Raw genomic sequence first — 144,179 nt, forward strand, 5'->3', positions numbered from 1 at the left:
TTAACTATTCCATCTTTACGGTCTGCTGTAGAATGAATGGTCTGACATGTCTGATGTGTATGTTGTTGTTTTGTTCTCTGTATAGAAGAAGATGGCTCTGGTATTGATCTTCAGGTCCTGGAGAAATGACCCCTTGTTCCTCTCTCATTTTCCCTGTGCTGGAACAAGACATTGAATTGTCTGTAGTTTTACTGTTTGAGTAAGAGAGGATTATAAATGTTTTACAATGTTTTAAAATGTTGATAATAGTGCCTAGGGCACTGGAATATGTATTGATTCATGAGTATTGTCATATTTTAGCAGAATCTTTTAGCATCTTTTTACACACCTTTTTGTTTTGTTCTTGCATGCAGTAGGGGTTTAGACATCAATTAAGCAAATGCTGTTGAGGTGTGAATGATACTGTATGTTTTTCTTCGCTGTCCATTGTGAATGAAGTCAGCATAGATCATATTTCTGGTTTTGTTTAACATAATTTGGGGGGGGATTTGTTTATCATAATTTTATTTTTCCGAATCAGATTTTTAAATTAGCACAATGATTTTCTAAACATTTTATAGAATTTCTGAAACTGTTTTTAAATATATTAACCTGTCTAGGATCAGCGTGGCGCTAGCGGCACACCCCCCCCCCCCCCCACTGAAAAACCAGTGCCGCGAAATTCAAAAAAAATATTTTTTTAAAATATTTAACTTTCACACATTAAAGTCCAATACAGCTAATGAAAGACACAGATCTTGTGAATCCAGTCAACATGTCCGATTTTAAAATGTTTTACAGGGAAGACACAATATGTAAAGATGTACATCTATTACCTAAAAACACATTAGCATAATCCACCATCTTTTATTTGTCCACCAACACCAGTAGCCATCACCAATTCGGCTAAACTAAGATATTTATAGCCCCTAACCAACAAAAAAACTCATCAGATGACAGTCTGATAACATATTTATGGTATGGGATAGGTTTTGTTAGAAAAAAGTGCATATTTCAGGTAGATGGCATAGGTTACAATTGCACCCACCGTCACAAATGGAATAGAAAAACTACATTGAGCAACGTGTTTACCTACTTACTAATCATCAAACATTTCGTAAAAATACACAGCATACACGAATCGAAAGACACAGATCCTGTGAATACAGACAATATTTCAGATTTTCTAAGTGTCTTACAGCGAAAACACAATAAATCGTTATATTAGCATAGCACATAGCACATAGCAGCCCAGCATTGATTCTAGCCAAAGTGAGCGATAACGTCAACATCGCCAAAAATATATTAATTTTTTCACTAACCTTCTCAGAATTCTTCAGATGACACTCCTGTAACATCATATTACACAATGCATATAGAGTTTGATCGAAAACGTTTATATTTAGCCACCAAAATCATGGTTAGACAATGTGAAATGTAACTCAGCTGGTCAGAATATGTCCTTGCGCCACTTAGACAGTGATCTACTCTTATACATAAATACTCATAAACGTGACTAAAAAATATAGGGTGGACAGGGATTGATAGACAATTTAATTCTTAATACAATTGCGGAATTACATTTTTTAATTTATCCTTACTTTTCAATACAGTTTGCGCCAAGCGAAGCTACGTCAAAAAACATGGCGTCCTAAGCCACTAAAATGTTTCGACAGAAACACGATTTATCATAATAAAAATGTCCTACCTTGAGCTGTTCTTCCATCAGTATCTTGGGCAAAGGATCCTTTCTTGGGAGTAAGCGTCTTTTGGTGGAAAGCTGTCCTCTTGCCATGTGGAAATGCCAACTGCGTTCGGGATGAACTGAAAAGCGTGCCCAACTATTCACATCGTTTCAAAAATAAATGTCCCAAAATCGCACTAAACGGATATAAATTGCTATAAAACGCTTTAAATTAACTACCTTATGATGTTTTTAACTCCTATAACGAGTGAAAAGATGACCGGAGAAATATAACAGGCTAAACTAACGCTTGGAACAGGTGCGGGCCGGTGTCCTCTAGGCGCATGACGCAGCTCCAAAAGAATGACTAGCCTCAGGGTTTTTTCATTTGTAGTGCCTGTGAACGCGCAATCGACCCCATTGGAATCGTCATCACGTAAAGGCATCCAGGGGAAGACGTAAGAAGTGTCCGTATAGTCATAGCAATGACAGTGCCCTTTTAACTGACTTCAGAACAGTGGCCAACATTTCTCAAATCTGACTCCATGTCAGGGAAATTGCTGTAGAATGGGCTCTGTTCCACTTAGAGACAAAATTTCAACTCCTATAGAAACTATAGACTGTTTTCTATCCAATAATAATAATAATATGCATATTGTACGATCAAGGATTTTGTGGGAAGCCGTTTCAAAAATTACCCAATTAGCATAAATAGTCTAAACAGCGCCCCCATCCCCAACAGTTAAGCAAAATATAATATGTCAGACACATTGTCAGTCGCAGGATGGGTTTTATCTTCTTTTTTTTACTGTAAGCCTACACTTCCACAATGTATGGTAAAGCATGATCCGTGTTTTATTTCTTACAATCTAGTCAGCAGTACTTCTTAGTTTTTCCCATGCAAAGGACTATAGCCTACAGCCGTCCTTCGTAGTTACGTCCCAGACTCCTACCTCTATCACCTTAACCTGCAGTTGAGTTTTTCGCCGGGCACAGTGGCATGTGCCTGTAATCCAAGTCACTGGGAGGCTGAGGTTGGTGGATCAAGTGAGCTGAGGAGCTCTGGGCTGCAGCATGCTATGTTGAACGGGTGTCCATGCTAAGTTCAGTATCGATATGGTGTTCCTGGGGGAGCCCGGGACCACCAGGTTGTCTAAGGAGTGGTGAACCGGCCCAGGTCGGAAACGAAGCAGGTCAAATCCCCCGTGCTGTCCAGTAGTGGGATAATGCCTGTGAGTAGATGCTGCAGTGCAGCCTTGGCAAGAAATCGAGACCTAATCTTTTCATTTTTCAAAAACGTATTTTTATCTGCTTCACGAATTGCCACTTCGAAATGTTTATCAGACCATGAAAAGTCGACACTTTTTTGCAGCTTTCCAAAAACAATTACCGTTATACCTTCTGATAATCGAGAATTATACTAACTACTACTGACGAAATGTGTGAATACCGGTAACATAATGCAGCACGGACCGTTGAGGGAGTAGTAAGTGCTAGCGCGATACTTAGCATGAAACTGAGGCCAGCTCTCCCATCACCATCGACAGACAGTTTGGATAGGTTCATTTACCTGTGTGAAATGAGCCACAATAATGATTAGCCAATCGTTGGAATTTGAGATTCACCTTCAAATTAAAAGTCCCTTATTGAAGGTGATGCAAACGATTACAAAAAGTGGAATCATGTCATATGTTTGTACTAGATTAAGTTATACAAGGTTGGAATGTTGTTACATAATTTAAAATACAATAATTAATATTTTTGACAATAATCAGAAAACAATTGAAATCACACTGGATATTTTAGACTGCATAATTGCCTTGGGCATACTTGTATGCACTATACAGCCTTAACTATTTTTTTTAACCTTTATTTAACTAGGAAGGTCAGTTAAGATTAAAAAAATAATAATTCAATGACAGCCTAGGATCAGTGGTTGGTCCTTATTCAGGGGTAGAATGACAGATTCTTTATTTTGTCAGCTGAGAGATGTGAACTTGCAACCATTCAGTTACTAGTCCAACACTCTAACCACTAGGCTACCTGCCATCCAAGTATGAAATGTGAACCCATGAAATTGAGTATCAGTATACTCAGTGACACTTAGAGAACACAATTTTCATGACACACATGACATACATGACATCACATTTCATGTGTGTTTCTGCATATGTACCAATATCTTCAAATCAACCTAAACCTATCAAGGGCCCAACTGGACATCCAATGACAGTGTATGCACTAGCTTATAGAAGCAGCACATTTAACTGTGTTTGTAGCTAAAATGGGGATAGATGAATATAAAAAGAAGAAGAAGAAATAGCTATGTCTATGACTGCAACTAGTCCTTTTCTCGGTGGTTGTCCTTAAGATGGGAACACTTCCATTTTCCTGAGGTTGAGCAGAGAGAGCGAGAGAAAGCTGTCATGGTCATGGGTTGTCTTTTAATTTTACCACAGCAACAGCATATTAACTATTCCATCTTTACGGTCTGCTGTAGAATGAATGGTCTGACATGTCTGATGTGTATGTTGTTGTTTTGTTCTCTGTATAGAAGAAGATGGCTCTGGTATTGAGCTTCAGGTCCTGGAGAAATGACCCCTTGTTCCTCTCTCATTTTCCCTGTGCTGGAACAAGACATTGAATTGTCTGTAGCTTTACTGTTTGAGTAAGGGAGGATTATAAATGTTTTACAATGTTTTAAAATGTTGATAATAGTGCCTAGGGCACTGGAAGATGTATTGATTCATGAGTATTCTCATATTTTAGCAGAATCTTTTAGCATCTTTTTACACACCTTTTTGTTTTGTTCTTGCATGCAGTAGGGGTTTAGACATCAATTAAGCAAATGCTGTTGAGGTGTGAATGATACTGTATGTATTTCTTCGCTGTCCATTGTGAATGAAGTCAGCATAGATCATTTTTCTGGTTTTGTTTAACATTATTTTGGGGGGGATTTGTTTATCATAATTTTATTTTGGCCTAATCAGATTTTTAAATTAGCACAATGATTTTCTAAACATTTTATAGAACTTCTGAAACTGTTTTTAAATATATTAATCAAAATATCATATGTCAGACACATTGTCAGTCGCAGGTGCGTTTACTCTTCTTTTTTTTACTGTAAGCCTACACTTCCACAATGTATGGTAAAGCATGATCCGTGTTTTATTTCTTACAATCTAGTCAGCAGCACTTCTTAGTTTTTCCCATGCAAAGGACTATAGCCTACAGCCGTCCTTCGTATTTACGTCCCAGACTCCTACCTCTATCACCTTAACCTGCAGCTGAGTTTCTCGCCGGGCACGGTGGCATGTGCCTGTAATCCAAGTCACTGGGAGGCTGAGGTTGGTGGATCAAGTGAGCTGAGGAGCTCTGGGCTGCAGCATGCTATGTTGAACGGGTGTCCATGCTAAGTTCGGTATCGATATGGTGTTCCTGGGGGAGCCCGGGACCACCAGGTTGTCTAAGGAGGGGTGAACCGGCCCAGGTCGGAAACGAAGCAGGTCAAATCCCCCGTGCTGTCCAGTAGTGGGATAATGCCTGTGAGTAGATGCTGCAGTGCAGCCTTGGCAAGACATCGAGACCTAATCTTTTCAGTTTTCAAAAACGTATTTTTATCTGCTTCACGAATTGCCACTTCGAAATGTTTATCAGACCATGAAAAGTCGACACTTTTTTGCAGCTTTCCAAAAACAATTACCGTTATACCTTCTGATAATCGAGAATTATACTAATTACTAGTGACGAAATGTGTGAATACCGGTAACATAATGCAGCACGGACCGTTGAGGGAGTAGTAAGTGCTAGCGCGATGCTTAGCATGAAACTGAGACCAGCTCTCCCATCACCCTCGACAGACAGACAGTTCGGATTGGTTCATTTACCTGTGTGAAATGAGCCACAATAATGATTAGCCAATCGTTGGAATTTGAGATTCACCTTCAAATTAAAAGTCCCTTATTGAAGGTGATGCAAACGAATACAAAAAGTGGAATCATGTCATATGTTTGTACTAGATTAAGTTATACAAGGTTGGAATGTTGTTACATAATTTAAAATACAATAATTAATATATTTGACAATAATCAGAAAACAATTGAAATCACACTGTGGATATTTTAGACTGCATAATTGCCTTGGGCATACTTGTATGCACTGTACAGCCTTAACTATTTTTTTAAACTTTTATTTAACTAGGAAGGTCAGTTAAGATTTAAAAAAAAAAAAATTTCAATGACAGCCTAGGATCAGTGGTTGGTCCTTATTCAGGGGTAGAATGACAGATTTTTTATTGTGTCAGCTTAGAGATGTGAACTTGCAACCATTCAGTTACTAGTTCAACACTCTAACCACTAGGCTACCTGCCATCCAACTATGAAATGTGAACCCATGAAATTGAGTATCAGTATACTCAGTGACACTTAGAGAACACAATTTTCATGACACACATGACATACATGACATCACATTTCATGTGTGTTTCTGCATATGTACCAATATCTTCAAATCCACCTAAACCTATCAAGGGCCCAACTGGACATCCAATGACAGTGTATGCACTAGCTTATAGAAGCAGCACATTTAACTGTGTTTGTAGCTAAAATGGGGATAGATGAATATAAAAAGAAGAAGAAGAAATAGGTATGTCTATGACTGCAACTAGTCCTTTTCTCGGTGGTTGTCCTTAAGATGGGAACACTTCCATTTTCCTGAGGTTGAGCAGAGAGAGCGAGAGAAAGCTGTCATGGTCATGGGTTGTCTTTTAATTTTACCACAGCAACAGCATATTAACTATTCCATCTTTACGGTCTGCTGTAGAATGAATGGTCTGACATGTCTGATGTGTATGTTGTTGTTTTGTTCTCTGTATAGAAGAAGATGGCTCTGGTATTGAGCTTCAGGTCCTGGAGAAATGACCCCTTGTTCCTCTCTCATTTTCCCTGTGCTGGAACAAGACATTGAATTGTCTGTAGCTTTACTGTTTGAGTAAGGGAGGATTATAAATGTTTTACAATGTTTTAAAATGTTGATAATAGTGCCTAGGGCACTGGAAGATGTATTTATTCATGAGTATTCTCATATTTTAGCAGAATCTTTTTGCATCTTTTTACACACCTTTTTGTTTTGTTCTTGCATGCAGTAGGGGTTTAGACATTAATTAAGCAAATGCTGTTGAGGTGTGAATGATACTGTATGTTTTTCTTCGCTGTCCATTGTGAATGAAGTCAGCATAGATAATTTTTCTGGTTTTGTTTATCATTATTTTGGGGGGATTTGTTTATCATAATTTTCGTTTGGCCTAATCAGATTTTCAAATTAGCACAATGATTTTCTAAACATTTGATAGAATTTCTGAAACTGTTTTTAAATATATTAATCAAAATATAATATGTCAGACTCATTGTCAGTCGCAGGTGTGTTTTCTCTTTTTTCTACTGTAAGCCTACACTTCCACAATGTATGGTAAAGCATGATCCGTATTTTATTTCTTACAATCTAGTCAGCAGCACTTCTTAGTTTTTCCCATGCAAAGGACTATAGCCTACAGCCGTCCTTCGTATTTACGTCCCAGACTCCTACCTCTATCACCTTAACCTGCAGCTGGGTTTCTCGCCGGGCACGGTGGCATGTGCCTGTAATCCAAGTCACTGGGAGGCTGAGGTTGGTGGATCAAGTGAGCTGAGGAGCTCTGGGCTGCAGCATGCTATGTTGAACGGGTGTCCATGCTAAGTTCGGTATCGATATGGTGTTCCTGGGGGAGCCCGGGACCACCAGGTTGTCTAAGGAGGGGTGAACCGGCCCAGGTCGGAAACGAAGCAGGTCAAATCCCCCGTGCTGTCCAGTAGTGGGATAATGCCCGTGAGTAGATGCTGCAGTGCAGCCTTGGCAAGACATCGAGACCTAATCTTTTCAGTTTTCAAAAACGTATTTTTATCTGCTTCACGAATTGCCACTTCGAAATGTTTATCAGACCATGAAAAGTCGACACTTTTTTGCAGCTTTCCAAAAACAATTACCGTTATACCTTCTGATAATCGAGAATTATACTAATTACTAGTGACGAAATGTGTGAATACCGGTAACATAATGCAGCACGGACCGTTGAGGGAGTAGTAAGTGCTAGCGCGATGCTTAGCATGAAACTGAGACCAGCTCTCCCATCACCCTCGACAGACAGACAGTTCGGATTGGTTCATTTACCTGTGTGAAATGAGCCACAATAATGATTAGCCAATCGTTGGAATTTGAGATTCACCTTCAAATTAAAAGTCCCTTATTGAAGGTGATGCAAACGAATACAAAAAGTGGAATCATGTCATATGTTTGTACTAGATTAAGTTATACAAGGTTGGAATGTTGTTACATAATTTAAAATACAATAATTAATATATTTGACAATAATCAGAAAACAATTGAAATCACACTGTGGATATTTTAGACTGCATAATTGCCTTGGGCATACTTGTATGCACTGTACAGCCTTAACTATTTTTTTAAACTTTTATTTAACTAGGAAGGTCAGTTAAGATTTAAAAAAATAATAATTTCAATGACAGCCTAGGATCAGTGGTTGGTCCTTATTCAGGGGTAGAATGACAGATTTTTTATTGTGTCAGCTTAGAGATGTGAACTTGCAACCATTCAGTTACTAGTTCAACACTCTAACCACTAGGCTACCTGCCATCCAACTATGAAATGTGAACCCATGAAATTGAGTATCAGTATACTCAGTGACACTTAGAGAACACAATTTTCATGACACACATGACATACATGACATCACATTTCATGTGTGTTTCTGCATATGTACCAATATCTTCAAATCCACCTAAACCTATCAAGGGCCCAACTGGACATCCAATGACAGTGTATGCACTAGCTTATAGAAGCAGCACATTTAACTGTGTTTGTAGCTAAAATGGGGATAGATGAATATAAAAAGAAGAAGAAGAAATAGGTATGTCTATGACTGCAACTAGTCCTTTTCTCGGTGGTTGTCCTTAAGATGGGAACACTTCCATTTTCCTGAGGTTGAGCAGAGAGAGCGAGAGAAAGCTGTCATGGTCATGGGTTGTCTTTTAATTTTACCACAGCAACAGCATATTAACTATTCCATCTTTACGGTCTGCTGTAGAATGAATGGTCTGACATGTCTGATGTGTATGTTGTTGTTTTGTTCTCTGTATAGAAGAAGATGGCTCTGGTATTGAGCTTCAGGTCCTGGAGAAATGACCCCTTGTTCCTCTCTCATTTTCCCTGTGCTGGAACAAGACATTGAATTGTCTGTAGCTTTACTGTTTGAGTAAGGGAGGATTATAAATGTTTTACAATGTTTTAAAATGTTGATAATAGTGCCTAGGGCACTGGAAGATGTATTTATTCATGAGTATTCTCATATTTTAGCAGAATCTTTTTGCATCTTTTTACACACCTTTTTGTTTTGTTCTTGCATGCAGTAGGGGTTTAGACATTAATTAAGCAAATGCTGTTGAGGTGTGAATGATACTGTATGTTTTTCTTCGCTGTCCATTGTGAATGAAGTCAGCATAGATAATTTTTCTGGTTTTGTTTATCATTATTTTGGGGGGATTTGTTTATCATAATTTTCGTTTGGCCTAATCAGATTTTCAAATTAGCACAATGATTTTCTAAACATTTGATAGAATTTCTGAAACTGTTTTTAAATATATTAATCAAAATATAATATGTCAGACTCATTGTCAGTCGCAGGTGTGTTTTCTCTTTTTTCTACTGTAAGCCTACACTTCCACAATGTATGGTAAAGCATGATCCGTATTTTATTTCTTACAATCTAGTCAGCAGCACTTCTTAGTTTTTCCCATGCAAAGGACTACAGCCTACAGCCGTCCTTCGTATTTACGTCCCAGACTCCTACCTCTATCACCTTAACCTGCAGCTGGGTTTCTCGCCGGGCACGGTGGCATGTGCCTGTAATCCAAGTCACTGGGAGGCTGAGGTTGGTGGATCAAGTGAGCTGAGGAGCTCTGGGCTGCAGCATGCTATGTTGAACGGGTGTCCATGCTAAGTTCGGTATCGATATGGTGTTCCTGGGGGAGCCCGGGACCACCAGGTTGTCTAAGGAGGGGTGAACCGGCCCAGGTCGGAAACGAAGCAGGTCAAATCCCCCGTGCTGTCCAGTAGTGGGATAATGCCCGTGAGTAGATGCTGCAGTGCAGCCTTGGCAAGACATCGAGACCTAATCTTTTCAGTTTTCAAAAACGTATTTTTATCTGCTTCACGAATTGCCACTTCGAAATGTTTATCAGACCATGAAAAGTCGACACTTTTTTGCAGCTTTCCAAAAACAATTACCGTTATACCTTCTGATAATCGAGAATTATACTAATTACTAGTGACGAAATGTGTGAATACCGGTAACATAATGCAGCACGGACCGTTGAGGGAGTAGTAAGTGCTAGCGCGATGCTTAGCATGAAACTGAGACCAGCTCTCCCATCACCCTCGACAGACAGACAGTTCGGATTGGTTCATTTACCTGTGTGAAATGAGCCACAATAATGATTAGCCAATCGTTGGAATTTGAGATTCACCTTCAAATTAAAAGTCCCTTATTGAAGGTGATGCAAACGAATACAAAAAGTGGAATCATGTCATATGTTTGTACTAGATTAAGTTATACAAGGTTGGAATGTTGTTACATAATTTAAAATACAATAATTAATATATTTGACAATAATCAGAAAACAATTGAAATCACACTGTGGATATTTTAGACTGCATAATTGCCTTGGGCATACTTGTATGCACTGTACAGCCTTAACTATTTTTTTAAACTTTTATTTAACTAGGAAGGTCAGTTAAGATTTAAAAAAATAATAATTTCAATGACAGCCTAGGATCAGTGGTTGGTCCTTATTCAGGGGTAGAATGACAGATTTTTTATTGTGTCAGCTTAGAGATGTGAACTTGCAACCATTCAGTTACTAGTTCAACACTCTAACCACTAGGCTACCTGCCATCCAACTATGAAATGTGAACCCATGAAATTGAGTATCAGTATACTCAGTGACACTTAGAGAACACAATTTTCATGACACACATGACATACATGACATCACATTTCATGTGTGTTTCTGCATATGTACCAATATCTTCAAATCCACCTAAACCTATCAAGGGCCCAACTGGACATCCAATGACAGTGTATGCACTAGCTTATAGAAGCAGCACATTTAACTGTGTTTGTAGCTAAAATGGGGATAGATGAATATAAAAAGAAGAAGAAGAAATAGGTATGTCTATGACTGCAACTAGTCCTTTTCTCGGTGGTTGTCCTTAAGATGGGAACACTTCCATTTTCCTGAGGTTGAGCAGAGAGAGCGAGAGAAAGCTGTCATGGTCATGGGTTGTCTTTTAATTTTACCACAGCAACAGCATATTAACTATTCCATCTTTACGGTCTGCTGTAGAATGAATGGTCTGACATGTCTGATGTGTATGTTGTTGTTTTGTTCTCTGTATAGAAGAAGATGGCTCTGGTATTGAGCTTCAGGTCCTGGAGAAATGACCCCTTGTTCCTCTCTCATTTTCCCTGTGCTGGAACAAGACATTGAATTGTCTGTAGCTTTACTGTTTGAGTAAGGGAGGATTATAAATGTTTTACAATGTTTTAAAATGTTGATAATAGTGCCTAGGGCACTGGAAGATGTATTGATTCATGAGTATTCTCATATTTTAGCAGAATCTTTTAGCATCTTTTTACACACCTTTTTGTTTTGTTCTTGCATGCAGTAGGGGTTTAGACATTAATTAAGCAAATGCTGTTGAGGTGTGAATGATACTGTATGTTTTTCTTCGCTGTCCATTGTGAATGAAGTCAGCATAGATAATTTTTCTGGTTTTGTTTATCATTATTTTGGGGGGATTTGTTTATCATAATTTTCGTTTGGCCTAATCAGATTTTCAAATTAGCACAATGATTTTCTAAACATTTGATAGAATTTCTGAAACTGTTTTTAAATATATTAATCAAAATATAATATGTCAGACTCATTGTCAGTCGCAGGTGTGTTTTCTCTTTTTTCTACTGTAAGCCTACACTTCCACAATGTATGGTAAAGCATGATCCGTATTTTATTTCTTACAATCTAGTCAGCAGCACTTCTTAGTTTTTCCCATGCAAAGGACTATAGCCTACAGCCGTCCTTCGTATTTACGTCCCAGACTCCTACCTCTATCACCTTAACCTGCAGCTGGGTTTCTCGCCGGGCACGGTGGCATGTGCCTGTAATCCAAGTCACTGGGAGGCTGAGGTTGGTGGATCAAGTGAGCTGAGGAGCTCTGGGCTGCAGCATGCTATGTTGAACGGGTGTCCATGCTAAGTTCGGTATCGATATGGTGTTCCTGGGGGAGCCCGGGACCACCAGGTTGTCTAAGGAGGGGTGAACCGGCCCAGGTCGGAAACGAAGCAGGTCAAATCCCCCGTGCTGTCCAGTAGAGGGATAATGCCCGTGAGTAGATGCTGCAGTGCAGCCTTGGCAAGACATCGAGACCTAATCTTTTCAGTTTTCAAAAACGTATTTTTATCTGCTTCACGAATTGCCACTTCGAAATGTTTATCAGACCATGAAAAGTCGACACTTTTTTGCAGCTTTCCAAAAACAATTACCGTTATACCTTCTGATAATCGAGAATTATACTAATTACTAGTGACGAAATGTGTGAATACCGGTAACATAATGCAGCACGGACCGTTGAGGGAGTAGTAAGTGCTAGCGCGATGCTTAGCATGAAACTGAGACCAGCTCTCCCATCACCCTCGACAGACAGACAGTTCGGATTGGTTCATTTACCTGTGTGAAATGAGCCACAATAATGATTAGCCAATCGTTGGAATTTGAGATTCACCTTCAAATTAAAAGTCCCTTATTGAAGGTGATGCAAACGAATACAAAAAGTGGAATCATGTCATATGTTTGTACTAGATTAAGTTATACAAGGTTGGAATGTTGTTACATAATTTAAAATACAATAATTAATATATTTGACAATAATCAGAAAACAATTGAAATCACACTGTGGATATTTTAGACTGCATAATTGCCTTGGGCATACTTGTATGCACTGTACAGCCTTAACTATTTTTTTAAACTTTTATTTAACTAGGAAGGTCAGTTAAGATTTAAAAAAAATAATAATTTCAATGACAGCCTAGGATCAGTGGTTGGTCCTTATTCAGGGGTAGAATGACAGATTTTTTATTGTGTCAGCTTAGAGATGTGAACTTGCAACCATTCAGTTACTAGTTCAACACTCTAACCACTAGGCTACCTGCCATCCAACTATGAAATGTGAACCCATGAAATTGAGTATCAGTATACTCAGTGACACTTAGAGAACACAATTTTCATGACACACATGACATACATGACATCACATTTCATGTGTGTTTCTGCATATGTACCAATATCTTCAAATCCACCTAAACCTATCAAGGGCCCAACTGGACATCCAATGACAGTGTATGCACTAGCTTATAGAAGCAGCACATTTAACTGTGTTTGTAGCTAAAATGGGGATAGATGAATATAAAAAGAAGAAGAAGAAATAGGTATGTCTATGACTGCAACTAGTCCTTTTCTCGGTGGTTGTCCTTAAGATGGGAACACTTCCATTTTCCTGAGGTTGAGCAGAGAGAGCGAGAGAAAGCTGTCATGGTCATGGGTTGTCTTTTAATTTTACCACAGCAACAGCATATTAACTATTCCATCTTTACGGTCTGCTGTAGAATGAATGGTCTGACATGTCTGATGTGTATGTTGTTGTTTTGTTCTCTGTATAGAAGAAGATGGCTCTGGTATTGAGCTTCAGGTCCTGGAGAAATGACCCCTTGTTCCTCTCTCATTTTCCCTGTGCTGGAACAAGACATTGAATTGTCTGTAGCTTTACTGTTTGAGTAAGGGAGGATTATAAATGTTTTACAATGTTTTAAAATGTTGATAATAGTGCCTAGGGCACTGGAAGATGTATTGATTCATGAGTATTCTCATATTTTAGCAGAATCTTTTAGCATCTTTTTACACACCTTTTTGTTTTGTTCTTGCATGCAGTAGGGGTTTAGACATTAATTAAGCAAATGCTGTTGAGGTGTGAATGATACTGTATGTTTTTCTTCGCTGTCCATTGTGAATGAAGTCAGCATAGATAATTTTTCTGGTTTTGTTTATCATTATTTTGGGGGGATTTGTTTATCATAATTTTCGTTTGGCCTAATCAGATTTTCAAATTAGCACAATGATTTTCTAAACATTTGATAGAATTTCTGAAACTGTTTTTAAATATATTAATCAAAATATAATATGTCAGACTCATTGTCAGTCGCAGGTGTGTTTTCTCTTTTTTCTACTGTAAGCCTACACTTCCACAATGTATGGTAAAGCATGATCCGTATTTTATTTCTTACAATCTAGTCAGCAGCACTTCTTAGTTTTTCCCATGCAAAGGACTATAGCCTACAGCCGTCCTTCGTATTTACGTCCCAGACTCCTACCTCTATCACCTTAACCTGCAGCTGGGTTTCTCGCCGGGCACGGTGGCATGTGCCTGTAATCCAAGTCACTGGGAGGCTGAGGTTGGTGGATCAAGTGAGCTGAGGAGCTCTGGGCTGCAGCATGCTATGTTGAACGGGTGTCCATGCTAAGTTCGGTATCGATATGGTGTTCCTGGGGGAGCCCGGGACCACCAGGTTGTCTAAGGAGGGGTGAACCGGCCCAGGTCGGAAACGAAGCAGGTCAAATCCCCCGTGCTGTCCAGTAGTGGGATAATGCCCGTGAGTAGATGCTGCAGTGCAGCCTTGGCAAGACATCGAGACCTAATTTTTTCATTTTTCAAAAACGTATTTTTATCTGCTTCACGAATTGCCACTTCGAAATGTTTATCAGACAATGAAAAGTCGACACTTTTTTGCAGCTTTCCAAAAACAATTACCGTTATACCTTCTGATAATCGAGAATTATACTAATTACTAGTGACGAAATGTGTGAATACCGGTAACATAATGCAGCACGGACCGTTGAGGGAGTAGTAAGTGCTAGCGCGATGCTTAGCATGAAACTGAGACCAGCTCTCCCATCACCCTCGACAGACAGACAGTTCGGATTGGTTCATTTACCTGTGTGAAATGAGCCACAATAATGATTAGCCAATCGTTGGAATTTGAGATTCACCTTCAAATTAAAAGTCCCTTATTGAAGGTGATGCAAACGAATACAAAAAGTGGAATCATGTCATATGTTTGTACTAGATTAAGTTATACAAGGTTGGAATGTTGTTACATAATTTAAAATACAATAATTAATATATTTGACAATAATCAGAAAACAATTGAAATCACACTGTGGATATTTTAGACTGCATAATTGCCTTGGGCATACTTGTATGCACTGTACAGCCTTAACTATTTTTTAAAACTTTTATTTAACTAGGAAGGTCAGTTAAGATTTAAAAAAAAATTAATTTCAATGACAGCCTAGGATCAGTGGTTGGTCCTTATTCAGGGGTAGAATGACAGATTTTTTATTGTGTCAGCTTAGAGATGTGAACTTGCAACCATTCAGTTACTAGTTCAACACTCTAACCACTAGGCTACCTGCCATCCAACTTTGAAATGTGAACCCATGAAATTGAGTATCAGTATACTCAGTGACACTTAGAGAACACAATTTTCATGACACACATGACATACATGACATCACATTTCATGTGTGTTTCTGCATATGTACCAATATCTTCAAATCCACCTAAACCTATCAAGGGCCCAACTGGACATCCAATGACAGTGTATGCACTAGCTTATAGAAGCAGCACATTTAACTGTGTTTGTAGCTAAAATGGGGATAGATGAATATAAAAAGAAGAAGAAGAAATAGGTATGTCTATGACTGCAACTAGTCCTTTTCTCGGTGGTTGTCCTTAAGATGGGAACACTTCCATTTTCCTGAGGTTGAGCAGAGAGAGCGAGAGAAAGCTGTCATGGTCATGGGTTGTCTTTTAATTTTACCACAGCAACAGCATATTAACTATTCCATCTTTACGGTCTGCTGTAGAATGAATGGTCTGACATGTCTGATGTGTATGTTGTTGTTTTGTTCTCTGTATAGAAGAAGATGGCTCTGGTATTGAGCTTCAGGTCCTGGAGAAATGACCCCTTGTTCCTCTCTCATTTTCCCTGTGCTGGAACAAGACATTGAATTGTCTGTAGCTTTACTGTTTGAGTAAGGGAGGATTATAAATGTTTTACAATGTTTTAAAATGTTGATAATAGTGCCTAGGGCACTGGAAGATGTATTGATTCATGAGTATTCTCATATTTTAGCAGAATCTTTTAGCATCTTTTTACACACCTCTTTGTTTTGTTCTTGCATGCAGTAGGGGTTTAGACATCAATTAAGCAAATGCTGTTGAGGTGTGAATGATACTGTATGTTTTTCTTCGCTGTCCATTGTGAATGAAGTCAGCATAGATCATTTTTCTGGTTTTGTTTATCATTATTTTGGGGGGATTTGTTTATCATAATTTTCGTTTGGCCTAATCAGATTTTCAAATTAGCACAATGATTTTCTAAACATTTGATAGAATTTCTGAAACTGTTTTTAAATATATTAATCAAAATATAATATGTCAGACTCATTGTCAGTCGCAGGTGTGTTTTCTCTTTTTTCTACTGTAAGCCTACACTTCCACAATGTATGGTAAAGCATGATCCGTGTTTTATTTCTTACAATCTAGTCAGCAGCACTTCTTAGTTTTTCCCATGCAAAGGACTACAGCCTACAGCCGTCCTTCGTATTTACGTCCCAGACTCCTACCTCTATCACCTTAACCTGCAGCTGAGTTTCTCGCCGGGCACGGTGGCATGTGCCTGTAATCCAAGTCACTGGGAGGCTGAGGTTGGTGGATCAAGTGAGCTGAGGAGCTCTGGGCTGCAGCATGCTATGTTGAACGGGTGTCCATGCTAAGTTCGGTATCGATATGGTGTTCCTGGGGGAGCCCGGGACCACCAGGTTGTCTAAGGAGGGGTGAACCGGCCCAGGTCGGAAACGAAGCAGGTCAAATCCCCCGTGCTGTCCAGTAGCGGGATAATGCCCGTGAGTAGATGCTGCAGTGCAGCCTTGGCAAGACATCGAGACCTAATTTTTTCATTTTTCAAAAACGTATTTTTATCTGCTTCACGAATTGCCACTTCGAAATGTTTATCAGACAATGAAAAGTCGACACTTTTTTGCAGCTTTCCAAAAACAATTACCGTTATACCTTCTGATAATCGAGAATTATACTAATTACTAGTGACGAAATGTGTGAATACCGGTAACATAATGCAGCACGGACCGTTGAGGGAGTAGTAAGTGCTAGCGCGATGCTTAGCATGAAACTGAGACCAGCTCTCCCATCACCCTCGACAGACAGACAGTTCGGATTGGTTCATTTACCTGTGTGAAATGAGCCACAATAATGATTAGCCAATCGTTGGAATTTGAGATTCACCTTCAAATTAAAAGTCCCTTATTGAAGGTGATGCAAACGAATACAAAAAGTGGAATCATGTCATATGTTTGTACTAGATTAAGTTATACAAGGTTGGAATGTTGTTACATAATTTAAAATACAATAATTAATATATTTGACAATAATCAGAAAACAATTGAAATCACACTGTGGATATTTTAGACTGCATAATTGCCTTGGGCATACTTGTATGCACTGTACAGCCTTAACTATTTTTTAAAACTTTTATTTAACTAGGAAGGTCAGTTAAGATTTAAAAAAAAATTAATTTCAATGACAGCCTAGGATCAGTGGTTGGTCCTTATTCAGGGGTAGAATGACAGATTTTTTATTGTGTCAGCTTAGAGATGTGAACTTGCAACCATTCAGTTACTAGTTCAACACTCTAACCACTAGGCTACCTGCCATCCAACTATGAAATGTGAACCCATGAAATTGAGTATCAGTATACTCAGTGACACTTAGAGAACACAATTTTCATGACACACATGACATACATGACATCACATTTCATGTGTGTTTCTGCATATGTACCAATATCTTCAAATCCACCTAAACCTATCAAGGGCCCAACTGGACATCCAATGACAGTGTATGCACTAGCTTATAGAAGCAGCACATTTAACTGTGTTTGTAGCTAAAATGGGGATAGATGAATATAAAAAGAAGAAGAAGAAATAGGTATGTCTATGACTGCAACTAGTCCTTTTCTCGGTGGTTGTCCTTAAGATGGGAACACTTCCATTTTCCTGAGGTTGAGCAGAGAGAGCGAGAGAAAGCTGTCATGGTCATGGGTTGTCTTTTAATTTTACCACAGCAACAGCATATTAACTATTCCATCTTTACGGTCTGCTGTAGAATGAATGGTCTGACATGTCTGATGTGTATGTTGTTGTTTTGTTCTCTGTATAGAAGAAGATGGCTCTGGTATTGAGCTTCAGGTCCTGGAGAAATGACCCCTTGTTCCTCTCTCATTTTCCCTGTGCTGGAACAAGACATTGAATTGTCTGTAGCTTTACTGTTTGAGTAAGGGAGGATTATAAATGTTTTACAATGTTTTAAAATGTTGATAATAGTGCCTAGGGCACTGGAAGATGTATTGATTCATGAGTATTCTCATATTTTAGCAGAATCTTTTAGCATCTTTTTACACACCTTTTTGTTTTGTTCTTGCATGCAGTAGGGGTTTAGACATCAATTAAGCAAATGCTGTTGAGGTGTGAATGATACTGTATGTTTTTCTTCGCTGTCCATTGTGAATGAAGTCAGCATAGATAATTTTTCTGGTTTTGTTTATCATTATTTTGGGGGGATTTGTTTATCATAATTTTCGTTTGGCCTAATCAGATTTTCAAATTAGCACAATGATTTTCTAAACATTTGATAGAATTTCTGAAACTGTTTTTAAATATATTAATCAAAATATAATATGTCAGACTCATTGTCAGTCGCAGGTGTGTTTTCTCTTTTTTTTACTGTAAGCCTACACTTCCACAATGTATGGTAAAGCATGATCCGTATTTTATTTCTTACAATCTAGTCAGCAGCACTTCTTAGTTTTTCCCATGCAAAGGACTATAGCCTACAGCCGTCCTTCGTATTTACGTCCCAGACTCCTACCTCTATCACCTTAACCTGCAGCTGAGTTTCTCGCCGGGCACGGTGGCATGTGCCTGTAATCCAAGTCACTGGGAGGCTGAGGTTGGTGGATCAAGTGAGCTGAGGAGCTCTGGGCTGCAGCATGCTATGTTGAACGGGTGTCCATGTTAAGTTCGGTATCGATATGGTGTTCCTGGGGGAGCCCGGGACCACCAGGTTGTCTAAGGAGGGGTGAACCGGCCCAGGTCGGAAACGAAGCAGGTCAAATCCCCCGTGCTGTCCAGTAGTGGGATAATGCCCGTGAGTAGATGCTGCAGTGCAGCCTTGGCAAGACATCGAGACCTAATCTTTTCAGTTTTCAAAAACATATTTTTATCTGCTTCACGAATTGCCACTTCGAAATGTTTATCAGACCATGAAAAGTCGACACTTTTTTGCAGCTTTCCAAAAACAATTACCGTTGTACCTTCTGATAATCGAGATTTTCAAATGTATGTTTTTCGATTTCAACATCCATTATTTCACCCGTCCTCGAAAACATATTTACATTGTCAACTTTATTTTTCATGTTCACGATGTATTTTATTTTGAATTCAATACATATGGCGTGACATTGACCACATACTGAACGTCAGATCGTGGGGATTGCTATCACAGCTGTCCATTGTACTGAATCCCCGATTTCCAAGCGATTGTTTGTTTAGGCTACTGTCTGCTACTGTCTGCTCACATCGCATAGACATAGCAACACACACTCACGATGATGAAATAGTTAGTCAGACTTTATGATGCAGTCGGGAGGAGGATGGATAGTATGGTTTTGTGGTTCATATTCTAATCTAGATAACTATTTCTGAAATCCAATACCTTATATATGGATGGGATATAACCTTTTTTTGACTTTTAAATTAATAATCACATAAGTTTTTTTCGAAAATGTCTATTCAACAATCATTTGTCAACAAACGTTGAGTTTCATGTCTTACATTTTTCTTGTCTTTGCTTTTTTTTTGGTAAAATACAGGATCATCAAGAAAATTGGAAAAGGGACATTTGCAGATGTTGTAAAGACCAAATGTCTAATGGATGGAAAGTAGGACTACTATGCCTGTAAGACAATAAAGTATCCTTTAGAACGGTAATTCAGTTCACAGATCAGCAGAGATGTGCACCTTGTAATACAGATATGTATACACACTCTCACACACAACATTATTTTACATTGTGATTTAAAAGTTAAAAGTGATTGAAAGCTGTTCGTCAAACATCTAATTCCAAAATCAAGGGCATTAATATGGACTTGGTCACCCCTTTGCTGCTATAACAGCCTCCACTCTTCAGGGAGGGCTTTCTACTAGATGTTGGAAATATTGCTGCGGGGACTTGCTTACATTCAGCCACAAGAGCATTAGTGAGGTCGGCCACTGATGTTGGGTGATTAGGCCTGGCTCGCAGTCGTCGTTCCAATTCATCCCAAAGGTGTTCGATGGGGTTGAGGTCAGAGCTCTGTGCAGGCCAGTCATGTTCTTCCACACAGATCTCGACAAACCATTTCTGTATGGACCTCGCTTTGTGCACAGGGACATTGTCATGTTGAAACAGGAAAGGACCTTCCCCAAAGTTTTGCCACAAAGTTGGAAGCGCAGAATTGTCTAGAAGCCATTGTATGCTATAGTGTTAAGATTTCTCTTCATTGGAACTAAGGGCCTAGCCCAAACCTTGAAAAACAGCCCCAGACCATTATTCCTCCTCCACCAAACTTTACAGTTGGCACTATGCATTGGGGCAGGTAGAGTTCTCCTGGAATCCGCCAAACCCAGATTCATCCATCGGACTGCCAAATGGTGAAGCGTGTTTCATCACTCCAGAGAACGTGTTTACACTGCTCCCGAGTCCAATGGCGGGGAGCTTTACACCACTCCAGCCGACGCTTGGCATTGCACATGGTGATCTTAGGCTTGTGTGCGGCTGCTCAGCCATGGAAACATTGCTTTCAGAGGCAGTTTGTAACTTGATAGTGAGTGTTGCAACCGAGGACAGACGGTTGCAAACGCTACACGTTTCAGCACTTGGCCGTCCCGTTCTGTGAGACCTTCCACTTCGCGGCTGAGCCGTTGTTCCTCCTAGACGTTTCCACTTCACAATAACAGCACTTACAGTTGAGCGGGGCAGCTCTAGCAGGGCAAAAAATGTGACGAATGGACTTGTTGGAAAGGTGGCATCCTATGACGGTGCCACTTTGAAAGTCACTGAGGCCTTCAGTAAGGCCATTGTACTGCCAATTTTTGTCTATGGAGATTGCATGGCTGTGTGTTCGATTTTATTCACCTGTCAGCAACAGGTGTGGCTGAAATAGCCGAATACACTAATTTGAGGGGGTGTCCACATACTTTTGTAATATATAGTGTATGTAGATGTTTGTTAGTGACTGTGTTGTGGTTCAGCTCAGGGCATGTCTGTAACCTGAGGGAGGTCCAGGCTAACAGGAGACTGAGTTCTCATCTCAACATCCTGCAGCTACATCAGATCATCTTGTGAGTAACACTGAATGTGTCTGTCCATTCCATAGGCCATCTGAGGGGACAAGCATCAGTCACAGGCGTTGGGAATTGTTACTAACGTTTTATTTTTGGATAGAGGTTTAGTTACGTTAATTCTACATGGTTGTCTCAGCTTCTATTTTGAATGCATATACCTTCAAATAAGCATCAGTTTGACTAGTTATGTTCTGTTCTTAACCAGAATCACTCTTCTGTACTACTTACCAAGAATTTCTTTCTGAAGTCATCACACTGAGGATAAACATTTAATATCAAGGCACACATGCTAGTTTCTTTCCCATTGCCACACTCTTCTTCTTCTGTCTGACGTGTCCTGTCAGTGATTGAGAACAGTGGTGCCATAGAGATACAGTTGAAGTCGGAAGTTTACATACACCTTAGCCAAATACATTTAAACTCAGTTTTTCACAATTCCTGACATTTAATCCTAGTAAAAATTCCCTGTCTTAGGTCAGTTAGGATCACCACTTTATTTTAAGAATGTGAAATGTCAGAATAATTGTAGAGAGAATGATTTATTTCAGCTTTTATTGCTTTCATTACATTCCCAGTGGGTCAGAAGTTTACATACACTCAATTAGTATTTGGTAGCATTGCATTTAAATTGTATAATTTGGGTCAAACGTTTCGGGTAGTCTTCCACAAGCTTCCCACAATAAGTTGGGTGAATTTTGGCCAGAGGACACACCAAAGGACATTTCTACAAAAATAACTGTCTGGCTTTTTTATGGCGGTTTTGGAGCAGTGGCTTCTTCCTTGCTGAGCGGCCTCTCAGGTTTTGTCGATATAGGACTCGTTTTACTGTGGATATAGATAGTTTTGTACCGGTTTCCTCCAGCATCTTCACAAGGTCCTTTGCTGTTGTTTTGGGATTGATTTGCACTTTTCGCACCAAAGTACATTCATCTCTAGGAGACAGAACGCGTCTCCTTCCTGAGCGGTATGACGGCTGCGTGGTCCCATGGTGTTTATACTTGCGTACTATTGTTTGTACAGATGAACGTGGTACCTTCAGGCGTTTGGAAATTGCTCCTAAGGATGAACCAGACTTGTGGAGGTCTACCATTCGTTTTCTGAGGTCCTGGCTGATTTCTTTTGATTATACCATGATGTCAAGCAAAGAGGCACTGAGTTTGAAGGTAGGCCTTGAAATACATACACAGGTACACCTCCAATTGACTCAAATTATGTCAATTAGCCTATCAGAAGCTTCTAAAGCCATGACATAATTTTCTGAAATTTTCCAAGCTGTTTAAAGGCACAGTCAACTTAGTGTATGCAAACTTCTGACCCACTGGAATTGTGATACAGTGAATTATAAGTGAAATAATCTGTCTGTAAACAATTGTTTGAAAAATTACTTGTGTCATGCACAACTGTATGTGAGCTGATGGAGATGAACGTCTATGAGCTGATTAAAGGTCAGTGAAGGTTTATGTAGTCTTAGTCTACACTTAGTATATGGCTGCATTTCATTTCAAAACATTGTTCCCTTCCTTCTTCCCTCATTCATTCCTCTTCATAGATCTGACTGGTGGTCATAACCAGTTTTTCCATCTAGTTTCCTGCCATATTTCTTCCACATATCCAACCCCATCAGAATGAAAGAGGGCAAAATGGAAGGAACATTCACAACTGTCGGGAATGAAACAAAGCCTTTGCCTTTGTTGGAATTTAAAACGCTTTCAGCAGTAAACTGGTGATTTTATCAGGGGTGAGGTGTAAAAACTGTGCTTCATTTCTACCATAACCCCTGACCTCTGAGTTAGCCCGACAGTACTCCATGCCAGAGAGCAGGCTCCACAACTACATGTACCGGCTCTGCAAGTCTCTGGACCACATGTACTGGTAAGCACAGATGAGCGTAGGAGAGCAGGCTCACTTCTGATACTGTGTCAAGGGTAATTTCAGTTGATTTCTGTGACATGTAGATTCTCTCCTCACAGTCGTGGGCTCTTCCACCAGGATGTGAAACCATAGAACATTCTGATCAAGGTGAGACAGACTCCCTCAGACATAGATCTATTGAGTTTAGCAGAGAACTCCATTGCATCCACCATGGTGGCACTAAGAATGCCATGACACAAACAGTACATTTCCATCTCTGTACGGACAAGTTATATTCTACCCTACTCCGATAAAGATGATTATAGGCTGTCTACTTGTCCCTCTAGCCCAGAGAGGAGTCCCATCGCCCCCCTGGGCTGCACCTGTGGAGGGGTCCACAAAGACCCAAAACACTAATAGCTTCACTACTCCTAGGCCCATAATGTTTAAGGTGGGGTAGGTGGAGACACAATGTGGTGGTTTAATCTATGTTCCAAGAAACCGTTTCCGGTCTTTTAGTCATAACGCTATTGAACAGTTGGTCAAACAAAACATTATGTTTAGTGATTTGAGACAGTCTGTTCAAATGAAATTGAAGTGTCATTTGTCCACTCAATACTACCAAAACAGAGTGTTACAGCTACAATCAGATTTGTTTAATTCAAGTGTGAATAAAATAGAATTGAGAGGAAACTCTTGACTGACTGTCCATTCATACTCATTCAGCCCGTAGGCCTACTAGTAAAGACTGGAGGTCGGAGACAACGAGGTCTGTCAAAGTTTTTTAATAGGTGTCACATGGAGGAGAAAATAAAAATACTGCCACTGTTAGACCTTGGAGAATCCTCACACTGCCTACCTGGGTGCTTCACAAAACTCCCTCATCTCCTGGGGTGGGTTCAGGGAGGTGAAACACTCGGGTGCGAGTTTCCCGGACGCTTCACAGCGCTAAAATAATCGTTATAGAAGTCCATTGTAGGCAATGGTTGTAAGATGATCTCAGTGCTATGAAGCTTTCGGATAACGCTCAGCTGAAATGGGCACCTAGAAATGTCATGAATAGAGCTAACTCTAGTCCCCATCTACACGACAGATATTCCCATATCTTTTCTAGACAATACATTTCTTTGTGAACGTTTCATAATGTTGCACCCCCGTAAACAAGGCCCAGCACTCATACCGCCATCAAGTAGCGACGTTTATCAACAGTGTCAGTTGACCAGAAATGTGGTTCAATACATTTCTGGCTGACACAGTCCCATTGTCATTACTCATGTAGCGGCCATAGTCCACACACACCTATAACACCGGTTTAGTCATATTTTTATACTAGGTAGGTAAGTGAATTCACAGATGTTTTATGTACTGGGGCCTAATAATGGGTAAGAGAATTATGTTAGCGTTAGTCTTCCGTGGTTTACCTGAGCTCTGAGTGATGGCTGAATTAGACGGCTCCTACCTTAGCCTACGGCCCAGTCCCAAAACAACCACTAGCACCTAAGCCCTGTGACACTTGTGGAGATCTAAGAAGATTGGATAGGTATATGAGCAATATGGTAAAGATTATATCTAGTCTTTCAAATTCCACATTTCCTATACCTATATAATCCTCTCAGCATAGCAGAGAAAAATATTACTCGGAACCTCGTCGACAGCACCCCCAACCCAAAACATCTTCCTGCGGCCATGCTCTCAGGACTTCACAAGTGCATAGGGTGCAGGAGCGAGTTTGGGACTGGGAAAACCAGCTTTCAGCACTACCTACTAGATAAAGAGGATTCCATAGAGACATCTCCTATAACAAACATTTAATTATGAAAAATACACCTGAATTCTCTTTATGTACAACAGAAAGGAAAAAACATGAACCTGCATATTCAAGATTCATTTTTAATATTATTATGTATATTTTCTGAATTAGAAATATCACTATTTTCTGAAATGAAGAACTTCAAACTAGTGTAACAATGATAATTTCACCAAATCATTGAAGTACAATATTTACATATAATACAGAGCCCATTTTTAAAATCTGAAACAATATTAAAATAAATGTTCAATAGATAAAGGTTTTTAATTCTATTTATATTTTTAACAACCTTGTCGGGGGAGTCCTTGCACACTCCAAAATTGTAAAGCCATTCTCTTCTAACAAACTATTAAGTGCAAACAACTCTTTTTCTTCTTTCAAAAAACAACAACTATGATTTCAGCGTCCAGACAGAGATTACTCGCCACAACCCAAGTGCATCCAAAGGCTGTCTTGAACCATCTTGTTTTTGTCCGATCATAATTATGAATAAAAATTAACATAAACAATAAAATCAGTGCAACGTACTCAAGCTGTGATATTCTGATTTAAATTAAAAAATATTTTTTTATTGTAGTTATAGGAAGCAAACTGCTCCGGTCTCCCTTTGCTATGAACATGTGATCCAACTCCACCAGGGTTAGTCATGGATGAGGAACTAGCTAAACGAGATAGCACCTGTCCCAAGACAACACCTAGCCCCTAATACCTAGGCTAGATCTGAGAGGACTGAATAGTAGAGAAATGTGCCTACTACCATATTGATTAAACCTATCCAAGGTCTTTCAGATCTACATGAAGTGCCTAGGGGGTAGTAGTGGCTAGGGGTGGTTTCTGGAGGAGGCCACGCTATTAGAGACAAGCACAGTCTGAAAACAAGCTGTAGCTTTTTACAGGGGTTGTTTTTGGACCGGGAAAGAGAATGTTGAGAGAGGGAGGGAGGTGAAAACAAAGTAAACACATCGCAGCCAGCCTCCTTCTCTGAACAACGCTTTAAATCCTCCTGGACGATTTCAAGCATTCTGCACCTTTCACATGATCCTTTACACTCTTTTCAGACTGTGGGCCAACCCATCTACCCTCAATGGCCCACGTTAGCTATCCATCTTTCTATCTAAAGATTAACAGAACAAAAAGAGCTTCAGTAGTGGTGATTGTGATGAAGGTGTGTGAGAGAGAGAACAGCGCTGCAGGGCTGTGGCGAGGTGTGGCCAGGTCATCCTGTCCCGTCTTGTCTGTGGTCTGTTGGAGCTCGGTTTAGTTTAGCAGCACCAGCACCAGGGCTATACAACAGTCCCACTAGGAGAGTTGGCCGGGTTCTGAGATGATAGTAAACCCTGTGGAGGAAGAGAGCAGAGGGGAATGAGTTAGAGGAGATGGTTTTTGGACACTCAGAACGGTAAAACAATTTGAATTCAAACTTTGGTAATTGAGGGGAAACGGTACGTTTTCATCATCATAAAGAAAATCTAATTAAGATCCTGGATTGATAATCACCCTTGTAAGCGAATCACAGTGGGCAAAAGAGGATGCTGGGTCGCAAACCCCAACTCACTCAATAATTTTCAGAGATTTATGAGAAGTGTCTAGTCTAGGTGTTAGATGTCAAACTGAAGTGTCTGGGGTTGAAAGTGGCTTGGGGTTAAGACTCACCACTTTCCAAGGCCTGGCCCATATGTCTAGTGGTTAGGGTTTGGGGTTGTAACAGACTCACCACTTTACCGGGCCTGGCCCATGTGCAAATGAAGCCCTCCTGGCAGGCTGTGACCAGACAGTCCTCCAGGAAGATTAACACAGTGAGTCTTTCGTGAGCGATCTTCTTACACACCAGCGGCTCCAGCAGAGGAACCTCCTCCATGCGCGGGCACAGCAGCGTGCCCAGAGTCTTAGCGGCATCTGCCTTGGCCGTCCGCGCCGCAGAGCTCAGTTGGTTGAGCTTGTCGCTGCTCTTGCTGCTGATGTGCCCCATGCTGTGGTTGCGTTTGTGGTCCTTCTCGTGGCGCTCCTTGCGTGTGTCGTGCAGCGACAGTGTAGCGAACTTGCTGACGCCCGTGGCGATGAAGGTGCTGTCGATGATGCTGCTTCCTTTGCTGCTGCTCGTGTGGCAGTTAGGCGTGGTGCTGCCCCCTGCGGGGCCGGAGGAGTGTGGCAGGCTGTTGGAGCGTGGCAGGGGGGCGGGGAGCGAGTTAGCGGGGCCGCCACTGTTACCACTACTACTGCTCACTGTGTTGTTGCCATTGGTACCGGGTGGGTTAGTAGGAGTAGTAGTAGTAGTAGTAGTAGCAGTAGTAGTAGTGGTGGTAGTAGCAGCAGCAGCAGTAGTAGTAGTAGTATTAGTAGTGGCCGCCCCAGTAGCCGGGGGGCTGGTGGAACTCATGACGTTAGTGTGAGTTCTGGTACGTGACAGGGGCAGGTGGGGAAAAAGGATGTCCTCAGTCAGGTCCCACAGACACAGCTGGGTGTCCTGGCCCACCGAGCCGAAGCGATAGGTCACGCTGACTGGCCTGCCGTCTGTAGAGTTCCTCTTGGAGAGATGTGATTGGGAGCTATTGGCCCGGTCCCGCCCCCCTCCAAAGTGGATCTGCTCGTGGAACTCCTCGTCGCTCCCACTGAACTCGGCAGGTGGGTCGCTGTCCTCCACGCTGGTAGTACAGTGATCAAACGCCACCACGCTCACCCACGACTTGTGGCCGTGGCCCCTGGCGATCACCCTGCAGTCTGAGAAGGACCAGACGGTCACTAGGTCGTCCTCCCCCCCGGCCACTATGTATCGTCCGTCTGGGCTCCAGCACACGCACAACAACCCGCCGAAGTAGCTCTTCATTGTGCCGTGCAGCTCGGCTGCGTCGAAACCAAACACGCGCAGGAAGCCGTCCTGGCTGGCGCACGCAAGGAACTTCCCATCGGGGGAGAATGCAAACTCGTTCAGCGCCCCCTCACCTACTGTCCAGCGCAGTAGGGGGTTGCGGGCCGACTTGCTCTTGCAGGTGTGCACGGCGTAGCCATCACCCTGTTTGAGGAGCTGGTAGTGGGGTGGCGTGGTACCACAGGTGTGCTCTACGTTGTACAGGTACAGGCTGCCGCTGGAGTGGGCCACTAGGAAGAGGCTCTCTGAGCCCGGAACCCACCGTACACATGTCACACGAGACTTGTCTATCAGTCTCTGAGGGAGAGAGGGGGAGACAGTGGCTTGTCAGCAAGAGACAAATAACTCAAGTGTCAGACATGCATTCAAACAAGATATCAACACTTGCGTTACACTTAAATGCATGCCTAATATATTGGATATTGGAACAGAACCTTTACTCTCATTTTGCATTAGAAAACCGTTTCCTCCAAATAGGCAGTCAACAGCATAAATTGATATTCAACCACAGGACACCCATCTTAGCCAGCTTGGCTAAAGTAAACTCTGTTAAACCTACCTCCTCATTGAAGAGCTTGCTGGTCTCCTTCTTGATTGGGTCAATGAGCTGCACCTGGCCGGCCGAGAAACCCACGAGCAGGGAGACGCTCTCCGCTGTGGCTGTGAGGGGGTTGAAGTCATGACACGTGGGCTGCGTTCCTTTGTATATCCTCTTGTCTATGGGCTTGCTCAGGTCAGCCGCCTACAAACGTGGAGAAACACAGGACACAAAGTCTGACTCACAGGTACAGCAACTATCTTGAACATACACCTCAGTTATTTTACAAAACCATTCCTCCTGTCTATATAACACTTGCAGATAATCATTGACCTAATGAGAAATGGTATCATTTCCATGTAAAAGGACCAATGATCACCAACATGTGAAGTTCATAGGAGAATGTCAAATTGGGTGTCAAATGAAAGCGAAGAGTCAATAATGTTGAGGAATTAAGGTACATATAAATTGTTCAACCATTTTCCATCTTAAAAACTTGGAATAATCAAAGGCATGGGTTTCTGGTCAAACAGATGGAAAGCGGGTCTTAGAAAACATCTAGCAGAAAAAGTCTTAAAAAGGTATTAGAAAAAAAAATACAAATTCTCCAGCATTTAAGAAACATTGCCTTGAGCCTTAATTCCATTACCAAAAACCCACATATCTTTAAGATATTTTCATATCGCTCTCCTTCATGAGGGAGATTAATGAAAGTTCACAGAAGTAACAAGGTAGACCTTTCAATTAGTTAAGTGTTTTTACTGATAGCAAATGTGTTTATTAAATTGTTAAGCGATTAAAACGAAATTCCATTACAAAATCAGTAATGTAATTCTCTAAACAAACAATCGGTAACAGAATTTCTGCAATTGAATTGGCTACAATGGTAAATCATAGTAGTCACAGACCACAGTAGGGTTCACAAGTTTGGACAGTACAGCACAGTAAAAGAAAGTAGAGTACAGCTCACTAAAGTACACAGCACACACTAGAGTATACTATAATGTACTGTACTCTACTGTGCTGTACTTTGATGTCCAAACTTGTGAAACAGACATCTATGATTGGTGAAGATTTGGTGCGGTCCGGACAAAACACATTTGATCTCGTTTGGGGGTACCATGAATAGAATAGGCCTATGGTTATTGGTTTGTGCAAGACACATAAAGAAGGCGATTTTACCAAAATTCTGTTACCAAACTTAGCATCTGCACAGTTCTTCCAGTAAATGATTGTGTAAAAATGCTTGTGTAAATTGTTAAAAGCATTCCTTGTGCATAGTTGTATGGTTTGTTAAACTTTGAAATCAATGTTTTTTGTTTGGCATACATTTTAAGTGAAAAATCTGAGTCTCAGCACAATTCCCATATCGTGGAATTGCCCTATAGCAAAAATATTAGTAGAGATGCAACAATTCACCACCGATAAGCAACGTCCTCAGTTCAAATGTTTAAGATACGACTGCATCGGCCTGCGTCCGCTCTTTCAGTGTCGAGCTTAAGTATGTCATTATGTTGACAGTCATTGATCTACAAATAATTTTTCATGTCGAACAACCCCAGGCAATATCAGTAGCCTAGTCAAAATGCACTGCGTCGAGAGCTGACCAATGAGGAGGTAGGCCTATTCCTGATCTGGCACATCTGCGCGTCACCTTCAGCATTAAAATGTTTGTAAAATGGCTTGGGGAACATAAGGCTTTATTAGTCGGGTGACAACCCAATGTCATTTGATAGGTTATTTTTTATCAAATGTGTGTTAAATTGTGTTTTACCGGAATAAAAATAGCCTAAGCTACCACCGGTGACAACTCATCTGACTATATGTAGGTTACACGCTGATCAGGGCTTACATTAGATTTGATTGCTCAGATTTTCCATCACCAATAGGTTTGGTAGTTTTGCTTGAAACAATCAGTATATATGCTGGCGTGGATCCACGAGGGGGCAAACGGGGACTTAGCCCCTCAGTGAAGTTTTATATACCAATATAAAAAAAAGCTAAAAAGTTCTAATGATTGAGTGACAAGTTGGCACAGAATCTGTAACTCCGCTGTGTCAGCCACTTGGACAGCGCGCGCCGCGGTGTGTATGTATAGGGGGACTATGGAAAGCCACTGGGGTGGGTTAGGTATGACTCCTTTGGGTTTCCATAAAAAGCGGGGCAAAAAACACTTCTCATCTGTGGTAGGCTAAGTGAATAACATGACACGCCTCCACCTGTAATATTTTATTTCGATTTATAAAAGGCGGGGGGTCAAGTTCACTATTGAAGCTGCTTCTCTCAACTCTGCCTGATGCCCCACCACTAGAGTTGTTAGCTTCTTAGCTAGCTGTAAAAAAAAAAAAAAAAAAAGAAGTGTTAGTGTTAGCCTTAGCCTATTTAGCTAGCTCGAACCAGCTAATCTGCCACAGTGGATATTAGAAATTGGCTTCGCTAAAGTACTCAAACAAAGCCAAAGGAGAAGGGGACACATGGCAACTGTGTCAGTGGTTGTTAAAAGTTGACCGCATTGTGAAGGTCCTCTGTGACATCGAATGCCCATGTTTGTACAACACAGAAATAAGCCTCGAGGCTACAGGGCTGCTGAAGGCAGTGACGGACCCTGGCTTTAAATTTACAGCCACCATGCTACAGAATCAGTCTTCTCAATCCTCCAAACAAATTACTTCATGCAAAAGCAACAGATCTTTACACTGGAGTCAAAGTGGTCCGCAGTGCGTTGGAGTGTGTTGAGAAGCTGAGGTGTGACAGCGAGTTCGAAACCATTTGGGCACAGTTCCGTGCCAGTGGCACTGACTCACCACCAGCTCCAAGCAAACGACAACGTTATGTAAGTACAAATCTCCAGCAATACATGGTGGACAGTACAGCAGGCCATGAGGACAGAGAAAAGACTGAGTGTAAAAAGACTGTTCTTGGACGCGTTCATTGGTGAAATGTCAGAATGATTCAGCGAACGCAACAGCCAACTGGTGGAGGCCCTGTGTGCCCTTGACCTAGAGAGCCATGACTTTCCAGATGTGAAAAAGATGAAACCACTGCTGGATCTAAGCAAAACAGATTTGGTGGAAGCTGAGTTTAGTGTCACTTGCCAGTTCTTGCGCCAATGAGGACAAATGGACCCACTTGATATCCTGCAAACAAATCTCTGGGCCTCTCTCCGCTATGCCAACCGTGCTTACTGCACATTGATTGACTTTTGGGGCATCCACAGCTTCATGCGAGAACTCCTTTTCCATTTTGACAAATGGGTTCAGTCAGCACAGAAGAAGCATGCTACACCCAAGGAAAACTAAAACTAACCCAACTGGCATTTGAGGGGGATCTTACAAGAAGATTGAGAATGGAATGATCGATTATTCAGGAAGTTCCAGAGAATCTTTTGAAAAGGTAAACAATCTAGCTGTTTGATTTTTCAAAAAATCTTTGGGGTATAGCCAGCGGTGTCATTTCAGCAAAAACCTGGGGTATGGAATGATAAAATGACTTCCTTAGCCAGCCTAAGTTTTCAACAGCCTTGCTTTAGTGTGTAGGGTGCTGTACATGGTGCTGACAGAGAGCCAACCTATCACTTCTTGGTCAAAAGCAATCAATGGTCTCAGCATTTGAACTTACGTTTATTGCGGTATAGCGTGATAAGCTGAATTTTTTTAAGTATTCCAATTTTTCATTTCTTTATCACATATCATTATAGACGGTATTTTTACAATACATACTGGTATGTGGATGCAGTCAGATCCACCATCCCTCATACACGGTTTAAAAAAATCATAACCTAGCAAGTAGCAACATTGTCGAACCTGCCCAAGGACAATCATATCAAGGGCATTTGAGGTATCGCATGTCTGTAAATTCATTATTAGGCTATCTCCAGAGGCACAAGACGCTGGTCCTACTGCCCGACCAATCATTAGCCCAGAGACAGAGAGAGGCAGAAACAGAGACAGAAAGAGCGAAAGAGAGCTGCAGTGCCAATGTCTACCAACAGGTGGCTAGGGCAGAGACGCACCTCTGGGGTGACAACTTGACTAATCAGAGAGATGCTGCCGTATAAACACTATAAGAGGGGTAATTTGTAATGTCGGTAATTTAACAGCGGATGTCAAATTCATGTATGTAAAACATCTAAGAGTAAGGGTTTGTGGACAGCTGGTCGGTACTAGGCAGTGAGTGGTACAGTAGGTCACTGCAGCTGGATTTGAGGCCCCCCGAAAGTATAGGCTAGGTTATCACTTGTAAGAAAAGTAGCTATATTGGTGACGATTAGGCCACCAATATTAGGCCACGTGAACTGACCAGGAAAAACACCTGGCCATAGTTTTACCTAAAGCTTCTCTGAGGAAATTCAGAAAAACTCCTGGCCCAAGGGACGATACTGTAGGAATCAGTCTGAGACCCTGGTGATGCAACTGAGTGGAGGATCATCAGAGGCAGCGAGGGAGATTATATGGCTGTCATAAGACTGCTGACAGATCTGTCAGAGCACGGCCAGCACACTTTGATATGCCAAGAATCCATGATGCTCCAAAGCCCTCGACAAACCAATGACTATAGGCCTATTCTATCCATGGCACTTTAAACTTTAACTCGTGTCATGTGAATCTCATTCAAAACACACAAAAGACAGGCAATTGATTAGGCCAAGCCTACGTCTGAGAGGAAAATTCAGAGTTCCACTCAGGATCAGATCTTGCTGATCTGTGTACCCTCAGATGAAAGACACCATGACAAATTCAATCACACACACCAAGAGCCACAACAGGGAGCACATAAATGCTCTGTCAGACCTGCTAACTCCGAGCTCCTGCATGAGTGATGACAGTGAGTGATTGAAAATGAATGTCAATAACCAGGTTTCTATTATGGTTGTGAACATTTTAAAGTTAAAAACTTAAACAAAAGTGTGATCTTTAACATAAAAAAATATGTAAATAGTGCAGTTATCACAAAACATGATTTTCCGTGTTATAGCCTAACTAGACGATAGCCTATAAGGCCTGGGCAAAATTGTGTAATTTAAATATAACTTTAGGCTACTGTGGTAAATTTGAAAGGCATGCTAGACAGATTATCAAGACATATTCACATCACAGCCTTTTCTGCCTGCCCCTTCCTCGCACCGGCTCGCCTATGCCGATTCTGTTGCAAACCGTTTCTTAAACGGAAGCAAACAGGGAGCAACCTACCAGCATTTATCCAATAGATATTCTCCTTTTAGTTGCAAAATGTTTTGAGCCGAGATCACTTTCCAAAATGGAGGCCGAGATCTACCGCTCAATAAGTAACTTTTTGGGCGACCCAACCAAATTCACATATAAATGTGAGCTATAGATCTGTCACTCATTAATAGCTAGTCTAAGAAGCGGAAAATATGTTCTATGTGCACTTTCTATGATTCAGGTTCTTAAGTTTGGTTTTTGCGTATTTTACTTTCGGTTTTGTGTACCAGCTTCACAAAAAGCGGATTATTGAAAAAAATATTTCACATGGGTTTAGATGGTACAATGATTATCTACACTACACACTGCTTGTTTTTTCACAAACCGAAATTAGGTAAACATTAGAATTTTAGCACCAGGAAATGGCAGCGCAAATTCTGTATATTGTACCTTTAATAACCTATTAAAAACCTTCTGTAGCAATTAGGTTTGTGCAGGCTATAGGCCCAGTACATTATCACTGCATTTTGGCTATGCTTGAATTGCCCTGCCAGTGTTGTTATTCTCAGACCATTTAAAAATTATATTTCAAAACTTGAGGTATATGAATACACTGGTAATTTGTTGTATTACTTGTGAGGCCCAGCTGAGTGAGCAAAAACTGAAATAATTCCTTTTAATTTTACTGGACTGATTGTGCCTGCATCTGATGGTCAGCCTCACTGTTCCTCAGCTCTCGTTTCCTCCACTGACCAAAAAGGGGCCACTGTCTTGCACCACATTTCATTATTTCTGCCTCATGCCTGAATTCATGTTCTTACTCCTATCACCAGAGAACATGAAATATTCCTCAATAATAAAAAAGACAAGCCGCTAATAACATAAGCCAATCGATACATTGTAGCGGGAGTGGATAGGGAGAAGCGCATTTTCTGGCTTATATAAGTGTTGACAGTGCTGAATTATTTTTTAAACATTCAGTCACTCAGAAAAACAGCTGTTCTTTGCGGTATTAGTTGACAGTCTCTAGTCATGTTTTTAAAAGTTTAGAAATGTCAGTATCAACTTTGCTATGGGCTCGTGGAGGCTGCAGACATGGTGATCTGATTAGCCAGCAGTAGGCCTATAGGGGCACTTGATTTGCTCTCCCGGCCTTTCCGGGTAGGAGTTTCTACATTCAGACAGATTAAATAGCTCAAAATGGGAACAATTTTACTACCTAGCACGCAGGGCAGCTGAATTCAGTACACCTACCGCAAAACTAATAATACTTAATCTGTTTAAAAAAATAATAATTATAGAAATGTTTGGCGATTGACTGATTGGTGACCACTGGTTTGGACTAATAATTACACCCCTGCTCTTTCTCTTCGCTAATGATGCGAGTGTGTGTTCAGTCTTCGGTCTGTTGCGTGTAGAATATCGTAGCCTATTCATTGATAGGCCCTGCTTTACTGAAATTGCAAGCCAAGAAATTGTGAGATACTTCATTCCATTGCGAGATACAGCTTCGATTGCTGATATATAGGCCTAGTGCACGGTTTTGTCTGCCTGCCTGGTGGCCGACCTGCCTGTTGTGCCCCTCCCCTTACTCTCACACCATGCCCAAACGCGTCCACCATAGTGCGCAAATAGATTTTGCCCCCCCCCCCACACCCCACACCAACTGCGATCACAGCAGGCAGATTGAAATATCAAAACAAACTCTGAACCAATTATCTTAATTTGGGGACAGGTCAAAAGTATTAAACATTTATGTCAATTTAGCTAGCTAGCTTGCAGTTGCTAACTAATTTGTCCTGGGATATAAACGTTGAGTTATTTTACCTGAAAATGCACAAGGTCCTCTACTCCGACAATTAATCCACAAATAAAACAGTCAACCGATTTGTTTCTAGTCATCTCTCCACCTTCCAGGATTTTTCCTTCTTTGGAGTTTATATGGCGATTGGCATCTAACTTTCATAATAGGTGTATTACCACAACCGACCTCAGTTCATTTTTCAATCACCCACGTGGGTATAACTAATGAGGAGATGGCACGTGTATATGCTTCTATGAACCAATGAGTAGATGGGAGAGGCAGGACTTGCACCATGTTCAGCGTCACAAATAGAACTGACTACTATTTTAGCATTTGGCAACGCAGATGCTTTGTTTGCGCGCGCGAGCAGTGTGGGTGCAGTGATTGAATAACGTGTACATTTACTTTGCGACGCGAGCGGTGTGGTCAGAATGTCAGTCCCTCATTGCTCGCTATGAAAGCTGTGAGTGTTTGTGTTCTCGGAAGTACAGCAACTAATCAGTCTCCTCCTTTCCAAAAATACTTAAATCGTAAGAGTCGATTCGTAGCGGAATCGAATCCTGACACTCAGAAATGGGAGTAGACGTGCAATGAGTAGAGGAATAAATGATTGGAGTCGACTTTCTACCACTACGTCACCGTCGTTAACAGTTGGTCAAATGGCAGAGAGAGGCAAGCGACAGCAGCGAATTCCTGTATGGCTTTCAGAAGTTAAATGAGAAGGAAATGCTAACTTTGCGAGATGGAACTGAGGTACAGTGATGGTAGTACAGTTGCATTTGAAAGGGACCGCACCGTGAGACCCACCCCGTTGTTGGCAGCAGCGCAGCTGCATTGTGAATTAGTGTGAATTTTAGAAAATGTTATTGTTTTAATGAAAATCAAAGAAAAAAAAATTGCCGCTTAAAACGTTAAGAAAAATATATATTTTTGTCATATCCCTAGTTTCCATCCAACCTTTTTATGCAAGTAAAGTAAAAGTACATGTTGGATCAAAAAAAAGTCACGACAGGCCTGACGGAAACAGAAAATGAGTCAGTAAACTTTTCAAACGTCGACAAAACAAAAAACACACTAGACAAGGTGGGATCTTTGTAAACTGAATAATGTGAGAAATGGTAGTAGAAATGCCTTTTTGGGCAAATATTGATATAATAACCATCATATCGAAGTAAACTTGGAGTCACACGATGTGTTGTGTGGTCCTCCCACTACGACTTGGGAATAGATGCAGTTTATTACGCTACAGCTGAAATAAATTATGAACTTCACAGGGTAGTAAAAATGCACGGTGATGAGCTTCATGCTCCTTTCCAATAAATATCAAGGGTCTTATTCTGGTGACATGATAATCAATGCTTGGCTGGCATTTGACAAATAAAAAGAATCTCGCTCTTTTGTCCATAATAATCTAATTTACATTTACATTTAAGTCATTTAGCAGACGCTCTTATCCAGAGTGACTTACAAATTGGTGCATTCACCTTATGATATCCAGTGGAACAACCACTTTACAATAGTGCATCTAACCCTTTTAAGGGGGGGGGGGGGGGGGGGTTAGAAGGATTACTTTATCCTATCCTAGGTATTCCTTAAAGAGGTGGGGTTTCAGGTGTCTCCGGAAGGTGGTGATTGACTCCGCTGACCTGGCGTCGTGAGGGACTCCCATGTAAATGTAAATAATCTAATCATGTAGGCCTAGGCTATATCGCACTGTCTGCGAGCGGTTGGCTAGAGCGCACATGGCAAGACCAGAGTGGGAACATTCACTATATATATATATACACTGCTCAAAAAAATAAAGGGAACACTTAAACAACACAATGTAACTCCAAGTCAATCACACTTCTGTGAAATCAAACTGTCCACTTAGGAAGCAACACTGATTGACAATAAATTTCACATGCTGTTGTGCAAATGGAATAGACAAAAGGTGGAAATTATAGGCAATTAGCAAGACACCCCCAAAAAAGGAGTGATTCTGCAGGTGGTGACCACAGACCACTTCTCAGTTCCTATGCTTCCTGGCTGATGTTTTGGTCACTTTTGAATGCTGGCGGTGCTCTCACTCTAGTGGTAGCATGAGACGGAGTCTACAACCCACACAAGTGGCTCAGGTAGTGCAGTTCATCCAGGATGGCACATCAATGCGAGCTGTGGCAAAAAGGTTTGCTGTGTCTGTCAGCGTAGTGTCCAGAGCATGGAGGCGCTACCAGGAGACAGGCCAGTACATCAGGAGACGTGGAGGAGGCCGTAGGAGGGCAACAACCCAGCAGCAGGACCGCTACCTCCGCCTTTGTGCAAGGAGGTGCACTGCCAGAGCCCTGCAAAATGACCTCCAGCAGGCCACAAATGTGCATGTGTCAGCATATGGTCTCACAAGGGGTCTGAGGATCTCATCTCGGTACCTATTGGCAGTCAGGCTACCTCTGGCGAGCACATGGAGGGCTGTGCGGCCCCACAAAGAAATGCCACCCCACACCATGACTGACCCATTGCCAAACCGGTCATGCTGGAGGATGTTGCAGGCAGCAGAACGTTCTCCACGGCGTCTCCAGACTCTGTCACGTCTGTCACATGTGCTCAGTGTGAACCTGCTTTCATCTGTGAAGAGCACAGGGCGCCAGTGGCGAATTTGCCAATCTTGGTGTTCTCTGGCAAATGCCAAACGTCCTGCACAGTGTTGGGCTGTAAGCACAACCCCCACCTGTGGACGTCGGGCCCTCATACCACCCTCATGGAGTCTGTTTCTGACCGTTTGAGCAGACACATGCACATTTGTGGCCCGCTGGAGGTCATTTTGCAGGGCTCTGGCAGTGCACCTCCTTGCACAAAGGCGGAGGTAGCGGTCCTGCTGCTTGGTTGTTGCCCTCCTACGGCCTCCTCCACGTCTCCTGATGTACTGGCCTGTCTCCTGGTAGCGCCTCCATGCTCTGGACACTACGCTGACAGACACAGCAAACCTTTTTGCCACAGCTCGCATTGATGTGCCATCCTGGATGAACTGCACTACCTGAGCCACTTGTGTGGGTTGTAGACTCCGTCTCATGCTACCACTAGAGTGAGAGCACCGCCAGCATTCAAAAGTGACCAAAATATCAGCCAGGAAGCATAGGAACTGAGAAGTGGTCTGTGGTCAGCACCTGCAGAATCACTCCTTTTTTGGGCGTGTCTTGCTAATTGCCTATAATTTCCACCTTTTGTCTATTCCATTTGTACAACAGCATGTGAAATTTATTGTCAATCAGTGTTGCTTCCTAAGTGGACAGTTTGATTTCACAGAAGTGTGATTGACTTGGAGTTACATTGTGTTGTTTAAGTGTTCCCTTTATTTTTTTGAGCAGTGTATATATATATATATATATATATATATATATATATATATATATATATATATAAAACGCACAATTTGTGATAAAACCAAACAGCACCCTCAAAACTAATCAACAGGCAGTAGCTCTGCATCCCTATACCTAGGGGTGTTCTACAAAACAAGATCAATGAGTTAGGTGGCTAACTCCAATAAGACTGCAGAAATAACTATTGATTTTCTTAATTAAAAAAAGCTAAACTTAGATGTATTATAGTTTCTTTCATCATTTAGACCATGCACATTTCAAGCTTCTCTCTCAAAAATAAAAAGTTATATCAGAAGATTTAAGCAAGTTAGCTGGCTTGTGGTATACCCTTCTGGTATGCTTCACTGACTACAGGAAAGACTACATAGAGACCTGCTGAGTCCAGTCCTGGGGAGTGCAGGTTTGCCAATCTTACCAACCTGGGCTAAGAGAGCACTGTTTACAGGAAATTACAAGGTGACAGGAGTGAACTCAGTGAAGAAGTAGACCTTTATGATGCATTAAACCAGTCTGTCCCTTCAATTATTTTCCAGACAGGGCACAGAGGCCTCCAAAGCAACATCCAGACCCTCTTATACAAAAGGTTTTGTGCCAATTGTGACAAGGTCAGTAGACCATTTATTTGTCAGGAACACTTACAAAACTTGGTGACAAGTGTTAAAATATCTTACTATCTCCCACACAGATCTACTCCATCCAAGAAGTGGCCCACAAGTCCCCCATGTTAAATGGGCAGTGCAGTCAAAAACATGATTTTTCTGTGTTTTACAGTGCCTTTGGAAAGTATTCAGACCCCCTGACTTTTTCCACATTTTGTTATGTTACAGCCTTATTCTAAAATTGATAGTTTTTTCCCCCTCCAATTTACAGAATCATGTAGTAACCAAAAAAAAACTGTTAAACAAATCAAAATATATGTTATATTTGAGATTCTTCAAAGTAGCCACCCTTTGCCTTGAGAGCTTTGCACACTCATGGCATTCTCTCAACCAGCTTCATGATGTAGTCCCCTGGAACCCATTTCAGTTAACAGGTGTGCCTTGTTAAAAGTGAATTTGTGGAATTTCTCTAATGAATTTGAGCCAATAATTTGTGCTGTGACAAGGTAGGTGTGGTATACCGAAGATAGCCCTCTTTGGTATAACACCAAGTCCATATTATTGCAAGAACAGCTCAAATAAGCGAAGAGAAATGACAGTCCATCATTACTTTAAGACGTCAAGGTCAGTCAATGCGGAAAATTAACAACTTTGAAAGTTTCTTCAAATGCATTCGCAAAAGCCTATACTCTTCTGTAAACAAGTCATCTCTGTATACCCGTCTCAAGACCCACTCAGGGCTCTATGGTGCTACCATTTTGGTCACATCTGCTCCTAAATATTTTGCTGTGCTACCTGACAATTTTATTTGGGAGCGCCAGTGCCCCTACAGTACTTGGATGACATTTAGTGCAACAAAAATAAATGAAAAGGGATAGCCTCTTCAGGAGATTTTTTCATGTGCTCCTACATTTTTCAACTGAGGTGCACATGTGCTCCTCAAAAAAAATCTCAGCGTAGAGCCCTGCCACTGGTTGTTGCTTATTTACGAAACCCTCTTAGGTCTCACTCCCCCCTATCTGAGATATCTACTGCAGCCCTCATCCTCCACATACAACACCCATTCTGCCAGTCACATTCTGTTAAATGTTCCCAAAGCACACTCATCCCTGGGTCACTCGGCGTTTCAGTTCGCCTCAGCTAGCTGCAACAAACACTCAAACTGGACGGTTTTATCTCAATCTCTTCATTCAAAAAGACTTAAATCACGAACACTCTTACTGACAGTTGTGGCTGCTTTGCGTGATGTATTGTTGTCTCTACCTTCTTGCTCTTTGTGCTGTTGTCTGTGCCCAACAATGTTTTTATCCTGTTTTGCGCTGCTAACATGTTGTGAGTTGCCATGTTGTGTTGCTACTAGAGGTCGACCGATTAATTAGGGCCGATTTCAAGTTTTCATAACAATCGGAAATCGGTATTTTTGTATGCCGATTTTGCCGTTTTATTTTATTTTTACACCTTTATTTAACTGGGCAAGTCAGTTAAGAACACATTCTTATTTTCAATGACGGCCTAGGAACGGTGGGTTAACTGCCTTGTTCAGGGGCAAAACGACAGATTTTTACCTTGTCAGCTCAGGGATTCAATCTTGCAAGCTTACGGTTAACTAGTTCAACGCTCTAACCACCTGCCTCACGAGGAGCCTGCCTGTTACGCGAATGCAGTAAGAAGCCAAGGTAAGTTGCTAGCTAGCATTAAACTTATCTTATAAAAAACAATCAATCAATCATAATCACTAGTTATAACTACACATGGTTGATGATATTACTAGTTTATTTAGCGTGTCCTGCGTTGCATATAATCGATGCGTTGCGCATTCGCGAAAAAGGACTGTCTTTGCTCCAACGTGTACCTAACCATAAACATCATTGCCTTTCTTAAAATCAATAGACAGAAGTATATATTTTTAAACCTGCATATTTAGCTAAAAGAAATCCAGGTGAGCAGGCAAAATTAACCAGGTGAAATTGTGTCACTTCTCTTGCGTTCATTGCACGCAGAGTCAGCATGCAACAGTTTGGGCCGCCTGGCTCAAATTATGACATAACATTGAAGGTTGTGCAATGTAACAGGAATATTTAGACTTATGGATGCCACCCGTTCGATAAAATACGGAACGGTTCCGTATTTCACTGAAAGAATAAACGTTTTGTTTGAGATGATAGTTTCCGGATTCGACCATATTAATGACCTAAGGCTCGTATTTCTGTGTGTTATTATGTTATAATTAAGTCTATGATTTGATAGAGCAGTCTGAGCGATGGTAGGCACCAGCAGGCTCGTAAGCATTGATTCAAACAGCACTTTCGTGCGTTTTGCCAGCAGCTCTTCGCAATGCTTGAAGCATTGCGCTGTTTATGACTTCAAGCCTATCAACTCCCGAGATTAGGCTGGTGTAACCGATGTGAAATGGCTAGCTAGTTAGCGGGTGCGCGCTAATAGCGTTTCAAACGTCACTCGCTCTGAGACTTGGAGTAGTTGTTCTGCATGGGTAACGCTGCTTCGAGGGTGGCTGTTGTCGATGTGTTCCTGTATCGAGCCCAGGTAGCGGCAAGGAGAGGGATGGAAGCTATACTGTTACACTGGCAATACTAAAGTGCCTATAAGAACATCCAATAGTCAAAGGTATATGAAATACAAAATGGAATAGAGAGAAATAGTCCTATAATTCCTATAATAACTACAACCTAAAACTTCTTACCTGGGAATATTGAAGACTCATGTTAAAATATTATATTACCAATAAATTAATATCGGTATCGGCTTTTTTTGGTCCTCCAATAATTGGTATGAAAAATCATAATCGGTCGACCTCTAGTTGCTACCATGCTGTTGTCATGTGTTGCTGCCATTCTATGTTGTCGTTTTAGGTCTCTCTTATGTAGTGTTGTGTTCTTTCTTGTCGTGATGTGTGTTTTGTCCTATATTTTATTTATTTTTAATCCCAGCCCTGCAGAAGGCCTTTTGCCATTTGGTAGGCCGTCATTGTAAATAAGAATTTGATCTTAACTGACTTGCCTAGTTAAATAAATAAAAATGTGCAAAAGCCATCAAGCGCTATGATGAAACTGCCTCTCATGAGGACAGCCACAGGAAAGGAAGACCCAGAGTTACTTCTGCTGCAGAGGATAAGTTCATTAGGAGTTCCCAGCCTCAGAAATTGCAGCCCAAATAAATGCTTCAGAGAGTTCAAGTAACAGACACATCTCTACATCAACTGTTCAGAGGAGACTGCGTGAAATCAGGCCTTCATGGTCCAATTGCTACAAAGAAACCACTACTAAAAGGACACCAATAAGAGGAAGAGACTTGCTTGGGCCAAGAAACACAAGCGATGGACATTAGACTGATGGAAACCTGTCCTATGGTCTGATGAGTCCAAATGTGAGATTTTTGGTTCCAACCGCAGTGTCTTTGTGAGACGCAGACTAGGTGAATGGATGATCTCAGCATGTGTGGTTTCCACCGTGAAGAATGGCGGAGGTGTGATGGTGCTTTGCTGGTGACATTGTCTGCGATTTATTTAGAATTCAAGGCACACTTAAACAGCATGACTACCACAGCATTCTGCAGCGATATGCCATGCCTTCTGGGTTGCACTTAGTGGGACTATAATTTGTTATTCAACAGGACAATGAGGGGTGGCAGGTAGCCTAGTGGTTAGAACGGTGGGTCAGTAACCGAAAGGTTGCCAGATCAAATCCCTGAGTTGACGAGGTAAAAATCTGTCGTTCTGCCCCTGAACAAGGCAGTTAACCCACTGTTCCTAGGCCGTCACCGGAAATAAGAAATTGTTAACGGACTTGCCTAGTTAATTTAAAAAAATTACCCAACACACCTCCTTGACCAAGAAGGAGAGTGGTGTAGTGATGCATCAGATGACCTGGCCTCCACAATCACCTGACCTCAACCTAATTGAGAGGGTTTGGGATGAGTTGAACTGCAGAGTGAAGAAAAAGAAGCCAACAAGTGCTCAACATATGTGGGAAGTTCCAGGTGAAGTTGGTTGAGAGTATGGCAAGAGTGTGCAAAGCTGTCAAAGGCAAAGGGTGGCTACTTTGAAGAATCTAAAATAACATTTTGATTTGTTTAACTGTTTTTTGGTTACTACATGATTCCATGTGTTATTTCATAGTTTTTACAAATGTAGAAAAATGTATTAGGCCCTTATCTATGGATTTCGCATAACTGGGAATGCAGATATGCATTTGTTGGTCACAGATACCTTTTTTTTTAAGTTTAAAAAGTAGAGGCATGGATCAGAAAACCAGTCAGTATCTGGTGTGACTACCTTTTGCTTCTTGCTGCATGAAACATCTCCTTTGCATCGAGATGGTCAGGCTGTTGATTGTGGCCTGTAGAATGTTGTCCCACTCATCTTCAATGGCTGTGCGAACTTGCTGGATATTGGCGGGAACTGGAACACGCTGTCGTACAGGTCGATCCAGAGCATACCAAACATGCTCAGTGGGTGACATGTTTGCGTATGGAAGCCATGGCAGAACTGGGAAATTTTCAGCTTTCAGGAATTGTGTAGAAATCCTTGCGATATGGGGATTAAACATGAGGTAATGGTGGTGGAATGGCACGACAACGGGCCTCAGGATCTCTGAGGCAATTGTGTTCGTTGTCCGTAGCTTCTGCCTGCCCTTACCATAATCCCACTGCCACCATGGGGCACTCTGATCACAATGTTGACATCAGCAAACCACTTTCCCACACGAAGCCATACACATGGTCTGCGGTGGTAAGGCCAGTTGGACATACTGCCAAATTCTCTAAAATAACATTGGAGGCAACTTAGGGGTAGTGAAATGAACATTCAATCATCTGGCAACAGCTCTGGTGGACATTCCTGCAGTCAGCATGTAATTTTCACACTCCCTCAACTTGAGACATCTGTGGCATTGTGTGTTGTGTGACAAAACAGCACATTTTAGAGTGGTCTTTATTGTCCCCAGCATAAGATACACCAGTGTAATGATCATGCCGTTTAATCAGCTTCTTCATGGGGCGGCAGGTAGCCTAGTGGTTAGAGCGTTGGGCCAGTAAATGAAAGGTTGCTAGATTGAATCCCCGAGCTGACAAGGTAAAAATCTGTCGTTCTGCCCCTGAACAAGGCAGTTAACCCACTGTTCCTAGGCTGTCATTGGAAATTAGAATTTGTTCTTAAGTGACTTGCCTAGTTAAATAATGGTAATTAAATAAAATCATATTCCTCAGGTGGGAGGATTATCATGGCAATGGAGAAATGCTTACTAGCAAGGTTGTAAACAAATTTGTGCAGAAAAATAAGCTTTTTGTGCATATGATACATTTCTGTTATATTTTATTTAATCTCATGAAACCAACACTTTACATGTTGCATTTATATTTTTGTTCAGTGTATATTTGCACACTAGGAGGTTGGAATAATACTTGGGGGGTGCATCCAGTACAGTAGGTGGCGGTAATGCACTATAACGTTGGATGCCAACAGCCCATAAACCCCACAGAAGAGGCTAGCTAGGACAATGGTAGACAGTGTCCTTCGCCCCCACCTGTCAGGCACTGCTTTCCTGCAGTTCTGTTAACGACGGCAAGGGGCAGGTGTTCAGCAGGCTGGAGACTTTGCTAGCAGGACAGACACTTTGCTAGCTAGGAAGACTCTGGTACACAGCAGATACTTTTATTTTCCTTTTAAGCCACATTTTAGCAGCAAGGACAATTAGGGAAAATACAGAATGCCATTAGTGTCACACAAGCATGAAGATGCCGTGCTCGAAAGGGGGGCGTTCATGCAGGAACCAATGGGATGCTCGAGGGAGGGGGAATTTATTATTGTTTTGGTCTGCCTGGCAACATCACCAGGCAGTTAAAGTTAATAGACCAATAACAAAGAGTTCCCAATGACAGCTAATTTTCTAGTTACATATCCCTCCCATTCAGCTCCTCCAATTAGGTCCCTCACTTGTTTCTTTTTGACAATTTTAATTAAAAACAATCACAGTAAGAAACATAATTGTTAGCCAGAAATCATTTGATATTGTGATAAAACAGCTGCATTGGACCTTTAAAACCAACTAGGCCAACACAGTAAGTCCTGGAAGTGGTAAAACATCTTCCTCATCATAACACTAGAAAGCCCCTAGCAGCCAATTGATTATTTACTGGTGTCTGATAATGGTCTAAGTTGAACTTATTTTATGTTTTGAACAAGTTTAGAAATGTGTGGATCAGACATATGATCATCATCATCGTCACTAGATACCGTAAACAAGCATACAGCTCGATGCAGTGACATCCCCAAATGTTGCATCACCACCACTGTCAGAACCAGACAGATCACTTGCATGACATCATCATTCCGAATCAACAAACACAGCTTACTTCCAACCTAACACACATCCACAATACTGTACAACGCTGGCTTTGGGGCCTTGAAGTACCAGCACCATAGCACACATAACTAGCTTGCTATACAATGGTCAACTATTCTATGATTGCAAAAAAACGGTGCAGAATCAATTAAACAAGAGCACTAAAAACACAACTAGTTAATCATCACTAACGTCAAAATACGCTGTCAACGAGGAAACGTGTCTTATTTAACATATTCTGAAACTGCAGATGTCAATCAACATGTCAGAACTGAAGACGGGCACGAGCCTTTGCCCACACTCCAAGGTTAAATCGTACATATTCATATAGAGCAAATAGGCATCACACAAGAGTAATCTCATGCCTATGCGTAAACAGTCCACCATAACAGAAGGGGGGCCCTTCACTTGAATTGAACTGGTTAACTGGCCAGCTAGATAGCTAAGTAGGTGGGTGGGTGACATGTACACCAGCATATCTCCACAAGGTGCGGGCAAAACAAACTGTGGCGATGCTAGCTAGCTAGCCACCATAGCTAAGTGGCCTAGTCTGGCTATCTGCGCACGTCAGTGAAAATACCATACTGGACAGCAAATTGCTATGCGTTTGAACACACACATTCACTTCTTGATAATACAGGCATTGTCACCTGAGTGCTATGTACCTTTCTTACGCCTTTGTAGATATAAAAATACAGTTCCCGGCCCACATTGAAGCAGATTCTGTCGCCGTTGCCGGACTGGTCGTTGACGTTCACGAAGGAGACTTTCACCGGATTCGAGCCCTGTGAATTGAAAGGCACCCTGTTAGGGCGGCTATATTCGGAGTGAGTGAGGAGTTTATAGACACCTTCCCGAGTGGTGAATTGAGTTTTAATTTCGTTCATCTCCTTCCCTCCTCCCTCCGCCGCCATCTTGGAAATTGGCGTTCATCCTGTCCAAAACCCGGATCTTACCCACAGAGCATGCGCTCGGCAATTGATTCTAGAACCCATGCGCTAAAAGCATCAATGAAGTGAGAAGTGACGCTCCAGTTTAGCGAAAGTAGTGAGGTATTTGATAAAACGAAATTAACTTCTAAACCCTCGACAAAATACATTTCATAGTTTAATCTAGTTTAAACGCTCTTGTGGAATTGCATGGATGAGTCATTTCTTATTGTGGAGAATGCGGTCTCTGTGGGTCCTTGAATCACGGTGGACCTTTGGAATATAATATCATCCTGAACACGCTCGAGAATGTCGTAAAGAAAAAAAAAAGATTTCAATTTGAATACAATCCCTTTACATGACATTTATACTAATGTTGTGAATATGAATATTTGATTGATTAATTACATACATGTATGACATTGAAATTGCATACTCTAGTCATCCAGTCCAATCATCATAGTTGCAAGCAATTCAATGTATTCCTTCTTGTTCATTATTTGTTCTGTCCAGATGTTTTCTGTAGTATGACCAAAGTCAAAATCGAATTATTCTGTCTCCTCGATGTTTACATCAACTAGGGGAGAAACAGTAACTTCTCGAAACAACTAGATATGTTTTAATAACTCGTCTGTTGCTAATAGTGCCATCCTCTGGTCAGTCTGCGGTCAAGCACTGTGCAGTATACCCATGCCTGAGAATTCTGGTATTTTCTATGATTTGACATTAAAGATTTTCTAATTTCTTGTTTATAATCAAGATGTGTATTGTATATGTGTTAGCCTACTCATGTTAAACTCCTCACACAAAATCAACATATTCCAAATCATGTTAATATCATCATTATAACTAAATGAGCAGTAGTGTCACCATTAGGACACAAAACATACCCTCTTGTTGGGATAAAATCACACAAAAGAGTGTATTTCTATAGGCCTACATGTGTATTATGGCTTGGCGGGATTAAAGAATGTAGAAGTAAACTCTTTATCCAATTTGTCAACACAGTTTCTGAGGCCTAGAACTGAACCATTATTTTAACACATCTATTCTTTCCCAATCTCACAGGCCCCCAAAAATACTTGTGGCCGGCCTGTTATCTTTTCAGAGGCCTTCTGCCCTGCGTCTGTCTGTCCGGATGGTTCAATGGGAGCAGGTGGTTGGAAAGGCTGTGCACAGCTGTGACATTGCTGACAGGCCATGGGGGTGTATGGTGGGGCCTAGTGGGCCAGGCCTGACACACTATCAGGATGCCTCGGCCCCCGAGTGGCAGTCACCCCTTATGACTGTGCTGCCCTATAAGGACACATGTGGTTTATGGCACGGACCACTCACAGCTTTCACTATCACCCCCACCCTACTGGTCATTTCTCTCTTAGCCTGTACTGTAGTGGGACTGGGCATTCCTTCTGGAAGCTTCTGAATGGGGGCTTCGAGAAAGCTGCCCCTTGTATAAAAAGAATGGAGTAGGCCCAGGGGTCCTCAGATACAGAAAGTGAGAAGACATTCACCTGAAGCCATAGAGGATTAGGAGCAGTGAAATACAGAGATTTAAAGACTACATTAATCTGCAGAGGAACAGAAGAGACGCTCAGAGATTCAATCTACAGCGACCAGCAAACGAGAAGTGAAGCACTGGAGCTCATTCTTATCTATTCAAGGTAAGAGAGAGAGAGTATCGGGGAGAAAGGTAAACCAAATATGTAGCTACTTGCAATTCAGGGGCACAAGGAAGATCAATAGACAATATTCTGGAAATACATTATGCATTGATATTACAAAGGTGAAACACCAGCAGGAAGTAAGCAGCCTACAGTATATTGGTACTCTAAATTGAATAATGTATCATGGGGATGAATTGCACTGTATTAATCTGAAATGGCATTACATCAGTGAGGAGACTTTAATAGACAGTTACCCTGGATCTGGTAAAACCCTTTGTGAGTGCATGGCAAGAGAGGAGCACATGGCATGGAATATGACCCTGGTTAGAAGGAGTGAGGGACATGGCAGTTGAAGAGAAGGAAGAGAAGAGAGGCCTGGCAGTCAGCACAAATAATTATTACAATCAAGTTATCGATACCAAGTTATTAAATAATGCAATTATCAGACCTGAAAGTGTCTCAGACCAGAAATCAATTTGAAGTCAAGGACAAGGATGGATTCCTTTATTCATTCATTGAACTGGAAAAATGTGCTTTATGTTCAAGCCATCTGATGTTTTTTATTGATAAGCAGCTGCTTTAGGAAAAAGTATCTTTCATGGGGAAGAGTGTTCATGGCATTTGATGAATACTTCTCAGTATGTCAGTGCTTTTAAACAATCATAACTTTTAAGAGCAACTTTAATATTTTTGCTGAAAGTGAATAACATATAAAACCCTATACTTGAGAGAAAAATGCAATGCTGAAGACACCCTATGGGTGGATTTACATTAGTAAAATATGTCTAGTGAGATCTATCTCTCTTCCACACTAGATTTGCAACTGTTCTGTTTACACTAGCCTTGGATGTGGTGTGGCCAAATCCACATTCTTGCTTAAAGTGTGACTGCAGCTATTAATTAACATACCGTAAAAACCCTTGTATATAGACAAACAAAATAAGGGTAGCAATTCAAACTATACAGGAGCTTCTCATCTAAACCATATTGCACAGTGTACATATTGCACACTTTATTAATGCAATGATTCACAAATGTGCAGATACTTTAAAAGCCTTTCATTTTCAATTTGGCTAACAGAGCAAAAGTGCTCTCTACTGGTATTAAGGTCATTCTTGCAGTGATATGTGGTGTGGGGGAGCCATTGTCTTTACACTGTACAACTCAGAGGAGGATATGTTGTGTAGATGTCTTGCACACTGCCTGCAGAGGTAACGTGGGAGAAATCTCTTAAAAAGAGAGATTTGAATATAGATCTGTCTCTTTACACTAGACAAGTTTGTCTCCTGGACCTAGTTTGTGTCATTTAAGTAGTGTAGTGTGAAGAAGCTCTATTAATACAACTCTACATTACTCTATTCAAGCCAAAAGTATTGCTTAATCTTAATCCTCCATTTCAAAGAAAGGGTATCACATGGCATGACTGCAGCTGTTGGCAAGGGGGTGTGAAAAGGTCTGGAAACTTCGACAGTTTTTCAAATGGCAGAGGCCTTGATTGACAGATGTGGCCTGTGCAATAGGATCCTCTGACGGAGGGCTGTAACAGGTGCCTCTATTCCTCAATACTTCAATCCCTTATTGCCTCATTGTCATGTGGTCTGACTAGACTAGAGGCTGTCTACAAAAAAGCTGTAAAATATAAAAGTCCACATTTCAGACAATGACCATTTGCAAGCTACTATAAGTTGTATTATTTTTTATATCGCTGAAGCAAGTCTTATTGCAAAATGCAGAAAAAAGCATTATGTGCTTTTCAAAAATATGTCTTCTGAATAGACTTATTAATACAATATTCATCCACTGTTAGGATAATTGAAGAACAATTAAAATCTAAGTGTTGAGGCATCAAAGTCTCCATCAGGCTGAAGTACTAACTCTGCTATTTTGTTTCTCCTTCCAGATGCCAGAGAAAACCGGCCACACCATGGAGGAGGAAGTGGAGACCTTTGCCTTCCAGGCTGAGATCGCCCAGCTGATGTCTCTGATCATCAACACCTTCTATTCCAACAAAGAGATATTCCTTAGGGAGCTCATCTCCAACTCTTCAGATGTGAGTAGATTAATCATAATGCTAAATTGACCCATGTAACATTTTACCTTAATAAGCAGCCACTTATACACTGCTCTCTGAGCCAGTATAGTAAAACAAGCTATATCCCAGAGTTAGTCTGCTAACCACTTTGTTAAATTCGCTCAAGGTATCAACCATGACACTTTTCTTTTACCCTTGTGACCTCTTTTTGCCATGATCTGACAGGCCTTGGACAAGATCAGATACGAGAGCTTGACAGACCCCACCAAATTGGATTCCTGCAAAGAGCTGAAGATCGAGGTCACCCCTGACCTGCGCACTCGTACCCTGACCCTGGTTGACACCGGCATCGGCATGACCAAGGCCGACCTAATCAACAACCTGGGAACCATTGCAAAATCTGGCACCAAGGCCTTCATGGAGGCCCTGCAGGCTGGAGCCGATATCTCCATGATCGGGCAGTTCGGTGTGGGTTTCTACTCTGCCTACCTGGTGGCAGAGAGGGTGACTGTGATCACCAAGCACAACGATGATGAGCAGTACATCTGGGAATCTGCAGCTGGTGGCTCTTTCACTGTCAAAGTTGACACTGGTAAGCCTCTTCAACAGTATTGATTAATATGCTGCTACAATTACTTTTCTCCAATACAACACCATCAACCTAGATCCTGGATCAGTTGAATCTTCTTTTCAACAATGTCATTCAAAAGGAAGTAAGCTTAGATCCAATGACTGAGTCTGATTTTTCTGATCTGAAGGTGAGTCCATTGGCCGTGGCACCAGAGTGATCCTGCACATGAAGGAGGACCAGTTTGAATACTGTGAGGAGAAGCGCGTCAAGGAGGTTGTGAAGAAGCACTCCCAGTTCATTGGCTATCCCATCACACTCTTTGTAAGTTCAAATATAACTTTATATTTCTTTGGTTGTAACAATGTAACAACATAATGGGGAGATTGACTGAAATCTGCTGTATAAACTAGGAAAGTAACCTGTTAATAAAAGTGGATCCAAACATTGCTCCCCATACTGGACAAATCCTACAACTTTTTAATAACAAACATTTTTGTCCAGGTGGAGAAGTCTAGAGAGAAGGAGGTGGACCTTGAGGAGGGAGAAAAGGATGAAGAGGCTGATAAAGATTCTGCAGCTGAGGACCAAGACAAGCCCAAGATCGAAGATGTCGGTTCTGATGAGGATGAGGACACCAAGGACTCCAAGAACAAGAGGAAGAAGAAGGTCAAGGAGAAGTACATTGACGCAGAGGAGCTGAACAAGACCAAGCCTATCTGGACCCGTAACCCTGATGACATCACCAATGAGGAGTACGGAGAGTTCTACAAGAGTCTGACCAACGACTGGGAGGACCACCTGGCTATCAAGGCGAGTCTCTATGATGGCAAATTGAAAATCAAAACTCAAGCCTTATGGGTTTGTCTTGATCCAACCTATGAATTAATATATTAGTATGACTGTATGAGTCAACATGTATCTCATTATTCCCACAGCACTTCTCAGTGGAGGGCCAGCTGGAGTTCCGCGCTCTGCTTTTTGTGCCCAGGAGGGCTTCCTTCGACCTCTTCGAGAACAAGAAGAAGAAGAACAACATCAAGCTGTACGTGCGCAGGGTGTTCATCATGGACAACTGTGACGAGCTGATGCCAGAGTATCTCAGTGAGTACTGTACCTTGAACCTTTAGCCTTTCATGGATACCTCCTCAGCACCTCACTCAAGCATGATATTGAGTAAAGCTGTAAGTAAGATGTCTGACCAGTTGCCATTGTCTTATCTCCAGACTTCATCAAGGGTGTGGTGGACTCTGAGGATCTCCCCCTGAACATCTCCAGAGAGATGCTGCAGCAGAGCAAGATCCTCAAGGTGATCCGCAAGAACCTGGTCAAAAAGTGTATGGATCTTTTCGTCGAGCTCTCAGAAGACAAGGACAACTACAAGAAGTTCTATGAGCAGTTCTCCAAGAACATCAAGGTAAGGTCTTCCTCCCTTTGAAATGGATTTTCCAAGTTCCTGCAACTCTTCAACCAGAACTTCTCATTCTCTTTTTGAGGGACCTTTAGCTTGAACATGTTCCATCTTTCCATTAGCTGGGAATCCATGAAGACGCTCAGAACCGCAAGAAGCTGTCAGACATGCTGCGCTACTACACCTCCAACTCCGGTGACGAAATGGTCTCTCTGAAGGAGTATGTTTCTCGCATGAAGGACACCCAGAAACACATCTACTACATAACTGGTGAGCTGCTATCCATTTTCACTCTCCATTATCCTTCCTTTGTTAAATCCATGTGACATAAAAAGACATCATAAAACCAGGGTAATCTGACTGTTAATAACTGTGTATCCTCTTCTAGGTGAGACCAAGGAACAGGTTGCCAACTCTTCCTTTGTGGAGCGCCTCCGCAAGGCCGGCTTGGAAGTGATCTACATGATTGAACCCATTGATGAGTACTGTGTCCAGCAGCTGAAGGAGTATGATGGCAAGAACCTGGTCTCCGTGACCAAGGAGGGTCTGGAGCTGCCTGAGGATGAGGATGAGAAGAAGAAGCAGGAGGAGCTGAACACTAAATTCGAGAACCTCTGCAAGGCCATGAAGGACATCCTGGACAAGAAGATTGAGAAGGTACAAGCACAACTTACCTGAACCCAATCCCTCTGCAATGTGTCTACGCCTTTTTATAACATACCACTTCATACACAACTGTCAATATGTCTACTAATCACAGGTTTCAGTTTCCAACCGCCTGGTCTCCTCCCCCTGCTGCATCGTCACCAGTACATATGGCTGGACGGCCAACATGGAGAGAATCATGAAATCTCAAGCTCTCAGAGACAACTCCACCATGGGCTACATGACAGCCAAGAAGCACCTGGAGATCAACCCAACCCACCCTATCGTCGAGACTTTGAGAGAGAAAGCTGAGGCTGACAAGAACGACAAAGCCGTAAAGGACTTGGTCATCTTGCTGTTCGAGACTGCTCTATTGTCATCTGGGTTCACGCTGGACGACCCTCAGACCCACGCAAACCGCATTTACAGGATGATTAAGCTTGGCCTGGGTGAGTTGCTTTGCCTTAATGCATTATATGCCCTCAACTTTTGTCTTGGTTGATGGGGTTTAAAGGCTCATCCTAGAGCAATTTACAGTACAGGTCTGCAAACACCAAGTAACTTACAGGACTATCATGGTAGTACAATGGTAAGGAATATGGCTTTTGTTTTTCCCATACTTTGGCTGTCTGAATAGCAGATTGTACACGATGTGAATATGTTTTTCTAATGTGGGCTATTTCTTCCCCTCTACAGGCATCGATGGTGATGACTCTGCAGTGGAGGAAATCCTCCAGCCCAGTGAGGATGACATGCCTGTCTTGGAGGGAGATGATGACACATCAAGAATGGAGGAAGTTGACTAAAGATATATCAGAAGTACATAATTTTTTCCCTTTTTAACATTACATTTTTTAAGTTATTTCATTGTGTCCCAAATATACTTTACATTTTACATGACTGTTGAGTCGTGGGGTAAGTATTGTAATTAATTCATCATAATTAATGAATACCATAATTATACAGTATATCTGCTGCTTTCAACCTTATTCAACTGTAAAAGTCAACAGGGATTTGACTTGTGTCTTTTTCTATTCCTGTAAGCTATTTTCTATGAAAAACGATAAGGTTTATAATAAAAAAATATTTTGAAACATATTTGACATGTTTTCTCTTTATCAAATACTCTGGATTATTGTGATGGCATGTTTATAATTCAATACTGGACTATCTATTTTGCATCTTCATTCATACTTTTGCAATCACCTTACCCCCATAAGAGCTCCCTGTATTTCAGATCTTTTTAAGAGTAGACTTTTAGGTAAAAAGTTTATTTTAATCATGAAATCTTGTGAGGATCCTGAATGATGATGAATATCCCAGGTACACCATGTACCCACTGTACAGATTTGATATCGCCACGCCCATAGACCCGCCTTCACCATGAGTTAAATGAAGGAGGGGCGTGGACAGAGAAACTGTAGGGTTTGATTGATATTCCATCGCTCCTCTCAGTGTACATGCTCATCCTACACACAGTAGAAGCGTTAGGAAGATTCCAGACGGTTCTGGAAGCTGATTTCTCGAACACTCTCAGCGTCTATAAAACCTATCCAGTTATCATCTCCCCATCTACTCCGATAGCTGGCTAGGTTTCGTTTCGTTGGCGACCAACTTCTGAAGAAGAATTCAGGGATATTTCCACAGCAAGGTAAGACATGAAATAACATTTATGTTCCAACACGATGATGCGAGTGTCATTATCCAATTAATATAGTCAATGGAAGTTTAGAATATCAATATAATATGATCAAATATCGTTTTTACTATCAGAATAATCCACCCAAAACAGTATTTTAAATTTTGTTGCAATGAATTGCATTGTACATTTCCTAATTTGTAGGTCTAACGACGTTATTTCAGAATTAACTTGGTCCGCTATTTCAGAATAGGCTACCACATTCTCTATTAAAGTTGACCTATAAAACCTAAGCCAATACATCCAAATGTGGGTCTTGACTGCCACACATGCTTTGATAATCTTTTTCAGAAAATTATTTTAATTCACGTCACTTCACTGTCGACATGACAACTATCCATAACGATTTGGCTAATATTTATTCAAATATAAAATTCATCAAAATTCACATTCAAACTCGTTATGGTACCCGGTCGCGAGATTGAGAAAGGATGGAAACGTATGATCGATCGTTCTGGTAGTTTCTAGAATCATGTTATTAGCTGCGCGAACCGGCAGGGGGAGTATGTTTTGCCGTTGCGCTTGGTCAGTTTACACTGAGATATGGAATAATGAATGAAAGCCAATAAAATATATCCGTCCCTCCAAAAACTGTGCATCATCATTATGGCTGGTACTTACATAGTCTACCAGCAATGTGGAATGTAGAATATTTGATTCAATTTTATTCTATTCCAGTGTGCCTGTCCAGAGTACAAAATGATCAATTTATGATGTAAATATAAATCATTTTTTTTCCTTACAAGGAATTTATTTCAGTTTATTGGAGAAAATGTTCCTAAAAAAATAGAAGCAGTAAGCTCACCACATCCAAGGACCTGTGGCTTCTCTGCTGTTGGTTTGCACTGGGTGGATTACAGTAATGAAGTAAATTCAGCAGTGATAATGAGGACAGTCTGTTACACCACCTGTTTGTCATAGCTTTAAGACTGAAACTCACTGTCCGAATGGCAGTTCCAGCATTGTCTAATGATTTTGAGAAAACTATTATTGGGCCGGTGACATCTCTACTACACTCTTAGAAAAAAAGGTGCTATCTAGAACCTAAACGGGTTTTTCCACTGCCCCTATAGGAGAGCCCTTTGAAGAACCCTTTCTGGTTCCAGGTAGAACCCTTTCTGGTTCCAGGTAGAACCCTTTTGGGTTCCAAGTAGAACCCTCTGTGGAAAGGCTTCTACGTGGAACCAAAAAGGTTCCACCTGGAACCATCAAGGGTTCTCATATGGGGACAGCAGAAGTTCCCTTTCAGAAGTACCCTCACGAGTGATGCAAGCTGTCAGAAGACAATGCAGTGCCAGGGCGTTTTGTAGTGTTGTGCCTCCTTCTCAGTATGTGCTTACACTTAACCCTTATTCATGACTCCAATTCCATTGTATTACATTGACCTATTGGATGCCCCCTTTACAGTGGCTCTTAACTGAAGATGTGAGCGATAAAACTACGGAAAGCCATTAATTTCAAATGGAAGAGAAGCAAAGTGGGTGGAGGACCTTTGGGGCGATGCGAGCATGGGCGAGGGACGTGAACTGAGCGGCACCAAAGTTGGGGAGAGCTGAACTTTATGCAAATACTCCACGACATTGTGGCACGCTCGTTTCTTAACCCAGAGGTGCAACATCGCAAGACTTCCAGGAACGCTTGCGAAACAGACCAAACAGACTAGGCCGAGGTTTGGGAAATCAATGAGAGAAGCGTAAAATTCTTCTTCAGTTGTTAATTGTCTCGAAATCAAAAGGCACAACGTGGATTCGAACCAATATCTTAAGTAGTTGAACATGTTTTTACTCCACGCAATCTGTGAAAGTGACAAACTGACACGTTTCCTTTTCGTTAAAAACAACTTTATATTGAAGGAGTACCTTTGATTTGAGGACCCGATTACATATTTTGCGCATGAGCTTTGCGAGCCAACGTCACCATGACAATGCCTACAAGTATGATCTGGGATTTCGATTGGAGAAGCAGTTTTTGCCTATATCCATGCTGTACTGTCTTTGCTAGTGTGGCGAGGCGGAATATAAGTACTAGTTAAAACGATCTGTTAGCCTTGTGAGAGAAATGCTCTGACGCTGCTCCAATGCCTTGCACACGATACATTTGGAACTTAACTTTCATTAAGTGAGAAATCATTTTAAAAATACAAAATATACACTTACTGTACGCAATTTAGTTAAGTTGCACCTGGCTATATTTTCAAGAACTCTGCCTCCAACCGAGAATACACTGCCTCCCCTCCATTTTTTGCTTCAAACTTCTCCTATGGAGTGTATCTGGGGAGGAAGTTTAGTATCTCTGCTTGGGGCTGTGTTTTAAACAATTGTGCAGGGTGCAACCAGGATGCAACTTTGCTGAACTGCGTACAGTAAGTGCATCTTTTGTTTTTGAAATATTATTGATTGCTGTTATGAAAGTTAAGTTCCAAATGTTTCCAAAACTGTACCAAAAGCAAGGATTATTCGTTTTTAAATGTTAAAACAAAGCATTGGGATTGTAGTTCACATGGAACCAGCTGTCCTCCATACCATCAGCTGAGAACCTAAGACGGGGACTGGCTGTAAGCCACCTTGGGCCGCCTTGTCTCCACAGTGTGTTTACAGTATATTCATTCAGTGTGTGTGTTGTGTCTCCACAGATGCCGGAAGCCCATGACACCCCAATGGAGGAAGAGGCAGAGACCTTTGCCTTCCAGGCTGAGATCGCCCAGCTGATGTCCCTGATCATCAACACTTTCTACTCCAACAAAGAGATTTTCCTTAGGGAGCTCATCTCCAACTCCTCAGATGTGAGTACTTCAGGCACCACAGGCGTTTAGACTACTTGGTAGTTTAGTATTATTTGATGATTTACACACACACAGGCATATTACTTTAAATACTTGTTTATTACACCACTATTCATATTTTATTACATATCTATAGATAATTTATTCATATTTTATTGCATAAAATATTGACGTAGCCTGCAGAATACATTTACATATAATTAAGAGTTTTGTTAATCTAGTGATGTCAAAAAACAGATTTATTTAGACCTATGTATTTTCATTCAACTAGGCTCTAGACAAAATCCGCTATGAGAGCCTCACAGACCCATCCAAGATGGACTCTGGCAAGGACCTGAAGATCGAGGTCATTCCCAACAAGGAGGAGCGCACCCTGACCCTGGTTGACACCGGCATCGGCATGACCAAGGCCGACCTAATCAACAACCTGGGAACCATCGCTAAGTCTGGCACCAAGGCCTTCATGGAGGCCCTGCAGGCTGGAGCCGATATCTCCATGATCGGGCAGTTCGGTGTGGGTTTCTACTCTGCCTACCTGGTGGCAGAGAGGGTGACCGTCATCACCAAGCACAACGATGATGAGCAGTACATCTGGGAATCATCCGCTGGCGGATCCTTCACCGTCAAAGTCGACACGTCAGGTAAGGACAGATTATAGTTTTACACGTTACTTAACCAGAGCTTACATGTTATTATATAAATTGTGTGAACTGAAGAGGTATGTAGGCCTACAGTTAGATTGTTGTTTTCCTGGTGTGGTCTGTTCTTAACACTCACTAAACACCCATGTCACTCTACTATAGCTGAGTCTATTGGTCGTGGGACCAAGGTGATTCTGTACCTGAAGGATGACCAGACAGAATACTGTGAGGAGAAACGGGTCAAAGAGATCGTGAAGAAGCACTCCCAGTTCATCGGATACCCCATCACACTCTTTGTAAGAGCTAGCAGGCATGAGATAGTGGGAACTCCACTGAGTGATTACCAAATTGTTGTACTACATCTGAAACTTCCTTTCAGGTTTGCATAAAAGATGTGTCAAGGGAGGGGCTAGGAGTTGATTTCAGATTGGACAAGTAAATGACTGGATGATAAATTGATGCAGATACCTCACTTTTAGCATTTTTATATTGAATGAAAAACAGGCACAGTGAATTAAATATTTCAGACAACTACCCACTTAAAGTCAGCTACAGTACATCAACACAATGAATGTGTCCCCTAACATTCTCATGATCATCTCTGATCAGGTAGAGAAGGAGCGTGACAAGGAAGTGAGTGACGATGAGGCAGAGGAGGAAGAGGAGAAGGAGAAGAAGGATGGGGAAGAAGGAGAGAAGAGAGAGGATGACAAACCCGAGATCGAGGACGTAGGCTCAGACGAGGAGGATCACCATGACCATGACCACGACAGCGCATGCGGTGACAAGAAGAAGAAGAAGAAGAAGATCAAGGAGAAATACATTGACCAGGAGGAGCTGAACAAGACCAAGCCCCTGTGGACCCGTAACCCCGATGACATCACCAACGAGGAGTATGGAGAGTTCTACAAGAGTCTGACCAACGACTGGGAGGAACACCTGGCTGTCAAGGTGAGGATATTCTATTCATATTGGCCAACAGAATAAGTTCCCACACTGTTTATTTAAGTTTCCCTCTCTGATGTGTGAAGTCATAGATAGTACCAGTATCAGTTGATAATGGGTGAGGTAATTTCATAACGACAAATATACATGTACATTAAGGTTTCAGCAGTTGGCCTTCTGTTTGTTTACTTACACAGCACTTCTCAGTGGAGGGCCAGCTGGAGTTCCGTGCCCTGCTCTTTGTGCCTCGCCGTGCACCCTTTGACCTCTTTGAAAACAAGAAGAAGAAGAACAATATCAAGCTGTACGTCAGGAGGGTCTTCATCATGGACAACTGTGATGATCTTATCCCTGAGTACCTCAGTAAGTCAGACAGAACTGAAGTAGATGCTCACGTAGATCTGGGAATGAGCTATAATCTAATTGAGAAGGTGTCTGACCAATTGTCTCTGTCATTTTCTCCAGACTTCATCAAGGGTGTGGTGGACTCTGAGGATCTCCCCCTGAACATCTCCAGAGAGATGCTGCAGCAGAGCAAGATCCTCAAGGTGATCCGCAAGAACCTGGTCAAGAAGTGTATAGAGCTCTTCACTGAGCTCTCAGAGGACAAAGAAAACTACAAGAAGTACTACGAGCAGTTCTCCAAGAACATCAAGGTCAGTTTCATACTTTTTAACGTAACAGTATAGAACATAGTAATAATGGATTGCATTATTTATACAGAGATTCTCACTAGTTCTTTCTGACAATTGATGTTGCAGCAGCACCCACCACATGGGTGATACAGGGCAGCCATTTTGTGCTAGCAGGCTCACCACACGTCAGCTGTCATCATTATGAACATTGACTTAAAGGTTAACCTAAACTGAACTTAGGATGCATTGAATTTAGTGGTAGACATGATCTAGGTGGATACTATGATGACCCTTATCACCACCTGTTATTTTAAAAATCCTTGGGGAACATTCTGAATGGTGTAGTTGTTGAATGTTCCACTAACCTTTAACTGGTCAGCACCCGCCTGATCCCCTCACCATCTTGTCTCCTCTAAACCTGATATAAGCGGCTTAGGGCCCAGTCCTTCACAGAGCTCCTTACCACCATATTCTAGCTTTCTGGAGTGTGTTTAAATGACTAGACAGACTCTATGGCATATCGTTACAGTTATTGTGTATGTCTTAAGGTAAACCTTGGATTCCATGTGGAAACAATCTGCAGGGGGTGCACCTTTGTCATGTCTGCTGAAATTATGTGAAATCTGTCTGGTTTTAATCTTAAAGGGGACATTTACCCCTTTATATATTTTTTGCATAAGTACACTAATTACATAGTCAGAAAAACCTTACTGACATGTCAACAACACGACCCTTGTTGGTATCATATTTACTGAACTTGGGTTACTTCCTGGAAAATGTCAGTCTTGTAACACATCAAGATATTTTTGGGGAGAGTTGTTATTTAACCTTTTACTGCAGTGGGATAAATCATGGTCATACAGATTGATTATTGGTAGTCTTAAACAAATCTACTTTGAAACAAGAGTATAAACATCACACACATGGTTATGGGCTTAAAAAAAGAAGACATCTGTACCATGTCAAATTTAGAGTTGAAATGTATTCAGTTTTGAGTTTGCATCTGTAATGTGTATGCTGGGAGTCAGGAAGCAAGTATAAGGAGTGTATTTAATAAATAAATGAACATAGAACAAAACAAGAAACACAAGTACAGTACATATATGGAACACAGAGTCAGTAACGCCTAGGGAAAGAACCAAAGGGCGTGACAGATATAGGGAAGGTAATCAGGAAGGTGATGGAGTCCAGGTCAATCAAATGTATTTATAAAGCCCTTTTTACATCAGCCGATGTCACAAAGTGCTATACAGAAACCCAGCCTAAACCCCCAAACAGCAAGCAATGCAGATGTAGAGAAGTACGGTGGCTAGGAACAACTCCCTAGAAAGGCAGGAACCTAGGAAGAAACCTAGAGAGGAACCAGGCTCTGAGGGGTGGCCAGTCATCTTCTGGCTGTGCTGGGTGGAGATTATAACAGTACATGGCCAAGATGTTCAAACGTTCATAAATGACCAGCAGGTTCAAATATTAATAATCACAGTTGTAGTTGGCTTTTCAGTGGTAGTTGGCTTTTCATAGCCAAGCATTCAGAGTGACAGTGAGAGTGAGAGTGAGAATGTCCAGTGTACAGGTCATGGTTCCATAGCCGCAGGCTAGTTGAAACTGGACCAGCAGCACGACCAGGTGTCTGGGGACAGCAAGGCGTCATCAGGCCAGATAGTCCTGAGGCATGGTCCTAGGGCTCAGGTACTCCGGGAGGGAGAGGGAGAATTAGAGGGAGCATATTTAAATTCATACAGGACACTGGATAAGACAGGAAAAATATTTCCGATATAAAACACAAACTATTGCAGCATAAATACTGGAGGCTGAGACAGGGGTGGTCGGGAGACACTGTGGACCCTCCTTACGATATCCCCGGATAGGACCAACCAGGCAGGATATAACCTTCACCCACTTTGCCAAAGCACAGTCCCCACACCACTAGAGGGATATCTTCAAACCACCAACTTACTAACCTGAGACAAGGCTGAGTATAGCCCATGAAGATCTCCCCCATGGCACAAACTCGAGTGGGGCGCCAACCCGGACAGGAAGATCACGTCAGTGACTCAACTCACTCAAGTGATGCACCCCTCCTAGGGACGGCATGGAAGAGCGCCAGTGAATCAGCCCCCGTAATAGCGTTGGATGCAGAGAATCCCAGTGGAGAGAGTGGAACCGGCCAGGCAGAGACAGCAAGGGCGGTTCATGGTGTCACGCCCTGGCCTTAGTTATCTTTGTTTTCTTTATTATTTTAGTTAGGTCAGGGTGTGACATGGGGGATGTTTGTGTGTTTTTGTCTCGTCTAGTGTGTTTGTATTGTCTAGGTTTTTTTTGTAGAACCAGAGAGTCTGCGTCTCTCACATGGATAGGCAGACCATTCCATAAAAATGAAGCTCTATAGGAGAAAGCCCTGCCTCCAGCTGTTTGCTTCGAAATTCTAGGAACTATAAGCAGGTCTACGTCTTGTGACCGTAGCGTACGTGTAGGTATGTACGGCAGGATCAAATCGGAGAGATAGGTAGGAGCAAGCCCATGTAATGCTTTGTAGGTTAGCAGTAAAACCTTGAAAGTCAGCCTTAGCCTTAACAGGAAGCCAGTATAGAGAGGCTAGCACTGGCGACATGCGATCAACTGTGTTGGTTCTAGTCAAGATGCTAGCAGCCGTGTTTAGCACTAACTGAAGTTTATTTAGTGCTTTACCCAGGTAGCCGGAAAGTAGTCTAATCTGAGTCTGAGACGCTGGTGCGCCTAACAATGTTACAGGTGTGCGTAATAATAAGCAGACTGGCGACCTCGAGCACTGGAGAGGGAGTATATGTGAGAGTACCCCCTCCCTGACGCGTTGGGCTCCCGCGCCTCAGCCGGCTAGTTGGGCTCCCGCACCTCAGCTGGTTCTACAGGTTCCCCGAGGCGTGTCCCTGGGACCGTCCCTCTCGTCGACGTGCTGTGGATGGAGCCACGCATCAGGGAGGGGGTACTGTCACATCTACTCCCACTCCCCCTCTCTGGCGCTCCTTGTCGCCAGTTTATTCATTACTACCCACACCTGTCACCATCGTTACACGCAACTGCGCTTCATGAGACTCACCTGGACTCCATCACCTTCCTGATTACCTTCCCTTTATCTGTCATTTCCTTTGGTTCTTTCCCCAGGCGTTATTGACTCTGTGTTCTATGTCTGTACACTACTCGTGTTGCTTGTATTGGTCCATATTTGTTTATATATTAAATATTTACCTGTACTTGCTTCCAGACTCCTAGCGTACACATTAAATCGTCCCAAAATTACACTTTTATACATCACAGAAGACTGAAATATAACATAACTGTTTGACATAGAAACACCAGATTTTCATAGTTTCATAATCTTTATTAATTATGAAAAATATTAATAAAATTCCACCCATGAGGCAAAAGAGGGTGGTTTTTGTCATTGACTGCAGGAAAGGGCTACATAACCTCTCCTGTGTTTTCTCTCGCCCAGCTGGGGATCCATGAGGACTCTCAGAACCGTAAGAGGCTGTCAGACATGCTGCGCTACTACACCTCAGCCTCAGGGGACGAGATGGTATCCCTCAAAGACTACGTCACACGGATGAAGGAAACCCAGAAACATATATACTACATCACTGGTGAGGAAACACACTCCTCTCGGTACAGCCCAGTTCATAGGTTGTCACATGATAAGAACCTGGTTTCTCAAGTTGCTTTATCTACTGCATGTTTCAGGCGAGACCAAAGACCAGGTGGCTAACTCTGCATTCGTGGAACGCCTTCGAAAGGCCGGCCTGGAAGTAATCTACATGATTGAGCCCATTGATGAGTACTGTGTCCAGCAGCTGAAGGAGTATGATGGCAAGACCCTTGTCTCTGTGACCAAGGAGGGTCTGGAGCTGCCTGAGGACGAGGACATGAAGAAGAGGCATGAGGAGCAGAAGTCTCAGTTTGAGAACCTCTGCAAGATCATGAAGGACATCTTGGAGAAGAAAGTGGAGAAGGTAAGAACGCTTAATCACATTGCTTATATATATCATGTTGCTGAAGGGGTCCTTTATGTTAAGACAAATGTCAGGAGGCTTGACATTACCTTAAAAATGCCACCAATATTTCCCACTGTATTTACATGCTCACTGCCAGTACAACGATTGCCTGATTCAATGTTGTTCTGATCATCCCCCTAATAACCAACCTCTCCTATTTTCCCCTCCCCCCTTTATAGGTGACAGTGTCCAACCGCCTGGTCTCCTCTCCCTGCTGCATCGTGACAAGCACCTATGGCTGGACTGCCAACATGGAGAGGATCATGAAGGCCCAGGCCCTGAGGGACAATTCCACCATGGGCTACATGGCTGCCAAGAAGCACCTGGAGATCAACCCAGACCACCCCATTGTGGAGACCCTGAGGCAGAAGGCAGAGGCTGATAAGAATGATAAGTCAGTGAAGGACCTAGTCCTTCTGCTGTTTGAGACGGCTCTGTTGTCCTCTGGGTTCACCTTGGATGACCCTCAGACACACTCCAACCGCATCTACAGAATGATCAAGCTAGGACTGGGTGAGTTAGTTTGTCTAAACAAGGACCATGTTTGCTGTCAATATATGATCAATGCTAGCCCCTTTTCTCTACTCCTTTTGTGTTTGCTGATCTGAAGGACCCATGTTGGTGTAATCAATGTCATAATGGCTCCATCTAGCCCTCCTTAATTTTCTCAGCATTATCAAATCAAATTTTATTTGTCACATACACATGGTTAGCAGATGTTAATGTGAGTGTAGCGAAATGCTTGTGCTTCTAGTTCCGACAATGCAGTAATAACCAACAAGTAATCTAACCTAACAATTCCACAACTACTACCTTATACACACAAGTGTAAAGGGATAAAGAATATGTACATAAAGATATATGAATGAGTGATGGTACAGAACGGCATAGGCAAGATGCAGTAGATGGTATAGTGTACAGTCTATACATATGAGATGAGTAATGTAGGGTATGTAAACTTAAAGTGGCTAGTGATACATGTACTACATAAAGATGGCAAGATGCAGTAGATGATATAGAGTACAGTATATACATATACGATGAGTAATGTAGGATATGTAAACATTATATTAAGTGGCATTGTTTAAAGTGGCTGGTGATACATTTTTACATAATTTCCATCAATTCCCATTATTAAAGTGGCTGGAGTTGAGTCAGTATGTTGGCAGCGGCCACTAAATGTTAGTGGTGGCTGTTTAACAGTCTGGTGGCCTTGAGATAGAAGCTGTTTTTCAGTCTCTCGGTCCCCGCTTTGATGCACCTGTACTGACCTCGCCTTCTGGATGATAGCGGGGTGAACAAGCAGTGGCTCGGGTGGTTGTTGTCCTTGATGATCTTTATGGCCTTCCTGTGACATGGGGTGGTGTAGGTGTCCTGGAGGGCAGGTAGTTTGCCCCCGGTGATGCGTTGTGCAGACCTCACTAAGTGGTCTAGATATGAGAGAACATTGTTTAAGCTTCAGTAACTGACTGAGCCTCTTCAGTAACTGAGTGTGACTTCCTCCATTCCCCTGTCCAGGTATTGACGAGGATGACCTGACCCCCGAGGAGCCAACCTCAGCCCCTGTGGAGGACATGCCTCCCCTGGAGGGAGACGAGGACACTTCCAGGATGGAGGAGGTTGACTAGACCAACTGACTCAGCTGCAGTGTTACTGTAACTACAGCAGTTTGCTTTGACACTAGTAGTGTTGTAAATTAAGACAGGATGACTTTGATGTTTGTTCATGAACCTGGAATTTCCCCCCTTGCCCTCCTTCTCGATCCAAAATCCCTTGACCCGCATTGATCACATGCAGTTTAGATTCATTCCCATAAGTGTTAGTGTTTACCTTTTTCTTTTGAAGGAAAACAAGAGCCTGTTGACACTTTTTTTGTATCTTGAGTTGTATCAATGATTTTGTTATTGACATTCCTACTTTCTTTTGTGTGTTGACTTGACTGTAAATATTTTCTGAAATTGATACTGTAACTTGAAATGGTGGGACCCCAAAATAAAGTTGACCATGTTAACCAATTCCATTGCTTTATCTTCGCTATTTATGTTGTTGAATGAAATTAGCTCTTTTAGAGGTTTAGTTAGATACTGTAGAAATACTAAAGTTTGAGGTGATGAGATACAGCTTATTTGGTCACTTACTGTGCTGAGAAATACTTTGCATTACAATAATTGAGTCTAGAACAATTGCACAGTACATAATTACAATTGCATATCCTGTGCATGCACACCACGAATGGAAGAGGAAGAACTCCATAATCTGAATAAATATGCACAGCAGTCAGCGAAACCTACAGTCTTGCGTCAAAGAGTTTGGCCACCAGATGGCATCTGCGTCTGACTACCCCACACAGTGACTGAAAGAGTTCGGCATATTGAACATGATGTTTAAGGCACTAACTGCAGTAGCTATTAGTAATAGCTACATACACATATTTGCTCATGTGCATCGTTATTTCTTTGTGAAATAGATATGTGTCGTAGTCAGAGCATCTGACACAAATACAAATAATAATTTATAGATAACTGACATTATAATTCTGAATGGTCTCCAGCAGATTCATTTAAAAAAAGTTAGCCCCACACATTAAAATAAAAACTGCTACTTTGGAGAGGGAACAAGAAAGACCCACCCAATGACTGTATACTTTACTTATGCTGTAATTTGTCTCGCTGGCAGGGTGCTTCCATCACCAAGGTATAAAGAACTCCATCCAATGCACTCTTTCAGAGCACGTTGAGTCACCTGACAGATATCAGCCTATCATATCCGAGAGGATAGGCGAACGGCTAGTACAGTGGAGTTGTCAGGATTTAGCTTCAGTGTGTCAAAACGGGAACGACGGCGGTTATTTTTGTGCAATGCCGAATAAAGCGAAAAAAGAGAAGGTGAGTTAGGAGTTTGCTTGCAAAACAGTTGATACTAGTGCAGTGTACTAACAAAACTAGCAAGTTTTGTATGTTTTAAAACTACGAACAGACACCCTTTGACGCGATATTTGCAATGTCCCATCAACGCATCATCAGCTAGCTAACTAGGCTTGCTAGTTACCTGAGTGTTGTAGTGAAGCTAGCTATAGTTTAACGAGTAACGTTAATACCTAACGTTACCGTATGTACGTTTTGTGGTACATAAACGCTAGTTAACGTTTGCTACAAAGTTCACCTTTTAAAGTCACAACTTGTTTAACTAACCACAACTGTCAAACATTAGTTAGCGGAAAAGTTAACGAAGTGCTAGCTAATTTAACGTTAGTCAAAACTTGCCTCTGTCCGTTCACATTAGCTGACTGGTGAATAATGCATCTCAATTTTTTTTACAGGACTCTCCTAAATATGGAAAAGTTGGCAAAACTGGAGGACAAGAGAACTCGGACATTGAGGTAACGTTATAACACGTGCATGCTGCCCACACTGCTTGCGTGCGCCAACACTCGCATGTTGATTTTGTCCACCAGCACTCGACTTAAAAATAAAACGTTTAATTTAACCTTTATTTAACTAGGCAAGTCGGGTAAGAAGAAATGTATTATTTACAATGGCCTACACCGGCCAAATCCAAACGACGTTTGGCCAATTGTGCGCTGCCCTGTGGGACTCCCAATCACAGCTGGATCTGTGATACAAACTGAACCAACTTCATTTGGGGACAGGTCAAAAAGCATTAAACATTTATGGAAAGCTAGCTAGCTTGCTATTGCTAGCTAATTTGTCCTGTGATATAAACATTGGGTTGTTATTTTACCTGAAATGCACAAGGTCCTCTACTCAGACAATTAATCCACAGATAAAAGGGTGAACAGTTTGTTTTTAGTGATCTTTCTTCCTACAGGCTTCTTCTGACTTTATATGGCGGTTGGCAAACAACTTTAAGCTGCATTACCACCACCAACTGGAGTGTGGACCTCAGTTCATCTTTCAATCACCCATGTGGGTATATCCTCCTAAAAACCAAGAAGGAGATGGGAGAGGCAGGACTTGGAGTGCATCATGCGTCACAAATAGAACCAAGTTCGATTTTAGGGCCTGGCTATGCAGATGCTCGTTGATGCACGCAATGATTGAATAACATGTATGTGTACATTTATTTGCAGCGCTCGCGGCATGTGCTATAACGTCAGCATGTTAGCTAACGTTATATCACCAACTAAATATGAATGAACTTTGGTTTTGAATGCAAGCGTTTCCATTTGGATGCCATTTGGTCTATCCAGGTAGCTGTTTTCAACCTGAATCACATGGAGATGACACTAGTTGTAAGTGTTGAAGTCAGTTTCAAAAACATGGTAGCCACTACAATACTTTCCTGTGGATATTTTGTCTCATATTTTAGGGTGTCCAATCAAAAATGCATCTATTTTGTCCAATAGGTAAAATGTTTATTGTGTAGATTCTCCCCTAAGAAAACCAATGGTCCAAACTTTGTCTCTGACAATTTGTTCAAAAGTTATGCATGTGTTTACTCTTGTAGGATGGCCATCATTAGGGTGACTAATGTAGGCCAGAGGAAAAAAGTGGTACAAAATCAGGAAAATTGCTTTGTCAGCTAGGCTGGGTTCTGTGCAAGAATTAAAGATGGATTATGCAGAAAATTCTTTGCCATTTCATGGTTGCAAAAATTTGAATAGTTTGCCTAATTTCAGTTTGTGACAAAACAAGCATGTATAGTCAATGTACTTTCTAAATATATTTTCCATAACCAAAATATTGTTTGAAGCTGGTGTACGAAACCTAAAGTTTAAGATGCAATAACTAACCTTTTTTTATTTGATAAAATACATGTATTTTTTCCCGTCCCATTTTTATCCCCAATTTTTTTTTTCGCTCTGAGACCACTTGAGATGGTTAGCTATGTCAGTTCAAATCAGAAAATATAATGAAGACCCAAAACGAAGATGTGGCCTTGAACCCACAGAAACACACCAATCAGTAATGAAAAAATCTCATAGAATGGAAGATGTCCCTTGTTAACACCCAGTAATGCATTTCTTTATTCTGTGTTGTCTGCCCCTTTCTGGGGCTAAATCCGGGGTTATCTATCTGTTGTGTGTCATCAGGCATGAGGCAGATCTGCTAATGCGCCAACCTTGTGTCAAATTTAAATCGAAGGACAACAAGCTGTTGCTGTATTACTCCCCCACCCCTTCCTTGCGTACAGCCAGGCTCCACTCTCTTCACGGATGCTTGTGAGCACTAGGGCTCTAAGGTTTCGACGTCAATGGGACAACGACAAAAACATGGGAGTCATATTAAGACAGGCTGGTTCAGGCTTGGTAATTTCATTTGTTTAATTGCCAATGGTCTATGAGCTGGCATGATTTTCTCATTGTTTGAGCAAGGTTTAAAAGGGCACTAAATGTAAGCAGAGAGGTCTGTTAATATGTAGTCTGCTTTTTTCTGAACAGACATTTCTGCCTCTGGTTGATATAGCTAAACCTATTTTCTATCCATCTCGTGTGTTTTGGATGTATGAACCACACCTCTCTCGGTCTCTAACCCAAGGGCCTGACGAGCCTCAGTATGAGGTGAATACAGTATATGAAGCTATAGCTGTTATATGAAGCTAATAAGAAGCTGGCACAGTAAGAAGCTGGCACACATTGGGTAAATGAATCAGCGGGAGAAAAGACCTTCAGTTGGGTCACATGCGTCAGTAATCCAGGCCCATCACGGGGTCCAGCAGCTTTAGTCTCCCAGACAGACAGTCAGCCAGCCGGCGGCTCACTAAGAAGGCCTAAAACCCTAAACCCCTGTCTTGTAGTGTGAAGGGCAAAATTAGTTGAGTTTCTAAGTTAATTTGACAATTCCCACCGCCCTTGTGGTGTGTGTGTGGTGATGAATGGATCCCAGCAGGCAGATTGGACAAGACAGGAGAAACTGGCCACATTCACCAAATTACATATCCAACCTAGGGGAGATTGGGGACAACACTGGGTTGTGCTAAAACCTTTTGAAATGAATAGTCCCTCCCTGTTGGTCCTTTTTTAAATTTTGTTTGCTGTCTCCTGAACAAACCCAGGTGCATGCTCTGATCCACCCCTCTATTCTTTCCCTCCCTTCATACAGCAGGGCTCCAACAGAAAAGGCAGTAACAGTGTCCCTCCTACCACTCAGCTGCTGAAGGGCAAGCAGCTGGGTTCCCAGATGCCTGTCAAGAAGGACAAGAGGCAGAGCTCGTCCCGCTTCAGCCTCAGCAACAACAGAGAGCTGCAAAAGCTGCCTGCCTTCAAAGGTATGACTGGACCTAATCTAGTCTATTCCTTGCCTTGCTGTAATGCAGCCCATTCTTTTGCCTTCAAAAGTATGACTGCGTAATACGCCACTACTAGCCTAGGCTATTTGGGGCTGGGGGATATATCGAGTTAAATAAATAATGAGTTTTTGATGATATTTCAAATGCCTGTATTGCAAGAATCAAGTTTATTTTTATATTTTTTTATGAGCCGCTTGTTCACATGTTGTTCACATGTTTTTGGTCTCGCTTCGTTCCTTCTGTGGCATGCACCTTCCCATTTACGCCAGAGATCTGTATATAATGACGAGATGCTCATGTCTCCGCCCTAACAATGGAAGTTGTTGTCCCAAAGGCGGGAAGGGTGGCGGCAAGCTTAGGTCCAAAATAAGCCCATAGAAATGCATTGGGCTTATTTTGTGCAGATTTTGGTGAGATTGAAACCTCTCGTTTTACCTCTTCCTCTTTGTTTACACACACACACACACACACACACACACACACACACACACACACACACACACACACACACACACACACACACACACACACACACACCAAGCCTCTAACCTGCCACTCACAGCAACAAAGATCACTTCTTCCTCTGACAAGCGGTTTCAACTTGCTATTTGAGGTTTGGTCCAACATAATTGGTCAAATAGACACCGAAACCAAACAGACCCTTTTTATTTTTCAACTACTGAAATCGCGCTCAGCAGAAACTACTCAGAAACTACTCAAATGGGAGCATCAATGAACATTGCTTCTGGAAAATGAATGCGTGGTTTGTTGCGTGCAGCGTTGTGGTACCACTAGCTGCATTTTAGCCAATGACTGTTATACTAGCTGTCTATTCTGTTTAATAAATGTGCAATAAACATAAAACACAATTTTATGTAAGGAATTGGCAACTCGTTCTTAGAAATAAGCTTTTAATTTCAACATCTGAACAAAGTGGACAGGCTAATATGCTGTTTAAACAGTTGGGGAGACACAGAAGTGAGTTCATAAAAATTCAAATGCTCTGCCTTGTTAGCTAGCAAATAGATGAAAATGATTGGCTAAACTTGACATATACAGATTAGCTGGCTACTCACTAGCACATGAGCTTTAAGATTGTTTGAGACCTGTGTTACTTTTCTAAAACACCTGCAACAAGAAGTTAGTCATTATTAGTGAATGTGCGTTATGCATAGTTTTGGTTAAATTTGTAACAAATGGCATTTTCATAGACTGACTTGAAAGCCAGATCAGTGACTATTGCAAAAAAGACAGGTTAAACTATTTTGATTAAATTTATTCCAAGGTATTATGGTTCTGGAAGGCTTATATTTAGGTTGGGTATCATTTCACAGGCCCTGAATTACTTTAGATTATTGTTGACTGTTTGAAATGCAGTGTATTTTACATTTTAATTGTACAGCAAAGCTTATTTAGAGAACATTAAAGTCAAGATATTGTGAATCGTTCGAAGGTTGAAAAAAAATCTAGATTATTTTTAGGCCATATCGCCTAGCTCTAAACAGTTTTTTCAAAGACCTATTTTGTGTCACTGTTCACTCTATAGGTAAAAGCAGATTATCTGCACTGAACAAAAATATAAAGGCAACATGTAAAGTGTTGGTTCCATGTTTTATGAGCTGAAATACAAGTTTGCTGAAATGTTACATACGCACATAAGCTTATTTCTCAAGTTGTGCACAAATTTGTTTACGTCCCTGTTAGTGAGCATTTCTCCTTTGCCAAGGTAATCCATCCACCTGACAGTTGTGGCATAGCTGATTTAAACAGAATGATCATTACACAGGTGCACCTTGTGATGGGGACAATAAAAGGCCATTCTAAAATGTACTGTTGTCACACAACACAATGCCACAGATATCTCAAGTTTTGAATGAGCATGCAATTGGTATGCTGACTGCAAGAATGTCCACCAGAGATGTTGCCAGAGAATGGTATGTTCATTCCTCTACCATATGCTGCCTCCATTCGTTTTAGAGAATTTGGTAGTATGTCCAACCGGCCTCTCAACTGCAGACCACTTGTATGGTGTTGTGTGTGCGAGAGGTTTGCTATTGTGAACAGCGTGGCCCATGGTGGGGTTATGGGCAGGCAATAAGTTAAGAACAACGAACACAATTGCATTTTATCGATGGCAGTTTGAATGCACAGAGATACTGTGATGAGATCCTGAGGGCCCATTGTCGTGCCATTCAACCACCGGCATTGCAAGTTTCAGCATAATAATGCACAGCCCCATGTCACAAGGATCTGTACACAATTCCTATAAGCTGAAAATGTCCCTGTTCTTCCATGGCCTGCACACTTACCAGACATTTCACACATTGAGCATGTTTGGGGTGCTCTGGATTGACGTGTACGACAGTGTGTTCCAGTTCCTGCCCATATCCAGCAACTTCGCACAGCCTTTTTGAAGAGGAGTGGGACAACATTCCACAGGCCACAATCAACAGCTTGATCAACTCTGAAGGAGATGTTTCACGCTGCATGAGGCAAATGATGGACACACCAGATACTGACTGGTTTCTGATCCACGCACCTACTTTTTATTTTTTTTGTGACCAACTGATGCATATCTGTGTTCCCAATCTTGTGACATCCACAGATGAGGGCCTAATGAATGTCCTTTTATGAATTGTAACTCACTAAAATCTTTTTAATAGGTTTGTGTATATTTTATTTATTTATTAATTAGAGAGGGGGGGGGGGGCAGCTAAAATCATCAAGGTTCCCGGCTGCAGAGCAAGCAACTCTGCTGTCCCCAGAACTGGATAATTATTAAATAATTCACATCACTGACTAATTTTACATTCTTATTAGGCCTGGGCTTCTATACGTTGTAGCCTACATTGCTAACAATAGGCAATGGAAATAGGTCTACTCTACATATGTCTTTTCTTAAGCTTTACTCAGCTGTATCTTTTGACTTCTCATTAGATTTTTCCATCTTGATCTTGTTTGCTCAATTTCACTTCTTGTTGCCTGTAATATTTGTCATTCAAAATAAAGCTGTGAGAGAGAATCACCTGTAGACTCTGACTTTCACAATTGTTCCCATTTTGAAAGCTGCAACTTTAGGACATTAAACACTTTATTAGAATAGCTTATTTGAGAATTACTTTTCATAACTAACTTAATGCTTTTGATAGGCTGTTTTTAATTAGTAGGATTTGGCTTTTGGCCATTTGGTTCACAACAGCAATGAGGGGTGCATGAATAATTTATTTTATAATAGACTAGGCTTTCAACTGTAAGGTTTGTTGAAACTGTTTTGATTTGTCTATCTTGCTCTTGTTTGTTCTACCTCTCATTACCTTAGGCCTATCATGTTTTTATGTTATTCAAAAACAACTTAACTTTCTTATATAGCCTAGAACTCTGTTAGATAATTCATTGTTTGATCATGAGGTAGCGCAGCGGTAGAAAGCCAGCATGCATAAAAACCGAAGTCATATTCATATCTAATGGAGAGAAAATACCAAATTTTTTCTTTCTGACTGGAATTTTTGCACTGCTTGGTATAAATCTTACATCTGTTTACATTGTTCTCTTGCATTCTGTAAATTGTTTAACATCTTGAAATAATAGGTTATGCAGGCTGTAGCAAAGGAATAGGCCACTTGGCATGGCCCTGCTGTGCGCTGCCCGGTCAGCTCCTTACTGCGTGGTGCTGGTCAAGTTGAAATGGGCTATACATCGTCTGTCACATCACGATGTCGTGACCATCTTCAATATCCGATACTAACATAAGATTGCCCAACCCTTTTGAACCACTTTTGATTGACTCTAGTCAACTAGTCTCTCAGGACAGAACCATGTATAGGTTTGGTTTCCCAGCCCACCCTACTGATGCATGTCCCCTGGCCTTGGCTTAGCATTTAAGTTCAGCCATAGCATAGCTGCCTGCCATCTCCAAAAGTCTGCTTGCGTTCTTATCTGACGTAAATCACACCGTGTCTCTCCCTCTCTTCTCTCTCTCTCTCTCTGTGTGTGTGTGTCTGAACATCCACACTGCCCTGCTATAAAACGCACCACCACGGTGTTGCGCAAGCCATGGTAACATTGAATGTAAGTGACTGACTGTGCCAAGTGTCTATATTTAGGGAAAATCCAGAGATAAGGCTTTAATGCTGCGGGTCCTTGTGTTTCAGGATGCTGCCAGTGCCTAGATAAGCGGGTGGCTGGCAGGGAGCTACAGTGTAAAACTGCAACCCACCTCTCATCCCCTGCTCCTCATGGAAAATGTCAGCACTGGCAGATGCATATCCAATGCTATGCTATCATGTTACTTCTTTGAGTGACTGGCATTAAGTTGGCTCTCCATGGCCAAACTTTTAAAGATGTGGAAAGTGCACAGTGTGCAAATCCAGCGGATTTTACAGGAGAGATGATGCAGTCTTGCAGAGTCCATAATAATGTTAGTGTTTAGGAGCTTCTAGAGTTTTAATGTAGCTGTGTTTGGACCACTGAGTGGATCCTCTCCATGCTAATCTACCATGACCTGAACCACCAAACCTCTTTAGGGCAAAGTGGAGAGCTGCTATCTGGCTTCAACTCAGTCTAGACTGGCGCTTTGGCGACAATCCAGCCGAACACACAGCACATTTGCCTTGTTACAGTTACCAACCAAGCCAGCTACCTCAGCAGTGATATGGTGTCATGACCTGTATTCACCTCTCATTCTTCCCTATGTCTTCTGTCAGACCGCAGTGCTTCCCCCTGGGATTTTTTTCAGCAACGGTGGCAATGGTATGAGGGGTGCATGGCTACTAGGGTTAGTGAATTGCTTCTAGCGTCAGCGCATTGACATGCTAGCTGTTCTTAAAGACTTCAAGTCATTTGAGCTAACGAGTATCCATTTAAAAGCTTGTCTCTTTAGAGCCACCGCTGCTAAATTTTAATACAGGGGAAACACTGGACAGCCTACATTGTCAGACACAAAGGACTGTTCTCTCTGATCATGCGAGACCTTTTATCTTGGTTTTACTATGGTCTTTACAACACATTCCATAAGCTTTGATTCGTGATAACAGCTGGGCACGTCCAGCGGCCCAGCAACAAGAGGGCTTCTCCAAGTATTGTCCCATGGGCCATGGATGTTATCAGTGGTCCTGCCCTGACAGGCATTGAAGTAGTAGAGTGCTGCATTTGGAAAGTTATTTATTTTAGTAAGTGCCTCTTTTGGACAGCAGTCTATAGGCAGGAGAAGATGCCTGATACCACCTCACATTATTGCTGAGTGGAAGATGCAGTATGCACTGTGTTCATGTGCTGATTTAATGCTTGAAAAGAACTATGCCACGGTCGCAGGATAATTGATAAGCAAGACAAACAGGCTATTTTCGGGGACAGCAACACCACAGCGTTTCAGATAGGTGCCTTTAAAAAAATATATATTAAAAAATCACCTCAACTCAACAGCTGCAAGTGTTTGCCAAAAGGTAGTGAATGAACAAACAGCTGGTGATAGTGTGAAAAGAGGAACTGTCCTGGGAGGGATACAGTTTCTCACGCTCTGTCTCCCTCTGTTGGGGGGAATGGGAACTGTGGTCTCACAGTGAACTTTATCCACTATGACTTGGCTGGATGATAAATAGCTTCAAGTTCAGTAATCGAGGTCAATAGAACCTCGAGGGTCAGCGGTCTCAGTCTTCAATTCCTGTCGTTGACTCCTCTTTGAAATTGCTACAAAACAGACATTGTTAACGTTAATAGCCAGAGTGAGTCACAAGATCAACCCCGTCGTTCTGCACAGATGTAGAGGCTAGCGTGAGTTTATAAATAACTGGAGCCCGGTTGCGTGTGCCAAAGTAGAGTTTACAGGATAACTGCAGACCGATGGAGAGAAAGTGTGTTCGTTCACGCAGGCGTGCGCTTATTTGGTCTGTATCAGAAGAACAACAGCTCTTCAGACAGGAGAATGACTAGACAGTGGGATGATACAGTGAGTGGACTGGTTTGGAGGATTTCCAATTGATTCAAATCTGTCCATGATATGCGAGTGCTACAACATCTGCTTTATATTTGGTGAGACTGGGCAGAACAGATGGAGCTCCAAATGTAGTTAACAAAGGACAAGGCTGCAGGTCTCTATCAATAACTTGAGAAATGAGTCAATAGCAACATCAATGCTTCCTCACACCTTCCTGTAGCCACCCAGCCCAGGACCTACAAAGTTCAGACTGAAATCATTCAGCAGCTAACCTGACTGGTCAAGTTCTGTTTTACCTGCTACAAACAAAGCCAAGGAGTCCCGCTTAGAGTTGGGGTGTTTTCTGTTCACTGGATGCACTATGACTAACTTCACCTAAAGGATTTAGGTCATCAACCGCAGTAGGAGGAATACATCGACTCTTCTATTTTATTTTCTCTATGCACACTCACTCCATACGCGCACACTACACACACTCGCACATAGTCACACTGACGCTCCAACACACTCAATTTGCTCACACACTCGCATGCAGTCATCATATACACTGATGCTACTCTGTTTATCATATCCTGATGCGTAGTCACCTTAGCCCTATACATACATACATACATACATACATACATACATACAGTATCAACCTCTATCACTCCAGTGTCCCTGCACATTGTAAATATGGTATTGGAACTGAACCTGTATATACTGTAGCTTACTTTGTCAAGCTTTTATTTCTATTTCTCATGTTTTTGTTTTACTTTTTATTTTATTTTTTATAGTACTACAGATATTGATTACTTAATTGTTGGGAAAGCACGAGCAAGAAAGGCAATTCGCTGTAATTGTGCATGTGACATTAAAAACGTGAAACTTGGCTCTTACAATGAACGTGGTTAGTCAGTCTACACTTGTGTCAAAGTCTTATAAAGCAGAAAAGTCTGGCACACACACACAACTAAGAACAATAGACGGATGTGAGCCATTGCTGTGTGTGCACTATGTGGTGCAGATGGGGACATTGCGTTGGTGTTAAGCACTGTAACTGCTCACTCACTCTGGGAGAGCAGCTGAGGCAGAGCCCACTCGCTCACTGGCTTCCTGTTTTTTGTATAATCGTGCCTTCCTGTTTCTCTCACACCTGGGCCATCTGTCCACACACACACACGTCAGCAGTGAATTCTGTGTTTATAACAGCCTTTTACTGAATGATAATCAATGCTTCCCTTCAAGTGTTGGTTATTTTTCACATCTCTAATCGTTCACTGTGTCATTGTGTTATGTTGTTTGAGGGGAAATCCAGGTGTTGTGGCTACAGAAAAGAGAGCCTAAAAATGTCTGTGTATAGAACTGACCTACTTTCTATGATGTATAAATGGACTCTTTGTGCTTTTCCTAGAGTGAAGATAAGGGAGGTGATATGTATTAGGATAAGCCAAAAACTCTTCTTGTTGGGAATGTCATTTATTGTAGGGTAGACTAGTTAGTGTGTGTGTGTGTGAGCCTGAGAGGGAAATAAAAAATAAATGAGGGGAAAGGTTAGGTGTGCCTCACTTAGCCAGACCTCCTGCCTCTGCTCCAATCACAGCAAGGTCCTGCCCCAGCCCACCAGCCAATCCCCTGCCTCACCCCACTAGCCAATCCCCTGCCTCATTGTTATGCATTCTGACAGCCTTCCCATGTGACCCAGGTTGGCCAATCGGGCTCCTTCCTAGAGGGATGACATCACTAACTAGCCTGTTCCCTCCAGCAGCAGGGCTGAGCTTTATTTTCTGCTCTGAGTGTTTGATGCTAAAATGGAGGCTGGCTCCTCGACTTAGCCTGGGCTATCGCTATCCTCTCTTCTACCCCAGCCCCTAGATGTTGACATGTACTAGAGCTGCCAGTGCGATGATTCTGGATGCACCAAACTCAAATGGGCCTTTCCAGCCCGTGGCCCTCATGCATTTTAGAGGTGAGCAACGCTAGCTGGCTGGCTTTTTCTCTCTCTGTGTGTCTGTGTCTGTGTGTGTGTGTTAGGGGGAGGTGGACAAGAATGTTGCGATTTACCATCTGTCGCTTTTTTGTGTACTTTGGAGTTAAACAGTTATGAGAGTAAAGCCTGCTTTAGGAGACAGGGAAGGGTGTCTTATCTTTGTCTGCGTAACTGGGGTGTATTTGGAGCAGGAAAAGGTTGTGCGTGTTTGTCCTATGAAAACTAGGATCGCTTAGTGAGAGACAGCGATGGGAAGGGGTCTAGTTTTTAGCCTCTCCCATCCCCCACCAAGACTGCTGACGTCAAAGGAAGTGAGGTCACAGCCGTTTGGTGTTACCCTAAAGCGGCAGGGCCCTTTGGCTGTGTTCTGTCTTGCAGTCCTCCCCTCGCAGTGGAAATGGTTTCTTAATTTTTCATACGTCCCCTCAGTGTTACACTGTAGCGTTGAAGGGGAAAATGAGTACAACCGTAGCAGACGCAGACTATTGTGTGCGTGACTTTTGAGATTAATTAATTGATGTCATTTTGCTGCTGGGTTGAATGTATCGGAACACCATAGATATCAACATAAATTGCCCCCTGTTAAATGTAGGCTACACATAAACAGAGATGAACACTTCAAGTCAGTGTGTATCTGCTGTCATTGTCTCCTGTAATAATCCTGTTTGGTTTTCTGTTTTGAAGAAACAACAGTTTCCTCGTTGCAGTATGAGTAAAAGTATGGCATGTATAAACAATGTGCTGATGTGGACACTACACTAATCTCGTTTTATTATGCACATACAGTACCAGTAAAACGTTTGGACACCTACTCATTTAAGGGTTCTTCTTTACTTTTACTGTTTTCTACATTGTAAAATAATAGCAAAGACCATCAAAACTATGACATAACATTTGGAATCATGTAGTAATCAAAGTGTTAAAACCAAAATATATATTTGGGATTCTTCAAATAGCCACCCTTTGCCTTGATAACAGCTTTGCACACTTGACATTCTCTCATCCAGCTTCATGAGGTTGTCTCCTGGAAAGCAATTCAATTAACATGTGTGCCTTGTTAATTTGTGGAATTTCTTTCAGGGGTGTATACAGAAGATATCCCTATTTGGTAAAATACCAAGTCCATATTATGTCAAGAACAGCTCAAATAAGCAAAGAGAAATGACAGTCCATTACTTTAAGACCTGGTCAGTCAATCTGGAAAATTTCAGACTTTAAAAGTTTCTTCAAGTGTGTCTGCAAAAACGATCAAGCGCTACGATGAAACTGGTCTCATGAGAACCGCCACATGAAAGGAAGATCCAGAGTTACCTCTGCTGCAGAGGATAAGTTCATTAGATTTGCCAGCCTGAGGAATTGCAGCCCAAATAAATGCTTTAGAGTTCAATTAACAGACACATCTCAACATCAACTGTTCAGAGGCGATTGCGTGAATCAGGCCTTCGTGGTCGCATTGCTGCAAAGAAACCACTACTAAAGGACACCAATAATAAGAGACTTGCTTGGGCCAAGAAACACGAGCAATGGACATTAGACTGTTGGAAATCTGTCCTTTGTTTTGAGTGCAAATTAGTGATTTTTGGTTCCAACCGCTGTGTCTTTGTGAGTAGGTGAACGGATATTCTTGGCATGTGTGGTTACAACGGTGCAGCATGGAGGTGTGAGGGGGCTTTGCTAGTGGTACTGTCTGCGATTTATTTAGAATTCAAGGTACACTTAACCACCACGGCTACCACAGCATTCTGCAGCGATTCGCCATGCCACCTGGTTTGCGCTTAGTGGGACTATCATTTGTTTTTCAACAGGAGAATGACCAACACATCTCCAGGCTTTGTAAGGGCTATTTGACCAAGAAGGAGAGTGATGTAGTGCTGCATCAGATGACCTGGCTGTCACAATCACGCGATCTCAACCTAATTGAGATGGTTTGGGATGAGTTGGACCGCAAAGTGACGAAAAAGCAGCCAACAAGTGCTCAACATAGGTGGGAGCTCCTTCAAGACTGTTGGAAAAGCATTCCAGGTGAAGCTGCTTGAGAGAATGCCAAGAGTGCAAACTGTTATCAAGGCAACAGGTGGCTACTTCGAAGATTCTAAAATTGAACATTATTTTGATTTGTTTAACCTGTTTTTGGTTGCTACATAATTCCATATGTTATTTCATAATTTTAATGTCTTTGTCATTGTTCTACAATGTAGAATATATAAAAAGATAAAAACCCTTGCATGAGTAGGTATGTCCAGACTTTTGACTAGTACTGTAGATTATGCTAAGACACATGTGACCTGCTGCCTCCAGATGTCATGACGTTTTTGGGGGGTTAATACATTAAGCATCAGCACTCGTTCAAATATCCATAGAAGCTAATGGCCACTGGCACTGTTGCGAGTAGTTTAGTGAGACACTGCAGCAGTGACACTGACATTTTGGCGGGTCCTAGATCTCTTGCCTTTTACACCCGTCAAATGTTCAGATGCTTTCTCTTAAACTGTAAATGCCTGTGTGGGCATAAAGGTCATGCGCCCGTGCTTGCACGCTGTGTGTGGCGCACGCTGTGTGTGGCGCATGCCACAGCGCGTCCTTTAATGTTTTAGGCGTGTTGAGAAACCCTAGTGCTGTTGTGAGGGAAGCAGGGGTACGGTAGGCATGGAGGATCATGGGACACGCGTGTTAGAGTAACATGTGCCTCAACACACCTGAAACAGCATGTACCATAGCAGGAGCAGTGTTGGGAAACAGGAGATCTACAGGGACATGTTAGAACAGGGCTGTCAGGTAGTGTATTTTTACTTTGTGAAAACACAAACACAGGTTTAGGCCTAGTTATGTTATGGAATTTTCCAGTTTGGCCAATCACTAGGGTTGGTGCACTACTCACATTTCATATGCAAATTATTACATTTTGAGTGGAATGCTCGAGATTTGCTGTGCTTTTTGATCAACAGCTCCCGTCCCAGTTTGCGCAACCTTTTCTTCGGGATTTTCTATGGGGTTGCGTCAGAAAAATGGGTTCTAGTAAAAAAGTATCCAATTCCATAGGGAAACGGCTACCATTTCGGTCACAGCCTCTTGGTCATGCTGTTGCGAACTGGGAAAATCTGAGATTGCCAGGAAGTTTTTTCTTCTTCCCCTCTGTGATAAATTTGTGTGCTTGGTGTGACATTATTGTTGGATGTTCAGTCTCCCTCCTCAGTATCTCTCATTTGTTTTAGTGTTAGGGCTTAGCCTATATCCAGCATATCTCTATTCACTCCCCTACATATGTGTTTGGACAGTGATGCTATTCTCTATTCCAGCATTTAGGAATTGACATTAAATGTTTCATGAGGTGACTGTACAGATTGTCACCTTTTTATTTAATGGTATTGTCATAAATATCTGACAGCAATTTATATATCTAGTGCCCCATTTTAAAGAAGTCGTAAGTGTTTGGACAAATTTCACATACGGACCACACCGCGAGTGTTGCAAAATAAATGTACACCAGTCAAAAGTTTGGACATCTACTCATTTCAGGGTTTTTTATTTATCTTTACTATATTCTACATTGTAGAATAATAGTGAAGACATCAAAACGATGAAATAACATGGAATCATGTAGTAACCAAAAAAGTGTAAATCAAAATATATTTGAGAATTCAAAGTAGCCATTCTCTCAACCAGCTTCACCTCAATGCTTTTCCAAACCTTTTGACTGGTACTGTACATGTTATTCAATCATTGCACCCACACTGCTCGTGTGCGTCTGCATAGCCACGCGCTAAAATATAACTTGGTTCAATATGTGAAGCTTGATGCGCTGCAAGTCCCCACCACTCATCTCCTAATTGGTTTTTAGGAGCATATACCCACGTGGGTGATTGAAAGATGAACTGAGTTCCACACTCCAGTCCAGTTGGTTGTGGTAATGCACCTTATAGTTGGTTTCCAACTGCCATATAAAGGCCAAAGAAGAAGGAGGATAGATTACTTAAAACTGTGTACCCTTTTATCAGTGTATTAATTGTCGGAGTAGAGGACCTTGTGCATTTCAGGTAAAATAACAACCCAATGTTTATATCCCAGGACAAATTTGCTAGCAATAGCAAGCTAGCTTCTTATGGCTGCAGGGGCAGTAGCTTGGATGAAAGGTGCCCATTTCAAATGGCCTCGTACTCAATTCTTGCTCGTACAATATGCATATTATTATTACTATTGGATAGAAAACACTCAAGTTTCTAAAACCGTTTGAATTATATCTGAGTAAAACAGAACTCATTTTGCAGCAAACTTCCTGTCAGAAAGTGAAAAATCTGAAATCGAGGCTCTGTTCCAGGGCCTCCCTATTCATTTGCTTGAAATCTATTAGTATACATGCACTTCATACGCCTTCCACAGATGTCAATAGGCTGTGAAATGGGGTGTCTAGCTATATCTATGGTCAAAAGAGAGGTCTTGGAATGACATGACCCCAATTTCCTTTGTTCAGGAAGGCGCAGGAAGGACATCAGTATTGGCTTCTGAAAAGCTTTCGTTATAGACGTCTAATATCTCCGGCTTTGATTTTATTTGATAAATGTGATAATATCATCGTAAAGTATGTTTTTTCAATATAGTTTTATCAGATTATTGACATTTTTTCGGGAGTTTTGGCGTGTTGGTGACGATGGACAGCTTCGCTCCACTTAGCTAGCTTTGGTTGCTAATTCGAGAGGGAAAAAGGACATTCTAAAACCAAACAACGATTGTTCTGGACAAAGGGCCCCTTGTGCAAGATTCTGATGGAGGCTCAACAAAAGTAGGACCCATTTATGAGGTTATTTCGTATTTCTGTCAAATGTTTAGACGTATATTCCGCTCTTATTTTGGGCGCTGTCTCGCTATAACGTAAGCTGCATGTCGTACTAAAGTTATTTTTAGAATTCTAACACGGCGATTGCATTAAGAACTAGTGTATCTATCATTTGCTGTGCAAGTATTTTTTAGTAAAGTTTATGATTAGTTATTTGGTCAGAATACGTGAGTGTCAGAAATATATCCGGAGATTCTGGAAAATAGTTGCTACGTTTTCACAATGTATAACCACGGATTTCAGCTCTAAATATGCACATTTTCGAACAAACCATATATGTATTGTGTAATATGATGTTATAGGACTGTCATCTGATGAAGTTTATGAAGGTTAGTGAAATAATTAATCTTTTGCTGGTTTTGTCGCTATCGCTACTGTTGCCTTGAATTAATGCTGTTGTGTGGCTATTGTAGGAAGCTAATATAATGCTGTAAAACACTTAAAAAATCTGAAATATTGTCGGGATTCACAAGATGTTTGTCTTTCATTTGCTGTACACCATGTATTTTTCATAAATGTTTTATGATGAGTATTTAGGTATTTCACGTTGGTCTCTATAATTACTCTGGCTGCTTCGGTGCTATTTGTGATGGTAGCTGCAATGTAAAACTATGATTTATACCTGAAATATGCACATTTTTCAAACAAAACATAGATTTATTGTGTAACATGTTATAAGACTGTCATCTGATGTTGTTTCTTGGTTAGTTTGGTTGGTTCTTGGTTAGTTTGGTTGGTTTTGTGCAAGCTACCTGTGCTGTGAAAGAAATGTCTGTGCTTTTTTGTATATGGTGGTGAGCTAACATAAATATACGTGGTGTTTTCGCTGTAAAACATTTAAAAAATCGGACATGTTGACTGGATTCACAAGATGTTTCTTTCATTTGCTGTATTGGACTTGTTAAATATTTCTAAAAAATATCTTTTGAATTTCGCGCCCTGCACTTGGACTGGCTGTTGTCATATTGAGCCCGACTTAGGGCTTGCAGCCATAAGAAGCTAGCTAGCTAAATTTCCATGAATGTTACATTTACATTTAAGTCATTTAGCAGACGCTCTTATCCAGAGCGACTTACAAAATGTTAAATGTGTTTCGACCTGTCCCCAAATTTATATTGTTGGTTCAGAGTTTGTTTTGATATTTCAACCTGCGTGTCCTGATCGCGTCTGTTCGGGGTGGGCAAAATCAACATGGGTGCAATGGCACACAGTCTGGTCAGCATGTTAGTGTACCATATTCCTAGCACGCAATGACTACATCAAGCTTGTGACTCCACAAACTCGTTGGATACATTCGCAGTTTGTTTTAATTCTGTTTTGCGCAATAAGTACTGCCCTTTTAGGTTACTGGCCCAATGCTCTTAACCGCTAGGCTACCTGCCTCCAGGGTCCCGCTGTAACCTTCTCACTCATCACCATTCACGATTGTCATTGTTATCCGTATTCATGGTACGAACCACATTCAGGCTTACATACAATTAAAATGACACCATTATTTATCGTTCACTTCCTATTGGACAAAATATAATCTGAAACACAACCAAAACAAGCTTTAAATGCACCAAACAAGTTTGTAGAGTCACACGCTTGATAGTCATTGTGTGCAAGGAATATGGGACCAAATAATACACTTTTGTCTTCTTTAATAAATACTTACAACATTTTCAAATGGGGGACTAGATGTATAAAGTGCTTTCATTTTTAAACAGTAAAGCACTGATGTATGAAAGTCCGAAATTCTGGAGTTTAGAGCCATATTTAAATATTAGTGTCACTCTCCAAATACATAGGTAGGGTAGTGTAGATGCCTTGATATCCATTAACTGGTGTGTGTGTAGCCTAATGAACAGAACAGGGTTCCATCTTGGATAACTGTCATGGCATTGTATCGAACTCAAGACCGCATTACTATGAGCTAAAGCCAAGGCGTTTTAGTTCTGGGTACTTAAATGAATCTTCAAGTCTAAGCTAGCCAGGCATGGTTAGGCTACACATCATGCGAGTGTAGTTTGGCCAAAAACAACAACTTCCCTGGGTATTGCTATCTATTGGATTAGAATTGTCCTCTGCGGCCGTATGTATCAAGTGCTGATCTATCATCGGGTCCCACTGTCCATACATTTATGATCTAAAAGGCACAACTGATCCTAGAGCAGCACTCCTGGTCTCTTGCCTGTCTCAGTGGTGATGGTGATGCACAGATAGAAGTAGTCGGATACAGGTGGGTCAGTAAAGCACTAACCCACGCTGACAAGTTGCAAAAAAATGAATGGCAGACATTTCATAAAGAAAAAAACATTTGTGTACATGAACAGGTTAAAAGCAACATTCTGAGTGGTTTACCAGAATGCACTGTCTGAGGGCATGGGAGACCCATGTCAGACTGCATCCGTGTCCTCTGCAGATTGGAATGGCTGTGTAGTGTATGAGGCTGCTTTGTTCTAAACCTTGATTTCTGTCCGGCTGTTTTTTGTGGTCGGTCATCACATGCAAAGTGCACAGAAGGCTGCTGCTCGGCAATGATGAGTGTGCAATAGCTATCTATCTACGTGAGGTGAGCCTTCATCCATAAAAAGGAGACTGATAACGAGTGGCTATTTGTGAGTTAATGGTTTTGTGGTGGCTGTCACGCTCTGTTCTCCTGGAGCATGATTGAAAAAGTTTTACATTTTGTATTCGTTCCGCAAGCACTGTTGTCAGGAATGCCTCAGGGTCTGAGACTGCGTTACTATTAGAGTATCAATCATTTGCTCATTCCCGTTCTGTGCATGTTATTTTACACTTTTTTTTAACTTAACTGCTGCCCACCCTCCCCCTCCACATTTCTTATGTATCTGCTGCTCAACCTCCCCCTTCACGTTTCTCTCTTTACTCACCGTCTTCTGAACCTTCAACCAATTTGATCAACATGATGTAGCCTATGTTTCTGCCTCATATTTCTGAACAGCAAAAATAAAAACCCAGCGGCTATTTGATTTGACCTTCCAAAAATAAATATGTTTTGTAGGGGGATTTAGGCTACAACCTTCTCTGTTGTAACTAAGGATATTGCAGTAGCACAAGAAAGGTGAAGTCTACATATTGCATTGTGGCAAAACAATCTGTGTTTTAAGCACACGTGTTGTACTTTAGGGCTGGGAAATGCCAGGGGCCTCACGATACGATATTATCATGATACTTGGGTGTGATGTGTTGCGATAGTGTTTTTAATTGATTAGCACAGCAAATAACACCACAGAGCTAGTGTGACGGCCACATTGTTTCCATCAAAAGTTAGTGGGGTATTTACTGCTGCTTGCTATCCACACCTCGTCAATCTGTCACTCAGCTCTTCGTCTGCTTCCTCCAAAATGCAACTATATTTTGCCCAGGTGTATTTCCCACTTAGTTTCTATTAACACTAGAAAAGTCTGGTCTCTTTGTACCCTCTCTTGAGGCCAATGAGGAGTCATTTTTACTCAACATTCTAATAGTAATAAATACATTTCATGTATGCTACGGGGAGAATAATATTTTGCTTGTGTTTATGAAGGTCTTGGGTAACATAAGAAAAAATAAATAAATCTAAACTACCATTTTCATTAGTTTTACTGTATGCTGTTTGTTGCCGTGTGCTCACTTGTGGAGCGCATGGAACATATTGAGTTATTTGGCAATGGTAAGTGTTTTGGAAATCTCCAGAATATACTCTTTCTGATACTATATATAAATGTAACCGTTTTACCTGCATGTGATGTTTCGATTGGCATGTCCTCTTAACTGCTTATAACACATTCTGTTTGTGATATCGAAATTCTAACATGCGTGTGTTAAATAGACTCAAGGATGGTGGGGACAAAAAAAAAAGAAATCATAAATGTTACATTAATATTGGGTCAAAATGAGCCCTTTGGCCTTCATAGTGTTAAAAAAACATACCACTTTACAAGATCTAGCCAGTGGTTTATTTACAGTAAAGCTAGATTATAGATGCTAGCCCTGACACCTTGTGGTAATTTTTTTGAACTGCACACAAGGATGGTACATAATATTAACTTTATTTCAAGCAGCATTTGGCGACTTTTGTATTTTGCCATTAAATCAAATTAACCTTAAAATATTCCTTTCTACACACCCTCATGATTGTGGTATTTGCTAATAATGTCTCCTTTGTCATCCTTAAGTCCTACTTTCATTATGAGGGTAAGGCTAGCTACAGATTTCACACCAAATAATGTGATTTAACCAAAACGGGATTCTTAATGTTAGTGTCCGGTTGCCCCCGTTATTAAATTTGTTTTTGCTCCATGAAGTAATCCAACAATGTATACGCCGCAATCGTGTCTCTTTCAAATTCTCTCTAGGGTGGACCCACCGGTCTCAATGAAAGTGCTGCATTTCATGACACTCACCTGTCTCGTACAATGAGAATATTTGAAATAGACAAGATGGTGGTGTTTACTTCATGGGGCAAATATGTATTTATTTTAGTAACAGAGCATTTTCTAAGTTAAAATGTGCCCCCTGCAACTGGACATGGACATTGAGACTCCTGTTTCCGAGAATTGAGAAAGATAATATCGCCAATACCAGGTTAGTTGAAAAATCTGACGTTTTGTATAGGCAAACCTGTAACTCCCAGTATAATGAATACCAACATTTTTGGGTTAAATCACATAATCTGGTGTTACAATCTGTAGCAGCTGGCGAAGTCAAATCTGTTATTCTTCCACACAGTTAGCCTCATAAAATGAAAAACCCACACTTATCTTTCCAGTATCAGCCTTTTTCTTTTTTTTATTAAGTTATCATCAAATGATTCCCACACACGTTACCTCAGATGTGAGTGCTTTTACTATGTCTAATATCATTTTAAATGGAGAAAACTGTTTACATTTAGTTGAGAAATGTGAGATGTCCTGTTTCAGTATAAAAATGACAAGGCACGTGCATTGCACATGCCCACAAGGTCAATACTAATCCATCAGTTAAATGACCATAAAATTCACTTATCTTAAGTCAAAGAATCAACACTTTCATATTATATCACCACCTACAGTGTTCGGACCCCTTGAATTTTTCCACATTTTGTTACGTTTGTTTTATTTAATTAACTTTAGAAGAATAAGACTATTTCCTCATCAATCTACACACTACCCCATAATGACAAAGCGAAAACAGGTTTTTATAATGTTTAACAAATGTATTACACATAATAAAAAACACCTTATTTACGTAAGTACTCAGACCCTAGAAATTGAGCTCAGGTGCATCCTGTTTCCTTTGATCATCCTTGATGTTTCTACAACTTGGCGTCCGTAATTCAATTTATTGGACATATAATTTGGAAAGGCACACACCTGCCTACATAAGGTCCCACAGTGGATGTCAGAGCAAAAACCAAGCCATGAGATCTAAGGAATTGTCCGTAGAGCACCGAGACAGGATTGTGTCGACAGATTTGGGGAAGGGTACCAGGACACTTCTGCAGCATTGAAGGTCCCCAAGAACACAGTGGGAATGTTTTTCAGGGCAGGGACTGGGAGACTAGTCAGGATCAAGATGAACGGAGCAAGTAGGGAGAGATCCTTGATACACCTGCTCCTGAGCGCTCAGGACCTTAGACTGGGAGCGAAGGTTCACTTTCCAACAGGACAACGATTCTAAGCACCCATCCAAGACAACACAGGAGGGGCTTCGAGACTAGTCTCTGAATGTTCTTCAGTGGCCCAGCCAGAGCCCGGACTTGAACCTGATCAAACATCTCTGGAGAGACCAGGAAATAGCTGTGCAGCAACGCTCCCTATCTAACCTGAGGATCTGCAGAGAAGAATGGTAGGAAGTCCCCAATTACAAGTGTGCCAAGCTTGTAGCGTAATACCCAAGAAGACTCAAGACTAATCGTTGCCCAAGGTGCTTCAACAAAGTACTGAGTAAAGGGTCTGAATACTGATATTATGCAGATATTACTGATACTGAAATGTGAAATTTCAGTTTATTCATTTGCAAACATTTCTAAACCTTTTTTTGCTTTCGCATTGTGGGGTATTGTGTGTAGATTGATGGGGAAATTATTTATTTGTATTTATTAACAAGAAAAAGTGGGCAGCTCTTGAACTGTGGGGGGGATATTGGCCTGGCGAGGGCTGGTGGTTGGGAGCTTTGACCGGTGGCTGATGGTTCGGGTCCTCGTTTTTGACATTGTGGGAGATCTGTCTGCGTGACCTTGAGCAGGGCGTTGACCCTGGTTGGTTCTGTGTGTCCCTCTGGATGTGAGTCTGTTAGAGTCATGTAGTTGTTGAGCGGCTTCATTGCAAGTATGTTTTAAATATTCTAAAATAAAAAAAACATTTAGAAAAACTTACCGTGTGTCTTTGCACCGCCACCTCCTGCTGCTAACGTTACTATCCGTGCAGGCACTGCATTCCGCTGCCATTCTTATTTGGTAAATCTAACTTTTTAATTTCGAAAAATGGATTCCTTCCCGGTCGTAAGGATGATCCTATCCGTGAATAATATGGTCAAATGCACATTTTGACCTTGAAAACAACTACACTAAGTTAGCTAGCTGGTCATGGCCGTGATGGAACAGTTGTTTACACACCGGAAGTTCCTTGGTGTTCCAGGAATCACTTCTGCTGCTCCTCAAAGCAATTAAAAGGTGTACAGTTATGCTGCCATATCGTAGCCTTAGTTGCTGAAAAATAACACTTACTTTGACTGCTTGTCTGCCCCCCTGCTTTGACCATGTTTGCAATGGAAAAATAACATAGCTACTTAGACTACGGGTCTGTCTTGCTTGTGTTTGATATGCTGCTTTTAGCTTGCCTAAATAGTACTCCCTCCTGAAAAAACATAATCACTATATCGGGAAGAAGGGTCCAAGGAAAAGTTGGATCCCCAGCCTCTCCATTTCATTATTTTGCCTACAGCCTGTGCTGCAAATTTGTTTGTTCTGCGTATTTTGTCAAGCAGTGAAAAGGAATTTCCCTCGTGAGGTAACAACGTATGAATCTGACTCTCTCGCTCTCTCTCTTAGATGTCCCTGCGGCGGAGCAGGAGAAGCTGTTTGTCCAGAAGCTGCGTCAGTGCTGTGTTCTCTTTGACTTTTTGTCGGATCCTCTGAGCGACCTGAAATGGAAGGAAGTGAAGCGGGCTGCGCTCAGCGAGATGGTGGAGTACATCACCCACAACGGGAACGTCATCACAGAGCCCATCTACCCAGAGGTGGTGCACGTGGTCAGTAGACACACAGTGGACAAGGCCTTGCCTCATGCACTTACAAATGCCTATCATGCTGTTTCCCTTCCATGCTGATTGTGTGGTGAACATAGGACTAGTCACAACGACATTGATTCTGTCCTCATAAACTTGCTATTAATGGTCACCAGAGACAACCCAGTGTTTCCCCTAGAGGTCTTGTCGGGTGTAGGTAGACCTATAAGCCCCTCATACAAACAAATATGTTGTGCATGGTTCTGTTTCTCTGGCTTTTATTGACGTCATAACCCTGCCATCCTCAAACAATCACAAAAGCTATAAACCATTTCAATCAATTCAACTGTCAAAAGCTTTCAAATCCCACAAAGTTTCCAACTTACTTATTATAAAAATGTATTGTTGAGGTTGCCTGTGGCAGGTTATTTCAGTTCTAGTTAGATATTGTATTTTGGTTCCTGAGGCATAGGGAATGGGATGTGCCTATCAGATGAACTATGTGAACCCAGGGTATGAAAAAATACAATTGCTTTAAGGCATCTGCATGCTTCCCAGCCCAAACCGTTCAGAAGAGTGCGTTCATATATTATGGTGACGTTTTGGACTTCGGTGAAGTTTGGTGCCGACATCCTACGCTTTTTCGTCTGTGATTTGGTCAACAGTAGGGATTCTTCAGTCTTTGTTGTCATTCAACGAGAAACGACCTCGTTCTCATGCACATTTTTTCATTGAGAAATACTGCACCATGTAACATTAGTCAGATGTAAAATTGCTCGATTTAAGATCTACTTGGCAAAAAACGTCAAAATGAATGACATTTTTTGAGTTGTCATAGATTAATGACTATTTTAAGGAAGTGTATACTGGCTACGGCGTCTCAGAATGGACAAACAGTACCTACTGCTTTTTTTCTAGTTTCTCAAGCCAAGGTCTTTTAAGGGAGTATGTGAGCACACCCGTTCCGTTTGCCCAGCCGACTTCGGCTAGCCGCCAGCTGAATTGAAGCATACTGACGCCTTTACACTGACTGGACTTAAATCTTATCGGTTAGCACTAGGCCTTTTATCAACCAGTATTAACTTGCTAGCTGTTATCAGCCACGGGCTACCACTGTGAGCTCAATCTGTTTCAGTCCACATAGTTGACACAAATTCGAATTGGTTTTCGTCATCATGGGTTCACCTACCTCTAACAGATATAGCTTCCTCGTTGTGCCTTCAGTTCAGCCCTGGTTAGCAGGCCAGGCCGCCTACTAGCTGTAGCTGAGTGAATGAAATACTGGGTCTTTGGGGTAGTCTAAATGTAAATTAGTCCAGTGTGGACATGGCTGCAGGTGTTAAGTGCTGCCTGTGTGCCTGTCAGCCAGCCAGGTCTGAATTAAAGCCTTTGATGTTTATCAAAGCAGGCCTTAATGCTACGCAGGAAACCGAGGATGATCGAGGTGCAAATTACCCCCTATTCTCCTGATCCTGTCTCTATTTGATCAGTGCAGTAGAAAATGCAAGGCTGCTGCCAAATCGACATAACAATGTTCTTGGTTTACTTTAGTTCTCCCCTTCTTGCCCCTTCACTTTGAAGTGTTCACTGCTTTTAACATCAAAGTATGGAGAGAGATGGACGAAGCGCACTGTAAAAGGTATTCTTTATGGTTATAATAGGCCACAACGGACGGCTCTTTGATAAGTGCGCTGTTGTTACAGACGTATCAGCTTCAGATTGGTAAAGCGCTCCATGTTCATGTGACTTGGTGGTCCATTAGACTGACAGTGACACACTCGGGGAAAATAAAAGGGGATCTTAGAACGTAAACATTGACAAGTGAGTGCACGCTAACCTCAGGCCTGCAAGGAGTGTGGCAGGATGTAGTCTTCTCTGAGAGGTGAGAAAAGGCTGTGAGATAAAGAGAAGCCTGCGTCTACTCTGACAGACGGAGTGATGAGAGATGTCTGCTGCTTATTCGTTGTGGGAGATGGAGAGACTGGTGAAAAGAAAGCAACTATCTAGGCTACTTGTTTTTTTTTTGACAGGGCTGGAGAGAGAGAGGCCTAGGTAAATGTCATCTTGACGGTCGTGTCATTCCTTACTCCTCTCTAGTGTGCAGCAGTAGTGGTTTGTGCTTCATCTTTTGGCTGCGTTGACAGAAAATGTTTTGAAATCTAAAAATGAGCACATAAATGAACAGGGAGAAACAGGCTGATGGGTAAAGAGGTCCGATGAATGTCTGTACCGTTATCTTCTATTTAGTTTGATACACATTAACCAAAATATCCGTTTTCACGTTTGTGTGAAAGTGCCTGCGTTGGTTTGAAAGCTAATCTTTGACCCCTGTCGTGATTCGTTTTTTCAATAGCTCTGATGGTGGTAATGTGTGGCGTTCTGTGTGGTGACTTGTCTGTCTGTCTCTGTCCGTCAGTTTGCAGTGAACATGTTCAGGACGTTGCCTCCATCGTCCAACCCCACAGGGGCGGAGTTTGACCCGGAGGAGGATGAGCCCACGCTAGAGGCAGCGTGGCCACACCTACAGGTACACACACACACACACACACACACACACACACACACACACACACACACACACACACACACACACGTGAATGAACACACACTGTTTCATACCGCTGATGTGTACACCTCTGCTCCTCTTTCTCCAGCTCGTTTACGAGTTCTTCCTCCGGTTTCTAGAGTCTCCAGACTTTCAACCAAATGTAGCCAAGAAGTATATCGACCAGAAATTTGTGATGCAGGTAAGCACTGGTCCTTTCTCACTGGAAGTAAAGCAACATGGGATGTGAGGTTGTCTGTGTGGGACTGGCTGTGTGTGTGTTGTGAACAGGTGTTGTAAGGTCACTGTGATGTCTCCACAGCTATTGGACCTGTTTGACAGTGAAGACCCTAGGGAAAGGGACTTTCTAAAGACCACTCTGCATCGCATCTATGGCAAGTTCCTGGGCCTGAGAGCGTACATCAGGAAACAGATAAATAACATATTTTATAGGTGAGTAAATAGCCCTAATACAGCACTGTGAGATTAGTTATATGTTGAGTCGCATCATCATCGGAAACACTTGACATGAGTGGCAATGTTTTTAAATTACCATTTATTTCACTAGTCTGTTTCGCTTGGGTCTTTGGTCATTTTAATTGATAGAACTGTCATTTCTTTGCAGCTTCATTTATGAAACGGAACATCATAACGGAATAGCGGAGTTATTGGAAATATTAGGAAGGTATGTCAAATTGTAATTATTTCAAATAGTTTTTGTGCCTACGTTGTTTTGCCGATCTCCCTGTATTAGATTTGCTGATCACAACCTTTTTGTCTTTGTTTGCAGCATAATCAATGGGTTTGCCTTACCGTTGAAAGAGGAGCACAAGATGTTCCTGTTGAAGGTGTTGCTGCCTTTACACAAAGTCAAGTCCCTTAGTGTCTATCACCCACAGGTATAGCATCTAGACCCATTTCTGTTAAAGAAGCCGTAGGCCTACTTTAGAACAAACCCTTTTGATATAGGCCGACAGTGTTATAGGTTGGAATACACGTTCAGTCCAGTTGTAGTTAGCGTTGTTAACATAATAGTTGTAGCTAATATGCTCTTTTTTGTCTGTCTCTTTCTAGCTGGCATACTGCGTGGTGCAGTTTCTAGAGAAGGACAGCACCCTCACAGAACCGGTAAGACATCTTCCAGTTCGCTGGGCAAAAAACACCAGTGCTGGTTCAGTGTTCATGTGCAAATCATCTCCATAGGCAGTGATGGCTCTGTTAAAGTACTGGCCAAAGACCAACAGCTCTGTGTGTGACTAGTTAGTACAGTGTTAAAGTATGGCTCTACTCTTCTCTCCTACAGACAGTGATGGCTCTGTTGAAGTACTGGCCAAAGACCCACAGTCCAAAGGAGGTGATGTTCCTCAACGAGCTGGAGGAGATTTTGGACGTCATCGAACCCTCTGAGTTTGTCAAGGTCATGGAGCCCCTCTTCAGACAGCTGGCCAAGTGTGTGTCCAGCCCACACTTCCAGGTGTGTTATGTTGTTTGCTCAGGTAGTTTGTGTTGTGTGTTGCGTGCTTGTGTGTGTGTGTGTGTGCAAAGACGTTACCTGACCAAGCATTCCTCGTGTGTCAGGTGGCAGAGAGAGCGCTGTACTACTGGAACAACGAGTACATCATGAGTCTGATCAGTGACAATGCCGCCAGAATCCTCCCTATCATGTTCCCCTCGCTCTACCGCAACTCCAAGACCCACTGGAACAAGTGAGTCACTCCGCTAACAACTAACTACCACTATGGAGCTGCCTCTTTTTGCTTATCGGTTTTCCGCCCTATTATAAGGAAGTTAACAACCGTATGTTTTATTGTTATGCATTCCTGGGTTCATATGAATTTGTGTGTGCGTGTCTCTCTGCATGTCTGTGTGTACAGGACGATCCACGGTCTGATCTACAACGCCCTGAAGCTCTTCATGGAGATGAACCAGAAGCTATTCGACGACTGCACACAGCAGTTCCGAGCAGAGAAGAACAAGTAAGAAGCCTTAAACTTACAACGTTCACCCACGTGTTGCCCATGACTCTGAAATGACTGTTCCCCTGTCGTCGTGTGAGCGCAGAGAGAAGGCCAAGTGGAAAGAGCGAGAAGAAGCGTGGGTGAAGATCGAGAATCTGGCCAAGTCCAACCCTCAGGTGAGCACGCATCGTCACTATTCGTCTCTGTGCGGGCGTGTTACTCCAGCCCCGGTGTCTCTTCCCCTCTCAACCCAGTAGTACAGCACCTAGTCCCCCATCTCAGGACAGAACAGCCCAGGCAGCAACAGATAAATGGATGTACGCTATGGCTGTACTGTGTATTGCTCAGAGCCCAACAACAACCTAGCAGAACTGGACACACAGCCATCATATATTTTGACCAAATTATCTAAAAAGCTATATTTATTATTTTTGGTTCTGGGAGTCCTTCACCTCTTTCTCTTGCTGGGTTTACTTCCTGGTGTCTCATTATAATCCTCCCCCCTTCTCTCTCCATGTTTAGTTCCTGGTGTACGTGGACCCGTCAGGCCTGGGTAGTCCCATGGAGACAGACGGACCAATGATAGAGGACTTCAACATGCTGAAGAAGACTATAGAGGTAGAGGCCACACAGGTACTGTGGGTGTGGGACTGTGTGTGTGTTCCTTTCCGCTGACCACCTCCATGCTGTCGTGTGTTCACGTGAACGTCCAGAGCAGTGTCTTCCTCACTGTGTGAAATGTAGCACCAGTGTGACATTAGTAGAACTAATCTTGTGGGTCCTCTCACATCTTGTTGCAGTTTTTAAATAGGTGGAGAAACAGACGTGTGTATGAACAGGAGCAGGGTAGCATGTGCCCTGGTCAAAGTATTTCACCACTTGGGGAATAATGTGCAATTTGGGATGTAGTCTAGGTTGTAGCTGAAGAACAGATTCAGGGAGAGGGCGGTGAGTGCCGCACTTATTGACAGGATCAGATATAGGCAGACTCACATTTCAAAGGCAGCGGAGAGCTGACATTAATTAATAAACACCGTACTGTAGTGTACACCCTACAGCAGTTGTTTTCAACCTGTGTTCCGCAGGGGTACTGCAAGTGGTATACAAATTATTATATTTAAAAAATAATAATAATAAAGGTTTTTCTTCCAAAAAATATGTTTGGAGTATTAATAATATTATAAGCTTTTTTACATAACTTATCACAATGCACATTTGTTTATTATAAAAATAATAGGCCTTTAATTTGTTACATTCAATGCAAATATTTACAAAATATGCCTGCCAAGACATTTCATGTAAAAAAAAAATATATATATATGTTGACTCGTCAAATGATTGTCCTCGAGAGCTTTTGACAGTGATTTTGTGGTCTCCGTAAAAGGTTGAGAACCGCTGCCCTACAACGCACAGCATAGTGTACACTTCCTACTAGACTACTACATGTCTAGGAGGGTTTAGTGATCACTGATGGATTGGGCTGAGTTGGTGATACAGTATGAATCACTGAGTTGAGATCTCGTCAAGACGTGATGGACCTAGTGAAACGTGCTATTAGAGTTTTAGCGCCACTGAAGAGTTAAGGACTAGAGAATGTTTGTTTTGAGGGGGTGAACTCACTCTCTGTGTAACCGTTCCCTTGTCTCTTGGTGCAGAGGAACCAGTATGGTTGTGTGACCAGTCCAATGCTTTGATTACACCAGGCACCATCTCTAACGATAAACTGCTGGAGATAATTTGTTTTTCAATGCTGGGAGACACAAGGATACATTCAGCAACTTAACGGTTGACGACTATGACTCCCATGTTTATGCAAATTAGCAGCAACCAATAACCAATCGGGGGAGGGTCTCGTTAGCTAGCTTCCGCACTGTGCTGGATAGGCCAACAGCCAACGTGAAGTTGTGCATGCTATTTGGAAAATACACCCAAAAATGGGAGCGCTTGGCAATTTCTTACTATTTTGTAACTTTTGGTATGACTGGACTATGCTTAACTGTTCTCTCTCTGTTCCTGCCTGTCCCTGATAGCTCCAGAGGAATGAGCGTAAGGAGCGTCCGCTGGTCAGGAGGAAGTCTGAGCTGCCTCAAGACATTTCCACCGTCAATGCCCTGGAGACGCACCGGAGGGCCGAGGACATGGTCACACCACACGACGGCCACTAGAGACCACACACAGTACAGTCCGATTCACACTGACAGTCCGATACGGACGGAAGGACACGACGGACGGACCAGCACAGAAGAGAACAGAATGACCTGGCTGAAAAAATCTGGAGCTCAAACCAAATCAGCACAACTCTACTTAGCCCAGTCCAACTATGACAATTGATCCCCAGCCCAGTCCACTCCAGCCCTGCGCAACAGATGTCAATGGCACAGGACGTTATGGCATGACCAAACATGACATTGTTTCCCTCGCCTCACCTCCCTATCCCTCTGTCCTGCTCTCGCTGTCTTGTAAAAGCGCTTTAGGGTGCAGTGGTGCCCCCTTCTGGTAATTTCTCTCAGGTTTTCTTTTCTTGTTTTTATTTGTTGGTTTGTTTCTGTTCTTTTTCTCTCATTAATGATGTCATGTGCTTTGGCAATCGGACTGGCGAACAGACATGTATTACAGGCGCATGCTGTACGTAATGGGCGGAGGAAGAAGCAGCTTGGTTGAGGACCACTTTTTATTTTCTTCCTATCTCTCTACTTGAGCATAGAAAGGAAAGCGCCGTACTTCTTCCTCAGAGCCCCATTACAGCTGCTTTTGTCATGAGCTTTACCCTTCTCTCTCTGTGTGCATTTTTCTTTGTTCTGCTATGATTTGATAGGAGGAGAAGCAAGGGGGACAGTCGGCGGACTGTCTGTTGGTTAACAGACGTTGTTGTAATGAAGTTGTGGGGATTTAAATGTGCTTGCCTGAGGAAGGTTGAATGCTGAGGGACAGGAAGGGGTTCTTCTGTCCTCCACTGGACATATGCTGGTCTGTACGAACATAGTTTGGTGCCAACTTCACTTTCTTTTTTTTATCTGAATGATATTATAGGCAATAAGTTGACCCAGGTTGCCGTGTGTTTGGATTGTTCACACAATGGTCAATGGTTATCCATTGGAGTTTAGTGTCCGTGTAAAAACAGACACATACTCCGTCTGTGCACTTCACGATCCCCATCAGTCTTTCAGTCTTCATTAATATTGATCAATGTTATCCAACTCCTGTCATGTTATTGATGTGAAAACTCCAAGGTCTAATTTTGTAGTTCTGTGTTTAGACTACCATTTTGAGTTTTAGTGTGTGTGAGTGGGACAAGAGGAACTGAACTGGGCTACACACAGAGGAAGAGTCATCGCTGGTTTTTCTACTCTTCATAACCAAAACCCCTTTCTTTCTGATGTTGCTGTTATGTGTTAGCAAGTAGTAGGCTAGTTCAGTCATATAAAGACCATTCTGTCTGGAGAAACCGAGTTGAATTTGAACACAAGCCTTTCTTTTCATAGTGCCTTTATTGTACATGGGGGACATCGGCTAAACTGGGAAAGATTAGAAGAGTAACGTTAATTGAAGGGCAAACCATGTTAAATTTATCATTAGCTTCTAAACAGACCAGAGAGAGAGACGTCGAAACACACACTGCCCCAGAGTATTCTATATTTATTTACATCCGTGTCGAGTGTAAAACGCATACGAGCTGTTTAGCGTCAGTTACATGCCTTGTTAAATCTACAAAGCTGATGATGATGAGGGTGGTTGTCAAGCTAGAGAGGAGTGGAGTAGCCCCAATGACTTTACATGGAAGGACTTCCTGATTTTTTTAAAACATGAACAATAAAAATATCCAAAATGAGTCAGTCATGCTGTGTGGTCTGCTCGGTTCTGTCAGTCCCTCTGTGTGCCTGGTAAATAACCTGTATAGAAGGATGCTTCCCAATTAACCTCTCATTCCCCGTTCCATTTAGGATCTATCCCAAATGGCAACTTATTCCCCTAGAGCCCTATAGACCTTGATCAAAAGTAGTGCACTATATAGGAAATAGTGTGCCATTTGAGATTCTATCAAGAGTATTGATGTGTCTGTTGCAGTACCTTTGTTTGCGCCCCCAGTCAGACAAGGACTGGCTGTATCCCTGAAGAGAAGCTCACCATCCAGGTGGTGCTGCTGTGTATGTTTGTGTGTGTGAGACACTGCTTCGGGATGCTTGCAAGGTCTATTCCTTTGCCTGCAAAAACTCTGATGTTCAAATTGAATGTGCAAATTGTAAAATATACTACAATTACTACCATGATCACGTTTTGCGGTTTCTTTTTCGTTTCTTTTTTAAGGAATAACATTCACCAATTTATGCCATCCCCTTCCACTCCCAACTATTTTGCTGTATTACTAAATTACTAAAAGGAAGTCTAGAGTGCTTTAAAGATGGCACAAACAACTGGATGGCTCCAGGGTTGTGATCAATTTACTTACAATTTCATAGATTAAGTAAGTAAACTTAAATTCCAATTCATTGCTTCTCAAAGAGGAGAATTGGCTCCTCAGTTGACTTCCTGAATTGACAAATTAGAATGGATCCCAACCCTGCCTGTTCCAATGTTCTGAGAACAGAGGACTTCACTTTGGTGACTGTTCTTCATCAAATGGCTTTAATATTATAGTCTCTTTGCAGCCCTCTTATTTTACACAAGCAATTTTTTTATTTCAAAAGAATAATACTACAAGTGTCCTTTTAGTAGACATCCTGTACTAAATGGCTTAATCTACTATTGTACATATAATGTACTTTATTTGATGTTCTGTGTATTATTAAATGGTAGATGCCCCTGTGTACATACAGGAAACAAAGGTTATTAGCTACTGCAGACAGTTTGGATGTGGCACAGACTACAACACGTGACTATTTTGCATTTAGAGCAGTTAAGAATTTGAATTATAATATTTTTTTATCGCTTTGTAATTAAACATTTTGTTTTACAGCATTTAAAAAATGTGAATAGATCCTACATTAGCATTTTGTGAGCGCTTTTATAAAAAAAAAAACAGCTGTGTACATCAACATATATATGGTAAATAAAGAATGTGTTTTTTTATATTTTCATCCAACAACAGCCATTGAGTGCTTTCATGATTTGCCTCATTCTTCCTTGACTAGCCTTGGAAGCCGACGAGTTGAGATCAGAAAGGATGGCCCGAGAGACTCTTATTTAGTTCTGTATCCGTGGACACGGATCACTTAACAAGGTTTCAGTCTCAAATCTCCATCACTCAGAATCTGGAGATGACCATTTTTAATACATCTCTATACCACAGCACATTAACCCTGAGAGAATATTTACAAGTCAAACACCAGACTTGTTTTTATTGGCTCTGTCCCAAACCTATCATTTAGAATGAGCCCATGGGTAGGATTTCAGCCTGCAGTCATGATGCGTTGTATGAGAGATTTTATTTCATTTAACCTTTATTTAGGTAGGCAAAGTCAGTTGAGAACAAATTCTTATATACAATGACGGCCTGGCAAATGGCCTCTTGCTGGGATTAAAAATGTATTAAATAAATAATATAGGACATAGCACATATCACGACAAGGGAGACAACACTACGTAGAGACCTAAGATGACAACATAGCATGGCAGCAACAGTTATTAGTGTTTGACAGCCTTAGTGTCTTATAATCAAATGCATGGGCGTGTATTCTGTACAAGGATATTGGAATGTAGGCAATTATTCTCACGTTAAAAATATATATACATTTGTTACACCACCTACAATTTCCTGGAAGCAAGCAAGCATTTTCCTATCTTTGAAACGGGGCCCAGGATCAAGCTGCTAGACTAGAGATTCCTACTGTAACCCTCTGCTACCATCTTGTGGTTTAAAACGGTCACTTTAACACTGAGCTCCGGGAATTCAAATACTTAAGCTTTAGATCATAGTGAACTCACTGAACCAGTGACATTCTGAAGCGATTTGCTAGTCTGCCATTTGGTGTACTAGACAAGGGGCCAGTTGCATAAAACTGATTCAGTGGAGCAGACAGGGAGGGCCTTGTTATTGTATTGACATACTAGACTAATTTCAGTTAGCGTAAATGGGATGACCTACATTTACGTCATTTAGCAGACGCTCTTATCCAGAGCGACTTACAAATTGGAAAGTTCATACATATTCATCCTGGTCCCCCCGTGGGAATTGAACCCACAACCCTGGCTTTGCAAGCGCCATGCTCTACCAACTGAGCCACACGGGACCTATTGACTGTTAGAGGACTTAGTCAAAGTCTGGGGGCTACACAACTGAATAAGACCTGGGTACAACCAAATACTCTCGAGATTAGTCCAGATTAAAGAGTTCACTCACATTGGGTAAGAGGTCTCTGTTCACGAGATTATGTAGGATGTGGTCAATCAGGCTCCCTTCCATTGTCCATAGCATACCACGTATTGTGTATTTGATACACAGTGAACAATGGACATTTGTCACCCAGCCCAATATTTGTACCGGCGACCTTTTGCCTACAGGTCTGCCTCCTTAGCCTTCGGGCTAGTGTGGCTATGTGACCAGAACCTCAGAACACCATAACCTTGAGGCAAAACCTCTAACTCTTAGCTGTTATTGACCAATGTAACCTCAAAGATGAGGTAAGTGTAGGCTATTTCTGTGCTGTGTTGTCCCTGTGCACTCTCAGTAGTGGTGCAGTGAGACAATTGGCTACACGGTGCCAGCACCTGACTTAATTGGTTGTTCTAGGGTCATGCAGTTCCCCAGCCCCTTAGAGAGCAGACAGGGCTGACTGTCGTGTGGCGGACGCTACCTCTACGCACACTGTGTCGAGCACATCTGCTGAGCCCTGCTCTGCTCCCACACCATCCAGCCATCCAACAGACCAACACACTCAGCCACTCAGGGAATCATGTATATAATTATTATGCTCATTCAAACCCATGATCATTATCAGGATGATAATAATAATAGTGATGGTTGTGATTGACATAGTCATTTTTGTGTTCTGGCCTTGGTATTGTGGAGGTGATGCCTCGTGTGTGTGTGTGTGTGTGTGTGTGTGTGTGTGTGTGTGTGTGTGTGTGTGTGTGTGTGTGTGTGTGTGTGTGTGTGTGTGTGTGTGTGTGTGTGTGTGTGTGTGTGTGAGCCGTCGTCGTCGAAAGACAGTGTGGATCACTCCCAGTAAGAACAACCTTAGGCATAGGCAAACAAATAGTTGTAGGTTAGCAGGGAAAAAGGAATCGGTGGTCAACTTCTAAGAACTATTCATCTGTGTCATAATCATTCATTTATGTAAGTGAATTGTGTCCCCGTTTTGACCCTTATTTGAGGTGTTTATTATGAACAAATAATTCGCTTTATCATCAACACATTGCTTCCCATTTATCCCAAAACATATGTGCTTTGAGGAAACTGAGATGTAGAAAATAACTAAATAAACTGGTTGTCTAATGGTTCTCTCTCTCTCTCTCTCCCTCCCCCGTGGTTACCCTCTCTCTTTCCTCTCTCGCTCTCTCCCCCTGTAGGTACCCTCCCTCTTTCCTCCCTCGCTCTCTCTTTCTTTCTTCATCTCTGTCTCTCAGACGAGGTCGTTTAAGACGCTGGATTTTTTTGCCGACAGCTGTAACGTTTTGTTTAGGCTACCAGAGATTTTCAGAAAGGATCATGTACTAGTTATGTGTCTGTTCTCCTGTATACCTCCCTCTACCTCCAGTGTTAGATCTTACGGCTGCGGCGCTAACCCAGGTCTCTGTATACAAAGACATTTTGTCACGACGGGATGGTGTCAGCTCCTATTGCCATGGAAACATGGCTTGGAACTTTTAAGCGTCGACTCCATTGTGATTGCGTCCAATCATATTTTAGGAAGAGCATTTGACAGTGAGCATTACATTCGTTGCAATTGCTCTGTGTGTGTGTGTGTGTGTGTGTGTTACTCCCCCGCATCTCCATGACTCAGCACCCCTCTCCAGCAGTCTGTGGATGAATGGGATAGGGAAGGGGGGCGGAGGGGGCCAGCTACCAAGGAAGGAGCTACTGAGAATCAGGAAACTGACTCACACTGCCCTGTAGGTCTGGAACGGTAGTGATGTGACTCCCTCTTGTTTAATTCTCTGTCTTCAGCTGTGCTGCTTCTTAGAGAGGGATGTGCTTGTTTTCCCTTACTTTCTGTCTGTTCCCACAGTCATCATGGGACCATGCGATCCATTCACCACCAAAACAGCTCTCTCTGTGGTCAGCACACTGACTGGAGTGGTGTGGCATGGAGCAGGGAGGGTGAGAGATGGGCACACAGATGGAAGGAAAGGGGGAGGAAGAGAGGGATGGACAAGGGAAGAATAAGAAGGAGATAAAGTGAGGGAAAGGGGGATATCTAGTCAGTTGTACAACTGAATAGATTCAACTGAAATGTGTCTTCCACATTTAACCCAACCCCTCTGAATCTGAGAGGTGTGGAGGGCTGCCTAAATCAACATGCACGTCTTCGAGAGGTGAACAGTTATGACACTGACAGGGGCGTGAATTGATCGACTCAGAGAGGAAGGGGGGGTAGAGCAATAGAAAGATATAAGGAGAGGGAGAGTGTAAATGAGTGGCTCAAGGGGCATATCTAGTTTAGGATTTGCTACCTGTGGTGCTCTTGCTTTAATAATAACCATCCTTACTGGTGCAGGAGCAAGGTCCTGCGTGTCTCTCAGCTGAGGGGTTATATTTGTAGCCTCCACTTCATGAAACACACTTTTAATTGACCCTGAAGAAAACAATGAAAAGAAAGAGGGAGCGAGGTGGAGCGAATGAGAGAGAGTGAGCGGCAGCATCGACTTAATATGAGCTTCAACAGAGTGGGTGGAGTCGAGCCAACGTCCCTCTCTCACCCTGTCCGAGGCCACAACAGGACAGCAACCTCGAGACTGGCTTTTGGTCCAGTCTACATGTAGATAACATTACACAAGATGTCTGCTGAAGCCTCTGAAGTCAGTCACGCCTTATCATAGCTTCAAAGTCTCCTTCTTTGTCTCCGTGTTGAATAAAAGAGGCTGTAAATTCAGAAATAGGCTTCAAAGGGTTATTCAGACTGAGACTTCAGTAGCCTATTTCAATGAACTATGCCTTCAACAAATAAATGCATTTCCTGCTGAAACCCCCAGTATAGACCAACCTACATTTCAAGCTGGTCTAGCTGGTTAGGCTGGCCGACCAGCTGTTCAAGCTAGTGATGCTGGTGACTAGCTCATGCTGGTATGCTGGTGATGCTTGGTATGCTAGACCATGCTGGTCTAGCTGGTCAAGATGGTCTGGCAAAACCACACCCATAATATTTCCCAGCATGCTCTATTGCTGTTTGATTTACAATTGTTTGTTTCAACGTCTGTTTTGTTTGTTTTTGCATGTACATTGATTGATTCGTTAATCTTATCATACACAAAGATGAATACCATACATTTTTATAAACTAATCCAATCTGTTCGTTGGACTTATTGCACCTGTTACTGAAATGGTTGTTCCAGTTTAGATGGTTTAGGAAGTAAATGACCCTGGCAGTCATTCTGAATGCAGATTGTGGGTGACTAAAAGTTCCAGTTGTTGGATATCCCCACTCTGGCTGGATTCCTATAGGAAGTAAACATAACTTTGCAAGCCAGTGGAAGGTACCCTAGCAGATAGAGTGTTGGGCCAGTAACTGAAATCCCTGAGCCGACAAGGTGAAAAATCTGTTGATGTGCCCTTGAGCAAGGCACTTAACCCTAATTGTTCCTGGGTAGCTGTTGATAATGGCTGACCCTGGCCGTGACCTCACTCTCAGAGGGGGCCTCAAAAAAACACATTTTCAATTCACACATGCGTATAATACACACTTGTACATAAAATAGGACAAACATAAGCACTCTAAATGATTTCTTATTATAATGTGACTTGCAGGCCAGATGTGGCCACTGTATTAGGGAAAAACTAGGCCTTTAAAGTAAGGCTGTATGTAATGTGTTGTCCTAAATAATTAAGCACTTCGATGCTGGTTTTGCTGGTGGCGAGCATATGTTTGTATGCTGGTGACCAGTGTCCAAAACACAGTGAAGGCTGGTCACCTGCAAAAACACAGTGAAGACACCAGCAAAAAAAACTGCAAAGGCTGGTCACTAGTGTCCAAAACAGAGAAAGCCTATGCTGGTCTATGATGGGTTTTTTCAGCAGTGTTATACAGAAACAAACATTTTGGTGAGCTACAGTATCAATTCAGTATGTTAAAGTGGGTGTAGTTACTCCTGACAGGTTTTTATACTAGGAACAGATAGTTGGGGATGTTTTGTTCTGTCCTGAACGGAGGGTTACATTGCTATTAATACGTCGCGAATGAGGTCATTGTGAAGGCCACACAGAGAAAGGACAATAGATGGAAAGCAGAGAGTCCATGGGGTTGGGGTCTCTGAGAGGCCAGCACAGTTCATTGGTTTATGAATCTGCTGTTAAGTGTTATGATGGTTCTCTATGAACTTGGTTTGAACTCACTCAGAGTTCACTCTAGTCATAATAATAGAAATTGGCCGGTGACAGGCTAGACTTGCAGTTCACACCTCCCCTTTCCCTACAGAATAAGAGTGATACTTGGCTCTGAAAAGAAAAAAAGACAGCTCGACAATGTTCTAGTCTAGTTCTTGAAAATAATAGAAGGCATCTTTTCCTCCCCACAGTCTTGGAAGTGATTACTTGGAAATGTTTACTGATCAGAGCTGACTGGGTAATGAAATGTCGTGGCATCTTGGCTATCTAATTGTGTTCTCTAACTATCCAAGAAAGGAAGGGAGAAGCATGTCTATAGTATTAGAACAGGCTCATTGTCTAAAACTGCTCTGTAATACCCATTGGATGTTGACTTTGTACATTGAAATTACAAAGTAATAAGGCATACAACTTTGACAAAGTACAGTTATTAGCGACTATGCTGTTTTTGTTAGGAAATCTCTTGCTTCTTAATAAGAGAAGATGTGACTTCCACGAACTCATGTCTTCTAGGAGCAGAGAGGTCTTCTGTGAATGGTGGATATTTTCTTGCTGAACTCTTGCCCAGGAACTGTCTTAAAGATTTGTTCCAAGAGCTGTATTTTGTGCTGGAGTGGGAGCCAGGAGGGTGGGGGGAGTATGTTTAAAAGTTGAGTGCTGAGAGTTCATCTGAGGTAAGGCGAGGTGAGAGGAGGGGAGACGCCGTGATCTGAGTTGAACTGATAAGGCGGGACAGGCAGTGCATTTTGCGTGTGTGTTTGTGAAGTGGATAAAGCTGTGTTGGTATCCTCAGCCGTAATCCAATCAACAGGGATGCTGGGACCGCTGTCTGTCAGGATATGACAGAGTTACAACAGGACACTCTGCTGCTGTCACCCGCAGTAGCAGAACACACATGCACATGCACATGCACAAGCACACACACACACACACACACACACACACACACACACACACACACACACACACACACACACACACACACACACACACACACACACACACACACACACACACACACACACACACACACACACACACACACAAAATGTTGAATCGGAAATGTTTACTGATCAGAGATGACTGGGTTAATGAGTGATGGGCATTCCAGGTATTTTTGGTGAGCCAGATCTTTTGGCTCCGTTCATTTACATTTACATTTAAGTCATTTAGCAGACGCTCTTATCCAGAGCGACTTACAAATTGTTCACCAAAATGAGCCGTTAATTTGGCTCCTAAAAAAGCTCAATGGGGTTAAAACGGATGAAAAATCATGAAAAATAGCAAATTTCTAATGTAAAGCATGAAAGATTGTCTACCCTTATGTCAGATTGTGACATGTGAGTTCCAATACATTTTACCTGCCAAAATTTGTTTGCTTGTGACAAGAAAAAAAGTTATTATTTTAGACACTGCAAAAAATTGATAATGGACCAGAATGAGGCTCTCTCCTCAGTACTTATTGTTCCTGTAGTGAGGAAATGCCATCTTCAGATAATGTTTTTATAACACACACCCACACCCAGGGACTATGCTATTGTCCACCAGAGTCAAATGGGAACAACAACAACACCCTCTTTGTGTGAGAGTCTGAGGGACAGGTAAGTGTGTGTCTTGCTGCCCCTGCAGCTGTACTGTATAAGGGCCAAAGGTACATTCAGACCACACTGGAAAACCACAGGTAGCCAAGACCACACTCTGACTGTCAGGAACAGGAGTGGGCAATCTTACTCTGCCAGTGTGTGTGTGTGTGGGTCCAGGCTTTTGTTCCAGCCAAGCTGTAACACACCTGATTATATTACTCAAAGCCTTGATTAAAGACTATGATAAGTTGATTTGAAGAATCCGGTGTGTGTCTGCTTGGATCGAAGCATTTGTAAATTTCAGTAAGAAGAATTACACGTAGAGTATTTGTAACAGCCAAGTGCAACATCTCTAAGGTGCATTGACAAATACATGATATTTCCAGCATGATGATGAACTAATTATCAATTTGATAAAATGACATTTTATTTCAGACACCAAAAGATCCGGCATTGGGGTGGAACGAGATTGAGAAGACAGCCCAGAACAGGGAGCGATGGAGAGGAGTTGATTGATTGCCTATGGTCCCTATGAGCCTACGTATTAAGTAAGTAAGGCATTTTATCACAGTTTTTACCATCCAATTGATCAAGATGATCACACTATTGGTAAACGTGCTTCATTGTTAAGCTGTTTGAGCAGACAATGAACTTGACAGATCTTCCCTAATGAATGTCTTTGATGTGTTAAATAAGGGGAATAATGGATAAATGACCCTTTTGCCAGGCTCACAGTGAAACTACTTTAATGCAATTAATTTTGGTCTTCCCTCTGTCAGTTAATTTAGCAATTTATTAAATGCAGATGAAATTCAAGATGCCTCAGATTTGCAATAATCTGTCAATCCCAGGGTGTTTCTTCCGTGTTGAACAGAACAGAACATATTCGCCTGATTAATATTGCAACAAGCTATCTCTCCATCTCACTCTCTCAATTTCTCCTGGGGGGATGCAGTCAAAAGATTGAGTGGCCACATGACATCAGGGGTGTAACCTCTGGCGACAGGTTCAGATGTTCAGCTGTGAGCCATGGTTACAGTTCCTTCAGAAAGTTTTCACACTCCTTGACTTGTTTTGTGTTGTTGTGTTACAGCCTGAATTTAAAATGGATTCAATTGAGATGGCGTGTCACTGGGTTTAATGGCTGCGATAGGAGAAAACTGAGGAGGGATCAACAACATTGTAGTTTCTCCACAATACTAACTAAATGACTGAATGAAAAGAAGAAAGCCTGTACAGAATACAAATATTCCAAAACAAGCATCCTGTTTGCAATAAGGCACTCAAGTAAAACTGCAAAAAATATGGCAAAGAAATTCACTTTATGTCCTGAATACAAAGCGTTATGTTTGGGGAAAATCCAACACATCACTGAGTAACATTCTTCATATTTTCAGGCATGGTGGTGGCTGCATCATGTTAAGGGTATGTTATCGGTAAGAACTAGGGAGTTCTTTTTTTAATAAAAAAGAAACGGAATACAGATAAGGACAGGCAAAATCCGAGAGGAAAACCTGGTTCAGTCTGCTTTCCAACAGACGCTGGGAGACAAATTCACCTTTCAGCAAGACAATAACCTTAAACACAAGGCCGAATATACAATGGAGCTTCAATGTTCCTGAGTGGCCTAGTTACAGTTTTGACTTCTTGAATCAGCTTGAAAATATATGGCGAGACCTGAAAATGGCTGTCTAGCAATGATCAATAACCAAATTGACAGGGCTTGGAGAAATTTAAAAAGAGTAATGTACAAATATTGTACAATCCGGGTGTGCTAAGTTCTTTTCCCAGAAAGACTCACAGCTGTAGTTGCTGCCAAATGGGATTCTAACATGTACTAACTCAGGGGTGTGAATACTTATGTAACGATTGTCTATTTCGTCCTCCTCATCGGACGAGGAGAGGCGAGAAGGATCGGACCAATATGCAGAGTGGTTCGTGCTCATGATGATTTAGTAAAACCGAAACTGAACACTGAAATACAAAACAATAAACGAAGTGCAGAAAACCGAAACAGTACTGTGTGGTTAAAACACTAACACGGTAGACAAACACCCACAAAACACACGTGAAACCCAGGCTGCCTAAGTATGATTCTCAATCAGGGACAACGATTGACAGCTGCCTCTGATTGAGAATCATACCAGGCCGAACACAAAATCCCAACATAGAAAATCACACATAGACAACCCACCCAACTCACGCCCTGACCATATTAAATCAATACAAAACAAGGGAAAACAGGTCAGGAACGTGACAACTTATGTATATGAGATATTTATTTATTTGATTTTCAATACGTTTGCTAACATTTCTAAGATCATTTTGTCATTAAGTAGGTCATAATTGTAAATAAGAATTTGTTCTTAACTGATTTGCCTAGCTAAATAAAGGTTAAATAAAATAAATACATAAAATATAATGATGGGGTGTGTAGATGGGTGAGAGAAAAATATTGAATAAATGTTTAGTTCAGGCTGTAACACAACAAAATGTGGGGGTGTATGTATAGGGGTATGTATACTTTTTGAAGGCACTGAATGTCATTAATAACACCAGACAGGAGAAGTTTAGGGTCCATGGCGGGCTATTGGAACAGAGACTGTAACTTTCAGATTGATTCTGTTGTGACGTGTTATCACTTCCCTGTGGCTTAAACTCGAAACAAAAAAGCCGACCAGAGACTCAGAGTTCCTGCATAATGTCTTGAAGACCTGGATCCTATGCCTCCGTATTCCACTCACAATCCAACTTCTGACAACAACTTTCTTCAGATTCAGGTGGGATGGTACAGGCTGAATTATGCTACGTAGAAGACTTCAGTCACTTTACTGTAAAAGTCAAACAGTTTGTGTGCTCCCCATTTCCCTCCAGAGTTTGGTTGATAACCAGGACCAGAGGCACTTTCTGTGTCTGACCCTGAACTTTGACCCATGACCCTAACCCTGAGGTCTTCTTAAATATGTGTGTGCGTGTGCGTGTGCGTGTGCGTGTGCGTGTGCGTGTGCGTGTGCGTGTGCGTGTGCGTGTGCGTGTGTGTGTGTGTGTGCGTGTGTGGTGTGTGTGTGTGTGTGTGTGTGTGCGTTAAATTTCCATTGTGTGTCCAATTTCCGTTGTGTGAAGACCAATTTTCAAATGTGACAAGTGGACAATTACATTATATTGAATTGTATTGTATTGTAGACTCTGCCAACAGCTGTGGCTGTGATTTATATCTCCTAGTACTACATAGGGTCAGTCGTATGAGGCCAGAGGCTCTAACATTCATGTAACATGAGACTATCTCGAGGCCAGGCCCACGCGTAGCACAAAGCCTTGACACACACACACACACACACACACACACACACACACACACACACACACACACACACACACACACACACACACACACACACACACACACACACACACACACACACACACACACACACACACACACACACACACACATAGTTAAACACGTCCACAGACACAAGCTGACACACACACAAGCTGATTGGTGGTATTACAGTTGAAGTCGGAAGTTTATATACACTTAGGTTGGAGTCATTAAAACTTGTTTTTAAACCACTCCACACATTTCTTGTTAACAAACTATAGTTTTGGCAAGTCGGTTAGGACATCTACTTTAAGTCACTCTAAGTCATTTTTCCAACAATTGTTTACAGACAGATTATTTCACTTATAATTCACTGTATCACAATTTCAGTGGGTCAGAAGTCAACATACACTAAGTTGACTGTGCCTTTAAACAGCTTAGAATATTCCCCAAAATTATGGCATTTCTTTAGAAGCAAGGAGGCCTACAAACCTGACTCAGATACACCAGCTCTGTCAGGAGGAATGGGCTAAAATTCACCCAACTTATTGAGGGAAGCTTGTGGAAGGCTACCCGAAATGTTTGACCCAAGTTAAACAATTAAAGGCAATGCTACCAAATACTAATTGAGTGTATGTAAACTTCTGACCCACTGGGAATATGATGAAAGAAATAAAAGCTGAAATAAATCATTCTCTCTACTATTATTCTGACATGTCACATTCTTAAAATATAGTGGTGACTGACTGACCTAATAGAGGGAATTTTTACTAGGATTAAATGTCAGGAATTGTGAAAAACTGAGTTTAAATGTATTTGGCTAAGGTATAAAGTGATCACAACTGATTTTATAGTTTGCGTTAACACAACTTGTATACTTAAGCTTTCCGAAACTAATATATGTACTTCGAACAGATATATTTTTTAATTTAGTGTAGTGTCGAAAAATACAAAATCTGAATGTTTATGCTTTCCTTGATCTGAACCTGTACTCAAGTGTGAAAAATCCTTGAAATATCTTAACTATCCTTCCACTGGTAGATATAGGCCTTTTGTTTATTTTGAATACCTCCTCCACATCCATTGACATTTCATAGGTGCTTTTGTGTATTTTTAATATACTATAATCCATCACTTTCGACTTTATATGAGATAAAAACTAAATCCGACTTCAACTGTAGGTAGTTGAGTGTACTGTGTGTTGACAGCTAGCCAGGGTTCTAACACCACCCCACGTCAGAGGTACTAGGCCAAGCGTCATACGGGGACACCATGATTCGCAGGAGAGTCCCCGGGATACGCAGGGAAGGGGGAAGAGAGGTAAGGAAACGGGGGAAGGGGACATTCTGTGTTGGGTGGAATGCTATTCTCAATGGGCACTTGCAGATGGCCAGACAGACAGGTCTTGGTTGTGTAGTAGATGACTGCTAATCATAACTAGCTACGCATCGCAGTCTGACTGTTTATTTTGGTATGACTGATGCTGTTGTCAAGACAAGTCCTACCAGTTGTTTTTAGCTGGAAACTGTGGAGCGTAGGCCCTATTCTATATTGCAGTTAGTCACTGACCTCACTCATTATGAACCAGAGGATGAGGGGAGAAACAGTGGTTAGGAGATCTATAAAAGTCCATGTTAGATTTAACACACTCTAAAATGATGCTTCATTAAGATAAATGCTTATGGAGAATCAATCAATCAGTCATTCCTTCTTTCTCTTTCCTGCATGAGCATTACCATTAAGGCTATAGATTATTCTTCCTTTAGAAATATATATATATATATATATATACAGTGGGGCAAAAAAGTATTTAGTCAGCCACCAATTGTGCAAGTTCTCCCACTTAAAAAGATGAGAGAGGCCTGTAATTTTCATCATAGGTACACTTCAACTATGACAGACAAAATGAGAAAAAAAAATCCAGAAAATCACATTGTAGGATTTTTAATGAATTTATTTGCAAATTATGGTGGGAAAAAAGTATTTGGTCAAAAACAAAAGTTTCTCTCAATACTTTGTTATATACCCTTTGTTGGCAATGACAGAGGTCAAACGTTTTCTGTAAGTCTTCACAAGGTTTTCACACACTGTTGCTGGTATTTTGGCCCATTCCTCCATGCAGATCTCCTCTAGAGCAGTGATGTTTTGGGGCTGTTGCTGGGCAACACGGACTTTCAACTCCCTCCAAAGATTTTCTATGGGGTTGAGATCTGGAGACTGGCTAGGCCACTCCAGGACCTTGAAATGCTTCTTACAAAGCCACTCCTTCGTTGCCCGGGTGGTGTGTTTGGGATCATTGTCATGCTGAAAGACCCAGCCACGTTTCATCTTCAATGCCCTTGCTGATGGAAGGAGGTTTTCACTCAAAATCTCACGATACATGGCCCCATTCATTCTTTCCTTTACACGGATCAGTCGTCCTGGTCCCTTTGCAGAAAAAAAGCCCCAAAGCATGATGTTTCCACCCCCATGCTTCATAGTAGGTATGGTGTTCTTTGGATGCAACTCAGCATTCTTTGTCCTCCAAACACGACGAGTTGAGTTTTTACCAAAAAGTTCTATTTTGGTTTCATCTGACCATATGACATACTCCCAATCTTCTTCTGGATCATCCAAATGCTCTCTAGCAAACTTCAGACAGGCCTGGACATGTACTGGCTTAAGCAGGGGGACATGTCTGGCACTGCAGGATTTGAGTCCCTGGCGGAGTAGTGTGTTACTGATGGTAGGCTTTGTTACTTTGGTCCCAGCTCTCTGCAGGTCATTCACTAGGTCCCCACGTGTGGTTCTGGGATTTTTGCTCACCGTTCTTGTGATCATTTTGACCCCACGGGGTGAGATCTTGCGTGGAACCCCAGATCGAGGGATATTATCAGTGGTCTTGTATGTCTTCCATTTCCTAATAATTGCTCCCACAGTTGATTTCTTCAAACCAAGCTGCTTACCTATTGCAGATTCAGTCTTCCCAGCCTGGTGCAGGTCTACAATTTTGTTTCTGGTGTCCTTTGACAGCTCTTTGGTCTTGGCCATAGTGGAGTTTGGAGTGTGACTGTTTGAGGTTGTGGACAGGTGTCTTTTATACTGATAACAAGTTCAAACAGGTGCCATTAATACAGGTAACGAGTGGAGGACAGAGGAGCCTCTTAAAGAAGAAGTTACAGGTCTGTGAGAGCCAGAAATCTTGCTTGTTTGTAGGTGACCAAATACTTATTTTCCACCATAATTTGCAAATAAATTCATTAAAAATCCTACAATGTGATTTTCTGATTTTTTTTTTCTAATTTTGTCTGTCATAGTTGAAGTGTACCTATGATGAAAATTACAGGCCTCTCTCATCTTTTTAAGTGGAAGAACTTGCACAATTGGTGGCTGACTAAATACTTTGTGCCCCACTGTATATATATATTGTACATGTAATAAGTGATATGATTCTGTTTCAGTGACAAGCCAGAGTGTAAAAGCTAGGAGGTAGAGTTTTAACTGTATGTAACTGAGTCCGTTTTGAGTGGAGAGGAGAGGAAAGGCATCCGCAAGACACTGTGTGATCTAAAGATGGATTGATCTCATAGCAACCGCGTCGCCATGGCAATCCGGGATACAGATTCCACGCTGAGGTGACCTGACGAGTGATTGGATGCTACATAACCCAAAAAACTGACGACATCGTCTCGTCTTCTTTTCGCTTCCTTCTTCTCTTCTGTTCTCCATCTCAACATTCATACCATCCCCTGACAGTTCTCTAATAGGCTATCATTAGATTACATCCACTTTAGACTGTTGTGTAATTGTCATGTGTGCAATTACCTAAACTTCAACTTGTGTCTTACATTAACTGTCTTAGACATATTTTTCGCACCATTCTATATTCACCAGATTGGTTAGAGAATAGATATCCACTTAAAGGTGAGTTACGGCTTTCATAACAGCATAAGTTCCTGTATCCAATCAGAACACTGGTCCTGTGTTTTACAGACAGTGTCTGAGGGACTGGCTGGAACAACCAGCCACCTCTCCTGTCCATGTGTCTTCCACCCAGGCTTTCATCTATCTTTAAGTCACCCTGGAGGAGAGGAGTGTTTGATCAAATGAAATATTATCATAAAAGGTCAACACATTATCGAGGGAAATGTCATCCCACCAGAAATCTGCTCCTCTCTCGCTCTCTCGCTCTCTCGCTCTCTCTCTCCTCCATAGGTTGTCTGCCGTGTGTGTGTGTATGTACTGGTTCTGACTGATTCGTTTGAATGCCATATAGTACATACCTTTGTGCCACAAGCGGAGTGGATGAGCAACAAGTTCTGAACATGTCCTGTATACTCATGTTCGGTCCTGTTCTGTAACATGCACATACGTGTTACCATTTTGATACATAACATGTATTCAACCAGGTAGATACAAAGCCATATTTGTAAGTAATTGACCAGTGAAATTCTCACTTTTAAAGTTCATATCCTGTTAACTCATACCCAAATAATGTTGTTGACACATCCTATACTGGTGTTTGTAGCCAAAGCATAAATTGAGTAAGACCGTTAAACAGGTCAACATTCACAAAGCTGCAGAGCCAGACGGACTACCAGGACGTTTACTCCGACCAACTAGCAAGTGTCTTCACTGACATTTTTAACCTCTCCCTGTCTGAGTCTGTAATACCAACATGTTTCAAGCAGACCACCATAGTCCCTGTGCCCAAGAACACTAAGGTAAACTGCCTAAATGACTACCGACCCGTAGCACTCACATCTGTAGCCATGAAGTGCTTTGAAAGGCTGGTCATGGCTCACATCAACACCATTATCCCAGGAACCCCAGACCCACTCCAATAAGCATACCACCCCAACAGATCCACAGATGATACAATCTCTATTGCACTCCACACTGCCCTTTCACATCTGGATAAAAGGAACATCCATTTGAGAATGTTATTCATTGACTACAGCTATATACTACAGTATTCAACACCATAGTGCCCTCAAAGCTCATCACTAAGCTAAGCTGGGACTAAACACCTCCCTCTGCAACTGGATCGTGGACTACTTGACGGGCCGCCCGCAGGTGGTAAGGGTAGGTAACAACACATCCACCACGCTGATCCTCAACACAGGGGCCCCTCAGGGGTGCGTGCTAAGTCCCCTCCTGTACTCCCTGTTCACTCATGACTGCATGGCCAGGCACAACTCCAACACCATCATTAAGTTTGCCGATGACACAACAGTGGTAGGCGAATAGCACTATCCATGACCAAAATCCCCAAGTCTACCAGTATTTAAAAAAAAAATTCCAGTTAATTTTCTGTTCCTTCTGAAAGCCCTAATGTACTCACTTAAATGAATAGAGACCCTGGTTATGGTGCTACAGTATGTTGATACAGCATAATCAAAGTGAGGACAATCGGCGATGTCATGTGTGCTCCCTCTCCGGCCACCAGGCTGCTTATTATTGCGCACCTGTCACCATCGGCTCGCGCATCAGCGCCTAATGACACTCACCTGAACTCCATCACCTCCTTGATTACCTGCCCTATATATGTCACTCCCTTTGGTTCCTTCCCCAGGCGTTATTGTTTCTGTTTCATGTCTCTGTTTGGTTCGTGTTTCTTGTTTCGTATTATGTTTAGTTCATTTATTAAATGATTCACTCCCTGAACTTGCTTCCCGACTCCCAGCACACACGTTACAGGCAATCTGCTGTATACTTATGGCCTATTGTAACCTGAAAGTCACACCTTTCCAGTACTCCTCACCCCGCCCCAAACTCAAACTCCACCCTTAACATAGTTACCATTCAAAAACGAGCTGTTTATCTAAAAAAAAATGACATTGCAACCAAAGAGAACAGACTAAATGGACATCAAGCCAGCTTCTTTCTATGGTGCTACCTGACCGGTCACGTTGCACAGCACCATTATATGACGGCAGACTCTGGCCAAACCCGGACGACGCTGGGACAATTGTGCACCGCCCTATGGGACTCCCAATCACGGCTGTTTGTTCTTGGTAAGAGTCTATTGTCATGCTATCAGAAAGAATGTTGGTACTTATTTATTTTGATTCAAAGCCATGAATGAGTGAGTCTCTCAGCTTTATGTAGGTGCCGAGGCCATATGACTGCGCCAACAACTTGATAATTTAGCAGACATCACTTGCTTATGTTCAGTAAACACATACTGTATATCTTAAGAATATTATGGAATATAATGGAACAATTTCGTTTCTCTTAGAATAAAAACCTTAGTGTAACGACAGTTTAAGTAAGTAATACTGATGAGTAGAAAGAAAACAAATCAGTGTCTTTTCTGGGTGTGCACGTGCAGGACAGAGGACAAGCAATTCTTACACTATTGTTCTAAATTCAACCACCTTCTTCATCCTCCTCATTCAGTTGATTGAAATTCAATTTTGAAGTCATGCACAATTATCAGTTTATATTTGGTTTATGCCGCCCATTCATTGTCAGTTAGAGACACATTAGTGCCTTGGGACCCAAAAGCATAATCAGTGTTCTAAAGAATTAATAAGTCACCTTGTCTGAGAGATATCCACATGGTTATCAAAACATCGCCAGTGTAAGCCTAAACAAAACACAGCCCTTATTTTAAGTGTTTCTAAAGTGTATGGTGGAAAAACAATTGGAACCACCTCCGTTTGACCGCCGGTCTGCGCTGGTCTGGAGCAATGAAGCAATGATGCAGGGTAATGTACTAAAACACAAATTACCTCTAAATCCTGCGGCATAATCTCAAAACTTTTAGTTGAGCAACCGCTGTACACTACCAGTCAAAATGTTGGACACACCTACTCATTCCAGGGTTTTTCTTTATTTTTACTATTTTCTACATTGTAGTATAACAGTGAAGACATCAAAACTATTAAATAACACATGTGGAATCATGTAGTAACCCAAAAAGTGTTAAACAAATCAAAGTAGCCACCCTTTGTCTTGATGACAGCTTTGCGTACTCTTGGCATTCTCTCAACCAGCTTCATGAGGTAGTCACCTGGAATGCATTTCAGGTTTGTCTTATTAAAAGTTTATTTGTGGAATTTCTTTCCTTCTTAATGCATTTCATGCAATCAGTTGTGTTGTGACAAGGTAGGTATACTGAAGATACCCATATTTGGTAAAAGAACAAGTCCATATTAAGAACGGCTCAAATAAGCAAAGAGAAATGACAGTCCATCATCACTTTAAGATATGAAGGTCAGTCAATCAGGAAAATTTCAAGAACGTTTCTTCAAGTGCAGTCACAAAAACCATCACACACTATAATGAGGCTCACTTGAAGACCTCCACAGGAAAGGAAGACCCAGAGTTACCTCTACTGCAGAGGATAAGTTCATTAGAGTTACCAGCCTCAGAAATTACAGCCCAAATAAATGCATCACAGAGTTCAAGTAACAGGCACATCTCAACATCAACTGTTCAGAGGAGACTATGTGAATCAGGCCTTCATGGTTGAATTGCTGCAAAGAAACCACTATTAAAGGACATCAATATTAAGAAGAGACTTTCTTGGGCCAAGAAACATGAGCAATGGACATTAGACTGGTGGAAATATCTCCTTTGGTCTGTTGAGTCCAAATTTGTGATTTTTGGTTCCAACCGCCATGTGAGACGCAGAGTAGGTGAACGGATGATCTCCACATGTGTGGTTCCCACCGTGAAGCATGGAGGAGGAGGTGTGATGGTGTGGGGGTGCTATGCTGGTGACACTGTCTGTGATTTATTTAGAATTCAAGGCACACTTAACCAGTGTGGATACAATCGCATTCTGCAGCAATACGCCATCCCATCTGGTTTGCGCTTAGTAGGACTATCATTTGTTTTTCAACAGGACAATGACCCAACACACCTCCAGGCTGTGTAAGGCCTATTTGACCAAGAAGGAGAGTGATGTGGTGCTGCATCAGATGACCTGGCTTCCACAATCACCCGACTTCATCCCAATTGAAATGGTTTGGGATGAGTTGGACTGCAAAGCGAAGGAAAAGCAGCCAACAAGTGCTCACCATATGTAGGAGCTCCTTCAAGACTGTTGGAAACGCATTACAGGCGAAGCTGCTTGAGACAATGCCAAGAGTGTGCAAAACTGTCATCAAAGCAAAGGCTGGCTACTTTGAAGAATCTAAAATAGAAAATATATTTTGATTTGTTTAACACTTTTTGGGTTACTACATGATTCCATGTGTAATTTCGTAGTTTTGATGTCTTCACTATTATTCTGCAATTTAGAAAATATCGGTGATACTATCAAGAGCAGTGTGCGGTTTCCTTTTCCTTCATCTTGTTCAATTGATGCCATGCACCTGCAAATAAGATTGCTCAGATGTGCGAGTGCCTTTTTGTATATGTAGAAAATAGTTAAAATGAAGAAAATCCCTTGAATGAGTAGGTGTGTCCAAACTTCTGACTGGTACTGTATGTAATAAAATGATCCAAACAATTAGTTTGATAGAACTCAAAATCTATCTGCAACATTGAAGCTGATCAAATAAGAAATAAATAGATATTCAGTATGTAATCGTAAAAACAAACTTAACAATCACTAACTCTGAGTTACACAATTCAGCAAACCTCTACTGTGCGTCACTTAATTGGAGCATGTTCCATGTGAAGCTGTTTCATAAGATCCAATTTATGCCGGAGACGACAAGCAATGTACAGACCACTCACACAATGTCAGTGTAAGTTCACAGTGGTCCGCATGGGGCCGGAGAATTACACGCATGACACACACACACACACACACACACACACACACACACACACACACACACACACACACACACACACACACACACACACACACACACACACACACACACACACACACACACACACACACAGATAAGACCGTTGTTATGGCTTTCTGATTCCATCCTACTCTGGGACATATACTGCTGGTGTATAGGTTCTAGTTCTGTCCAATTTCTTGTTTGTCCATCCTCTCAAATAGGGACGGATCATTATATTGTAAAAACGTAATAACATTTTTTTAAATGATTGTGATGTAATATTTTTTGGGGAAAAGGGGTTAAATCAGTTGGTTTGCACTCAGTTGGTTTGTGCTCATTCCAGCACAGATGTCTCGTGCGCACTGTCCCGTGCACACTGCCTGGCGTGCCCTGAGATGTCCCAGATCTGTGACCAACACTCTCTTATGACTCCAGTCACCTGGTTCTGTTCTACCCACAGATGGTGACGCTGTCACTGCCTTTGTTGGTTCAGGGTGTGGGGAACATTTTATATCCCCTGCTTCTCCAAATGACAAAGATTTGCATATACAGGTACAGAGCACTGTTTCTCAAACTCAAATGGCTTTATATGACGCAGGTGGTTAGTGTGTAACAACCACCTGCGTGATGCACACTGCGCAGTGGCCCTTTAGCACCAGAATCCTCTCCACTGATTGGCTTAATAAGCGGCTGGGGGGGTTGGGAGAGTTGAAGGGAGTTGATTTCAGTTCACCCTCTCAGCTGAGACCATGGGAATGTGGTTTTCTAGGAACTCAGAGACAGATATGTCAAAGGAGCCACTGTTCAGCAGGAGGAGCCGTGACGAAGGTTTTAAACACATTTTACGACGTCAATGATCTGATTTAGATGTTTTGATCTGAATTAGATGTGTGTGTGCGTGTGCGTGTGTGTGTACAGTATTTGTATGGTTCACGCCAGATTTTCAGTGGGCTCCACTAAAAAGGATTCTTCTGGAAAACCCCATTAACCAGTCAGCTAAATGTAATGTTCATCAAGTGAGTTTATACGTTTACCATAACCAATGACCATAACTTTTGATGCTGTGTGAGGACACTTATTATGGGGTAATCACGCGCTAAATGAAACAGCAACAAGAGTGCATCTAACACATGCCTAAATACTTTGAAGGTATCTGTCTGTTGGGTATAGTACAGCAGGCAGACATGTTCTTCCTGGCACCAGAGAAGAAGAGTGAACCCAACATAGCCTGGAAATCTGCTCAGAGTTTATTAAAGGGATGCAGCCTACTGTGGTTCCCATTGTATTAACTGTCCTCCTTAGTCTCTGCTCTGTTATAGTACTCTGGTCCACGATGTAGAATCATTTTCTATCAAATGAATGATTTTTTTATCAATAAAATGTACCCCTCTATCAATAGAATTTCATATAAATTAATATTTGCTTAACATCAATATACCTAATCATATCTTTTTTTTGTTTGACATTATTCCTTGTTTTTTTAAGAACCTGCAAAAGTACTGCGTGATTAATAAACGAATAAACAACCAAAGTACTGCTATTGTTTTCTTGTTTTGACTTTATGTTTTAAACCAGTGGTTCCCAAACTTCTTATCGTCCCGTACCCCTTCAAACACTCAACCTCCAGCTGCGTACCCCCTCCAGCACCAGGGTCAGCACACTCTCAAATGTTGTTATTTGCCATCATTGTAAGACTGCCACAAACACACAATACGATATGTTTATTAAACATAAGAATGAGTGTGAGTTTTTGTCACCATCCGGCTCGTGGGAAGTGACAAAGAGCTCTTATAGGACCAGGGCACACATAATAATATAATAATAATCAATAATTTTGCTCTTTATTTAGCCATCTTACATATAAAACCTTATTTGTTCATCAAAAATTGTGAATAATTCACCACAGGTTAATGAGAAGGGTGTGCTTGAAAGGATGCACATAACTCTGCAATGTTCGGTTGTATTGGAGAGAGTCTCAGTCTTAAAGCATTTTCTGTGCCTGTATTTAATTTTCATGCTAGCGAGGGCTGAGAATCCACTCTCACATAGCTACGTGGTTTCAGAATGCATCAGTGTCTTCACAGCGCGATTTGCCAAGGCAAGAAACCCTATCCAGAAATCTGGCAGGGACTTCTGATTAAATTAAAATTTCACAGAACCGCTTGTTGCAATTTTGATGAGGCTCTCTTGTTCAGATATCGGTAAGTGGACTGGAGGCAGGGCATGAAAGGGATAACGAATCCAGTTGCTTGTGTCGTCCATTTTGGGAATGTACCTGCGTAATTGCACTCCCAGCTCACTCAGGTGCTTCGTTATATCACATTTTACATTGTCCGTAAGCTTGAGTTCATTTGCACACAAAAATCATACGATGGAAAGACCTGTGTGTTGTCCTTGTTAATGCAGACAGAGAAGAGCTCCAACTTCTTAATCATAGCCTCAATTTTGTCTCGCACTTTGAATATAGTTGCGGAGAGTCCCTGTAATCCTAGATTCAGATCGTTCAGGCGAAAAATAGCATCACCCATCACCCAGATAGAAACTCGTCATCATGCAAGCGGTCAGACAAGGGAAAATTATGGTCAGTAAAGAAAACTTTAAGCTCGTCTCTCAATTTAAAAAAAAATGTCAAATCTTTGCCCCTTGACAACCAGCGCACTTCTGTATGTTGTAAAAGCTTTACATGGCCGCTACCCATATCATTGCATAATGCAGAAAATACACGGGAGTTCAGGGGCCTTGCTAGAACAAAGTTAACCATTTTCACTGTCGTGTCCAAAACATCTTTCAAGCTGTCAGGCATTCCCTTGGCAGCTAGAGCCTCTCGGTGGATGCTGCAGTGTACCCAAGTGGCGTCGGGAGCTACTGCTTGAACGCGCGTTACCACTCCACTATGTCTCCCTGTCATGGCTTTTGCACCATCAGTATAGATACCAACACATCTTGACCACCAAAGTCCATTTGGTGTCACAAAGCTATCCTGTACTTGAAAAATATCCCCTCATGATGTCTTGGTTTCCAATGGTTTGCAGAATAGGATGTCTTCCTTAATTGACCCCCCATAAACGTAACGGACATGTACCAGGAGCTGTGCCAGGCCCAACACGTCTGTTGACTCATCCAGCTGTAACGCATATAATTCTCTGGCTTGTATGTGTCACAGTTTCGATGTTATTTGATTGTTGTTTCCTTAGGTTACCACTGGAGGGCACCCTTACCCTGTTTTCTAGGTTCCAGGTTACCCTGATTATTACTTATTGGATTCACCTGGGTTTTATTAACTTCTCTGTTCAGCTGTTTGCCTTGTTATTTAGGAGGAACGTTACAAACTCCAACATTTACGGTCGGCTCTCACCCACCATGGAACTGTGATTGGTCGCCATGAGGCGCGGCTGCAGACATTGTCGAATGATTTAAGAACTCGTGTCCACTCTGCAGACAGAACAGGCGGGAGCAACGGCTTCCTCCCTGCAGGAGCCTCATCTCACGGCACTGGAGCGCTACGAGGGGCATCCTGGGAGGTGCTGTGGGTTCCTGCTCCAATGCTCGCTGGCCTTTGAGCTGTAGGCATCAATGTTTCCCCCTGAGCGTTCCAGAGTGGTATACGTCATCTCCTTGCTCTCAGGACAAGCTCTGGCCTGGGCCACGGCCATATGGGAGCAGCAAACAGACATTTGTTTTAATTGGCAAAGCTTCACCCAGGAGATGAAGAGGGTTTTTGATCACTCCATCAGTGACAGGAATGCTGCTCAAAGACTCATTGCGCTTCAGCAGGGCCGCCGGAGCGTAGCTGATTACACCATTGACTTGGGCAGTTGGACATTCCTGCTTTCATAGACTCTGGGGCTACCGGCTGTTTTCTGGATCGCATATTAGCTTGCCAACAGGGGCTGCCTCTCACTAAGTTGGACATTCTATTGTTGGTCACTGTACTGGATGGTCAACCCCTAGGGTCTGGGATGGTGAAACAACTCACCATGCCTATTCAGATACGAGTTCTGGATTACCATGTGGAGTTTATCCAGTTACATATGGTGGACTCTCCTGAGCTTCCCCTGGTTCTTGGACATCCGTGGCTTTCTATCTATAATCCTAAATTGATTGGCCCTTGGGAAGAGTTCTCGGATGGAATCCTTCATGCCAGTCCACCTGCCAGCAACTCTCTCCACACCTTTCCGGCCCTGCTCATCTGGAGGCTTCCGATTCTCCTGTTCCCCTGGCTGGGGATGACAAGCCTTATCTTTCCCACATACCTCGGGATTACTGGGATCTGGTTCATGTCTTCAGCAAACGAAGGGCCAGCGCACTGCCTACTCACAGGTCCTACGATTGTGCCATGGACCTTCTGCCCGGCACCACTCCTCCGAGAGGAGGGCTGTATTCTCTCTCAGACTACAGCCATAAACAGTTATATTACGCAGGTGCTGGCGGCTGGTTTTATTCGGCCGTCCACTTCACCTGCAGGAGCGGGATTTCTCTTTGTTGGAATGAGGGATGGTGGATTATGTCCCTGTATCGATTAACGGGGATAAATAACATTACCATTAAGAGCCACTACCCTCTTCCTCTTATGTCGTCAGCCTTTGAGAGACGTCAGGAAGCTACGGTTTTCTCAAAATTGGATTTACGGAACGCCTACAATCTGGTGCGCATCAGACAGGGAGACGAGTGGGAGACAGCGTTCAACACCCCAAATTGATATTATGAGTACTGCGTCATGCCCTTTGGACTTACAAATGCTCCAGCCATTTTCCAGATCCTGGTTAATGATGTGCTGCGCGACTTCCTTCACCAGTTTGTGTTTGTGTACCTGGATGACATCCTCATCTTCTCCAGGTCCATGGTTGAACACATTCAACATGTTCGCCAGGTTCTTCAAAGACTCCTCTCTCACCACTTGTTCGTGAAGGCTGAAAAGGGAGAGTTTCACATTCCTCAGATCTCCTTCATGGGGTGTCTCGGGGCTGTGTACAGATGGACTCCCAAAAGGTAGAAGCCGTGGTCAACTGGTCAAAAAAAACTAGGACAGTCAAGCAAGTCCAGCGTTTTTGGGGTTTTGCTCATTTCTACCGGAGATTTGTGAGAGACCTTAGTTTGGTGGCTGCGCCATTGACAGCGCTCACCAAGGGCTCGGCTGGGCATGTAAGCTGGACCCCTGCTGCTGAGAAGGCGTTCCAGGACCTGAAACGTCGGTTTTCTTCTACACACATTCCAGTTCATGCGGATCCTTCTCTTCCCTTCGTGGTAGAGGTGGATGCCTCTGACGTTGGCGTGGGTGCAGTTCTGTCTCAGCGCTCTGCTAAAGACCAAAAGCGTCATCCCTTCATTCGAGTTCAAACTAGCATTAATGTTACAGAATGCAAAGCAGTAATTGTTTCAAAACATCTCCTGCCTTGTCACTGATGCGTCGTGAAACAATGTAGTTTGATGAAGGCATTGTCTGTATAGTTTTTTTTGGCCTTTCCCCCCCCAGCATTGTCCCAGCCATATCTGCAGCAGCAGGAAGAATTAAGTCCTCCACAATAGTATGGGGCTTGCCTGTCCTAGCCACTCGGTTGCTCACCATATAAGACGCTTCTAGCCCCTTCTTATTAATGGTATCTGTTGCTTTTATACATGTCTTAATACTCGAAAGTCGTCTTTATTATCGCTCAAAAAACTCCTGTGGCTTGTTTTTCAAATTGTCATGTTTAGTTTCTAAATATCTGCGCAAGAGTGAAGGGTTCCTGCGAGAGAGTAACGGTTAATGTGATTGAATGTAAATTATTTGACTAGGCTTCCTTAAACTAGATGGTTTAATTTCATTTTTGGCAGTGAAACGAGGCTACTTAAGCGAGGAAAAAAACTCACCCAAATATATAGCCCCGTTGGAAAATATAAATGTACTGTTTTTTAATCACATTTTTATTTGGCGTTTCCCCTTACAGCATTGCACGTACCCCAGTTTGCCAATACCTGTTTTAAATCAAATAAAACTTTACCTCATCAGTATAGCTGGTAGTTTTAGGGTAGATACAATGCTTCCTCATGATCCTAGCAGATAAAATGCATTTTATAACATAAGGAAAGTGCGTTTTCACCCATTCCAGGCAGAGTGGGTGGACACACTACCCTTTCATTTCCTTTTATCTGTTCCTGGTATGTCGTTCCTGGTTTTGTCATTCCTGGTTCTCTATCTGTATTGGCAGATCCAGGGCCAAGAAGCCCACTGTTCTTCTGAATTCCTTAATGACAGCTACTGTTGGTACGCCTCTCTTTGATTGGTTGTGATGTCTTCACGGTAACACAAAGCACAGCTCTGTTCTTACAACTGCATGGGTCAAGCAGATTCACCTTTTGAAAGGGTTAACAAGCCCCAGGAGTATAGGATGAGGTCTGGCCATGGGGGTCAAGGTTCAGGTCAAATAAGGTATACACACAAAGGACATTAGTTGAATATAAACACTGTGTGAATGGTGTGGAGATGGAGTGAGTTGTACAGGTGATTATGGGGATGAAGGAGCACTTGAATTCGGGACATGAACTAGATATGACGAACAATTTGTCACAAAATCACCGTACAGAGCTGGGCAAAAAAGCATTCTCTGGCCCTTCCTCTTCCAATTAGCTATTAAGAGACATTAAATTGCAGGAGCTCGCCTCCTTAAATTGGTTTAAAGCTAGGGACAATGAAGTCTGGGGCTGTCAATGTTTTGACCCCTAGAAGCATCACACCTCCCCAAATAATTAGTGCCTTATTGGCATCCTCATGCTTCCCATCCGAAACAGTTTGGAACAGTTTGTGCATATATCATGAAGACATTTTGTGATGTTTATGTTCGTTTTGGTCTTCGGCAAGGGTTTTTTCGGGTGGTCGTGCACACAAAGTCTTTGTCCCTTCGATGGTCATTGGTCAACAGTAGGGATTCTTCAATGAAATGTCTGTTGTCATTCAACAATAGACAACTCGTTTACATGCACATTTTTTTCACTTGAGAAATACTGGACCAAACATATTAGTTAGATGTAAAATTGCATGACTAAGATCTCCGCTGCAAAATGTTTTAAAATGTACTGCTCTGTGTTTTATGTTGTAGATGGGTCTAAAACTTTGTGTGCTGCTATTTTAGTCAGGTCTCTTTCGATTTTTTTTTTTATATCAATGAGACTAACCTGGTATAAATAAAGCTAAAATAAAATGAATACATTAATACACAAAACATCAACAATTTTCACTTGAATTTGAACTGAATTCTTGATTTGGTTGAATTAAAAAGGAATTTAATGGTAAACATACACCTACTTAATCATTGCCACCTACTCAATGAGAACCAGAGACACATCAGAGCTATTAGCTGTCTTTCTCTCTCTCTGAATGTGCACGTGAAGTGGAATATTTGCACTGAAAAGATAAGGATGACAGAATGTATGATAATTAACAAATAGGCCTAGACCTACTTGCCAGTAAGATGCTTTCAGGAGTCATAAGATCAATGTGTTCTAACATTTATTACAAATATTTGTTCAATAAAATATAAACAATTTACAGAACGTTTGGCAATTTGTTCGTTGAAGACATCGCTAGTCGCCAAGTACTCTAGTATCAAACAACATCAGTATCAGTTTTCTGGTTTAAAACCCTTTAAAAACCGAACTTCACAACAACACTAGAGTAAAAGGTATTAGCCATTTAGACACACACACACACACACACACACACACACACACACACACACACACACACACACACACACACACACACACACACACACACACACACACACACACACACACACACACACACACAAAGTAGAGACCATATAGTATAAAAATAAACAATCAAATGAAGGTCAAACTGAAATAAGCAAAACTTTTGCACAGGTTCAAATCAAAGACAGCTCCTTACAAAAACAAACAACCAAACAAATAATGAGTGTCAAGACGAGCACAACTGAACAACTAAGCCTATCGTGCGTTTTACATCATAATATACATTACTGATATGTGTAATAATGCTATAATGCTTCTGAACCAAAACAACATGTATAGGCCTAGTTATATGTGCAGTGTGTAAAGAGTTTGTAGCAGCATCTGAATACTTCTTCACCGTGTGGACACTTCACGCGCCTAATGGTTTTCTTTAAGTTAAACGTGGATCACCACTGTTCTGCTGGAATTCTCCAAATCATTTCGGTATTGCTCGAGCCAGTTCCTCAGCTCTGATATCCGGTAGCCCTCCGGTCCCCTGCCCCCCTGATACACGACCCGCTCATCCCTCAGGATATAAAGTCTCTCAAAATAGGCTCCGTAAGCTGCGTTGGACGAGTTGTCCATAGTATCCACTACCACATTGCTGCAGGGAACCTCCGAGTGCATCAGCTGAGCGGCTTTCAGTCTGTCCTCCAGACAGCAGTGCTTGGGGATCTGGTATGGCGCGTCGGAGCTCACCCAGCCGTCCGAGGGATGCGCCTCCTCGATATATACAAGCAGGGAGTCGGCGATGTCCGCATACTGGCTCGCGACGCGCTGAAACGCAGCCAGGCGCGTCATGAACGGTGGTCAGGAGCAACTGCCGAAGTTGAGGATGAGAGGTCTCCTCCCTTTCACATAGTCTAGGACCCTGGCCGTGCGCCGCTCCTGCAGCTGCACAACCTCAGTGTTGGGCGCGATAAATCCAATGTGCGCCGATTTGAAAAAGTCTAATTTCTGCCCGTACCACACGGCCCTGAGCGACTCCAGGGTGCACATCTTGTTGGAGTCGGAGACGCAGACAGGCGGGTCTTCGGGGCTGCTGCCCTCCATCTTCAGCAGCACTTTCCTCCTGATGCACAGGACGTCCAGGAGACACAGCATCAGCGCTGCCAGCAGGAACCGGGGCAGCAGAACCAGACATAGAGCTGTGTGTTTCAGGGCCAGCACCGTCAGGACACCTGCAGACTTCTGCATCTCGCCCTGCCGATGATGTCTGGCCGGCAATGTAAGCAGGCAGATATAGACAATCGTATCAGTCACCTTTCCCCATCTGTTTTCAGCCTCTGTCTCACAGAGTTGTGCTTTTTATAGGTGCAGCAGGATTTGAATGAAAAACAACCCACCTCCACAGCTCGTGCCGCCCTCTCACATGGCGGGGATTACCTCCCGTCAACTGAGAGAGAGAGATGGATAGAGGAAGGGAGAGAGACATAGAGATAGAGAGAGAGAGAGTGTGTGTGTGTGTGAGGGAGAGGGAGAGAGAGAGAGAGAGGGGGAATCACGGCCATGGGTCCGTTTTTTTGCAGACTCAAACCTGTCACGTCGATATCTGGCACTTCTTTTGGGGTGAATCATTGTGGTTACCGGTAAATGAACTCCAAATGAAGAAATAGCATGATTTACAACAACACCCGTTTGTGGGTCAGAAAGTGACGTCAAATGAACATTAGCCTATGGTGAATTTAAACTTGACATAAATGTGATCAAAACTCACACATTTAGGGTTAAAAAAACATACCCACCTCTTCAAATCAAACACGATGATAAAGACAGAATCTGTAATTTTTGTGATTAAAACAAATTAGACTGTTGTGATCCGTTTGAGGAGAAATACATATTCCATGTTCATGCTGTTGAATCGGTGACATATTGAATATAAACTTATAGGAATGAAATAGGTCTAGAGCAATTCATTCTTTTTGTTGATTCATTTTAATGTATGGCCAATCGTTACATGCCCTTTGATTACTTGTTTCACGAACCGGGGTGAATTGAAAGAACACGAAAAGGCTTGAACGCTTATTATTCTTTGTGTATTTCAGATAAGGGGTTTAACGTTCACAAAATCTTTTCACACTAGACGGCGCTCTCGCATACCAATGATGTGCAGTGCGCATTGGGCACCTCCAAAAAAGCCTCGGTTACCTGAGGTCAGTATCCTCCCCTCTCTCGCAACTTTCCCAATGCGACTGTTACGTACCTGATTCCTTCTCAGAGCAATGAGAGAGATTACTCACCCCTATAAAACGGAGTTATGAAATGATATCCGGTATGACAGGTGGTGTTACAGACAAGGGAAAGGATAATAATACTACTACTATTATTATTAATAATAACCATAATAAATATTATATTTTACTTATGTGAAGCTAGCTATTCACTACATCAAAACATCTCCAAGCGCTGTAAAGCTAAGCAGTAAGCAGCAACAACAGGAAACAAGCAACTTAAAACAACAACGTAATTAATCATGAGTTGTCGACGGTCAAGAGACTGAAGGTTGAGACAGTTAATGGCTTGATTGAGGTCAGCGGACAGAGGAGGTGGTCAAACGGGAGAGTCGGTAGCAGGCCGGTAGCACGTTGTCATCGTGGTGTCTAGCCATCCACGCCGTCTGTGGCTTCTTAGTAGAACTCAGTCAGATCAGATGAAGTTAGAGTAACGTCTAATTGCTGACAACAAAACCTAAATTGAGAGAATTTTGGGGGGGGTGGATGATGGCCATGCTTAGGGTAACAAACTATAAAGGAAAATACATGGCTACATCTGACTGTTTTTTTGTTTAATAACATTACTTTTTTTAAAGAAAGGGGCATTTTAAACAGCTACCAGGGTAGGAAGATGCCACCACCCCACCTCCACTCCTCTATCGGTGTCAATTTACCCCAATAGAGGATTGTGCCATAGGGTTTCACAGATGTGTCCCTATTTTTACCTCACTTGCACATACATTCTCTTTTTTCTTTGACCTTTTCCTTACACACATTATGTACAGTTCATCTAAACTCACGATCACTTGAATAAGGCAAGGTTTTTCAATCCCAGCAGTCTTTAAAATGAAATTCAAGAGCAAAACACATTTAATAGAATATAACTAATTAAATATTGATTAAACACACATTTTCAATAGCATTCAGGGCACAACAAAGTACCTCTTCGCCATAGCCACCCCAATCAGATATTTTCTTGTAAACTTTCATCTGAAAAGAAAAACAAGAAAAGTATTTTAGGAACGTGGAGAACTGACCCCTAATCTAACCCTAAGCCTAACTCCTATTCTAAACCTAAACATATTCAGTTGTTGTTTTCTGTTTTCCTTTGTTTTTCTCTTTTTTTGTCTTCTGTTCATTTTGTTGGTTGTTGGTGCATTGGGGGGGGTGTAGTTATTTAAAAAAATATGTTATTATTTTCCGAGGGGGGGGGCTGTGTGTGGGGGGGGGCTTCTCGGATGGTTGAGGGGCAGCTCTTGGGGAACTGTGGGGGGGATCTTGGAGGGCTGGCGGTTGGGAGCTTGGGCCGGGTGCTGATGGATCGCTGGTTCAGGTCCCTGTTTTTTGACCTTGTGGGAGATCTGTCAACGTGCCCTTGAGCAGGGCATTGACCCTGGTTGCTTCTGTGTGTCGCTCTGGATGGGAGTCTGTTAGATGACTAATGTGATGTAGGTGTTGAGCATCTTCACTGCAAGTATATTGTATGTTTTAAACATTCAATAAAATGTAAAAAATAAGTTTGCCAATGAACTTTGACCGTCATCTTGAACTTCATTTTCTAATAATTGCGCCAACAGTTGTTGCCTTCTCACCAAGCTGCGTGCCTATTGTCCTGTAGCCCATCCCAGCCTTGTGCAGGTCTACAATTTTACCCCTGATGTCCTTACACAGCTCTCTGGTCTTGGCCATTGTGGAGAGGTTGGAGTCTGTTTGATTGAGTGTGTGTACAGGTGTCTTTTATACAGGTAACGAGTTCAAACAGGTGCAGTTCTGTGAGAGCCGGAATTCTTACTGGTTGGTAGGTGATCAAATACTTATGTCATGCAATAAAATGCAAATTAATTACTTAAAAATCATACAATGTGATTTTCTGGATTTTTGTTTCAGATTCTGTCTCTCACAGTTGAAGTGTACCCATGATACAAATTACAGACCTCTACATGCTTTGTAAGTAGGAAAATCTGCAAAATCGACAGTGTGTGAAGTACTTGTTCTACCCATTGTATATAATAATCCTATTCTGACCCTAACCTAACCCTAAACCGTAACCCCTAATTTGACCCTAATTTGACCCTAACCCCTATTCTAAACCCAACCCCTATTCTGACCCTAACCCTTATTCTAACTCAGACCCCTAACCCTATCCTGCTAACTGGGGGATAGCTAGCTATGCTAGCAAACATTATCTTATGCTAACTCGCTGGCTATCATTTATTTTACCTCGGACTTTCTACTATTGAGGTTTCTAGCTAGCTAACTGGGGGTTAGCTAGCTATGCTAGCAGATGTTAGCTTATGCTAACTAGTTGGCTAGCATTTATTTGACCTCAGACTTTCTGCTAGTGAGGATGCTAGTTAGCTAATTGGGCTAGCCAGTGCCTAACCTACAGCTAGAAACAAATGATCAACCATCATTGTATCATTGTGCCCCCAACAGCTGCCTTCACTGGTTAGGCTGAGGGGAGGACGGCTCATAATAATTGCTAGAATGGAGTGGTATAAAACACATGGGAACCACTTGTTTGATGTGTTTGATACCATTCCATTGACTCCATTCCAGCCATTATTATGAGTTTCCTCCCCTCAGCAGCCTCCACTGATACTAACCTAACATATTACTACTTTACTCAAAAACAATACAAAACAATTCTCTAAACAAGTGGATTTATCGCTTCCCTACATGTATATTTAATTGGAAAAAAAAGTATGGATCTGACTTCATTGGATTATATCTACAACTTTTTGTAAATTACCAAAACTTTGATCAATTTACCTCAAAATTGTTTTGATGGAATGACTTCAAAATGTTTTTTGAAACAGGAAATTTGTAGTGGCAGCCAGAGGAACTGTTGAATTTGTATTTTTTGTGGGGACATCTCATGTTTTTTGTGATAATTGCAGGGGTGATGTCTTACCCCAAGGGGCCGCATACTACCGTACTAACCACTGGATTAGAATCTAGCTAGCTACTCTTCACTACTATCAAAGTACAGCACACACCTGAGTGATGCTACAGCAGTCACGAGGCGCCAGAAAGCACACCACAATCCATCATAATAACACCATAATCCAGTTATTGCGCTGAGGAACTAATCAATCATACGTGTCTAGTCACAAAATATGATAAATAAATGGATCAAATACTTTGATCTTTTTATTTCCCATGAACTGATTCAGACTTACTTATATTGTGGTGAAATAACTAATCCAAATAGGCAAGAATGTGCTGATTCGTGTCGATGTAAAATGGAATAAAGCAGGATAACATGCTTTATTGCTAATCACAATGGTTGTTAAACAACAGATGGGTCTAATCCTGAATGCTGATTAGTTAAAACCGCATTCCAGCCAGTGTCTATTCCACAAGTTACCACCGGCTAAATCTATTACGGTAAAATGCCTATTTACTCTGTTCCATCTGACTGTGCAAACCACTGTCTCATCAGCCCAGCCAGGCAATTTATAAACTTGATCTCCAGTATAAGAAACAACTTGTAACGGTTTTCCTCCTCCTCTTCATCCGATGAGGAGGAGCAGGGATTGACCCAAAATGCAGCGGAGTTTGAAGACATGATTTATTAAAGAAAAACACGAAAACACGAACTTGACTAAACTGACAAAAACAACAAACGGTGTAGACAGACCTGGACGACGGACTCACATAAACACGAAGAACGCACAAACAGGGAAAATAGCCTACACATAAAAATGACGATGAACAAAACAAACCGAACAGTCCCGTATGGTGCGACAAACACAGACACAGGAGACAACCACCCACCACGAACACTGTGAAACAACCTACCTAAATATGACTCTTAATTAGAGGAACGCCAAACACCTGCCTCTAATTAAGAGCCATACCAGGAAACCATAAACCAACATAGAAACAGAAAACATAGAATGCCCACCCAAACTCACGTCCTAACCAACTAACACATACAACAAACTAACAGAAATAGGTCAGGAACGTGACACAACTAGACATTATCTCACATTCTTTTAGATTAACATTTAGCTTTCAACAGTGGAGATTTGTATAAACCTTGCTGTCTGTCTCTCCGACATTTGCAACATTGTTTCTATGTTCAAATTCGATCTCCAGCTGTCCCATAGTAACGAACGTGTCGGGAGTCGGGACGAGGCAGACAGGCAGGCAGCATTTTTTCAGCCAGTCGAAATCATGAATCAACTGGCATCATTTTATGGATATATACAAAGAAATGTCAATTGAAAAAGGTAAAACGGAACGAAGTGCAGCTAGTTTGCAGTCTATCCAGCTTCATTCTGAAGTGTAGTCTGGCCCAGGGGTGCGAAGGTGAACAGAAAGGCACTGGAGCGATGAACCGCCCTTGCTGTCTCTGCCTGGCCGGTTCCCCTCTCTCCACTGGGATTCTCTGCCTCTGACCCTATTACGGGGGCTGAGTCACTGGCTTACTAGTGCTCTTCCATGCCGTCAATAGGAGGAGCGCGTCACTTGAGGGGGTTGAGTTACTGACGTGATCTTCCTGTCCGGGTTGGCGACCCCTCGGGTTCGTGCCGTGGGGGAGATCTTTGTGTGCTAAACTCAGCCTTGTCTCAGGGTAGTAAGTTGGTGGTTTGCGGTTATCCCTCTAGTGGTGTGGAGGCTGTGCTTTGGCAAAGTGGGTGGGGTCATATCCTGCCTGGTTGGCCCTGTCTGGGGTGTGTCTCCCGACCCCTCCTGTCTCAGCCTCCAGTATCTATGCTGCAATAGTTTATGTGTTGGGGGGCTAGGGTCAGTCTGTTATATCTGGTGTAATTATTCTGTCTTATCTGGTGTCCTGTGTGAATTTAAGTATGCGCCCTCTCTCTCTTTCCCTCTCCCTCCCCTCCCAGATGACCTGAGCCCTGGGACTAAGCCTCAGGACTACCTGGCTTGATGACTCCCGGACCTGCTGTTTTTTTACTCTCTCTCTCTACCGCACCTGCTAACTCAACTCTGAATGCTCGTTTATGAAAAGCCAACTGACATTTACTCCTGAGGTGCTGACCTGTTGCACCCTCTGTTGCACCCTCTACAACCACTGTGATTATTATTATTTGACCCTGCTGGTCATCTAAGAACATTTGAACATCTTGGCCATGTACTGTTATAGTCTCCACCCGCCACAGCCAGAAGAGGACTGGCCACCCCTCAGAGCCTGGTTCCTCTCTAGGTTTCTTCCTAGGATCCTGCCTTTCTAGAGAGTTTTTCCTAGCCAACATGCTTCTACATCTGCATTGCTTGCTGATTGGGGTTTTATGCTGGGTTTCTGTATATCACTTTGTGACATCGGCTGATGTAAAAAGGGCTTTATAAATACATTTGATTGGTTGACTGATTGTGTTAGCTGTGTTGTTGGCTAGCTCCTCTGAACAACAGTGTCCTGACGAATGAGCACAATTTTTATGCTCACTCATTGTTATGGATGTATCCAAATAAATGTCACTAGAAAACAGCTTAAACAAATGCAAATCCAGCTACTTTGCTGTTATTCTGGCTGCACTTGACGTGACTGTAAGTTAGCCATAGTTTTTATTTTGTATTTTATTAGGGATCCCCACTAGCTGCAGGTTAGCTAGCAAGCAAGGGACAAGAACGTTGCCAGCCAGTATGGCAATGGAACATTTAGACTGAACGACTGGGTCGCGTCTCTGGCAACCGAACCGTTAGAAGGAATTAACAGCCGGCTTGGGTAGCAACTCTAGATTTGTGTCGGGACTATATCTTGTGGAAGGATGAAATAGTATGAATAAATTCATAAAATGATTTTTTTTTATGAAGATATGTCAATCATTATTTTAATATGTTGGTAACCCGTTGTATAACAGGGATAATGCCCTCGAAGCCGGTGTTTGGAGGATATATTGGCACGGTTTGCTTCAACTTCGGCTAAGCCTAACAACACCCATGCCAATATATCCAAACACCGGCTTCTCAGCATTTTCACTTAGAGATTGATTATGATGTCATGACATTTTGATTAGATGTAAATTGGTGAAATAGAAATATGTTGCTGCTTTGGACAGTGCGGCCTTGACCGTGCATGCGTCATTACGAGCTGGATGCGCATACACCGGCCAGACGTAGGCCTATATAACAATCTCTATTTAGATCATATTAAATTGTGGGGAATCAGGATATCTGTTTCAATGGATCTCGATTTCAGTGCTGTTTTCAATTCAAACAAAATTCGACATATCTTAACATAGATAAGTATAAGAATTAGTTCAACACCCCATTGTTTTCAGCCCCAGAATAATTCATGCCAATATAATGAACCTGTTAAAATAATGCAGTAGTGTCAGTGTCGAATATCTGTATATATGTATCTGTAATATATGTATACCCATCTCCATGTTGCGCTTTCCATTCTCCAATAATAGGCTATGCTGGTCTATTTTGGTATGCACTCTTTGTAGGCCTATGCACATAGCCGCAGGAAGTAGGGGTATTGAGGGTGCTGCAGCACCCCCTGAGATGTTTAATTGTAATTGTATTTTATTTCACCTTTATTTAACTAGGCAAGTCAGTTAAGAACAAATTCTAATTTCCAATGACGGCCTACCAAAAGGCAAAAGGCCTCCTGCGGGGACGGGGGCTGGGATTAAAAATAAAATAAAAATATAGGACAAAACACACATCACGACAAGAGAGACACCACAACACTACATAAACAGAAACCTAAGACAACAACACAGCATGACAACAACACAGCATAGTAGCAAGACAACATGACAACAACATGGTCGCAATACAACATGGCGGCAGCACAACATGGTAGTAGCACAAAACATGGTACAAACATTATTGGACAAAGACAACAGCAGAAAGGGCAAGAATGCTAATAATAAAAAAAATATTATATCAAAAGTTATATATTTTAGAATTTAAAAAAAAATTCTCACAAAAGCAGTGCACTGGGCCTTTACTAGTCCTGTATTAGCGGACAGATATAACCGCCTGTAGCACGGATTTAAAAAAATAATTCTACAACCCCCTTCACAAAATATTCTCAGCCCCCCCTCTTGTGATTGATCTGTTAATTGATCTTGTTAATTGATCTCATGTAGCAGATGTGCTTTGCCAAACAACACTTAGTTGCCTGACCGATCACATGAGACTTTGTGTAGCTTAGGCTAATGCAGTCTTGACTTTTGAAGATGACCTGGCTTCCATGTACCAGTCTGCTACATTGGCACCCGTGACCCGGATTACACAGTGATGTATGTCAAACAGCTGCTAGGTTTACTGCTGAGAGAGAAGGAGGAGGTATTTCCTTGAACTATGTAACCTTGAAACCTGGGAGGTGAGCAGGGGAAGTGACAAAGTCACACACACACACACAAACATTATTACTTTAGTGCCTTGTTGCATAAAAAATGCAAGTATTCTGTGTATTTGCATTCTTCATTTCACTCTGTCATTTGGGTCATTATTGTGGAGTCACTACAATGTTGTTGATCCATCTTTAGTTTTCTACCATCACAGACATTGAACTCTGTAGCTGTTTTAAAATCCCCAATGGCCTCATTGTAACATCCCTGAGCAGTTTAATTCCTGCAGATCAGTTCAGAAGGACGCCTGAAGCGTTGACGTGTCTGTGTTGTTTAATATACACTGAGTGTGCAAAACACCTTTTGCCCACAGAACAGCCTCAATTTACCAGGTCATGGACTACAAGGTGTCAAAAAGGTTCCACAGGTATGCTGGCCCATGTTGACTCCAATGCTTCCCACAGTTGTGTCAAGTTGGCTGTATGTCCTTTGGGTGGTGGACCATTCTTGATACACAAGGGAAACTGTTGAGTATAAAAAACCCAGCAGCGTTGCAGTTCTTGACACACTCATGCCGGTACGCCTGGCATACCCCGTTCAAAGGCCCTTAAATATTTTGTCTTTCCCAATCACACTCTGAATGGCACACACACACAATCCATGTCTCAATTGTCTCAAGGCATAAAAATCTTTATTTAACCTGTCTCCTCCCCTTCATCTACACTGATTGTAGTGGATTTAACAGGTGACATCAATAAGGGATCATAGGTTTCATCTGGATTCACCTGGTCAGTCTATGTCATGGTAAGAGCAGGTGTTCCTAATGTTCTATACACTCAGTGTATAATCCACCGAGTCATTATTAACTTGACCATGCTTCAAGATATTTTCAAATGTCTGATTCGTAATTGTTACCCATCTACCAGTCACTGCCCTTCTTTATGAGGCTTTAGAAAAGCTCCCTGGTCTTTGTAGTTGAATATGTGCTTGAAATTCAATACTTGACTGAGGGACCTTACAGATGTTGTATTTATGGGGGACAGAGGAAGGGGTAGTTATAAAAAAGAAATCATGTCAACACCTATTATTTCACACAGAGTGAGTCCATGTAACTTATTATGTGATTTGTTAAGCCAATTTTTACTCCTGAACTAATTTAGGCTTGCCTAAACAAAGGGGCTAACTACTTGCAATTACTACATTTTGCAATAACTACATTGTAGTTATTCATTTTTTATTTAAATCCCACTTTGTAACACAATAAAATGACAAGACATCCAAGGGGCCTGGATACTTTTGAAAGGCAGAGTCCGTGGAAAGCGCAGGTAAGAGGGGGATCAGACTGTAAACGTGCTGACACGGACAAGTGGTGTAAAAAATGATCCTGTAGCCTCTTAAACTCTGCTAACTCTACTACATTTTTCACACAGCAATTATAATCACCCACTCAACATGTTTAAATGGCAGATTGGTTTCAAAGTACATCCTATCTCTGTGGTCAAATAACACCCTCTTTTTCATTAGGTGTGCTTGCTGAACGGCAAGCACATCTCTGGGAATTGTCATACTTTTTCTTTTTAGCCTTCTGCAGCCACCTTATTAAACGCCATAACTGTGAAGCTACCAACACCAAAAAACGTTTTTTTACTACTTTTAAAGGCTCAAAATGCCAGATTAGCCTTTGTCTCTCTGAGAAACATCTGGAGATTCAAAATAACAACCCACACAAAAATCGGGCTTTTTAATGTAATGTCAAATCAGTACTGCTCTAGTGATCAGAAACATGGAGGACAAAAAAAACAAACAATAAAGTCAACCCAAATGTTCATACATAAGTGCCTATGACAGATCCTGCACATCAGTTGGTCAGACAAGGTCACCGACATCAACCTGTAGGAGGGCACCAGCCAGGTTCCTGTGGAGGAGGACATCCGAAGGAGAAGATGGGGATGGATCGACAACACCCTCTGAAGCCCCTTCCAACATCACCAGGCAAACCCTATCCTGGAACCAGCGAGGGAAACGGAAGAGAGGTCACCCAAGAAACACCTGGAGGCGGGAGCTCTAGGCAGACACCAAAATATCCTGCATGGGGTGGAACTAGATTGAGAAGACAGCCCAGAACTGAGTATGATGGAGAGGAGTTGTCAATGGCATATGCTCTCTAGGAAGCCATGGGTCTAACTAAGTAAGTATACTTTTAACACTGCAACCAGTTTTGCATAAATCCCAATACATTTCAATGGCCATACACTTGAATGGTAAAATTTGGCACCGTAACTAATCTTCAACCGTTTAAGCTGGAAGGGTCATTCAAACTTTCAAACGTGCAGACTGGTCTGGAATAGGTTGCTTGTATACAGCTTTTTGAAGCATCTAATCTTTTTGAACTGTAACCATGGGCTTGAATGGGAAGCATTTGGATTTGCCACTTCTCTTGAACCGTTAAAGCTACAAATACCAAACCAATGTTGATATGTAAAGACTAACTCATTTTAGATTGCTATATGTACTTTTTGAACTATAACCGTTTTCAATTTGCACAAAAGGTCCAAAGACTTCTGAGGCAAAATTTGGATTTGTCATTGCTCTTGATCCATTTCAGCTTCTAACACCAACCTGACGTTGAAATATACAGGCTGACTCAACTTAGATGGCTTCAACACAGCTTTTTACTAGCATTCATACTTCATAAACTATAACGCTTGTTGTATTCCCATTCATTTCAATGGGGGAATGCAGGCTTCAACATTCTGACCTGAAATCCTTTTCACAAAACTTTCCGAATGTTCAAACTAAAACATTTTGAAAGCTTTAAAACGCATCCTATGGTTTATGATGATTTATAAAACGGGTTGTTTGGATCCTGTACGCTGATTTGTTGATAGCAGGGAGTTATTCACCACAATCCCTGGGTAATGCATCTTAACATTTCCATTTGTATTGTCAATGTGCATCCACTGTCCCACAGCGCAGCCAGGCAATCCATACTTCATCTCCCATGGAAAAATTGTCTAGACATTATTTCCCCATGCTACTAGGCTAGCATTTGGTTTGCAACAAGTTCGATTTGTCTAAATCTTGCTGTCTGCCTCTCCACCCTGTGCAACAATATTGCAATTTGCAATCTCCACCCGTGCCATAGAGAGACTGAACGCGCAGAACTAACAGATTCTCTGAGCCAGGCGAATTCATTTATCAGGATGATTATAATGGATATATTCAAAGAAATGGCAATAGAAACAAAGGTAAAGCAAACAAAAATGTACATAGTTTGCTGTCATTTCAGCTTTAATGTGATTGTGTGTAAGCTTTAGTTGGCTAGCTAGCGGAGGAGAAGTAGCTAGCCTGCATAACAACCTTTTTTGCTTGGAACGTTTGGAAGGGACAACCAGCCCGTTTGGCTAGCAACTTCAGAATCTCACAACTAATAAATGTATTTTGCCTGGACTATATTGTTTGCTGGAAAGATGAAACAAAACAAATGTACTTATTAAAATAACGTTTTTAATGAAAACATATCGTTAGTCTTTTTTTAAATATTTTGGCAACCATTTTATATAAGCAATAAGGCACTCGAACCCGGGAATTATCGCAAAAAACACCCTCCTAAGGGCTGTTTCCCAGGGCCTTCGCTTCATGTCGGGCCTAAAAACAACCCTTAGCCAGGAGTTATTCAAACAATAATTCCTGGGTTCTCATGCCTTATTGTTAAATAGTACTCACTCTAGCCTACTATACTAGCCCACTATAGATGCGGTAAAGGCATCAATGGAACGCAGACGATGCATTGACCAGATTGGCACACATTCAACAAATCTGATATAACAAAGTGGATATCCGTCAAATCTGTTATGATTTATGTATTGTAACAGGCCCACAATGTGGTTACTTAAGTCTGATTTGGATATATTTGTCTGTTTTCACTGCATAACATGTAAAAGTAGTCCCTTTTCAGGTTTAGAAGAAGTGACTGCTAAATGCTAACTCTCGTTTGTTTAAGCTGGTTTGCATAGCTAGCATAGATAAATCAGTGGTGTTAGTCAAAGTCTTTTCTAACTGTAATGCAGTTGATTAGTAACAATGACATGAACATGTGTTGTGGTTGACATCCATACAAGCATTATACTCAGATATTTATCTCAACATAGTGTGAAATACACATATTAAGAATAGCCTGAATGTAGGGTAATTCTGCTGGGGGACAATAAGGTAATTCAGATCTTTCCTCCACGCATTTCCATGGCAATTACATTGTTTTGGTTGAGTTCAATTGACCTCTTTACTCCATCTATAGAACAAATTACTATCATGTCACAATAGCAAGCACATTTAGTTCCGGGTGGCGAATGCTGAGTTCAGTACATGGTTCTGTGCATGTGTCTGATATGGAACATTTTGATGTTGATGGATTGTTTTTTGACTGTTGTAACACTTTTACAGTACCTCATCCTCCTTGATATTTCATCAAATAGGAAACATCACACTTGGTGTAAATCTTTTTAGTACGCATTCACCATCAAATGTCTTTGAAATTATATTGTAAAATAAATGTTCATTAACGCTATTGAAACTATAAAATGATTCCAATGTCTCGGGTACCATTTACCTTTTTATGAAATTGAGCACACTGACAGATATTAAGTCAACGTTGATTAATACCATAATAGAAACTGTACCGCTTACGACCTTTGTTTGATGGCAGTCTTTGTTGGAGACTACCTGTGCTGGAAGACATCTGCAAGATGATGCTGGCAGATCTCAATTCTAAATGAATGTCATATCAATTATCCAATTTGTTGTTATTTTTGTTTGCTATAAGTTGTAAAACATTACCAAGCTTAATTTGAAACTAGTAATTAAGTCGCTTTTGAAGAGGGCTTCTTTTACTTTTACTTGAGTAAATTACAATCTAAGTAACAGCACTTTACTTAAGTACATTTTTTCAATACTCTACCCACCTCTGCTACATCTACCATTACTACTGCCATCCCTGCCACTGCCACTACCGCAACCACTACTATTTCACAACCATAAATACTAGCAAGCACACGCATTCACTTCAGTAAATGCCCTTTTCTAGTAAAGAATTTGTTGTTTATTATGATCATTCCTGTTATCTGCACATCAGTCAGGCTGCTTCACTTGAACCGAGGGAATGGACTATGTCATGATTCTGCTTACGTACTACGATCACTATGAGCCGGCAGGCTCTGTCGATTATTCTCTATCATCAAATAATTTGTTGCTGAAATACAGTGCTGGCTCCTCAGTTACCTTTATTAGGCCCCGCTCGGCACTTGGCAAGGGAACCCAGGTCACACAAGGACAGACCAGAATAGGAAAAACAGCCCAGCCAGAGCCTGCAGCCTGCAGCCAAGCTATAAGAGTGGCAGAAATCCAGCAGCACCAACTACTGTTAGTACATCAGCCAGAGAGAGAGAGAACAATCCCAAGGCCATTTAACAAGGAACCACTGGGCAGAGAAACACACACTTCAACTACTATACACTATAGGCCTACCACCAGAGCCAGATATGTGATAAGCACCATACATGGCACAGTTACAGTGCATTCGGAAAGTATTCAGACCTCTTGACATTTCCACGGTTAGTTACTTTACAGCCTTATTCTAAAATGTATGAATTATTATTTTTTCGGCCTCCTGAGTGGCGCAGCGGTCTAAGGCACTACATCACAGTGCTAGAGGTATTACTACAGACCCGGGTTCATTCCAGGGCTGTGCCGTAACCGGCTGCGGCTGGGAGTCCCATAGTGCAGCACACAATTGGCCCAGCGTCGTCCGGGTTAGAGGAGGGTTTGGCCGGTGGGGCTTTACTTGACTCAACACTCTCTAGCGACTCCTTGTGGCGGGCCGGGTGCCTGCAGGCTGATCCCGGATGCCAGTTGAATGGTGTTTCCTCAGACACATTGGTGAGTCTGGCTTCCGTGTTAAGCTGACGGGTGTTAAGTAGCGCGGTTAGGCGGATCATGTTTCGGAGGACGCAGGACTACACCTTAGCTTCTCCCGAGCCCGTTGGGGAATTGCAGCAATGAGACAAGATTGATAAAGGGGGGTAAAATATAAAACTGTTTCTTTTCTCATCAATCCACACACAATACCCCATAATGACAAAGCTAAAACAGGTTTTTAGAAATGTTTTGCAAATGTATAAACATTTAAAATTAAACATTTCATTTAAATAACTATTCTGACCCTATACTCAGTACTTTGTCGAATCACCTTTGTCAGTGATTATGGTCTCGAGTCTTCTTCAGGTGTGCTAAGCTACAAGCTGTATTTGGGGAGTTTCTCCCATTCTTCTCTGCAGATCCTCTCAAGCTCCATCAAAGATGCTAGATTGGGTTCAAGTCCGGGCTCTGGCTGGGCCACTCAAGGACATTCAGAGACTTGTCCCAAAGCTACTCCTGCGTTGTCTAGGCTGTGTGCTTAGGGTCATTGTCCTGTTGGAAGGTGAACCTTCACCCCCAGTCTGAGGGCCTGAGCACTCTGGAGCAGCTTTTCAACAAGGATCTCTCTGTACTTTGTTCCGTTCATCTTTCCCTCGATCCTGACTAGTCTCCCAGTCCCTGCCACTGAAAAATATCCCCACAGCATAATGCTGCCACCACCATACTTCACTGTAGGGATGGTGCCAGGTTTCCTCCAGAAGTGATGCTTGGCATTCAGGCCAAAGAGTTCAAACTTGGTTTCATCAGACCAGAGAATCTTGTTTCTCATGGTCTGAGAGTCCTTTAGGTGCCTTTTGGAAAATTCCAAGCGGGATGTCATGTGCCTTTTACTGAGGAGTGGTTTCCATCTGGCCACTACCATAAAGGCCTGATTGGTGGAGTGCTGTAGAGATGGTTGTCCTTCTGAATGGTTCTCCCATCTCCACAGAGGAACTCTGGAGCTCTGTCAGAGTGACCATCGGGTTCTTGGTCACCTCCCTGACCAAGACCCTCCTCCCCCAATTGCTCAGTTTGGCCGGTTGGCCAGCTCTAGGAAGAGTCTTGGTGGTTCCAAACTTCTTTCATTTAAGAATGATGGAGGCCACTGTGTTCTTTGGGACCTTCAATGCTGCAAAAATGTTGATACCCTCCCCAGATCTGTACTTCGGCACAATCCTTTCTTTGAGCTCTATAGACAATTCCTTCAACCTCATGGCTTGGATTTTGCTCTGACGTGCACTGTCAACGGTGGGACCTTATATAGACAGGTGTGTGCTTTTCCAAATCATGTCCAATCAACTGAATTTACCACAGGTGGACTTCAATCAAGTTGTACAAACATCTCAAGGATGATCAATGGAACCAGGATGCACCTGAGCTCAATTTCAAGTCTCATAGCAAAGAGTCTGAAATACTTATGTAAGTAAGGTATTAAGGTATTTCTGTTTTTTTATTATTTTCATTAATTTGTACAAAATTCTAAAAACCTCTTTTGCCTTTGTTGTTATGGGGTATTGTGTGTAGATTGATGAGGGGGGGAAATAATTTAATACAATTCAGAATAAGGCTGTAACGTAACAAAATGTGTAAAAAGTCAAGAGTTCTGAATGCACTGTATATACATTTGATGTAGCCTGCAGTGTATGTGTATGTTTTCTCCCTTTGGGCTGAATGATAAAATCCTGCGATTCACTCCCCTTAGCCACATCAACATGCTACTCTGTCCCTCAGCTTTCATGAGCAGTTGAGAAGGTTTGTGGTTACTAAGCAACCATCATCAAGTCCCACTCAGGCTAATCCAGCTCTCAAGGCCAGGATCTCGCCTTGACTGGAGCCTCGCAGACAGCTGATAGGTTACGTAACGCCACCCTCCCTCTCTCCCTCCACCCGTCCCTCTCTCGTTTGTCCACAAGGACAGAGCTGCTAATAGATACTGTCTTATGTATGTTACTGAAGGCCACCTAAAATCATAGCAATTGACTACATTACAGCAGGTATATGATAGTATTTTGCTGAACCTGATCATCTATTTGCACAATAAATGCTGAGTGTACAATAAATGCTAATGAGATTGGCGTTGAAGACACTAAAATGGTGATAACAGTGCTGTCGTTAGCTTGGAAAGAGGCTGTTAAAACCTGACGAGTACTACATAGATAACCTCAAACGCTAACCGCCGTGTACAGTAGACGGTATTGAGCTTGGTGTTTAGAAAGGGCATTAGATTGCAGTACAGTAGACAGTGGTGGAAAAAGTACCCAATTGTCATACGTGAGCAAAAAATAAAGATACCTTAATAGAAAATGACTCAAGTAAAAGTGAAAGTCACCCAGTAAAATACTACCTGAGTAAAAGACTAAAAGTATTTGGTTTTAAATATAGTTACATACACCTTAGCCAAATATATTTAAACTCAGTTTTTCACAATTCCTGACATTTAATCTGAGTAAGAAATTCCCTGTCTTATGTCAGTTAGGATCACCACTTTATTTGAAGAATGTGACATGTCAAAATAATAGTAGAGAGAATTATTTTTTTC

General features: G+C 41.9%; 4 protein-coding genes, 1 long non-coding RNA gene and 1 pseudogene across 10 annotated transcripts in view; 3 read left to right on the forward strand and 3 right to left on the reverse strand.

Annotated features, from left to right (window-relative positions):
* The window catches only part of LOC129817229 (uncharacterized), a 6,152-nt gene extending 5,558 nt beyond the window's left edge, over positions 1–594 (reverse strand). Inside the window, exon 1 of the long non-coding RNA XR_008753685.1 lies at positions 1–594. This exon is cut by the window's left edge and continues 4,369 nt beyond it. This is a non-coding gene — a long non-coding RNA (uncharacterized LOC129817229).
* Positions 595–23,968: 23,374 nt separating this feature from the next.
* LOC129817230 (WD repeat-containing protein 20-like) lies at positions 23,969–46,658 on the reverse strand. Its single transcript, XM_055872264.1, has 4 exons — positions 46,362–46,658; positions 28,435–28,617; positions 26,724–28,172; positions 23,969–26,346 (listed from the first exon to the last, which is right to left on the reverse strand). The coding sequence occupies exons 1-4, from the start codon at positions 46,608–46,610 to the stop codon at positions 26,293–26,295; spliced, it is 1,935 nt and encodes a 644-aa protein (XP_055728239.1). The 5' UTR covers positions 46,611–46,658; the 3' UTR covers positions 23,969–26,292.
* A 1,366-nt stretch (positions 46,659–48,024) lies between these two features.
* On the forward strand, positions 48,025–54,043 carry LOC129817232 (heat shock protein HSP 90-alpha 1-like). Its single transcript, XM_055872265.1, has 11 exons — positions 48,025–48,286; positions 50,190–50,339; positions 50,547–50,913; positions 51,080–51,213; positions 51,394–51,702; positions 51,828–51,993; positions 52,116–52,306; positions 52,423–52,570; positions 52,689–52,957; positions 53,061–53,394; positions 53,642–54,043. Exons 2-11 carry the CDS (start codon positions 50,190–50,192, stop codon positions 53,749–53,751), a joined length of 2,178 nt encoding a protein of 725 aa, XP_055728240.1. The 5' UTR covers positions 48,025–48,286; the 3' UTR covers positions 53,752–54,043.
* Positions 54,044–54,404: 361 nt separating this feature from the next.
* Positions 54,405–65,690, forward strand: LOC129817233 (heat shock protein HSP 90-alpha). The gene is made up of 11 exons (XM_055872266.1): positions 54,405–54,596; positions 57,277–57,426; positions 57,698–58,067; positions 58,230–58,363; positions 58,677–59,018; positions 59,210–59,375; positions 59,478–59,668; positions 63,120–63,267; positions 63,365–63,633; positions 63,855–64,188; positions 65,194–65,690. Exons 2-11 carry the CDS (start codon positions 57,277–57,279, stop codon positions 65,301–65,303), a joined length of 2,214 nt encoding a protein of 737 aa, XP_055728241.1. The 5' UTR covers positions 54,405–54,596; the 3' UTR covers positions 65,304–65,690.
* Positions 65,691–66,451: 761 nt separating this feature from the next.
* Positions 66,452–98,190, forward strand: LOC129817234 (serine/threonine-protein phosphatase 2A 56 kDa regulatory subunit gamma isoform-like). 6 transcript variants are annotated; one of them, XM_055872267.1, is made up of 16 exons: positions 66,452–66,560; positions 66,995–67,054; positions 69,738–69,903; positions 89,675–89,874; positions 92,267–92,377; positions 92,505–92,597; positions 92,718–92,848; positions 93,021–93,080; positions 93,186–93,294; positions 93,470–93,523; positions 93,699–93,869; positions 93,974–94,101; positions 94,270–94,371; positions 94,457–94,529; positions 94,876–94,986; positions 96,384–98,190. In XM_055872267.1, the coding sequence occupies exons 1-16, from the start codon at positions 66,534–66,536 to the stop codon at positions 96,516–96,518; spliced, it is 1,731 nt and encodes a 576-aa protein (XP_055728242.1). In that variant the 5' UTR covers positions 66,452–66,533; the 3' UTR covers positions 96,519–98,190. The 6 variants fall into 6 exon arrangements, with proteins under 6 accessions (XP_055728242.1, XP_055728247.1, XP_055728244.1 ...); XM_055872272.1 differs by having other exon boundaries at positions 94,876–94,971; XM_055872269.1 differs by having other exon boundaries at positions 69,741–69,903.
* Positions 98,191–125,939: 27,749 nt separating this feature from the next.
* On the reverse strand, positions 125,940–127,622 carry LOC129817235 (thyroxine 5-deiodinase-like; annotated as a pseudogene).
* Positions 127,623–144,179: the final 16,557 nt, after the last annotated feature.

This window comes from Salvelinus fontinalis, chromosome 20 (genome assembly GCF_029448725.1).
Source record: "Salvelinus fontinalis isolate EN_2023a chromosome 20, ASM2944872v1, whole genome shotgun sequence".
NCBI classification, from domain to species: Eukaryota; Metazoa; Chordata; class Actinopteri; order Salmoniformes; family Salmonidae; genus Salvelinus; species Salvelinus fontinalis.

Excerpts from the sequence above, each read along its gene's own strand:
- LOC129817234 (XM_055872267.1), top strand. The coding sequence starts at position 66,534 with ATGCCGAATAAAGCGAAAAAAGAGAAG. Across the intron at positions 92,849-93,020 it reads ATAAATAACATATTTTATAG|CTTCATTTATGAAACGGAAC; the intron begins GTGAGTAAATAG and ends ATTTCTTTGCAG. Across the intron at positions 94,987-96,383 it reads TAGAGGTAGAGGCCACACAG|CTCCAGAGGAATGAGCGTAA; the intron begins GTACTGTGGGTG and ends TGTCCCTGATAG.
- LOC129817233 (XM_055872266.1), top strand. The coding sequence starts at position 57,277 with ATGCCGGAAGCCCATGACACCCCAATGGAGGAAGAGGCAGAGACCTTT. Across the intron at positions 59,019-59,209 it reads AGGAACACCTGGCTGTCAAG|CACTTCTCAGTGGAGGGCCA; the intron begins GTGAGGATATTC and ends TTACTTACACAG. Across the intron at positions 64,189-65,193 it reads AATGATCAAGCTAGGACTGG|GTATTGACGAGGATGACCTG; the intron begins GTGAGTTAGTTT and ends TCCCCTGTCCAG.
- LOC129817232 (XM_055872265.1), top strand. The coding sequence starts at position 50,190 with ATGCCAGAGAAAACCGGCCACACCATGGAGGAGGAAGTGGAGACCTTT. Across the intron at positions 50,914-51,079 it reads CACTGTCAAAGTTGACACTG|GTGAGTCCATTGGCCGTGGC; the intron begins GTAAGCCTCTTC and ends TCTGATCTGAAG. Across the intron at positions 52,571-52,688 it reads ACACATCTACTACATAACTG|GTGAGACCAAGGAACAGGTT; the intron begins GTGAGCTGCTAT and ends ATCCTCTTCTAG.
- LOC129817230 (XM_055872264.1), bottom strand. The coding sequence starts at position 46,610 with ATGGCGGCGGAGGGAGGAGGGAAGGAGATGAACGAAATTAAAACTCAA. Across the intron at positions 28,173-28,434 it reads GCAAGCTCTTCAATGAGGAG|AGACTGATAGACAAGTCTCG; the intron begins GTAGGTTTAACA and ends TCTCTCCCTCAG. Across the intron at positions 26,347-26,723 it reads GGGCCAGGCCCGGTAAAGTG|GGTTTACTATCATCTCAGAA; the intron begins GTGAGTCTGTTA and ends CTTCCTCCACAG.